Below are 144,179 nucleotides of genomic sequence, written 5' to 3'. Positions count from 1 at the left end.
CTGGTTGGATGGTAAACTGGTTAAAAGAAACTGAGATATATGGTGTTGGGAAGTGATTGCTAAGTTAGATTTTTTTAAAAAACTGCTTAATAACCTCCAATAATAAATTGTTACCTATTTAGTTGTCTTGGCCACCAGACAGAAATCGAGTGCATCTGTACCTGATATCATATTTTTTACTAATGGAATCAAACAAGAACAATTCGGAGATTCAACTAATGAACCTGGACAAGGTTCATCTTGGCTGCCATCAGGCACAAGTCACCAGCGTCACTATCGGTTTGTCTATGTTGTCATCTGCCCTCACAGAGTTGTGAAATATCAGGATTTATCTTTTTTTTTTTTTTTGTACTGGGGTTAAATAAACCCAGTCCTTTTTACTTTTTGTTTTGAGACAGGGTCTTGCAAAGTTGCCCAGGCAGGTCTGAAACTCGTGATCTTCCTGACTCAACCTCCCGAACCTCTGGGATCACAAATGTGTACCACCTCGCCTGGCTCGGGATTCATTTTAAGTATTCTGAGATGAATGTGCACACCGTAGGTGTGTTGGCAACAACGCAACGTGGCAGGGCAGGAGTCCACATCACCTTTCTCCAATTCCAAGTTCATTTTGCTTGTTTACCTTACCCTTCTTCTAGTCTAGAATAGTCCACCATGCAGTTGTTATTCTTTTTTATTTGTATTTTATTTTATTTATTTTTTTAAGTAGATTTTTTTTATTTTTAATCGTTGATAGACGTTTATTTCATGTATTTATATGCAGTGCTGAAAATCAAACCCAGTGCCTCACACATGCCAGGCAAGTGCGCTACCACTGAGCCACAATCCCAACCCCTGGAGTTGTTATTCTTTAGAATAGAATGTACCACATTCTGGATTTGTCTGTTCACTTCCCTCATATATTTGAATCAAATGTGGTTTTTAAGTCAATAGTTGCTAAAAAAAATAAAATAAAAAATGCCGCAGGTTATTAGTGATGAGGTTTTCCGGTCAGATTCATTAAATCATTATAGGGTGTTAGAATAATGTTTTATTAACTTATTCATTTTAATCATTCACCTCAAATTATAATATCTAAGATTCCCATTGGGGTCTCTAAGGCAGAAGCTTTGGGCTTGGTTCCTAGCATGCAGTCTCCCCCACTTCTCCCAGGAGCTCAGGAGTCTGGTTCTTTGGGAATACTGGGTGGGAGGGGGGATAAGAACTCTCTGTCCCCACCTACACACCCTCCCTCTTCTTCCTTCGCAGTCTTTCTCTGAAGGTTTTGGAACTTGTGCCTTTTCTAGGACACTAGCTTTTCTCTTTGACATGAATCTGTTCTGCTTCTCCATGTCCCAATGTCTGCAGGGTGGCTCTTTGCCTGGTTGGGCAGGGGCAGCCCCACGTGGGCACCAGGTACTTCTTCCTATGCCTCCTGTAGGGAGAGCTTGCCTGGAGGTCCAGCTGATACCACTGACAGCAACTTAAAAGTTCTTCTCATTTTCCTTATGGGCAAACCAAGGATAGCAACTTGATTCCTCAGGCTTGAATTTGAGAACCCCACCCCAAATTTCAGCCCAAATTATATTAATCTAGTCTATTATGTTGAAAAATTCTAGAAGTATAAAAAAGTAGAAAGTTATTACAATAAACATCCATTTACTCTTCACTGACATTCAAGTGTTAGTATTTTGACTTCTTTGCTTTCTTTCTCCTTTTTTTCTTGACCTGTTCAAAAATAAATTGTAGGCGTGAATTTTACTCTGAATACTCTGTGTCCTCCAAAAACTAGGGCACTGTTCTGCCACCTCACCACAAGGCCCTAGCATAGCCATGAGAATCATCACTAATTCCCCAAGGTCATCTAATATTTACTACTTAGTCAGATTTTCCCAGTTGCTCCAAAAAATGTTTTTTGGCTTTTTTTTCTTTTTTTTTAAACCAAGATTGAATCAGGTTTCACTTATCCCTTTTGGTTGTTTTATCCCCATAGCTGACCCCAGGGGTGATTTTAAAATATGCCCAGAAATGCTCCAGTTCAAAAGATGGACCTTCCTGATGGATGGATCATTCTATTCCTGTAGGATGAGGCAGAAGTGACAGTTTATGCCTTCTGAGTCTGGATCATTAAAAGCTTGGTGGCTTTCTCTGGCTGTCCCTTGGAGAAAGGACATGATTTGCTGTTGTTTTACATTTTTTTTTTATTGGTTGTTCACAACTTTACAAAGCTCTTGACATATCATACTTCATACATTAGATTGAAGTGGGTTATGAACCCCCAATTTTACCCCAAATGCAGATTGCAGAATCACTTCGGTTACACATCCACAATTTTACATAATGCCCTATTAGTAATTGTTGTATTCTGCTACCTTTCCTATCCCCTACTATCCCCCCTCCCCTCCCCTCCCTTCTTCTCTCTCTACCCCATCTACTGTAATTCATTTCTCTTCTTGTTTATTTTCCCATTCCCCTCACAACCTCTTATATGTAATTTTGTATAGCAATGAGGGTCTCCCTTCATTTCCATGCAATTTTCCTCATCTCTCCCTTTCCCTCCCATCTCATGTCACTGATTAATGTTACTCTTTTCTTCCTACTCTTCCTCCCTGCTCTGTTCATATTTGCTCTCATTATATCAAAGAAGACATTTGGTATTTGTTTTTTAGGGATTGGCTAGCTTCACTAAGCATAATTGTTTTACATTTTGGAGTGCAGATGCTCCACGCCCATGATGAGGGTACACCCTGGTAAACCTGGTAAGTCGGAAGTATGAAGTCGGAATACAGCTGCCTGCAGAACACCAAGTGGGGCCTCGCAGTGTGCTGCAGAGAGCCTGCTGCTGTCCCTCCAATGGCAGGGCTGACTGGGAGCTGCAGCTCACAGCTGCTGTCCAGCACGGCCAGAGTATTGCACTGCGTGTCTCTAGCTTGGGGAGAGAGCTAAATTCAAAGTCCAGTTCCCAGTGCACACATGTTGCTTTAGCACCATGGCAGAGTCAAAATATCAGATGTCGGTGGTGCCATTATCCATTGGAGACTGCCTGCAGCTTGTTACTCCACGACAGATAATTAACACAGCACCATTAGGTTGTTCCTCTACCACCCCTGCTCTTTACTGTGGATTAGAAGTTTAGTCTCCAGTCTTGCTTAAACCCATTCTGTTCCATTGTCCTATATATAGGACACCTAGAAAAGCTTAAATTGAATAATTTCATAGGTGTCCTATTTATAAGAGAATGGTACATAATGGAACTTCGGGTGAAGCATTTTTAGCCAGCGTTTTTATAGCTTGTTTTATGAACTTCTTGGTACACTATGTTAGATGCCCTACCATAGTGGTGTTAAGTTTGCTCACTTGGTTCCATCACTAAAGATCTGACTCCACACAGTGGAGCGTTGCTCAGACACCCTCTCCCATCAACCCCATTCCCACAGGAGGAGTATTTTTCTCACACCGTTGTACTGGGTCCAACCATGGGACTTGCTTTGGCCAACTGATGTCAGTAGTGTGCTCATGTGTTCACTCTTGCCTCCCTGTACTGCCACCGTCACCAAGAGAAGAGCTTCTCCCCAAGAGCTGCCCTCTCCTCCTGACCCTGAGCCTCAGCTGGAGTCGTCCCTCAAAGCAGGACCATGCACCAAGTCCTAGATCAGCTGGTCTGTAGGCCCATTAAAGTGAATCATTCCTAGGGGGCTGGGGATATAGCTCAGCTGGTAGAGTGCTTGCCTTGCATGCACAAGGCCCTGGGTTCTATCCCCAGCACCGCCAAAAAAAAAAAAAAAAATTACTATTTTTCCAACCCATTCTGGGTTGTTTTGTAGGCAACATTTTTTGTGGGGACACTAACTGAATGACAGAGCCAAGCAAGATGGCTGCTACAGACATCACAAACAATCTTCTTTTCTCAGAATCAGCCTCCCAACACACAGGCATGGCCACCTGGCAGATTTAGGTTGTCAGATTCTGCCCCCAGGTTCCTGATGGACCAAACCAGGTTGGATGCCTGCCCCAAGCTAGGCCTTTGGTTTGGGGGAGAGAGAAAACTAGCTACTTCGCCAGAATATGGCTGGGAAAGCAATGCATTGATGCAGGCCCTGTGGGGTGGCCATATAGTTGTGATAGAAGCAGGTCTGAGGTGAGAAACTGAAGCAGATACAAAGCCAAGAAGAGTGTCCCCCCCCTGGACCAGGGCCTGCCTTCATCCCTTTCTGAGACCCAGAATCTTTCCTGACCTTCAGTTCTAGAAAACTAGTATCCTACATCTTCAACAAATGGTGCTGGGAAAACTGGAAATCCATATGCAACAAAATGAAACTGAATCCCCTCCTCTTGCCATGCACAAAAGTCAACTCAAAATGGATCAAGGACCTTGATATCAAATCAGAGACTATGCGTCTGATAGAAGAAAAGGTTGGCTCCAATCTACATATTGTGGGGTCGGGCTCCAAATTCCTTAATAGGACACCCATAGCACAAGAGTTAATAACAAGAATCAACAAATGGGACTTACTTAAACTAAAAAGTTTTTTCTCAGCAAGAGAAACAATAAAAGAGGTAAACAGGGAGCCTACATCATGGGAACAAATTTTTACTCCTCACACTTCAGATAGAGCCCTAATATCCAGAGTATACAAAGAACTCAAAAAATTAAACAATAAGAAAACAAATAACCCAATCAACAAATGGGCCAAAGACCTGAACAGATACTTCTCAGAGGAGGACATACAATCAATCAACAAGTACATGAAAAAATGCTCTCCATCTCTAGCAGTCAGAGAAATGTAAATCAAAACCACCCTAAGATACCATCTCACTCTAGTAAGATTGGCAGCCATTATGAAGTCAAACAACAACAAGTGCTGGCGAGGATGTGGGGAAAAGGGTACACTTGTACATTGCTGGTGGGACTGCAAATTGGTGCGGCCAATATGGAAAGCAGTATGGAGATTCCTGGGAAAGTTGGGAATGGAACCACCATTTGACCCAGCTATTGCCCTTCTTGGACTATTCCCTGAAGACCTTAAAAGAGCATGCTACAGGGATACTGCCACATCGATGTTCATAGCAGCACAATTCACAATAGCTAGACTGTGGAACCAACCCAGATGCCCTTCAATAGATGAATGGATAAAAAAATGTGGCATTTATACACCATGGAGTATTACACAGCACTAAGAAATGACAAAATCATGGAATTTGCAGGGAAATGGATGGCACTAGAGCAGATTATGCTTAGTGAAGCTAGCCAATCCCTAAAAAACAAATGCCAAATGTCTTCTTTGATATAATGAGAGCAACTAAGAACAGAGCAGGGAGGAAGAGCAGGAGGAAAAGATTAACATTAAACAGAGACATGAGGTGGGAGGGAAAGGGAGAGAAAAGGGGAATTGCATGGAAATGGAGGGAGACCCTCATGGTTATACAAAATTACATATAAGAGGTTGTGAGGGGAATGGGAAAATAAACAAAGAGAGAAATGAATTACAGTAGATGGGGTAGAGAGAGAAGTTGGGAGGGAAGGGGAGGGGGGATAGTAGAGAATAGGAAAGGTAGCAGAATACAACAGTCACTAATATGGCAGTATGTAAAAATGTGGATGTGTAACCAATGTTATTCTGCAATCTTTGTAACGTTTTGAATAACCAATAAAAAAATAAAAAATAAAAAATAAATAAATAAAAGAAAACTAGTATCCTTAAAACAAGTGCCTCTTTTGTGCTGAAGAAGGTGTCACTGGGTTTCCATTTTGGCAATTCAGGAGTCTCCATGCCCCTACCTGGCCCTACCTCGTTGGATGGCGGCACCGAAGGAACGTACCTGTAGGAGCTTCCTGTGGCTTCCATAGCAAATTACCCCACCCTGGCGGCTGGAGGCAACAGAAATGTGTTCTCTCTCGGTTCTGAAGACCAAAAGTCTGGCAGGGTGTGCTCCCTCTGACAGTCCTAGGGGAGGACCCCTCCTTGCCTCTTCCAGTTTCCCAAGGCTGTAGCTTTCCGTGACTTGTGGCAGCCGCGCTGCAGTGTCCGCCTCCATCCCATTTCACCCTGCTCCTCTGTGCCGCTGACTCCCTGCTCTCTTTTATAGGTACCCTTGCTGGATTGAAGGCCCAACCAGAGAGATTTCATCTCAAGGTCCTTAATTTAATTGCATCCACAAAGCCCTTTTTCCAAATAAGGTCACATTCACAGATTCTAGGTATTAGGACATGGGCCACATACTCACACAGGCTTCTGACCAGGCCTCTGCCTGTAGAATGCCTCATAGATTGGTGTCTGTGTGATACCCAGAATTAAACTGGATAGCAGTTTACACATCCTTAAAAGTTGCATGTTGTCTGCGAAAATAAAGCAAGATTCTGACAAGCTTACAATTCTTCCATGTTGAAAGGTATATGTACTTACATGTTTTAGGATCCCTGCTAAAGCTAAAGGTACTTGGATTAAGCAAGGTGTATAGCTGAAGTATAGGAATGTGAGCAAGCGACATGCCTTCTTGAGATCATGGTGGCCTCAAGAGTGTGGAAAGGACTCCCTGTGATTGTCAGGCAGGGAGAAAATCTATTCTGGATTTCTGCAGCATCAGGACTCAGGTTTGCCCAAAGTCTCTGGCCCTAGTAACCTCAGTTACCTGGCATGGTAAATATCCTCTTCTCTGGGCAGGTATTTTTCAGTCAGGGTGGACTTATAATTAAGTACTGAGAACTTTATAAGAAATTTTAAACCACAGTGTTAATGTGAAATTTGTTTCATAGATTATATGCATGTTTAATATTTTATATTCTTGAAATAGTTAAGAAAATTGACCTATTTGAAGATCAGGTATGTAATACCATTTAAAATGTGTAATTAAATAGTTGGTTGCACTTGTGATTTAAGGATGAAGTCTCACTATGTTTATTTAACATATGGAAACATTTAAAATAGGAGTTGGGTTTTGCTTTCTTGGCCAATTCAACTTATTGGATCTCCTATAATTGTTTGGCATTCAGAAATGGTTTTTGTTGTTATTAATTCAGACAATGAAAATACTTTAAAAGGAAATCAGTTATATTAAATTTAGTATGTAGTTTAAAATATTTGAAGATGATTAATTAACTAAGTTAGTGAATGGAACCAAGTATGAACCCAAAACCCACTTAAATCTGATTCCTGATTTTTCTAGATGTATAAAAGGAATGAGATTTGTAAACCAAATTTTAATAAGCAGTGAAGGAACCAGCATTTAGAATTTATAAATTTCACACATTGGAAATTAATATGTGAAGCCAAAATAAATATCTGTATCATTCTTTCTGTACCCAAAAAACCTACACTCAAGGATGCCAAAAGTCCTACAAATAACATGCTGTCTCTGTCCTGTCTGTCTGCCAACATACAGAAAACTTTCTAAGATTCAATTAAACTATATCAAGTAAAAGTTGATTAAATTTCCATCTTCAGATCATCTATAAAATTGCCCTATTCCAATCCACCATCTTACTTTATTGGTACCTATTGTATGGACAGCCTCTCTTTGTCCTAAGTTGCTGGTTTGTGAAATTGTGTTGAGCCGTGGGAGATAAGTGGCAGAACTCTTTGGAGCTGGACTGCCCGGTGCAAGCCACAGCTCCACCTCTGTTTAGCTCCCAGCCTCACTGGCTTATCTGCAAGGGGTGTAAACCGTCCCTACCCCAGCTGCCTTTTCAAGGATTAGTCATGTGATATCAAGTGCTTAGAACTGTGCCTCACACCTGATACACGCTTAGTAAATGAACAGTGTGTGCCTAGTAGTATGTGGAGTTTGTGAACTTCATACCACCTCACAAACCACAAGCTCCTTGTGCGAACAGCTCAATCCTTCTGTGAGAGCTGGAGGTGTCGTCCTCTACAGCAAGGTGGCCAAGTTCAAAGAAATGGATTCTGGCCCCCAAGCTCATTCAGACAGTAACCTTGGTGGACCAGCCGGAAGATAGTGCCCTTCCTTATCAACTAATTTCCGTCTATGTGTGTGCAGCAAGGTGACAAAGGGCAGCAACGTGGGGCAAGCTCTTACTCCATTCCCAGTGAGATCACTCCTAAAATCCGACAATCACTAAAATTCGGCAATCAGTGTCATGGTTGATTTTATGTCAGCTTAGGCTACAGTGCCTAGTGGTTTGTCCAAGCTTAGTCTAGATGTTGCTGTGAGGTTGTGATAACATTTAAATCAGTTGATTTTATTGGTTGATTAATTGCTTGACTGTTGAGCAAGAGTCCTGCTATATTGCCCAAGCTGGCCTTGAACTCCTGGACTCAAGCAATCCTCCTGCCTCAGTTTCATAAATGGCTGGGACTGCAGAGGTCACCACTGCATCAGCTTTACATATATCCCCCTTTGGGCTGGGGATATAGCTCAGTTGATAGAGTGCTTGCCTTGCAAGGCAACTGGGTTAAATCCCCATCACCACACACTCATACAAAAAGGAACTTCCTCTGGATAATATGGAAGGCCTAGTCCTATCAGTTGAAGGTCTTCAGAGCAAAAACTGAGGTTCCTCAGAGATAAGCAATTCTCCCTCAAGAGAGTGACATAGAAATCCTGTCTGCTGAAGAGTGAAGCAGGTGGCATCACTATACCAGAACTTAAACTATACTACAGAACAATAGTAACAAAATCAGCATGGGATTGGCACCAAAACAGACTGGTAGACCAATGGGTACAGAATAGAAGACACAGAGACTGATCCACAAAATTACAATTATCTTATATTAGACAAAGATGCCAAAAAAACATGCATTGGAGAAAAGATAGCCTCTTCAACAAATGGTTTGGGGAAAACTGGAAATTCATCTGCAACAAAATGAAATTAAACTCCTTTCTCTCACCATGCACAAAACTCAACTCAAAGTAGATCAAGGACCTAGGAATTAAACCAGAGACCCTGCATCTAATAGAAGAAAAAGTAGGCCCTAATCTTCATCATGTGGGATTAGGCCCCAACTTTCTTAATAAGACTCCTGTGGCACAGAATTAAAATCATGAATCAATAAATGGGATGGACTCAAACTAAAAAGTTTCTTCTCAGCAAAAGAAACAATCTGTGAGGTGAACAGAGAGCCTACATCTTGGGAGCAAATCTTTACCCCTCACACATCAGATAGAGCACTAATCTCTAGGGCATATAAAGCACTCAAAAAGCTAAGCACCAAAAAAACAAACAACCCAATCAATAGGGCCAAGGACCTGAACAGACACTTCTCAGAAGATGATATACAATCAATCAACAAATATATGAAAAAAGTTCATCATCACTAGCAATTAGAGAAATGCAAATCTAAGATTTCAACTCACTCCAGTCAGAATGGCAGCTATTATGAATACAAACAACAATAAGTGTTGGCAAGGATGAGGGGGAAAAGGTACACTCATACACTGCTGGTGGGACTGCAAATTGGTGCAGCCAATATGGAAAGCAGTATGAAGATTTTCTGGAAAATTGGGAATGGAACCACCATTTGACTCAGCTATCCCTCTCCTCAGTCTATACCCAAAGGACTTAAAAACAGCGTACTACAGGGACACAGCCACATCAATATTTATAGCAGCACAATTCACAATAGCTAAACTGTGGAGCCAACCTAGATGCCCTTCAATAGATGAATGGATAAAAAAAATGTGGCATATATACACAATGGATTATTACTCAGCAATAAAAAAGATTAAAATTATGTCATTTGCAGGTAAATGGATGGAGTTAGAGAAGATAATGCTAAGTGAAGTTAGCCAATCCCAAAAAAACAAATGCTGAACATTTTCTCTGATATAAGGAGGCTGATGCATAGTGGCGTAGGGAGGGGGAACGTGGGAGGAATAGACAAACTCTAGATAGGGCAGAGGGGTGGGAGGGGAAGGGGGGGATATGGGGTTAGAAATGATGGTGGAATGTGATGGATATTGTTATCCAAAGTACATGTATGAATACACAAATTGGTGTGAATATACTTCATATACAATCAGAGATATGAAAAATTGAGCTCTATCTGTGTAACAAGAATTGTAATGCATTCTGCTGTCATATATAAATTAAAAAAAAAAAGAAATCCTGTCTGCATTTTTAGCCTGCTAGTCTGCATTACAGATTTCAACTTGCCAACCCCTACAACTGCATGAACCAATTTCTTAAAACGAATCCCAATTTATCTATATAAATACCTGTCTCAGTCTGCTGAGACTGCCACAACTAAGTACCACAGACTGAACAACTTCAGCAATGGAAGTTCAAGATCAAGACACAGTCAGGGTTGGTGTCTGGTGAGGCCTCTCTTCCTGGCTTGCAGACAGCTGCCTCTCTGTCCTCACATGGACTTTCTTCTGAGAACCTGTGAAGAAAGAGAGACACCCTCTTCCTCCTCTCCTAAAGACTGTAAGGTCAGGCAATGGTGGCAATCAAGAGGAGACAGATTTAAAAGGGCCGCTGGACGAGGCTTTATTGAGACCCACCCCTGGGCAGAACTCTATCAGACCGACAGAGTGGATAGGAAGAGGGTCTGAGGAGAAACCATGTGGGGGCTTGAGCAGAGTGAAATTTTATGGGGCTTACGGCAGGAAGGGAAGGGTTTGGGACAGGAAAAGGGGTTTTTAGAGTCCCTTATCCCATGGATGTGACGCGCCCTCTATTCTGATTGCTGTAGTAGGTGACACCTCTACCTTCAGCACTATGGGATTCTAGATTAGCAGGGTTGCTGCTGTTTAATTCAGTGACTTGATCTTTTAAATGTTCAAAATCTATTTTTTAGTCATCTTTAACAAATGTGCTAAATGACTCTCCTTTTATTTTTTTTGGCCAAAGGCTTAGTTATAAATACTTATTTATAATTTTTAAATCATACATACATTGGCCAGGAGACCCTGCTGATTGATAGTGGTTCCATAGGTGCCTGATTGATATTTCTTTCACACATGGGCTGCTTGGTGCTTTGTCCCTAAATCACCGACCTGACAAAGACCACAGTCTTATTGTATTAGGACCCCATCTTTATGTCCTCAGTAGCCTTCACTGCCTCCAGAAATGCCCTGCCTCCAAATACAGTCACACCGGGGGTTAGAACTTCAACATGTGCATTCGTGGGGGATATGACCCAGTCCACAAATCTATCTACTGATCCATCTATCTTATTGATTCGGTTTTTCTGGAAAGCTCCTGATACAAAAAGAATGGAATTTGAAACTTTATCAGTCAACCCCAGTACTGAACTTTACAATCCATCATTAACCTATAGATTGCTTAATTTAAGTGCTTATATCTAGATATAATGAAGAGGAAATGCTTATTTAATCCCCCCAAAATAAATCTTATAGAGACACAGGTTTGTATCAATGTTCCTTTTCTCCATGATAAAGTCTTTGCAAGGCCCTACCTTGTTAATGAGGTAGATGTTTCAACCCAGTTATCCATAGAGTTAAATTCATAGAGGCAGAGTAGTAAAGTCAATCCTTGAAATAAAAATTAAAGCATGATAAGCCACTGTTAAATATTTCGGATCACAAAGTAGTTTCAAAATAAACACTACAGTTCTACAAATTAAATGAGAGAGGTTTGTAGCAGCTCTATTTACAATTGCTCCCAAACTGGAAACAACCTAAAGGTCTCATGAGTGGCTAAGTAAACGACAATACAGCTGCACAATGAACTACCACGTGAATATCAAAAAGAACTAATTATTCATACATCCTAAAGCATGAATGAATGAGGGAAAGAAGTCAGTCTCAAATGGTTCTATCTGACCTGATTCCACTGATGTGACATTTGGAAAAATAAAACTGTAGGAAGAGGGGCTGGGTGTAACTCAGCCCCAGAGCATCTGTCCAGCATGTGCAAGGCCCTAAGTTTGACCCCAGCCTTGCAAAAACAAAAACAGCCACAGCTGTCGGAAGGGATAGACCTGTAGTTGTGAGGGACTAGAGACAGGGGAGGATGTAACAACAAAGGGAGACGACGCAGGGGCTTTTGGGGGGGTGATAGAATTGTTCTGTGACTGTGGTGGTGGATACACATGTCTAGATCCGTTAAAACTCACAAAAGAATATGCCAAAATCAAAAGCCAAATTCACAGTATAAAAAATAGTTTCAAATATAGAAAGGGACAATATCCAAAAGCATTACCAACAGTTCCTTAAACTTTTCTTTTCTTTTCTTTTTTCTATAGGTATTTTTTACTTAGAGTTTTGGAAAACAGGAATAAGTTCTGCTTCCAAGGTTCTTAATTTCATGAGAATACCATGAGAGTGCAGGCTCATCCTGTCTCTGCCAGCAGGGACCCCACCAGTACCCAGCCAGTTCAAAGGTGCACTTTGAAGGTCCCTGATGGGTCATGAGAACCCTCTTCCATTTTCAGAGTCCAGGCCTGGTGGCCCTACACCCATCTTATCCACCACAGCCAATAAAGCCTGTGGCTGGGTCCACCTCCTCAAGGGTACCTCTACACAGGAGATCCACAGTATGGCTGGCAGGATGGGCTGTAGGAGCCCTCCTAGACCACAATGTATGTGGAGGAAAACCAAAGAGGAGATGACCTGGGTCCATCCACCTGCCTCACAGCCTGCTGGGTTGCTCTCTGCTGCTGCTTCTGGGACATGCTTACCTGGTCAGCCCAGCCCTTCTGTCCAACACCTCCCATGGGTGTGCCGCTCTCTCTATTCTGATTGCTGTAGTAGCTGACTAGCTCCGTGGACACCTCTACCTTCAGCACTATGAGATTCTAGATTAGCAGGGTTGCTGCTGTTTAATTCAGTGACTTGATCTTTTAAATGTTCAAAATCTTTTTTTTTATTCATCTTTAACAAATGTGCTAAATGACTCTCCTTTTATTTATTTATTTTTTTTGGCTAAAGGCTTAGTTATAAATACATATTTATAATTTTTAAATCATACATACAAGGTTGTGATGAGAGGCATTTAACACCACTGAATGATTTCTCTGCTAACACCCTGTATAGTTCAATAAATCTGTCCAAACCTTAAAGAAAAGGAGAAGAAGAAGAAGAAGAAGAAGAAGAAGAAGAAGAAGAAGAAGAAGAAACCACCACCACCACCATAATGAAAGGAATATTGTTGCCAGATGCACATGCCTGTGATCCCAGTGGCTTGGGAGACTGAGGCAGAAGGATGGCAAGTTCAAAGCCAGCCTCAGCAACTTAGTGAGCCCTAAACAACTCAGAGAGACCCATCTTTAAATTATATATATATTATATATATATATATAAAGCCTATGATCAATATATATATATATATATATATATATATATATATACACATATATATATAAAGTGGTTAGGGATGTGGTTCAGTGGTCAAGCATCCTTGAGTTCGATCCCTGGTACCAAAAATAAATAAATAAAAGGAGTATTATGCAATCATGTCTTTCTTTTCGAAGTGCAGAGGAGGGCAGAGTTAAACCCCTGTGAGTTGCAATTAGGTGAAGCAGTGTTAAGGGCAAAATGAGGCGCTGTTATGGAGTGCATTTCTCAATTTCTTTTTGTTTCTCCCTCTTACTTTTGGTGATACAATTTAAGTGGTTACATATCATTATATTTTGGTGCTCCAATCTGAATTCAGAGGCTTTCTTGAACACCTTTCCCTTCTCAGTTCAAAGGTGGAAACTCTGCCCTGTTGTTCTGGATAAATGGGAAACATCCTATTTCTTCTCAGAAATGAGGTCTATTTTTATGGGAAAAGGACTCCGTCCTGTCACTGCCTGAGACACTAACTGTATTAGGGATCTACTGCTTTAGTTCAAACGCCCCCACAACTTAGTGGCCTAAAAGAGCAGTGCATGGTTTCTCCAGTTTCTGCTGCACTCCCCTGGGCTCAGGCTGCTGGGGATGGCTGAGGCTGGAGGTCTACATGGTCTTATTCCTATGTCTGGGGTCTTGGTTTGGCTGTTGGCCAAGCTTCTCTCTCCATGAAGTCCCTGGCTATTCCTGGAGATTGAAAATGGAATTTACAATGTCTCTTAAGATCTAGTCTCAGAGTCTGTATAATGTCACTTCTGCTGCATTTTATTTAAAGAAAGTCACAGTCCAGCCTATGATCAAGAAGTAGAGCAATAGGTCTCTTGATGTAGCAACTGAGTGAAGACACAGGAACACTACTCACAATGACCATGGCTGTAATCACCTACATGCTATCGTGATAACGTTTGAAGCTTACATAAGAATTAATTAAGGGGCTGCAGTTGTGGCTCAGTGGTAGAGCACTTGCCTAGCATGTGTGAGGCACTGGGTTCGATTCTCAGCACTGCATAAAAATAAATAAAATAAAGGTGATGTGTCCATTTACAACTAAAAAAAATTTTTTTAAAAGAATTAAGTTAGCTCTTGGCTCTGAACCTGTGAACTTGCATGAAATTAGGCTAAAGATATATTTCAGATCAGAAGCTCACCTTCAGTCCAGCTTTAATGGTGTTCGTCCTTATTTTCAAACGATTGGAAATCAGCTATAGATGAGCAAGAGAAATCTGATTCCCTAATCTTTTATGGGGTTTTAACCATCAATTAAGAGAAAAATACTGCAGAATCCACTCACTATTTTTAAATGCACTATTATTATCTAATTGTATGTCAACTCTCTTTGGTTTCCTAATGTTTAAACATTTCACAATATTGTAGAATTATGAGAGAATCCCGTTTCCGAGAGGACGTGGGCAAACTCTAACATAATTGTACTCTGGAGCTTCATTAGCGTTAGGTCCCTGGGACAGAAGACATAAAGAAAGACCAGAATAATCTTTACACATGTAGCACAGACTTGACCCCTGTCACCACAGGCTGCCAAACTTGCTGTACTCTGGCAACAAGGAGCAATGTTTGGCTGTGGACCAGGCCCACACTGACATCTGATCACCTCCGCAGTCTGGGCTAATTCTAAGAAATCCCTGGGAAGAAAGTGGCATGCAGAACTATCAAGGCTGGGAAGCTGACAGCATACCTGCCCCAATTATTCACTTGGCCAAATTCTTCATGCTCTTTCCCACTTCACAGTCTTTGCACTGGCCATTCTCCTTGACCATGAATTTGACCTTTAGGTAAGTAATGAAACATAGGAACATAAGCAAGGGCTTTGGGGTCCTGAAAATACTCTGACCTGACACTCTGTAGCTTGCAGCTCATAATTTCAGCTTCCTCTGAATCTTTAAATTAGAAGCCCTTTCTGTAATCCCCAACCTGCGCCTGAGCCCAGGGCCTTAAAGCTGGAGGAGACAGAGGGCCACGCTGGGGAGAGTAGGTCCTGCATGGACACAGGGCAGTTGGAGGGTTCCAGGCACTTAGCGACAAACAGGGACAAGAAACACAGAAACTGAAATGAGGAAAGGAGGAAGAAGAAAGGATGGATTCAGGAGACAAAGGTTTCCTTTTCTGCAGTCTGCCTATGCTGAGGCGGCCTTCCATTGTCAGTGAGCAGATGTGTTGCTGGGCATGGGGTTAGGGCAGGGTGCACACCACGGAAGGCAGCCCTCCTGGGTATCCTGCAAGGCAAACAGCACAGCCTTTTGCGCAGAGCAAAAGAATCTGCAAACCTCCCTCCAATGCTCCGAGTTTTCTTCTGAAGGTGACTTCTTAGAACTCAAGTAGATGAAACAACTGTGCAGTCAAGGCAGCTAGGAGCTGCATGTACCCTGGCTGCTGTCAACATAGACAAGGCTATTCCTCCTCCCCAGAAAAAGCAATTGAAAGCTTTCTGGGTCAAGGTAGTGCTGTCCTCTCCTTTGCTACCCTCCAATGTTAATGCAATCTTCCTTCTCACCTCCCATCCTTGTTCCTAGGTCAACTCCCAGAATTCCTGGTCTTTCTCTCTTGACAGAAGCCTCTAGCTAGATCCTTATCCTCAGACCTCCCTCCTTCCCCACCTCCAAGACCTTGACTCCAGGATATGAGCTGACCATCCTGCCCTTCCCCAGGTCCTATAAATTCAAGTCCAAATGCCCTAGTGTGGAACTCACATTGTGCCTCAGTTTACCTTCCCAAGCCTCTCTCTTCTCCTGTCCTCCTCCCCTCACCACTGCAAAATCCATCAAGCACTTGCACAGGGCTGGGCTTTAACTCAAGCTGTTCTCTCTTCCCAGAAGACTCTTCCCTGACTCGCTGCCAAAACGCAGTCTCTTGGAGGTGGAGGCAAATATTATTTCAGCTGTAAACCTCCTCCCCACATCCTCAGCAGAGCCCCTACTCCAACAAGCCTCTGCTGGGTGCTCCTATGGATTTGAGCGATGTTAAAACATCTGTAACCTGGTTATAGCTGGGAGGTGGAGTGTCTGCCTCCCTCCCCACCGGGAGGAGAAGGTCCTCACAAGATTCAGCCTTTCCAAGCTCTGCCTTTGCTCCCATGTAGTAAGCAGGTCTCTGTGTACCGAGTAGTCTGAATGGAAGATTCTCTTTAAACACCAGGAGGAAATTTATTAGAGCTGTTGCAAATCTATGCAGTTGTCTTTTGAATTGAGCTGACCTTCCTCTTCTCAAAATATCTAAAATTAGGTCTTTAATTTCAAAGACCTTAAATGTTAAGAGTCACCATATGACCCAACAATGCCATTCTAACATATATAACCAAAATGTTAGAGTCAGCCAAAAGAACTGAAAACACTCAGCCACACAACAATTACACAGAAATGTCCACAGCCGAAGTATTCATAATAGCAAAAATGTTGAAACAACAAACCACATGTTCACTGACAGAGGAAGAGATAAATAAAGTGTAATATATCCATGTAATAAAATTTGGCAACAAAAAGGAATGAAGTATTGATCCATCCTCCAACACAGATGGACCTAGAAAACACACTTACTGAAAGAGGCCAAATAAAAGAGATCAGTATTATCTGATTTCATTTATATGCAGAAATAGACCAATCTATATAGCAGATTAGCAGGTGTCACTGGCTGAGGGCAGAGGGAGAATGGAGAACCATCACTAGTAGGTAAGTTTTTCTTTGTAGAAAGGAAATTGTTCTAACATGGATTGTGATCGTGTTGCACAACTGCGAGAATATGCTAAACCACTGAACTGTACACTTGGGTGAATGGTGTAGTATGTGAATGATACATACTCAGGCCTTTGAGCTCTGTCAGTGTTATGGTCTTTAAAGGCTGCGTGTCCCTTCTGTTCTAAGCACAAGAATATCACCTGGGGAACAGCTCCAGGCTCTCCTCCCCACCACCTTCTCTTCACCCACCTTTCCTCTTTTCTTGTCTTCTGCTCTGGAAAGAGGGGTGGCATGGGTGTTAGAGAGGTCAAAGGTTCCTGAAGAGCCTCGGGAACACGCAGGGGAAAGCTGGCCCTGAGGCTGCCCTGCAGGCCTTTGAGGTTCTTTGGGAACAAAGCTCTGGAAGACCTAGACTCAGGGAGACCTGCACCCCTCCCCAGTTCGCCAGGGGCTGGCCCCGCTACACTAAAGGGGCAGTTTTCGGCCTCCTTTAAGGGCTTGGCGCCCAGGACCCTCAGCCATCGGACTGCCTGCACCTGGGTTCTGTCCTTCCAGGGGCAGTTGCTGAGGTCCCGCTGCGGGAGGAGAAATGAAAGCGGCAGGAGCCACCCAGGGCCGGAAGGACGTGCAGCACCGCGTCCTTGGTGGACACGACGCCTACGGAGGGAGATGGAAGGGGAGGAGGGACAGGGAAGGGGTCGCGGGAACTCGGGTGCTGACTCTGACCGAGCGGGGCGCTGGAGGTTTGGGAAACGGTAAGGTTTTCTTTGGGGAGAAAAGACTGTCAGGGAGACAGACGAGGGGGCTCGGGAGGCGCGGGACACGGGGAGAAGGCTGGAACGCACCAGCTGTGGATCCGGGCGGGGAGCGGGGCACGCGGGGACCCAGGGGACCCCCGCAGCCGTGAGCACGCGGCGTCCCTAGAGGGCGCGGAGGCGAGTTCCGCCGCCGGGCGCCGCCCGCGGGGCTGGGTCTTGCTCCTCCCCAGCGAGTGAGCTGCAGGGGTCGCAGGGCCGGGACCCAGCACGTGCGTCCCGGGAACCGGAGGTCGCAGGGACTCCGCCCTCTTCTCGGCCGCTCACCTGGGCGGCGACCCCGCAGCTCGGCCTCGCTCGGGCTGCTTTGTCCCAGGTCGCTCCCTCTGCTGTCCCGCCGCCGGAGTGGCCCCAAGCTTCCCGAGCTGGGGGCGGGCGCCAGCAAGAGTGAGTTGTCCTTTTGGCTCTTCTTTCTTATCGCCCTTCTTGTCATCGTTAGACTGCCAAAGTAATCCGTTATCTAATTTTAAAAATATAAAATATGTTGTGATGGGCAATGGTCTCCACCTAACGAATCCAGAAACCCTGAGAGTCTGTCATGTGGCTTGCGCTCACTCGCACACCCAAAAGGTGGGAATCTACAGATACAATTAAGTCGTTTTAGGCAGGAAGATCATCGTGTATTTTTCCATGGACACCTGTCGTCTCAGCCCAGGGAGTTTTATAAGAGGGAGGCCGGGAGCCGGACGTGGTGGCACATACCTGTAATTCCAGCGACTCCGGAGGCTGAGACAGGAGGATCACAAGTCCAAAGCCAGCCTCAGCCATGGGGAGGGGTTAAACAACTCAGTGAGACCCTGTCTCTAAAGAAAATATAAAATAGGGCTGGGGCGTGGCTCAGTGGTTGGTTTCTGGGTTCCAACCCCAGTATCAAAAATTTAAAAATAAAATAAAAACTGATCTTAAAAAAGAACACGCACACATGACCTCGATTGTCAAAAGAGAACAAACACCAAACAATAAAAAATGAGGGCTATTTTACAAAACAAGTGGCTAATACCTTATAAAAATGTACGTGTAATGAACAACAAGAACTAAGAAGCTCTTCCTTCTTGAAGGGGAATAAAGGGACTTGACAACATTTAGTTGGTCACTGAACAGGAAAAAATCAACATCAATGTTTTTTCCTTCCATTATAAGTGATGTTAGTTGCACTGACATGAATGGACCCTGAGAACTGTCATGGTTTAGACATGAGGTGTCCATTGAAAGCTCATGTGTTAGACAATGCATGCACTTTGCAGGTGAAAGGTTTGGGTTTTGAGAGCCTTAACTGACCTAGTGGGTTAACTGAGTGGTAACTGTAGGCATGTAGGGTGCGGCTGGAGGAGGCAGATGGGGGTGTGTGTGTTTTATCTCTAGTAAGCAGCACTCTCTCTGCTTCCTGGTTCCATGTCCTGAGCTGCTTTCCTCTGCCATGCCTCCCAACGCCATGCTCAGCCTCCTCTTGGGCCCAGGACAATGGATTTGGCCATCTATGGACTGAGCCCTCTGAAACCTTGAGCCCCAAATAAACTTTTCCTCCTCACTAATTGTTCTTGTCAGGTCTTTTGATCACAGTGGCAAAAAAGTTGACCAAAACAAGGACATTAGGCAAATTAAAGTAATTGAGTCATGAAAGGGCAAATATTGGGTGATTCCACTTATCTGAGGTATCAAGAATACTCACATTTGGAGAGAACAAAGAGAGGTGGGTGTAATGAGCAGGGAGGAGGGGAGATGGGCGTGATTGCTAAGGGGCACAGAGTTTCAGTTTGGGATGAGGAGAAAGTGCAGGAGATGAAAGGGTGATGGTTGCATAGCATTGTGGGTGTATTTAATGCCATAAATTGTACACTTACAAGTGGCTAAGCCAGGCATGGTGGCGCATGTCTGCTAACCCAGCAGTTCCAGAGGCTGAGGCAGGAGGATGGAGAGTTTAAAGCCAGCATCAGCAACAGCGAGGCGCTAAGCAGCTCATGAGACCTTGTCTCTAAATAAAATTCAAGTTAGGGCTGGGGATGTGGCTCAGTGGTTGAGTGCCTCTGAGTTATATCCCTGGTAACTCCCCACACCAAAAAAGTGGCTAAAATTATGAATCTTGGACTGGGGTTGTAGCTCAGTGGTAGAGCATTTGCCTAGCATGTGTGAGGCATTGAATTCAATCTTCAGCACCACATACAAATAAATAAATAAAATAAAGGTATTGTGTCCATCTACAACATACATACATATATATATATATATATATATATATATATATATATCTTATTATATTGCATATATTTTATCACTATAAAAATATTTTTTTAAAAATTGAAACTTAACAAAGTAGACATTTGTCAATGATTGACAAAATTGGCATAAGTTCTGTAAATTGTATAACAACAGTGTGCCAAGGCTAATTCCTTCATTTTGATGAATATGCTATGGTTTGCTGAGAGCCATTGCCAAGTAGGAATGACGCATGGCATTTTTGGTTGAAAGGTGATGCCAGCAAGCCATTGAGATGATAATTATTATGTTAAGATGTGCATTCAATTGGAGATTAGACCCCTGCTGTCCGCCTCGGCCTGCTACTTTGGAGCTCTCGGACTCCCGGAGAGTTCCCATTGGTTGGGGAAGTGCGGTAGGAGGGAATTTCCTCTTGGGGTAGTGTGTCCCCGGAGAATGCTGAGTGCGAGGTTCGCGGGAGAATTCCCGGGGAGTGTATGTGGAGTGTGCTGGTGGAGTTCAGAAATAAAGTTTGTTCCTGCTTCAGTGGCTCGTGATTTGTGCCCAGCCAGACTGCGGCAATGGTTATATAAGAGAATTGTTTAAAAAACAAAAAAAGAAATATACTGAAGTATTTAGGGGCAAGAAGACATCATATCTAGAATCCACTCTCAGATGGTTTAGAAAAATTAATTTATACAAATTATTTTAAAAAATATTTTTAGTTGTAGATGGACACAAAACCTTTATTTTTGGTTTATTTTTATGTAGTGCTGGGGATCGAACCTAGCACTACATGCTAGGCAAGGGCTCTACTATGGAACTATAACCCCAGCCCTTAATTAATTAATTAATTAATTTTAAAATATCTTTATTTTATTTTTTTATTTTTAAGTGGTGCTGAGGATCGAACCCAGGACCTCTCATGTGCTAGGCAAGCTCTCTACTACTGAGCCACAATCCCAGCCCTCCAGCCCCCAATTTATACAAATTCTATATGTAGGGAAAAGATGGTAATGAGAATGTAGCAGATTAATAACATTTAGGAACTGTGGTGAAATGTATATGGGAATTTTTACTATGGGTTGCAACTTTCCTATAAATTATTTCAAAGTAAGCAGTTAAAAAAGAAAATCTAGAAGAGGGTCAAGGAACTGGAATGAGACCATTTCTGGAGGACACTCAATTCTAACTCCTGGAGGTCCCAGTGCAGGGAGCTGCCTGGGCCACCATGGCCCTGCCCTGAGACCTCCTAATGCAGGCTGGTTAGGGGAATGTTGAAGTTCAGTCCTGTCAGTGTCACTGAGTCCGTCGGAACCATGGTCAGCAGCCTCCCTCCTCCTCCAACTGCACACACAGCACGGAGAATCTCAGTGACTCCTTCTATCTATGTGAAGTTCAAAAACAGGCAAGAGAAAAGGATGGTGATAAAAGATACCCATGGCCAGGAGGAAAGGGCATCGACTCGGAAGGACAGAGAAAACTACTTGGGGTCCTGGAAATGTTCTATATCTGGATCTGGGTGGTAGTTACAATTTATCAAGAGGTGCACATAGGCTTTGGGCACGTGTGTGTGTGTGTGTGTGTGTGTGTGTGTGTGTGTGAATTTTTCATTTGAAAAGGTTTAGGTGGCCCCACCCCCATCTTGGCACAGAGCACTGAGATGGCATCCACATAAATGAGGCATTCATGCAGATTCAATGGAGATTCGATTTACCTTGTTTGTTATTTCGTTGCTTAGCAACACAGTCTAAGCTGCACAACCCAGTGAAGCCAACCATTAACAAATGGGGGTGGGGAGGGAGGGGTGCTAAACCAAGGCTTTAAGGGTGATGGACACTCCCACTCCAGCCTGCTTCTGCTGTCCGAGGTGGAGGTGGGGGATGGGGGATTGAACAACACAGGCCCAGCAGGAGGCCTGACCCCTCCTGGAGTGGGCTGGCTGCTGTGAGCTGCTCTGCAGTGAGCCTGCCTGCTGCATCTATCACTATGGCAACTGCCTCCCTAGCACTGGGGCTAAAATGAGGCTGGTGGGTGTTGGGCAGTGATTGGAGTCTCCCCTGCCATAATGAGGAACTTGATGAGTCATTGCAGGGAAAGGCTGATTCTTGGGCACAGTCATTCCTGCTGACATGGGATATGGGACATGAGACAGATTGGCCAGAGATTAGCGGTGGTTGTCTGAAGGCAGGACCACAACCATAAGACCTAAGGACCAGCTACTAAAATGAAGTGGAAATAAACAAAGACCACCCAAGTGAGAACAAGCAAAGGGTACTCAGAGCTTGCTATACAAAAGAATCAGCCACCATCATTTGTGTTTGGCAAAGACTCAAAGGCAGGCAGAGGAGGGGGAAAGCCCCATGGTGGAAAAAAGCCAGCCTCCAGGGGTGCCCTGATTCGAAGGAAGCTTTTGGTGTGAGATGCTGCAGATGGGGAGGCCCATGTGACTGGTTAGGGGAGTATATTTGCCTTTCTCTAGCTGGTTCTAAATGGGAAGTAGCAGCAAAAAATTAGAGAAGCTGGTGGTTATTGATGAGGTCCTGAGTGTGTTGGGTTTATTCTGCAGAGGATGCAGTTTGGCACCCTGCACTGGTTGCAGCAGATTGTGGGATAGAGTTCCATTGCCAGACACAGTCTGGCCACTGTCTGTTCACGTATCCAGTTTCTCAGAGAAAGCCTGAAAGTTGGGCAGGTCAGGAGAAGGGGCCCACGGTCTCCTTAACAAGGAAGTGGAACCTGTAGTAGTGTAGGGACACAGTTTGAGAGCTACCCTAGAAGTGGGACGTGGAGCCCAACAGGAAAGAAAGCAAAGGAGGAAATGAGGTTAAACACCTGGCTGAACTCAGAAATGCAGGAGGAGAGGGACACCTCTGTCAGTGATGACTAAGTTGCTGATGAGACCATAAGCTCCTGGCACAGGCCCTGTGCCCACCAAGTGTGGGCATCTGGGCAGTATGGGCCTGGTGCTCACTTCCCTGAGTGCTTTCCTCTTCTGTCCCTGTTACTGCTTGTGAAGTAGATAGAAGAAGTAATAACTAGGTATAAAGGAGACATAGAATAAAGACAAAGAAATATATTTTAATTTAAAGTTCTGCATACTTTATCAGGCCGGTCACCCCCCCCCGCCCCCTCCCCCCCCAGTCTCTCTCCCAGGCCTTTCACTCCCAAATTTCTAGAAAATCTGTAAATCTACCTTTTGCACTGTTAGTTAGCTCACCAACAAATAAAGTAAAAAAGAAAATGACATTTTAAGAAATTACAGGTTAGAGGACTTTCCAGTATTATCTGTTGTATATAGATAACACAAACTAAGTCAGCCTAAGCATCTTGAGAATGACCAGACCACCAAAAACCATTTTGAGATCACCGGACTGATGCATCATCCCTACATACCTTCCCATACCCACTCCTCACCAGGAACATGTCCCCAAACTCCTCACCAAAAACACTTCTCTCAGTCTTGTCATGGCCCAAATTTTCTCTTGAATGTGTATTTTTTTGCTTTCCTAAGTAAATCTCTGGGCCTCTTTTGACACATGCTGAAATTCTTTTCTGTCATGTATGCCAAGAACCCTCTGTACTTGAGTTGACCTCTCCATTTCTCTGGGACTTCCTTGGGACCCTATCCTGAAGATCTCTCTTTTCCTGTAACAGTTGGACATTGTTGGTACTCAGTAAATGCTTGATAAGAATTGGATTTTCTTATCATTTTACAGCTTCTGAATAACTGGTTAGAAATTAAAATAAAAATATTGTTAGAATCAATGTCAAAATCTGTTGATGCAGATTTTGGGTTCAGGGTGGAATAGAGAGGGTGGTGGACAGGGAGAAGGTGCCAGGGATAGAAATGCCACTTCACAGGCACCAACAGGGTTTGCATTCTGTCAAGTTGAGACAATGCACCCTCCCCAGGGGAGAACAGGGTGGGTCTGTGGGGAGCCGGGCAGCTCCCTGTGGAACTCTGTTTCAAGTGAGGGAAGAGTAGTTCTCTAAAAGAAAGATGGATGTTATTGCTACAGGGAAAGGGGAATTCACAGACAAAAACAATGCATATATGCACATGTACATTTTAACAATTTTGATCAAAGAAGACTTACACCTGATAGGGAATTTCTATTTAGAACCCAAAGTTATGTCTAAAAAAGTCAGAATGTTGATCATTACAGGGATTCCCCAAATGAAGTTGTAATAAAGATTCTTTCCCAGCAAAGCTAGGCAGTAGCTTCTAATCAAACTGTAAATGTCTCTGAAGGCCCAAAGCAGGGCTTAGGCCTGCCTACCCTGCTTACTTTCAGGGGCTAATATAGCATGTTGTGCAGAATAAGGACCCCAAAATATTTGATAATAACTGTCCTCATTAGTTTTCAGACTGCTGTGACAGAACATTGCAGACTGCCAAAACAACAAGGATTTCTTTCTTATAGTTCTGGAGGAACATAGAATGTTCTAGCAAGGAGCCAGCAAGTCCAATGTCTGGTTCTGACCCTCTTACTGGTTTACAGATAGTCACTTTCTCACTGTGTCCTCATGTAGAAAAGAGGGAGAGAGAAGAGCAATCTCTCTTATGGGGACATTCCCCTCATGGAACTCATCTAAACCTAATTACCTCCTGAAGACCTCACTTCCAAATGCCATCCCATTGCAGATCAGAGGTTTAACACACAAATTTTGGGGGGACCCACTCAATCCATAGGAATGATGAAGACAACAAGAGAAACTCAGCTGCAGAATTTAGTGGTTGCCATGAGTGAAAGGGTGACAGATGCCACCTAACCTCTAAGGTTTCCTTAGGGTTCCATGCATCTAAGACAAAAGCTCTAAGGAAGAGTTTACTTGAGAGCAAAGCTAGATTCTCCTTGATTTACCATGGGGCCACATCCTGCAGCTCTGTGCAGCCCAGAGACTGAAACTAGCTCAGGAAATTGGGTGGCCAAGCCAATGCTACAGCCTGAACTGGCAATGAATCAGGTTGCTGCAAGAAAACTCTTCCTGACCCAATGGATTTGTTTCCTGTGGCTGCTGTAACAGGTTACCACAAATGAGGAGGCTTAAAACAGCAAAAAATCTATTCTCACAGAGTTTCCGAATTGAGAAGTCCAAAATAAAGGCATCAGCAGGGCCACATAACCCATAAAAGCTCTGAGGAGAACCCTCTGTGAATGTCATATTGGGCTTGCCATTGCAGGACTGGGGTCAACTGCTAATAACTCTACTAACCCTATCCCTGAGAGGCACCTGCTCACCTGCTGACATTGGCTGCACCTCAGGACTAAGCATGTTTATCTAGAAGTCACTGAACTGCTTGATGTCGCAGCAAGGAGACTGAATCCTCAGTTGCTATCAGCTCCCCTATTCACTCCCCACATCCTGTCTCTTGCTGGTGAGCCTTTTCCTTTGCCTGGTTCCACTGAGTCATGGGATCAGCAAGGCAGACGCAACTGAACGTAGGTGAGGCTCAAGAAAGGGATTCCCCACTAGTGTTTTTCCACTTCTATCTCTTCAGAAGGAACTTCAAGGCATAGTTTGTCACCTGGGTAGATACCCTGGGTGCTGCCACTGGAAGACTTGTAGGAACTAACCCTGATTTGTCTTCTTCCTCCCTCCAACTCCTCCTCTGATTTTTTTTTTTTTTTTTGCAAGGATTAGAAGATCAAAAGGGGACGCTGGGCATGGTGGCACACACTTGTGATCCCAGTGGCTTGGGAGGCTGACACAGGGGGAATCAGGATTTCAAAGCCAGCCTCAGCAAATGCAAGACACTAAAGAACTCACTGAGACCCTGTCTCTAAATAAAATACAAAATAGGGCTGGGGATATGGCTCAGTGGTTGAGTACCCCTGAGTTCAATCCCCAGTACCAAAAAAAAAAAAAAAAAAAAAAAAAAAAAGAAGAAGATAATGATCAAGGTTTTCTAAAATAAAGTTATCTTTATGAATATAAACAACAGTGTTTTAAATGAAAACAAGCAATTTCAGATTTAATAAAAATCTTAAAATTTGACTGTCATGGAGCTAAGCATATAGCTTAGTGGTGGAGTGATTGCCTAGCATACATGGGGGAGGAGGGGCCAACAATGGAGAAGATAAATCTTTCCAAGACACTGTCCCAGTTACAGTTACCTACTTCCTCTAACTAGGTCCTCCACCCCACCCCAGTAGTCCATACAGTTATCAATGGATTAATTCATCGAGTGGATTAATCCATCGATGAGGTCAGTGTCCTCATTATTCAATCATTGCCTAAAAACCCCTCCTCTGAACCTTGCTGCATTGGGGACCATGCGTTCAACACATGAGCTTTTAGAGGACAGCCCAGATCCAAACCATAATAATCATTTAGTCAAGAAGATTTTTTTTGGGGGGGGGGGCTGGGGTTGTGGCTCAGCAGTAGAGTGTTCGCCTACCATGTGCAAGGACCTGGGTTCCATCCTTAGCACCACATATAAATAAATAAATAAATAAATAAATAAATAAACGAACCCCAATGGTATGCTGAAAGCCTGTTTCTCATCAGAACTTCAGACTTACTATCCACGGATAACTCCCACCTGAACCACTAAGATGACTGGCAAATAAGTTTCTATTTATATCATTCCTTCTGCATTGATTGGTTGGCACTGTAATGCAAATGAAGAGCTTTTCTTTTTCCCCATTTTTTATGTCAGTATGAGCTTATGGATCACTACTTTATAGGTTACAATTTGTTACTACAAAAGCTTAGTTTTGTACTCAAAGCATCCCTAATTTGGTCATTGGGAGTCCCTTTGAGCTGGGTTCAGTGTCTATTTAACAAGTGAGTATCAGTCTGTGAGCACTTTCTCAATTTCTGGTGTAAGATATTCCAGATTCATTTTGTAGTTTTTCTGCTTCAGCCCAAAATGCTTCCATTTCTTCAAGTTGTTGTGGTTCCTTTTAGTGGAGTACATAATGTTGGAAACCAAAATCTTAAGTTACTGAGCATTCTCATAGCCACTGGGGTATCATTGTTTATTGATCCTTTCAAAAGACAGTACTAGGAAATTGGTTATATAAATGTATGTGTGTGGGTATCTATCTATATTCATATATTCTATGAATATATATACAAATACTCACATATGAATATATGTACAAATACACACATACATAGAGTCACATATGTTTGCATAGAAGTTTTCTTGTTACCAGGGATTGAATCCAGGTGTACTTAACCACTGAGCTACACCCACAGCCCTTTTTATTAATTTTTTAAAATTTTAATACAGGTTCTCACTAAGTTGCTTAGGGCCTTGCTTAGTTGCTGAGGCTGGCCTCAAACTTGTGATCCCCCTGCCTCAGCCTCCCAAGTCACTGGAATTGCAGGCATGAGCCACCATGCCCAGCTGGCCATCATTATTCTTTTTTTTTTCTTTTTTTATTGTCATTTTTTAAACCATCATTATTCTTAATGAATTTACTTACTTGCTGAAAGCTGTCAATTATCTCCCCATACCAGTCTTACTCTGCCACCTGCCCTTCCTCTCTGCTCCCATGTTCTTGCCCACATCATTCCTGGCTATCACTTCAGGGGAGAGAAATGGAAAGGAAGAAAAGACTGGAAAATAGGAAAAGGTAAGAGAAAATAGGAAGGGAAGAGATTAATATGAAGATAATACCATAAATTGCCTTCAATACTTTGTTAATGTCAAGTTTATGGTAATACTTTGCTTAATTATCCCACATATATTTTTTCAATAGTAATTCTTGACAATTGTCATAAGGTCTCAGGTTCTATAAAAACTTAAGCTCACAGTAAAAAAAAAAAATGTATAAAAAAGTTAATGGCCATGAGAGGCTACTAAAGTCAAACCAATGAGGCTTAAAACGTGAGGCTCAGAGTTGGACAGACTGTGCCTGAATTCTGCTTCCTCTTCTGTTTCATGTATGGCCTAGATAGTTACTTATCATCTGAGAATCTGAAGGTTTATCTGTAAAAGGGTGTATTAACTTCAAGGGATTGCTATTTATATCACTGCACATAATACAGAGTTTGGTTAATTACTGTTATTATTAGTTTCTTATTGTTATAGTTAGTACTCAAAAAATTATATGGTGTCCTCCTATAGTTCCCATCTAAATGAGTCAGTTTTTCATCACTGTAACAAAATATTTGACACACTACTTATAAAGAAAAAAGAGGCTTGTTAAGTTCACAGTTTTGAATTTCAAGGGCATAGCACCTGCCCTGGTGAGGACTTCATGAGGAATGGTGGATGGTGGAGGGTATGTAGGAGTAAGTGATTACATCTCAACTCAGGAGCAGAGAGCTGGGTAGAGTCAAACCTAGGTTTTTATTATGACCTACTGGAACCACCAAGAAGTCCCATAAGAACTATCTTCTGAGGACACACCCCCAATAACCTAAAGACCTCTTGCTAGGCCCCACCTCCCAAAGGTTCCACACTTGTCAATAGCACACCCATAGCACACCCAGGAATGGGAGGACCAAGCCTTAATCACAATGGGTCAGAAGACCAAACCATTTTCTAAGTATAACACCCTCTCTTTCAATTTATGCTTGAATGGAAAACCAGCATTAGTAGACTCTTGTATCCTTACAGAATAGTGAAAACACACACACTGGAGTTACAAGAATATGAATGTGTTCCTGTGCTTACAGATCCTAGCTCTTAGCACAATCATTTGGCTCATGGATGGGAAAGTTGCTGGGTGGATTAACTGTCCTTTCCTGGGAATTTTTAATTGGAGATCAGAGGTCATCATCCTTAGCCTAATGGTGAGGCTGAAGTTATGAAACTGAGTAGCTGTCAGTGGCCTTGTTTCCAGTCATGTGGAGGAAGTTGGTTGAATAGTATGAAGCCAATGTGCAGAGAGAAGCCAGCTAAGGGATGGTGGCAGATAGAGGAACTCTGATTCTAGTGGTCCTTGAGGCCCCGACTCCTACCCTTCTCATAATATGTTCATATCCACAGTCCATTCCTCCCCCTTCCCTTATTCCTGTCAATGGCAACCAAGGTAAATCTGACTTACATAAGACCCATGGCTGGCACATAGTAAGGACTTAAATAATGTTGGCTACTTACTCTTATATTTAACAGTCAAAATCTAAAGAGAAAAGGTAGGGGTAATTGCAGAGGTTATTATTATTTAGAAAGGAGAATTTCTTATGAGTTTAACATTCCTTTAAGCATCACAAGGGAAAGCACCTAATCACCAAAGAAGGAAGCCTTCCAAATCCCCTACCCCTACCCCCACTATTCTTCCTCTGTGGCCAGGAGGTTCACATAAATGTCTTTAGTACTACTAGTACTTTCTTTCTCAGAATCCTTCTCCCCCTTATGTTATGTATCTAGTGGGTCTTGATGGTATTTATCTGTGCCCCTGGGCTCAGCTAGCTAAAAGTGCTTAGGTAGATCTATTTTTGAGGGAAAGAGTTGCCCTCAAATTTAGTCTCCTTGGAGGTAGTGTCAACATCTTTCTTTATAGGATAGTTGTCTGCTCAATTCTCAGGATAAGACCTTGAAATCAGTGGGTCTCCATTATTATATCAAAAGGAGTTTGAATTCTTTTCTGCCCTGAATAACATGAGTGACATTAGTCAAATTAGCTGGCTTCTCTCTGCTTGCTTTTTGAAAGACTCCATTTCATTATTTTTATTTTAATCCTTATTCTGATTGATGATGATCAAGGGGGGGGGGCTTGCCATTTCTTCCACTAACATAGATGAAAATGTTAGCATTCTTGAATCGATTTTCGCTAAGTCATCTGCATATTGTTTAAACAGTGAGGTTGGAAGACTTCTTTGCTTCTAATCAGACAACTTTAATGTGTGGCCCTTCTAATCTGTAATTTCTTAAGTATTTCTTCATTTAGAGAAAAAGCTAAGGATTACGGCGAGGAAGGGCATTGATTGCAGGCAGAGCTCAGCCTTTCATCATTCTTTCATCAGCAGTTTGGCTCTGGTCAGGTAGGCGCTCCAAACCCAGCCAATTTTCCCTTGGAAGCAGGTGGTTTTGACTTCTACTCGGCGCTTCAAAGAAGTGGCTTCTAGCGAAATGCAGCGGTCTCCCTGGGAGGAATTTCTGCGAAGTCAGTCTTTTTACATTTCAGTGATATTTTGTTACTTTATCAAAACGTGTAATAGATCTACCCAGGTGCTGAACAAAAATGCTTGCTCCTGGCACCAGAATTCCGGGCGAGGGCGGCAGAACCGTGTTTTCCAAGCTCCGGGGTCATTGTTAACAGTTCCCCGAAGGTGGGGCCTTTGTCCCACACGCGGGCCTGGGCGCGCGCAGGGCTCGCGGCCTCTTCACCAGGCGCTCGTTCGCGCCACTCTGATCCGCGGCGCCGCGCTTCCTTTGTCCCCGAGAACGCGGCCCCCTAGCTTGGCGTCCGCCCCACCATCCCGCACGGCCTGCACAACCAGGCCGCCCCCCGCCCCCGCGGCCCTCCGCACTGGAGGGCGCGAGCGCGCGACCGCCGGAAGTGACGCCACCTGTCGTTGGCTCCCCGCCCCTTCCGCCGCGCGCCCCGCCCAGGCCTCGCCTCTCGGCCTCCCGCCCCTCCCCCTCCCCGTCGCTCGCTTTCTGTCAGCCTCTCTCCCTCTCCCTCTCCCCCTCTCTCCTGCCTCTCGCTCACTCTCTCGCACCTGAGCACACGCACCTGCCGGGCCCGGCTCCCTCTCCCTCCTCCCCTCCTTCCCCTCCCTTCTTTCCCGCCCGGCCGGAAGGCTCGGGCCCGGCCGCGAGAGCCTCGCGGCTGCGTCACCGCGGTCCCCCAGACAAGATGGACACCGCCGAGGAAGGTAGGTCGGCGGCGCCGCGGCGCCCGCGCTTGCACCGGCGCCGGGGTTCGGGCTGGGCCCGCGCGGAGCCCGGGGCGCTCGAGGCGGGCGGCGGCGGCGCTGGGCCGTTTGCCCACCGGGCCGCGGTCCGGGGGCGGAGGGCGATCCCCTGCGCGCCCCCGCCGTTTCCCGCCCGCCGCGCGAGGGGGCGGGGGCCCGGGCCCGGGCGCTGCGGAGACCCCGGCCGCGGCCTCGGCGGCGGCGGCGGTCCAGCGCCCGCACCCCTCCCCCACCGCCGTCGCGGTCGCGCTGCGCCCCTGCTCTGCGGGCTCGGCCCCTTGCAACAGAACTTCTTTGTTGACTTTGAAACTTCGCGGAAAATTGGCCCGGCGACGGCCGAGCGGACCGCCTTGACCCCTGCTCGGAGACCGGGTCCTCCGCCGCCTGCCCGGGGGAGCGTGAGGTCCGGACCCGCCGCGGGCGCGGGGGCCTTGCCGCGCGTCGGGCTCCGGCGCTGTCTTTGTTTTGGTGTAGCTTAGGGCTCTGGTTGTGAACCCCCGACACCCCGAGAGCGTGGCTGGAGGCTCTCGTTCCATGAAGACGTGTTGGGGTCCGGCGGTGCTGGAGAGCTCACCCTTGTGAACCGAGTGCACGCGGCGTGACACCCACCCGGGTGGGCGCCGCACGCCCCCCTCACCCCAGGGTGGCAGGCCCCTCCACAGCAGTAGTGTGCTTCGTCTGCGGTAATTTAGTGAGTCTGCAGGGCCAATTATTGATCTTCCGGGTACAGTGCAGAGAGTTTTGTACTCTGAGTATTATGTTTGTGGGAATAGCGGCTTTGAGTATTATGTATTGAGATTTTGGCGATTTTAAACGAAAACGGGTCATCGAGTGATGGAGTCCTATAATGAATGATAAAAGTTTGATATTGCCCATGTAATGAGTTGATAAAATGGTTTAACCTTTTCCAAAGTCTTTCTTAATAGCAGCCTCACTTATAGACATGAGGCAGTTTGACAGTTTACAAAGCATACTCACGCACATTCGCATTTGATCCTTATGACAACCCTGTGGAGTGGGTAGGTGTTGATATCTTTTATATTAGATGGAAATTCAGGCTTAGTTATTTTAATAGCTTGTCCAGGGTTCACCCAGGTAGTAAGAAGAGAAATTTAAGTCTACGTATTCTGATTGAAAACAGCTTCCCTTTCATCATGCCACAGTTTGTTTATTATATGCAATGAGTGAAGCTAATCGCCACTGGAGACTCTGGGAAAAAATAGTGAAGTGAAACTGCTGAAGATTAGGAGTCACGTTCTTGTTGATAGGTCGACCCTGTATGTGAATTTCCTTCTACATAGGTTTCACGTACTTTTAGACTCAAGTTTTAATGAATAAGCGTAGTAAGACATGTCTTTATCACTTGATGTGTACTGGCATATTAAATTAAACCCCCATTCTTTTGGCTGTGGCACTTAATTCTTGCATACATTTATGGCATGACGGTAGTCATTGGTGATTCAGTAATTGAGAAACTTGGTGTCTGTGATATCATTAAAGAAACAATGTACTTCTAATGTTTTTCTCTTGAAAAATTATAATCAGGATAAGGTATAAATAATATTTTTTTTTGACTTGAACACTGTTCCCTGTTAAACTGATATTTATTGAGGAGTCAATGTGTGGTAGTATTACATGACAGTAGAATGTATTTTGACATACATACATTGAATATAACTTCCCATTCTTATGGTTGTACATGATGTGGAGTTACACTGGTCGTGTATTCATATATGAACATAGGAAAGTTATGTCAGATTATTTCTGCTGTCTTTCCTATTCCCATTCCCTCTCCCTTCCCCATCCCATTTAATTCTGTCAGCATTTTTAGGTAGGCAATATCCCTACTTTTCAGGTGAGAGAACTGAAGTTTAGTATAATTTAGAAACTTGCCCCAGGTCACACACACAGTAAATGGCAGAGGCAAGATTCAAACTCATGTCTGCCAGACTCTATCCTTGAGTTAGATATTTATAAGTGAATAACAAGTGTCTGATGTTGAAATAATTAATTTTTGTCACTCTCTTCATAGGATGAATCGTTAGTATCAGTGGATAAAGCCTAACTTTGCAGTTGTTTTATAATACTATTAGTCATTAATTTTAATACTTTTCATACTTTTGTAAAATTTATGAAGTCCTCTGAAATTTTCGCAATTAATTTAATCTGAATTAACACTGGGAGGAAAGGGAAAATTGCAGTGGATTTCATGGTAAACAATTATAAAATGAAGATGCCAAAAGCTTATAAACAATTGTTCCATTTGTTAAGTCAGTTATATTCCTACCAGGTCCTCACCTGCTGCCATCCCTCGTCCCCACCAATGTGGGAGTGAACCATTGAACTCAGGAGCTCTTTACCATTGACCTACTTCCCCAAGTCTTTTTTTCATTTGAGACAGGTTTTTATTAATTTGCCAAGGCTGACCTCAAACTTGGATGGATTCCACCTGCCTCATCTCCCTGATAGCTGAGATTACAGGTGTGTGCCCCAGCATACCTGGTTTAGATTCTTTAGAATCCTCCTCCTCCTCCTCCTCCTCCTCCTCCTCCTCCTCCTCCTCCTCCTCCTCCGGGATTGAACCCAGGGGTGCCCAACCATTTGAGCCACATCCCCAACCCTTTTTCTGTTTTATTTTGAAACAGGATCTTGCTTAGGGCATCCCTAAGTTGCTGAGGCTGGCTTTCAACTTACTTGAAGTCTTCCTGCCTCAGCCTCTTGAGTTGCTGGGATTACAGGAGTGTGCCACAAGACCTGGCTAAATTATTTCTTAAATAATCTTAGGTTTTTATCTGATTTTAAACAGGTGGTTGTTTTTTCTTGTAGGATATTTGAAAATATGTGGCTAAACAAAAGAATTAAATATTGTAAAATCTGGTTTTGTCTTCCGTTCTTGAAAACACTAATCATGTGGCTTACTTTTCATTTTAAAAATGTTTTAATATTCTGAACAAAGAGATTAAGAATGTTTATTTAAATACCTGCCATGCACATAGAGGGTAACTCTTATAATAAAGGGGGTTAGATGACTTGTTATTTGAATGTAGTTTGTATGTGGGCAGATGTGTTATGTAAACTGCTATCATCAAATACTTAAACTTCAGAGTTGGAGAAGTCTTTAGATATGAAGTTTCATTTTATGGGTTAGAATCTTATCCTGCAGTGCAACTGAGATTTTCCAGCTTCAAAAAACAATCTATCTTTTGTCCAAGGGGGCACTTTTCTTTTTTTAAAGGCAAAACATTGCAGTTGGAATAGATGTTACAAACAAGTGTTGACATAGGAAGCCCTCAAAAAGATAATAAACATCTTGCCTTAGTAGAATGCTCACATTTCAGCCCAATGATACATAAAGCTGTTTTTTTTTTTCATTTTGCTGAATTACTGTTTATACTATCAGAACATTACATAAAATCTTATCAGTAATTTTATGTGGGATACCAAGGCAATTGTACTTTATGCTCTTTGGAAAGTATTTAAAAGATATTAAATTGAAGTGTATTGTAGTTGGTCATGTTCTTTATCCACTATGATAAAAGCTTGAATTAATTTAAATTTGGAAGAAATGAGTTAAAAGGATAGTCAGATGTCAGATTCAGTAGCTAGTTTACTTCATTCTTCTTAAAGAACCACAAATCAGCTTTTACTGCCTTGGTGTGCTTGTGACCAAGCAATATTTATGTATTTGATATATTTATTGAACACCTGTTCAGAGCTAGGGATTATTCTATGTGCTTGGGTTAGGGAGAGAAGAAAATAGAGAAAAACCCTTTCATTGAGCTTACTATATTCCAATTAGCTTAGTAGGGGAGGAAAGGAAGACAGGAAGTAAATCCACATCAAATTGTATGATTTAACCAGAGGTTATATATAAATGCTATTGAAAACAGCAAATTAAAAGGGAATAAGGAGTGTTAGGATATGAGGACAGGAGTCACAGTTTTAAATATGACAGTTTACTAAGTCTTCACTGAGAAAAGGTAGAATGGGATGAATTAGTCTTGCAGAGGCTTTGTGGGTACAGCTTTCTAGGCAGAAGAAATAGCCATGCCTAGAATGTTCAAGAAATCACCAGGAGAGCAGTGTAGCTGCAATAGATTGAATGACTTGAAGAGAATAAGTATAATACCACGTCAGAGAGATCACAGAACCAGAGAGGTGTTTGGAGTGGGTGTGAACACATAGGACTTTCTTTGACTTTTACGTCAGTGAAATAGGGAGCTATGGAATGGTTTTCAGCAGAGGTGAGAAATTGTCTTGCTGCTTTCTCAGTGGCCACTTGTTTGTTATCAATTGTTAAACCCCCATTTCTGGGAGCTATAATCTGATTGGCCCATCTTAATCCAAGAAGCTGGGGGGCAGTGGGAGAGGTAACATAATAATAAAAATCATGACTATGTCCCTTCTTGAGCTGGGCAAACATCCCAAAAGTTGCCTTCTTCATTGTTGAACTAGAGTACTGCTTAGGATGTTAGGGTTTAACAATTGATAACAAACAAATGACCAGTGACAGATGGGCAAGACAATTTATTTCTTACCTCTGCTCAAAACCATCCCAGAGCTCCTAAGTGATTGATACTAGGCTAACTGAATATTCTTATCTAGATACCGACTTCCCCTTTCTTCCAGGCTGGGCTTATTTTAGTGGGTTTTATTTCTCTTCTCTAAAGAAATTAAGATCATTTATTCACTTACATTTAGTATAATATAGGGAAAATGGCAAGAGTTCTTTTTTAAAAATATATTTATTTTTTTAGTTGTAGTTGCACACAATAGCTTTATTTATTTTTATGTGGTGCTGAGGATTGAACCCAGGACCTTGCACATGCTAGGTGAATGCTCTACCACTGAGCCACATCCTCGGACCAGCATGAGTTCTTAAGAAGGGAATAGGAAGTAAGACAATAAGGGAAAACATTAATTCATTGTATTTTAGATGGTTGTTGTAAGCTAGGCAAGGTATTATAGGAGTTTAAGGCAGTGGAAATGAAAAGAATGTGAAAGAAGAAACAAACTAGGATAGGATTAATAGAATATAATTGATTAGATGGTGTAGAGAGGAGTAGTTAAAAATGATCCATATCTGGAGTAATTTCATCAACCAGGAGTGGGAAAAGTTCAGTTTTGAACATTGCTTTAGTTTTTAAGGACTGCCATGACAAAGTACCATAGGCTGGGTGCTTAAATGAGAGAAATTTGTTTTCTCTTTGTTCTGGAGGCTGGAAGTTTGAGATCAAGCCTTTCTCTTTGACCGAATGTTTGCCTCTCCCTGTGTCTTCGCTTTTTTTATAGAGAGTGAAAGAGGAGAGAGAGAATTTTTTAATATTTATTATTTTTTAGTTCTCGGCGGACACAACATCTTTGTTGGTATGTGGTGCTGAGGATCGAACCAGGGTCGCACGAACCAGGTCGATCGAACCAGGTCGCGCTACCGCTTGAGCCACATCCCCAGCCCTTTACTAGTCTTATAAGGAAATCATGTTGGATTAGGGCCTACATTTAAAACAAAAACAAAAAACATTTTAACTTCATCACCCCTCCAAATACAGTCACATTCTGAGGTACTGTTGGTTAGGGCTGCAGTGTAAGAGTTTTTTTTTTGGTGGGTGAGCAGGGGCATGCACATTTCAGCCTATAGCAGGCATAAGTTCTTTTTTTTTTTTTTTTTTTTTTAAACAATGAAAGAATTTTTTTTTTTTTTTAAAGAGAGAGAGAAGAGAATTTTTAACTTTTATTTTTTTTTTTTTAGTTTTCAGCAGACACAACATCTTTGTTTGTATGTGGTGCTGAGGATCGAACCCGGGCCGCACGCATGCCAGGCCACATCCCCAGCCCCCAGGCATAAGTTCTTGAAGGCTTGGAAGGCACTGAAGCATTTCCTTTACCCTTATTTCTTATAACTTCATTATAATATTCTTTTGACTTTTCTGTCTCTTTCCCTGCTCCTGTCTAATGAAATATTATGTGAAAATGGGACCAGATTAATAAGGTATAATATATATGCAATAAAGTTATTATTCTTTTAATGTGCAGGTGTATTGTAACACTTTTGACATGAAAAATTTGGAGATTCCATGTCTTTTTTGTTTTTTCACTAACTAAATATTGAATACCTCCTATTCTGTACCTAGGACCTTTGTTAGCAATGTTTCCTGCATAAATTTTGTTTTCCCCCTTCCTCAGACATAGCAAAGTTCCTAGAGGCACTTGAATTGAATGTAGTGGTCAGAAGCACCCTTGATATAGAATAGTCATTCTCAGAGATTGGATCTCAGGGCTCCTTTACATACTTAAAATTGAGGACCCAGAGGACTTTTTTTGTTTACGGGGGCTGTATTTACCACATTAGAAGTAAAAAATGAACTTTATTTATTTATTTATTTGTTTATTTATTTATTTATTTTTGGTATTAGGGATTCAACCCAGGGGTACTTAACCACATCCCCATCCCTTTTTGTTTTTTTATTTAGAGAGAGAATCTTAACTGAGTTGCTTAAGGCCTTGCTAAAATGCCGAGGCTGGTTTTGAACTTGCAATTCTCCTGTCTCAGCGTTCCAAGCCACTGGGATTAGAGTCGAGCGTCACTGTACCTGGCGAAAAATGAACTTTAAAAATTATTTAGACTATTTAAAAGTAACAGAATCAACACTGTTAACAAAAAATCATACATGTTAACAAAAATAACTATTAACTATAATGAGTAAGTGTGTTTTCCAAGGGATTTTCAGTGACAGTGCTAGCTTTGTTTTAGTTTAATTTTAATTTTGTGGTGCTGGGGATTGAACCTAGGGCCTTGTGCATGTGAGGCAAGCTCTTTACCAACTAGCTATATCTTCAGCCCCTTAATTTTATTTTTTTGAAATGAGAGATTGAACCCAGGAGTGCTTTACTACTGAGCTACATCCCCAGTCCTTTTTTTTTTTAAACAATACCTTTATTTCACTTATTCATTCCTATGTGGTGCTGAGGATTGAACCCAGGGTCTTGCACGTGCGAGGCGAGCACTCCATCTCTGAGCCACAGCCTCAGCCCCTTTTTCTTAGTTTTTGACTACTTAAATTTTTTGTTTTTGTTTGGTGGTGTTAGGGATTAAACCCTGGGCCTCGCGCATGATAGGCAGGCACTCTACCAACTGAGCCACATCCCTAGCCTACTTATTTTTTATTTTAAGACAGGATCTCACTAGGTGGCTGGAGCTGGCCTTGAACTTGTGGTCCTCCTGACTCAGCCTCCTGAGTCACTAGGATTACAGGTGTGTACCACTTCACTGGCTGGCTCTGTTTTATCAATCTAGATTATCAGGAGATAATTGGATTCTCATTCTGCCTAGTCTTTTAAGGACATAGTCATATTGGATTAGGGTCTACACTGAAAGCTAAAACTAAAAATATGTATGTAATCAAGGATTTAGAGTGTACCCCCCCCCCCAAAAAAAAATGAAAACTCCATAATAAGAAAGCAACCCATCTTAAAAAATGGCCCAAAGATCTGGAAAGAAACTTCACAAAAAAATATATGCATATGAGTGTTGAGCACCTAGCATCATTAGTCAGTAGGTAAATGGAAGTGAAAACCATGCAGAAGTATCACTTTACACCCTCTAGGATGGCAGTAATCAAGAGAGACAGTAATAAGTTTGTGAAGATTGTAGAAAAATTAGAACTTTCGATCCTTGTTGGTGTGAATATAAAAAGGTTCAAATGATTTTGGTAGTTCTCAAAAAATTAAACTGAAAAATTATGTGACCCAAGCAATTTCATTTCTAGGTGTGTACTCAAGAGATTACAAAATATGCATTCATACAAAAATCTGTATGTAAGGACTGGGAATATAGCTCAGTTGGTAGAGTGCTTGCACAAGGCCCTGAGTTCAGTCCCCAGCCCCACAAAACAAGCAAACAAAAACCTGTACATGAATGTTCATAGCATTATTTATGATAGCCAAATAGTGGGAACAATCCTGTGCCCATCAATTATTGGGTAAATGTGGTCTATATAGAGTGGAGTTCAGCAGTACAGAGGAATGAAGTACTGATAATATGCTACAACTTGGATGAACCTCATAAATATTGTACTGAGTAAAAGAAGCCAGTCACAGAAGACCATATTTATGTGATCTAAATTGTGTGAAATGTCCAGACTAGGCAAATCTACATATAGAGAAAGTAAATTAGTGTTTACCAGGGACTGTAGAGGGCAGATATAACTACTGTTAGTTACAAGGTTCCTTTTTGGGATGATGATTATTTTAGAAGTGGAGTATTAGTGATTATGGTGTTATCTCAAAGGTGTTAAACTGCAATGAACTATCACTACACACCTAATAGAGTGGGTAAAGTGATAATATAAAGACTAACCATACCAAATATTGGTGAGGATGTGGAGCAACTGGAATTTTTGTCTATTGCTGGTAAGAATGTAAAGTGGTGAACTTTTTCTAGGGAGCAGAAAGCAACCCTCCAGGGTGGAGCCCCAAATTTTATGGGTAGGCACAAAGAGGGACTTGGGATACTTGTACAAGGCTTGAAGGGTTGTAGATCCTTATCAATAGTTCTGTGGGAAGGTGGTCATTACAACAAGCCTGCTGATGGGACAGCAGAAGAAACTGCCTCCTTCTTGGATGTCTCTCTAGCACCCTCTACTGATAAAATGTAACTGCAAAAAACAAAAATAAAAAGTTTAATGCCTTCTTACTGAAGGGGGAATGTGAAACTGAGATGAGATATACTGATCTGGCTTCCTCTGGCTGAAACTATTGGAGCCGTTTCCTGTGCTGCTGAAGTCATCTGCTGCTGCTGACAGAATTGCCACCATCACTTCTGTAGCCACTTTAGAATTGCTAGTACCTGCAATTAACTGCTACTGCTGGTTTTTAGATGTAGAAGATAGTTTTGCCACTTCTCTCCTTCATCTGATCTCCTTCGTCCTGTCCTGACAGAGTAACACAAGGCTAATTAGCAAGGAGACCAGAACATGTAGTTTTCAGACTTTCAGGAGCAATGGAAAAAATGACTTGTTAATTTAGTAATGACAGTAATCTGGAGAGATAAAGAGAACAACTAAATTCCACTATACAAAGAATTGGGATTTTTAAACTTTGCAAGGCCTAATCTCAAAATCCACCTTTTAAAAAAATAGATACAGGGCTGGGGGTGTGGCTCAAGTGGTAGCACGCTCGCCTGGCATGCGTGCGGCCCGGGTTCGATCCTCAGCACCACATACAAACAAAGATGTGCCCGGGTTCGATCCTCAGCACCACATACAAACAAAGATGTGTCCGTCGAAAACTAAGAAATAAATATTCATTCATTCTCTCTCTCTCTCTCTCCTCTAAAAAAAAAATAGATACATTTTCACAGTCAAAAGGAATTTTTTTTCCTATGAAATTTGAGTAAAAATTTTTATTTATTTTTGTAAAAGTAGAAATGAAACAATACTTTTGGAAAGAGGTGAAGAAACATCATTCATGTTCTTATCTAGTTATTTTTTGCATTTTCTCATTTAAGCTATTGTGTTTTTACCTAGTTGGAACTAGAATGTAGTTTTATTTTAAACATTTTTTTAGTTGTAGATGGACACATATCTTTATTAATTTATTTAAATTTTTTTAATGTGGTGCTGAGGATCGAACCCAGTGCCTCATGCATGTGAGGCAAGCACTCTGCCACTGAGTCACAACCCCAGTCCGAGAGTATAGTTTTTAATGTCATTTTTATGCCTTTATTTATTTATCCATCTATCTATTTATGTATTTATTTATATGCAGTGCTGAGGATTGAACCCAGTGCCTCATGCATGCCAAGCAAGTGCTCTACCACTGAGCTACGATCCCATCCCCTAGAGTGTATTTTTTAAAAGGTCTTCTTTGTTTACTTAACATTATGCATTTTCTCATTGTCATATAGTTATTAAATTTGTTACTTTAAAGGGACTATATATATTTCAGGTAGTGAATATATAAATTTATATATGTTTTTGTTATGTCAGTTACCCATAGATATCTTGAGTAATATTTTTTCAATAATATATTTTAATACTTGTCTGATTGTAGCTAGTAATTATAAAAAATTTGTTTATAATTGAATAGTAAAAATCTGTTTACTTAATCTAAATGAAATAAGGTCAAACTTTGATAAATCATGTTTATTTGATGAAAATGGCAGTGTGCCAATGTGAATCCCCACCCCCCCAAAAAAAAATCCCATATCCCCAAGCTAATGAATCAGTCACTTTCCAAAATAGGGAAGTTCAATTAATATACCCAACCAGAACTCTTTAAACAGTGAAGGTCATCAAAACCAAGGAAAATCTGAGAGAACATCAGAATCCAGAGAAGGCCAAGGAGACATGATAGCTAATTTTATGTGGTTCGTGGATCAGAAAAGGGATACTAACAGGTAAAGGAATTCTGAATATACTGTGGACTTTAATGATAATATATCAGTATTGGTTCATTAAGTGTTAAGTCCAGCAAATCCTACTAAGATGTTAATAATAGGGGATGCGTGCTGGGTTTTTGGGAACTCTGTATCTTCTCATATTTTCCATAACTCTTAAGTCGGTTCTAAAAAATAAAGTCTCTTAGTAATTAAAAAAAAAAAAAAAAAAAAAAAAGAGGCTTTGTTAAATTCTTTCAGTTTACCACCAGAAGGATCATAGTGAGATTTTGGATTTTTTTGGTACTGGGATTGAACCCAGGGGTGCTCTACTACTGAGCTACATCTTCAGCCCTTTTTATTTTTTCTTTTGAGACAGGGTCTCACTAAGTTGCTTAGGGCCTTGCTCAGTTGCTGAGGCTGTCCTGGAATTTGTGATCTTCCTGCCTCAACCTCCCGAGTTGCTGGATTACAGACCTGTGCCACCATGCCCAGTTGAAGTCTGAGTACAAATTTCCAAGATAGATAAAGGCTTAAGAGTAATAACATGTACCTACAGCTTTTAGAGTTTCCTTTTTCTTCATAGTAGGCACTTAAAATACATTGTTGAATAGGGTTATTGGCTAGAAAAACCAATGGGATGGGCCAATAAATAAGTGGGCAAGTGAAATAAACAGCTGTTTCTTAGAAGAAGAAATATAAATGGCTAACAAATACATGAAAAAAATGTTCAACATCCTTAGCAGTCAGGAAAATACAGATCAAAACTACACTGAGATTTCACTCCCCTTAGAATGACAATTAGCAAGAATACGAATAGTAGGTACCAGATGCCCTGGGGCACATATATTATCCTAGCATTTGGGGAGGCTGAAGCAGGATAATGGCAAGTTCTCCATGTCAGCCTTGGCAATTGAGACCCTTTCTCAAAAGAAAAAGAGGCCTTGGAATGTAGCTCAGTTATAAAGCATCCCTGGGTTCAATCTCCTGTACAAATAAAACCCAAACCAATAATGTTATGGCTTAGATGTGGTGTTCCTCAAAATCTCATGTGTTAAGACAATGCAAGAAGGTTCAGAGGAGAAATGATTGGGTTGTAAGAGTCTTAACCCAATCAGTGATTTTATCCCAATAGGGATTAACTGAGTGGTAACTAAAGTGGTGGGGTGTGGCTAGAGGAGGTGGGAATTGCAGCCTGGCTTTGGGTATATATTTGTCCTTCTCTCTGCTGCCTGATCACCTTGTGAGCTGCTCTGCTCTGTCCTCCTCTCCCTCAGCCTCACCTCTGTCCTGGAGGAATGGAGCAGGCCTTCTATAGACTAAAGACCTCTGAAACTGTGAGCCCTCAAATAAACTTTTCCTACTTTAAAATTGTTCTGGTCAGATCTTTTTTAGTCACAGCAGTGAAAAGCTGACTAAAATAATTAACTGAAGAGAAAAAAGGAACAATTAAACTTTGTCAATAAGGAGGGAAAAGGGAAATACTGGGAAATTAATACAATCACTATGAAAATTAGAATGGACATTTCTCAAGAGACTAGGAATGGATTTACCATATGAGCCAGCTATTTTAGTCATTGGCATTTATAAACAAATTTAAAAGTCAGCATTACTGTAACAATATATGCATACCAGTATTCATAGCTGTGCAGTTCATAATAGACAAGTTATAGAAGTAGCTTGCTCTCCTTCAGCAGATGAATGGATAAAGGAAATATGGTGTGTATATACAATGGAGTTCTATTTGTAAAGACGAATGAAATTATGTCATTTGCTGGTAAATGGATGAAACTGAAGAAAAAACATCATGCTAAGTGAAATAAATGTTTTCTCTCATATTGGAAACCAGAGAGAAGAAAAAAGTAAAAAAGGGACTTCAGGGAAAAAAGAAGGGAGAACAGTAAATAAAAGGGGAGAGAAGGAAGAACAATAGGATGGGGGGTGGGGAGAGGAAAGGAAAGGCAGGTACTACAGAATGAAGTTGATCAAATTGTGCCATGTTCATATGCAAATATATTGCTACTAATCCTACTTTTAGGTGTAATTATAAAACATCAATTAAAAAGATAGAAGCAAAACTAGCAGAGCAGAGGAATAGGATCATGGGGATGAAGGGGGAAAAGAAAGTACTAGGGAATGAAATTTATCAAATTATGTATTATGCATGTACAAATATATCCTAATCCCACTATTAGGCATAATTGTAGTACATGAATAAAAATATATATTTAAAAAAGGTACACTTAGAAGAAAAAATTTACCTAGCCCATCCAGCAGAACTGGACCATAGTCAGGGAAACAAAATCTAGAAAGGAAAAAACTCTTTAGACTTATTGATTTGAATGAACTCCCACACTTGAGTGCCGCAGTCTTGGCTGGGCACAGAATCACGAGCCACTCAAGCAGGAACAAAACTTTATTTTGAAAAAGCCGCCAACACTCTCAGCGCCAGCAAGCAAAAAACCGGTCCTCCCACGCGGGCGTCTAACCGGAACCGCCGTCTCCCGGGACCCCGGGTCCCCCGGACCTCCCCCGGAATTTCCTCCTACTATCCTTCCCCAACCAATGGGAACTCTCCATGAGTCCCCGTAACATGAGTCCAGTAGTAGGCCAAGGTGAACAGCAGGAGCCCAATTTGCATATGAATGTAAATCTTAGCATAATAATACCTCAGTGGCTAGCTGGCTTTACAACCAAAGGTGCCATACATCATATTTTTTGCTTGTGGCTCCTAGCATCTGCCCCCTTCTGTTTAATTAAGTAACAAGCAATGTGGCTAGGGACCGTGCCTGGTAGGTTGTCCAATTTAACATATGGTTCTTACCCGTCATGGGAGAACTGACCTTTAGGCGTCAGCTTCCTGTCTTAGGTTGAATCCACTGTAATCAGAGCAACCCGTCGCTGACTACCGGTCCAGCATTCAGCCATGCTTGTGGATAGGCCTATGCACCAGTGGGGGGGTGAGGTTCTTGCCTCACCTCTGTTGGCCCCCAAATTTTGCCTTGGTGCCAGTGGGGGGGTAGGGTTCTTTGCCTCACCTCTGTTGGCCCCCAAATTTTAGACCATCACTAGTAGAAGGGAGGAGGATACAGAAATGCCACGACACCAAGCCAATTGATGGCTCCTTGGAAAAATTGCGTCACTGGTGACACCATCAGCAAAGATATGCCAGTATTACCACAATAAACATGGGGTGAGCTGGCAAGGAAATTGCATCACTGGTGACACCATCAGCAAAGATATGCCAGCAGTACCACAATTTGGTGCACCAGATGATATTTCACAATGTATGTAACTGATATATAGTCCAGGCAAGTTCTGCAAGCAGTTCAAATTGGAGGAGTCTATCAATATGTCCATTTCCTCCCAAAGTAAATCAAGTCCTTGATAGCATTACTTGTTGAGTTATATTCATTGATGCATCAGTTTATACAGTTTACTGTGATTGCTATCATAGAAGCTGTAGTTTGGTTTTATCTCAGTCTTCACTGGAATTGGGATGGAGATGGAAATTCTGGCAATGATGTTAAAGAGACATTATCCTGAACAGAATTATTAAATATAATAAAAAGGAAAGGTGAAAGTAAACAAACAGATCTGTTAAACTCCTTTAAAAACAATCCTTAACAGCTGTTTACCAAATTTAAATTAGCAAACAAACAGATCTGTTAACCATCTTTAAAAACAATCATTAACAGCTGTTTACCTAATTTAAATTAAACTATATAAATCACGTGAATAAAGAAAAAATTCGGATCCATTTTTTCATGAGCGCTCCTCATATAAGAAATATGGACATACACACATACAGACATACAACACAAAACAGAAGTGTGCACACAACATACAACACATAAGACAATAGTAAATAAAGGCCTTGTAACTATACCTAGGTGAAATCTCCATTGCAATGTTTAAAAACTCCACAGTCAAAAAATAAAACACAGTCAAAAAATAAAACTGATCAGAAAAACATTAACCTAGGTTTGTATGAGCTCAAAAATAAAATAGAACTTTATGATGTGGAAAAATGCAATAATAAAATAGATATTGAAAAAAACACCTTGGTTAATCACTGTCGCAGATGTAAGAATAGCCAAGCTGGAGCTTTGGATGTCAGCTGTTATGGATTTGAGTCAAATCATCTTCTTTTTCTGTAGAAATTGTTTTAGTTAATCTCTCTGGAATCCAAATCGGTTGCTGTTCATCCTGTGGGAAAACACAGATAGCGCCCCGATACCAGACTATCACTGGATCTGGGCCTTTCCATTGTCCTGTTAGAATATCTTTCCAAAGTACCTTAGGCTTATGTACATTTTTGGGGTACAAATGTCTTTCCGCAGCACTAAGTCCCGATGAATCTAAATTTAAAAAGTTTAGAGTAAAAAGGGTTATTTTAAGTTTATCTTTGGGGGATATATACCCCTTTCCAATTCCCTCCTTTTGTTTTAATAAGTACATTTTAATAGTTTGATGAGCTCTTTCAACTATGCCTTGTCCTTGTGGATTGTATGGAATTCCTGTTATGTGAGTAATACCAAATGATGAGCAAAATTGTTTAAAAGAGGTGGAAGTATAACCAGGACCGTTGTCCGTTTTTAACTGTTTTGGAACGCCCACAGTGGCAAAATTTTGTAAGCAATGAGCTATAACATCTTTAGTTTTTTCTCCGGCATGAAGGGAGCCCATCAAAAATCCGGAAGAGGTATCAACTGTAACATGTAAATATTTTAATTTTCCAAATTCTGGCAAGTGTGTGACGTCCATCTGCCAAATATGGTTAGGTGTCAGTCCTCTAGGATTGACTCCAAGATTAACTTGTGGTAAAAATGTCACACAATTTTGACATTGTTTTATTATATGTCTGGCTTGTTCTTTAGTTATTTTAAAACGCTTTTGTAAAGTATTAGCATTGACATGGAACCTTTTATGAAAATTTATAGCTTCTTCTATTGTGGAGAAAATATGTATGTCATGTGTAGATTTATCTGCTAGTTCATTGCCCATACTAAGGGCTCCAGGCAATCCTGTATGTGCCCTGATATGACCTATGAAGAATGGATCTTTTCGGTCCCAGATTAGACTTTGTATAGTGGAAAACAAAGAGAAAACAGTAGAAGAAGGTGAGATCCTACCAGCATCTTCAAGGGATACTATAGCATTAACTACATACTGACTATCAGAAAATAAATTAAATACAGAATCTTTAAACATCATAAAAGCTTGTAATACTGCATTAAGCTCTACCTTTTGAGCTGATTGTTTGGGTACTAAAAATGTAAAAGTTTGATCAGGAGTAACTATTGCTGCTGTACCATTGTTTGACCCATCAGTGAATATATTTGGAGCATTTATGATAGGGGTTTTTCTTGTCATTTTTGGAAAAACTACAGGATGCTTAGACCAAAAAGACAACAAAGGATTAGATGGTAAGTGATTATCAAATGAAACACTAGTTTTACACATGATTATTGCCCAAGTATTTAACTCATTAGCTAACTCATCAATTTGATCCATAGTATATGGAGTGATAATTTTATTGGGAGAAATCCCAAATACTCCCTGAGCTGCTTTTATTCCTTTGAGTATTAATTGTCCTACAGCCTCAGGATATCTAGTAAGAATAGTGTTAGGAGAATAAGATAAATGTATCCACAATAATGGACCTTCCTGCCAAAATACTCCTGTAGGAATATTTTTTGTTGGTAGTACAATAAATAATAAAGGCAAACTTATATCAATTCTATCCAAATGCATATTTTCCATATACGTTTCAATGATTTTTAATGTTTTTCTTGCTTCAGGCGTTAACATGCGGGGTGAATTTGGATCTGATGGACCTTTTAGAATATCAAATAAAGGTCCTAACTCTCCTGTTGGTATGCCTAGATAAGGCCTTATCCAATTTATGTCTCCCAATAATTTTTGAAAGTAATTAAGTGATTTGAGTTGATCTACTCGTATTTGAATTTTTGGTGGACGGACCATGGTTGAGGATAATAGAACTCCTAAATAATTAATTGGAAGATTTAATTGTACTTTATCTATTGCTATCTCTAGATTATAATTTTTCAATAAGTTTGTAAGTGCGGCATAACATTCTAGCAATGTGTTTTTATCTTTATGTGCCAATAACACATCATCCATATAGTGAAATATTTGTAGTTCAGGATTTTGGTTTCTAAGTGGCTGGATTGCTTTATTAACATAAATTTGACACATAGTTGGGCTGTTAGCCATCCCTTGAGGGAGTACTTTCCATTCATATCTCTGATCAGGACCTTCATGATTCAGTGCAGGGATAGTAAATGCAAAATGTGGACTATCCTCGGGATGAATTGGAATTGAAAAGAAACAATCTTTAATATCTATAGCTAAAACATGCCAGGTTTTTGGTAAAGCAGACAATTGAGGAATCCCTGATTGAGCAGGTCCCATAATAACCATCTCATTATTAATGGCTCTTAAATCTTGTAATAATCTCCATTTACCAGATTTCTTTTTAATGACAAAAATGGGAGTATTATGGGGGGATACGGAAGGTTGTATATGTCCTTCCGCTAATTGTTGTCTGACCAAGTCATGGGCTACTTGTATCTTTTCTTTAGTCAGGGGCCACTGAGGAACCCACACTGGTCTTTCTGATTTCCAAGTAATTTTGATTGTCTCAGTGGCCCTTTCTGAAAACCCAATTCATGTCTATTTATTTCTTGATCTATTTGAATAGGTGCTGTCATACCTTGTTCTTGTTCTCTTAATCTTTTTTCTTTCCTAAAGCCTTGTTTAGCCCTAGTAGTGGGCGCGTTAGGATTGATGTTATTTGTTAATGTCAATCCTAATTGATCTAGGACATCTTGTCCCCATAAATTTACAGGAAGATGATCCAATACATAGGGCTGTATAGTTCCTTCACATCCTTCAGGATCCCTCCAATCTAATACCATAGCACTTCTATGGGGATTTGTTGCCACTCCTAGGCCTCGAAGCGTTTGAGTGGCTTGTTGTAATGCCCAATGTTTTGGCCATTCTTGACGAGATATTATGCTGAGGTCAGCACCTGTGTCCAGCAGCCCATTAAAGTCATGTCCTTGAATATTTAATTTTAGCATTGGGCGAGAATCTAAATTTAAAGACAGCATAGCCCAATCTACACCTGTGGAGCCTAATCCCTTGGAACCTCTTTCTACATTACAACTGGAAAATTTATCATGCAGGCTGGGTATTATTAATAACTGTGCTATTCTATCTCCTGGTGAAATTACTGATATACCTCTTGGAGAACTAGCTATAATTTTTATTTCACCCTCATAATCGGGATCAATTACCCCAGGACTTATCATAAGTCCTTTTAGTGTAGAAGAACTGCGTCCCAATAATAAGCCTACTGTTCCCTGGGGAAGAGGTCCTTTTACTCCTGTGGGAATGATTTGAATTCCCATCTCTGGGGTTAGTACTGCTCTGGCAGAGGCGCAGATATCCAGCCCTGCGCTCCCTCTAGTTTGTCTGATGAGGGATTTAATGGATAATGCGTCCTGGGCACTACCTTGATGGTGCTGTTGGGTTCCTCCATTGCCCCATATATTTGTGGTTTTGGGCCCCGGGGCATTGGGCCCTCTAGTCCGTTTTTTGGCAATGGAGCCTGATACCTTTCTCCACGATATCGTGGGTAAACACTTGGTCCTTGTCCGTTTTTTGATAACGGAATACCCTCTATGGTGGTTTGAGAACGGCATTCATTAGCCCAATGTTTCCCTCTATGGCATTGTGGGCAAATACCCGGTATTCTATTCCTTTGATATCCAGCTTTGTTAAACCCTCCTCTTACGGGGCAACTCCTTTTAAAATGTCCTGTTTGATTACAATTATAGCATGTTTTTGGCCTGGCATCTAAAGCCTGTTGTACTGCTGCTAAGACTTGCCCTTGTTCATTAATGTCTCTACATAATTTAATATATGTGTTTAAATCTTCATGTTTCCATGGTCTAATGACCTCTCTGCAGCAACGATTTGCTTGGTCATAAGCCAGTTGTTTTATAAATGGCATTACCTGTTCTGTATTACCAAATATCCTAGAGGCTGACTGAATAAGTCTATCTACAAATTCAGCGTAAGGTTCATTAGTTCCTTGTATTACCTTAGATAATTGACCTTGTAAGTCTCCATGCCCCTGTAAAGTTTTCCATGCCCTAACTGCATCTACAGCAATTTGTGCGTATACGCCAGGGTCATATTCAATTTGCTGTCTTTGACCCTCATATGGTCCCTTTCCCAATAGCATGTCCATATTTCTTTGAGGATAACCAGCTTCTGCATTTCGCCTAGCTGTCTCCATGCAAAATTCCTCATTGGCAACCTTCCATAACAAATATTGTCCTCCGTTTAGCACAGATCGACACATGTTAGCCCAATCTGCTGGTGTCATGTCCAAGTTGGTAACAGATTCGACCATGCTTATTGTGAAGGGAGCTTGCGGCCCATAGGTCGTTACAGCCTCCTTTAATTGCTTTATTGTTTTGAAATCTAAAGCACGGTGAATTCGTTGCCCTCCTGCCTGCTCAAGTACAGGGCATGCTAATCTTTGGGGTCCTGCCTCAGAATTCCGTCCATCAACTACGGGAGTTGAGGGCCGCTCAGCGGTAGATGGAGCTGTTGGTTGAGTTACGCCCTCTGGTGATAGAACGGAGTTAGTAGCAACCTCCTGTTGTAATTCTCCACCTGATGGCTGCTTTTCCTCTAAGCTTGCTTTTTTTAAATTCTCCTCTGTCTGACTAGCTTGAGAGACCTTCTCTTTTGCTTGACCTAGCGTTTTTTCTACCATAGTCTGGACCTCTAACAATTTACTTAGCAGTTTTTCGGTTTGTTTTTTACTGGATTCTAATCTACTATAAAGGTAACGTAACCCAATAAGATAGGATAAAACAAAGCCGAAACAGAATGAAACAAAAACGGAACAGACAATGGTTGTATCAATTTTCTCTTTCTCAGGGCCGAATAACTTCAAACCTTGAGCCAACCATTTTTCCCAGTTCGCCTGAGAAAATTCTAGGGCTAGGGAGCTTGAAATGAAAACAAAATAAATCAAAACAAGAACACATTGTTTTTCTAAATGTTCACCCATTCTGTCGCCTTCCCTCAGGGGCGAGCAGTTTTACTCACCTCTAAGTTTCAGGCGTTCCCCGTCCGGGCCGCCAAATGCCGCAGTCTTGGCTGGGCACAGAATCACGAGCCACTCAAGCAGGAACAAAACTTTATTTTGAAAAAGCCGCCAACACTCTCAGCGCCAGCAAGCAAAAAACCGGTCCTCCCACGCGGGCGTCTAACCGGAACCGCCGTCTCCCGGGACCCCGGGTCCCCCGGACCTCCCCCGGAATTTCCTCCTACTATCCTTCCCCAACCAATGGGAACTCTCCATGAGTCCCCGTAACATGAGTCCAGTAGTAGGCCAAGGTGAACAGCAGGAGCCCAATTTGCATATGAATGTAAATCTTAGCATAATAATACCTCAGTGGCTAGCTGGCTTTACAACCAAAGGTGCCATACATCATATTTTTTGCTTGTGGCTCCTAGCACTTGAGAAGTTGTAAAGGTTAAAGCAAGGGCTAGAATTCATTTGGATAATACATTACATCATATTCTAAAAAGGAAAAAAAAAAGTAGGTGCTGATTTCCATGACAGGTCCCAATTTGATAATCCCCATTCACTGGTGGTGTTTTTCTGCTCTCTCCATACTAGACTGTCTCCATACTTACTAAGGATTTGAAGTTTTTCACTTAAAAAAGTAGTATGTTAGGGACTTTAAAAGATACTTGATTCTAAGCCGTGCGTGTGGGTGTACAGTTGTAATCTCAGAGGCTTGGGAGGCTGAGGAAGGAGGATTCAAAGCCAGCCTGAGAAACCTAGTGAGATCCTGTCTCTAAATAAAATATAAAAGGGCTTGAGATGTGGCTCAGTGATTAAGTGTCCCCGAGTTCAATTCCTGGTATCAGAAAAATAAAAGATGCTTGTTTTCTGACATTAGGTATTGAAATAAAATAACAAAATTCCCATAGGATAAAATAAAAGAATATTGCCTTTGAAAACCAGGAAGAGAAAAGAAAATCATTGAGCGTGATTTGTGGTTTTATTACACATGTATTATCTGATGGGAACTTTAATCTGCCACAGAATGTACTTCATGATTTAGATTTTAGTAAGAGACCTCAGGATGAACCTTTTGTTGATTTTACTCTTCTTGAAGCCTCATCTTGTTACTCTGTTGAGGTTTTGGGTGGTGGGATTGGTCCTTGTATAAAAACAGGTTATCTTTCTTGGCTTTCTATATTGGTAGTGTTTATATTTGCTTCATGTTTTCCCAGAAATACCAAAATCCTGTAAAAGAAAGGAGAAGTTAAGTTACATTGTTTAGGGGGTAGTTACAAGCTTCCTCTAAACCTCAGCAGTTTAAAGCAGCAGCAGGTTAGTTTCTCATTGACCCACATTTCATGCTTTTGCTAACTGTAGTCACCTGGAGAAATGACTTGCTCCCTTACCAAATGCTTCCACAGCCATTGAGGCAGGAAAGTACAAAAGTACATTATGATGAATTGTATTCATTGCCTCCACTTATATACACATCACTGTAGTTCATGTTTTATGGACCAAAGCAAATCAGTTTTTATGCCTGATTTCAGAGGTGGCAGTGAAGTGCGAATTTCCACAATATACCCAGAGAGGAAAAACCCCAGAAATACTGGGGGAACAATGCTTTTGATATTCATGGTATCTGACAAAATAATTCTTACCAGGTGGATGAAGTAAATGTGCGCTCATTGGGTACATTTTAATCCACAGCTTCACTGGACCACATTTTAGAGAGGGAATGGTAATTCTCTTTTATTATTTGCTCTTTTTTTCCCCACAAGTCTATTTAGACACTACTGTAGAAAGTCTTTTCATTTTAAAAATTAAAAGCTTAAATACAGTAAAATTTACCTTTATTTAATGTCTCTGTAGACAAATGCATGCAGTTCTGTGTCCAGCACAATCAAGGATAAAGTAGTTCCATCACTTCCCCTCCCCAAATATTCTTGTATCCTTTTATGCTATTCCCACCCTTCACTCCTAGTTGCTGACAGCCACTAATATGTTTATTTTTTATTTTTTAGTTGTAGATGGGTAAATACCTTTATTTGTTTATTTATGTGGTGCTTAGAATCGAACCCAGTGCCTCACACGTGCTAGGCAAGTGCTCTTAACACTAAGCTACAACCCCAGCCCCCACTTAATCTGTTTTTGTTCCTAAGAATCCTTATTGTGGATGTTCCTAAGAATCCTTATTGTGGATGTTTCCAGAATGTCATGAATGGAATCATACAACATGTACCCTTTTGAATCTGGCTTCTTTCACTTAATACAGTGCATTTGGTATTTGTCAACATTGTTGCATACTCTCAGTAGTTCATGCCTTCTTGTTGCTTAGTATTGTGTTGTTGGGATGACCCCTGTTTATTCAGTACAGTTGTGTAATTCACAGTTGTGGTTGGTTGTTCCAGTTTTAGGGACTGGATTCATTACACATATACACATAGGTTTTTGTGTGAACATGAGTTTTTATTTTACTGGATTAAATCTTTAGGAATAGGATTGCTAGGTAGTATGGTAAGAGGTTTTTGGTGGGTTTTTTTTTTTGCCATTTTAATAGTATGCCGTGTTAATTTACTGTTATTTTTTTTAAAGAGTTTTTATGGCTAAAATATAAATAAGAAAATTTGATATTTTTTTAAATGTAAAATTCATTGATATTAAGTATACATTGTTGTGCAGCCATCACCATATCGTGATTAAAATTTGCATTTTCATAATGACTTTTGAATTTTTTTCCCATCTGTGCCTCCTTTGAAGAAATATGTGTTCAAATTCTTTGCTAATTCAAAATAAAAACTTTTCTTATTAAGAGCCCCCTAGACTGGGTGCAGCGGCTTATAGCTATTATCTCAGTGACTCGGAGGCTGAGGAAGGATTATCGTTTAGTCATAAGCATGAGGCAAGCTTTAAGCTTGGAGATTTTGTTTCAAGAAAAAAAAAAATAAGAAGACTGGGGATGTGGCTCAGTGGTTGAGTGCCTATGGGCTCTATCCCCAGTAGCAAAAGAAAGAAAGACTCCAATTAGTAAAGTGGACAAAAAATTTGGACAAATAATTTGCAAAGAAAGAGAACTTGGTAAATGTTTGGAAATGTTCAACTTGACTAGTGACAAAACTTCTTTTTAAATAGCTGCTGTACTGCCTAGTTATTTTTTAATACTTATTTCAATAATATATGTTTTACTATAGGGAGCAGTCTGCTGTGCAGATGGGAAAATATTTAATAAAGCTGAAAGAGTCTGAAGTAAACATATAGAATGTTGGTATTGTAAAAAAAAGATTCAGTAATATAACTTGATTGCATGATGATTGATAATTGGGGAGGAAGTGTATTAAAGTCAAAGGGAGTGCTTTTTAAAATTGGGACTCTATTTTAATCCTTATTTCTTCACTTAGTTAATAATTTACTTAGGTCTCAACTGAATAGAGTTAGTTAATATAAGGTTTCCAGCCAGTTTTCTGATAGTATGACAGTCTCGTAATATGCCATATCTCTTGCATACTGTTTTCTACTTAGTCCAATGTGCCTTGGATGCATTACCTTACCCTACTATATTTACCCTCAGTTTCCCAAACTATAAGATTGGTATTATGAGGATTAAAGGAAATAATGCATTCTCATTGCTCAGAAGTCTGTCTGAACATGGTAGGAATTAAATACCATGATGAAGCAGAAAATTTTCTTTTCTCTTATTTTTCATTTTCTCCTGAGAGTTAATTGAGAGAGGAAAAACCCAACAATAACTTAAAGATATTTATTCATGTCTGTGTAATATTTTAATATTTTAATGGAAATAATGCTTTGTGAAATAACTGGACATTTTAATATTTTGACAGGATATATACATATTTTTTTAAAAAATATTTCTTAATTGTCAGTGGACCTTTATTTATTTATATGCGGTGCTGAGAATAGAACCCAGTGCCTCACATATGCTAGGCAAGTGCTTTACAACTGAGCCACAACCCCAGCTCCTTGACAGGATATATTTTGACAGTATATTCTGTAAAGTATTTACACTGTTTAAAGTATTTCCATGTATTATAATTTGAGGAAAAGCTTATTGATATGTTTGTTCTTTCCATTCTTGTCCACATAGTACATGGGTAAGTTACAGAGTCAGCAGTAATTCCTAAATTGAATAGAATTTAAGGAATAAGTATTTCCTTGTGAATTTTTTTTAATGTTCATGGAGAATGATCATTAAACTGTCATTAGGATTTTTTGTACTTCATTATAATTTACTACTGATGAACATAGATAAATGGATGATTTTAGGAGTTATTAATTACTGCTTGGAAATAGTTATATGATAGAATTCCACTAGGGGTGATTTTTTTTCCCCAGTTGAGACCAAGCTGTCGTTATTTTCATGTAATGAGACTACATAAAATAACAGATGGATTGATGCACTTGTTTTTCCTCTTGCAGAACTCCTGGCCCAGGATATGAATCATCCTTTTGTTCAGTGTATCTTAGCTGTATGCTGTACCCACATGTTAGTCATTTAGTAGCAGTCTTGGTTATCAGTTTGATTCTCATGGTATCACAATGCTTATGTTTGAACATCCCTTACTTTACTTAAAGATGACCCCAAAATACGAGAGCAGTGATGTTGGTAATCTCATTACAGTATAGTACTAAAATTGTTCTATTTTATTACAAATTATTGTTAGTTTTTACTTTGCCTAATTATGAAGTAAACTTTATCACAGGTATATGTGTATAGGAAAAATAGGGTTTGGTACTATCCTCAGTTTCAGATATCTCCTGGATTTCTTGGATTGTATTATCCTGTGGATAAGGAGAGAGTACTGGATTTCTTTGAATACTTTTTAGCTCTACTTTTTTTTCTTTTCTGACTGACATAAATGTTAGATTATAATTATAGAGGTCTCCAAGGATGTGGTTTTTTTTTTAAATATTTTTCATTGTATGGACACAATACCTTTATTTAATTTATTTATTCTTATGTGGTGCTGAGGATTGAACTCGGTGCCTCACTCATACTAGGCAAGTGCTCTACCACTGAGCTACAGCCCTAGCCCTATTTTTTAAATATATTTTCTTTCTGTTGTTTGATTATTTTCTTCTGTTGTATTTTCAAATTCACTGATTCTTTCCTCTTTCCTTTTTGTTCTGCTCTTAAGTCTATTTATTTATATTTTACTTATTGTACTTTTGAGTTCTGAAATTTCTGCTTGGTTCTTTTTTATATCTTCTATTTCTTTGCTGAAGCCTTCAGTTTCATTTCTTTCAAAATGTGTTGTAATTGCTCATTAAAATATTTTTATGATGGATGCTTTAAAATACTTGTCAGATAATCCTAACATTTCAGCGTTGACAATTGTTGTTTGCCTTCTCTCATATAGGTTGAGATTTTACTAGGAAACTAGCTTTGACCTTGCGGTCTGATTAAGAAGCTCCACTTCCAGGGATCCAAGTTCTTATTCTAGACCAGCGTTAAACAGAGCTTGAGGCTTGATTTTAGATTTGTTGTGTTTGCTTAGTATTATGTTTATTAGTTTGTCATTCAAAAGGATGGGGGTCTTTTAAAAGTTAATGTCCTAATTTTTGGGTCTCCCTAATTGGATATTCTGTCACCCCATCCCTATCCTCACCCAGTGGGTATTCCCTTGGAGTGAACAGTGTCTCTGTCGATGAGCACCCTTGGAGCTTGCCACTTCCTTGATTCTACCACAACTTTACGTTAGGACATGCAGGACTGAGGCACCTTATTGGGGTCCATATTGTGTAATGTAATGAGCCTACCACATAATCAATCCTATGTGTATATTATTATCCTGTTGTTTTTGCCTTTTTTTGGTGGCAGTTTGCCAACAAGGTCTATGCTTGCCTTTCCCTAGTCCATATTAGGTAGCCAATCAGTTACCCTGTCCCCAGTGGCAGTCTTTATCCATGTTACCCCTGGCTGTGTCCCCACTGCCTTCCTCTACACTATATCCCATGAGACATGCCTGAGGCCTGGCTGGGGGGATGGCATCCCACATCTGGTGTTGCCCACAAGTACTTGTTCTTGCACTCACCCTGCCTAGTTAGTTGATTCTTGCTCAAACACATGCCTGTATCAAAAATTAGTCTGGGGGTATGTAAGTACTTGATATGGTTATGTGAATGGCTTTGGTTGGCATTCAGCTCCTACCTGGATAACTTGGTAATTTTTTAGTTAATTTACATCTGTGGTGCCATTGGCTCTGGTGATTGTAGATAACATAGATCAGTTGCAGAACCCCATCACCCTGTCACATTTAGGTGGTGTTGCAGTGCCTTCTGTGGCCATGGAATGTGACTTGGAATATAGTTCATTCTGCAGAGGGAGCTTAATAAACTAATAACTCTATCCAAGGAAGGTGAAGTGGAGTGAAATTTTCTACTCTCAACCCTAGAAGGCAGTGACAAAGATAACACAGGACTCTGGAGATCTTGGAATAGATACTTTTTTTGAGGAGTTCCAGGAATTGAATTGAGGTGCTTTACCACTGAGACAGAGTCTTGCTAAGTTACTTAGGGCCTTGCTAAATTGCGAAGGCTGTCTTTGAATTTGCAATCCTTCTGCCTTAGCCTCCCGAGCCACTGGGATTACAGGTCTGCACTACTGTACCAGGCAGGGTACTCTAAATCTTTTAAGGAGGGTAATGTAATGAGCCTATCACATAATCATTGAGCCAATGATTACAGGGCGAGTCTGGTGCTGACAGCCAGTTTCAGTGCCCTACATTGAATTTACTGTAGTTAAACGGCTTGTAGTTGATCCTGGCACAGGGAAGGGTTTGTTGTCAGGGAGCTCCTGTCTGTCTCTTGGGGCCCTCTTTGTTTTCAGCTGTTTCACTGGGGCTGAAGTATACATGTGGAGAAATTGTAGCATCCAGAGCAGCTATAGGCTGCCTGGATACCGTTGCTGGGAACTGTGGAATGGGAATGTGGTTCTGTTTTCTTTTGGAACTTTGTGGAGAATGATTAAGTATAAGGTGGAGGTATTTGTGTTGCACCTCTAGAGCTCTTAAACCAGTGTAAATCTTAAACCAGTGTAAGACCAACTGAAGTGAAAACTTTTGCCAAGGATGTTTTCATTACTCAAGGATGAAGGTGAAATGGGGAGGTTTAAAAGGGGTTAGGTCCTATGTAGTTTTGACCATAAAGATTGGAAATGCCTTCTATAGACTCTGCCTGCACTTAATTTGAATCAATACTGGCAACTTCACCAGACTGTGCTATGGATGGAGCTTTCTTTGGATGGGATGTGTGACTTTTCTCTTTTGGTGGAGAGATTTGTCTGGTTAATTGATTAATAGCATGATAACCAGTTAACTGATTCTTAGCACTTGGTATCTCTCAGCTTTATCATGTGGCATCTGTCACCAAAGATTTAAGCAGCCCAAGTCTCTGACTCTTGTGCACATGGTCCTAGGTATCAGCATTTGGCCCTGAGGGATAACTGAGGAGGTCTACATAAAAGTAATAACCAGATTTCAATATGTGGATCTGTGGAGGAGCTTTCCGAAGCAGGCTAGTGAGTGAGTGCGTGCCAAGGATCAGTTGTGGTTTTCTTCTGAGCTGTGTTGTTGGCCACCTCAGGCTAAAGAGCAGGCAAATGTTTTTCTAAAGCTGCTTGGTGTGGGTGGTGGGGAAAACTGTCATTCTTTACATAGCTATAGATCCTGGACTCCCATGGCTTCTACTTATGGTGGCCTCTGGTTTACCTCTTTCTGACTTGGCATCTTTGTGGTCTAGTCCTCTCAACTCTAAATATGTGTATTTTTTTTTAAAGATGTTGATGGACCTTTATTTATTCATATATGGTGCTGAGAATTGAACCCAATGCCTCACACATGCTAGGCAAGCGCTGTACCACTGACCCATAACCCCGGCGCCTATGTTTCTTGTTCTTGTGGAAGAGATTAGGATAGGGATTTCTATTCTTTGTTGCCACCTGCCCTCCGCTGTTATTGATTTGAGTCCTCAGGTGTATTTTTGTGGAGCTTAAATTGTTAGGACTGTTTAAACTGCTAAACTATCAGGATTAGAGTTTAAAATTGTTAGAGTACTAATGGTGATTTGTTTTTGCATATATTTTTTCAATACTTATAGGAGAGTTTAGTTTTAAAGAAAATCAACAGTTTCTGTTATTTTCAACTTTATTTATGGAGCCAAGGAACACAACTACCTTTGAATCCATTTTCAGAAAACTTAGTTTCAGATACACATTTGCATATCATCTTAATCATGATTGTCAGTTCTCCATGCTATTTTGCCAAGTGACAGATTATTGTTTTGACTAAAAATATTTTTGTATTGGTGGTCTTTAAAAATTTATAACCAAGAGTAATTCTATTTTTCTTTTTGTTAACAGACATATGTAGAGTGTGTCGGTCAGAAGGAACACCTGAAAAACCTCTTTATCATCCTTGTGTATGTACTGGCAGTATTAAGTTTATCCATCAAGAATGGTAAGTCATAATTTTAGAAAATTGTATAACTCTGAATTTCAGTCATCTACACAAGAAGAATGATCATTTCAGTGAACTTGCTCTATAATTATTTTTAAAATTTTTGTTGTAAAAATTTGAAAAATTGGAAAAGAAATTCCCATAGTTCTTTAAGCCATGCTTGTTATTTTGGTATAATTGTGAGTATCCTCTTATTTATTTCTAGCATAGAGAAGTTATTTTGTCTTTGGGAAATATTTTCTTTTTTAAGTTTTCAGTGGCATAATAATAGCTTACATATATGAAATACTTTGTATCAAGAACTATTTTCATGCTTTATACATCCTAACTAATCTTTACATGAGAATTGTGAAGTAGGTACTATTGTTATATAGACAAAGAAATGAAAGTATAGACAGGTTAAATAACTTTTCTTAGGCCATGTAGTCAGCCAATTAGTGACAGAACTAGGATTCAGACCTAGTTACTAGGTACTAGTATTAACCAGTGTTAAAACTGATTATGATGCTTGGGATTTTCTTATTCATTTAACTCTGAAGAGATTTTAATTTAGGTTGAATGAACCTTTTTAAGAGAAATAATATATGTATATATATTTTTTTGTCTTTAGCAGTTGTAAATTCTGTAATCTTAGAAGGCAGATAAAGGTTTAAGAATGTTCTAAATTTGAAATTGTCAAAATTGTTAAAAGCTCTATAATATGTTAAGTTTTAATAAAAACAGAACATTAGTTTTCAGTGAAACTTCAATTTGTTGTAAATATTGTATTTATGAATGTATTTCTAATTACAGCTTAGTTCAGTGGCTGAAACACAGTCGAAAAGAATACTGTGAATTATGCAAACACAGATTTGCTTTTACACCAAGTAAGTTCTTTAGATGTTTTCACATTTGATTATTACTGGCAGCAAAAGGTGTTTTAAATGATTGTAAAGCATCAATTTTTAATTTCATTGTCTTTGATAGTAATAGGAAAAAATGCTTTTTTCATTTAGGAAAATATTTTTTAAATTGGTCATCTAACACACGTTTTATAGGACTCTTTCCTTTTAATTATAGACAAGTTCAAGCATATACAAAGGTAAAATGAATTCACATGATGTACCCATCACTCTGTGTCACCTGCATCTCAACCCATGGCCTATTTTACTTTGTCTATGCTTCTTTATTTCCCCATCCTTTTTATTTATTATTTTTATCTGACCTTTTAAAAATAATCCTGTCATTTATATTTTCATTTGTACCTTTTTTTTCAGAATGTGGCTCTAAAAATGTAAGGATTCTGTTTTAAAAAATACATATTACCATTATCCACTCAGGAAAGATAATGATGCCTTGAGTTCATCAAATATTAAGTTTGGACAATCTTTTGAGCTAAAATTATGTGTATATTAGAATAATAGTAATAAAGACAAAGTTTTAACTCTCCTTTTTTTTCCTTGAGCCTGGATTTTTTGGGGGGTGTTGGGTGGGAGGTGATTTGAACCCAAGGGCACTTAACCACTGAGCCATATTTGTAGACCATTTTGTTTTTATTTAGAGTTAGCATTTCGCTAAGTTGCTCACAGCCTCACTATGTGCTGAGGCTGGTTTCGAAAGTGCTCTCCTCTTGCCTCAGCCTCCTGAGCTGCTTGGATTACAAGAATATGTCACCACGCCCAGCATAAGGACTGACTTTTTAAGCTCATATTTTATAAGCCTTTTGTAAATATTCTGCAGGTTTAAAAACTTTTAAGTAATTCCTATGCCTATTGATAAAAATCTAATATTACTCATCTTAAATGGAAGACTATACTGACAAATAATTAAAATTTGAAGTATAATTTTTCATTTTGGAATCTCAGTGTGTTGCCCTTCTCTCCCAAACATCTCTTATGTTATTATTTTTTTTAAATCCTTTTGTACTGCTCAGTATAGATACTGTAAATTCATGTTAGTTTTACTTTGTATTTGACAAGTATAAATAATTAAAAATCCACATTTTCACTCTTGGAGCTTTATATTCATTGCCATCAAAAATGTCAACTATTTTGTGGTCTTTTATTTTTTTGTACTGTATTAGTTATAGAACTATACAAACTAGTTGAATGTATTCATGAAGTTTAATAGGAAAATCTTTGGGCTTCTTTTGAGTCCAAGAAATGCTGCTTTTGTATATTTTAGTTTTTATTTGATCTTCTTATGAGGTTTCCTTTATCTTTCACAAAACTCTGTTATTACTGGCTGAGTGACTTGCTCTTTTATACCAAATATCCTGTTGAAGTCAGTGATTGATGTTTGTATATTGTAAAAAGTTAATTACCAGAAATTGAACCCAGGCCCACTGGACCAGTGAGCTACATCCCCAGCCCATTTTTGTATTTTATTTAGAGACAGGGTCTCACTAAGTTTCTTATGGCTTCGCTAAGTTGCTGAGGCTGGCTTTGAACTCAGGATCCTCTTGCCTCAGCCTCCGAAGCTGCTGGGATTACAGGTGTGCATCACTATGCGTGGCCAAAATTTACCATTTATTTTTTTCCTTGAATGTTTGTGCTGCTGGGATTACAGGTGTGCACCACTGTGCCTGCCAAAACTTACCATTTATTTATTGTTTTTCCCTGAATATTTGTTTGTACTGTCTGTTTTTCTGAGTTACCTGTAGTGGAGCTTTTGAATAAGCAGTTGTTTTTATTGGAAACATTTAAAAATGCTATTTTTCTAAAATCTGACAATTTTCTTTTTCCGAGTATGTTGAATCACATTTTGCAGAGAAGGGGAAGATATGAATTTATCATTTAAAATTTTAAGTACTATGTTGAAATTAGGGGAAGGGTTGGCTTAATATAAGACTGTGGCTACCACATGAAATGGCTTCACTACAGTTGTGCTTTTTGAGTTCTGTGTCCTCATGCTTGTGTTTGGGGGAGTTCTTTCATGATAACATGATATCAACTTCCCTTTTGTTCTTGTTTCTTTTACCTGATACATCTCTATCTCTATCTATCTATCTATCTATCTATCTATCTATCTATCTATCTATCTATCTATATTGGTGGTATTGGGGATTACACCAGCTCTTGGATCACATATTCTAGGCAAATACTCTACCACTGAGCTACATCCCCAGGTCTTTGTATTTTATTTTGAGACAGGTTCTCACCAAGTTTCCCAGGCTGGCTTTAACCTCCTGAGTAACTGGGATTATAGGTGTGCCATTATACTGGGCTCTTGACCTGATATTTTATGGCTTAGGAAACCAGATAATTATATTGTTTGAATGCTTAATCTTTTCTTCCTGGTTAGGAATTTTTTTTTTGTTGATTTCCATATTTTACATGTGATTTGTCTCCTAAGCCGCTTCTTGGGTAAATGTAGTATTGTTGTAACTATTTGATTAACTTTATTTTCATTGGAAAAATATTTAAGCACAATACATATATTGAACATTAAGATATTGCAGTGTTTATTTTCTGTTTATGAATTAAGGCATTTTAAAATCCTCATGAAATCCTGTGTATGCTTTTCCCTCTTAAAGTTTATTCTCCAGATATGCCTTCACGGCTTCCAATCCAAGACATATTTGCTGGACTGGTTACAAGTATTGGCACTGCAATACGATATTGGTTTCATTATACACTTGTGGCCTTTGCATGGTTGGGAGTTGTCCCTCTTACAGCATGTGAGTATTCCTGCTTATGTCAAAGTTACTTAAACATTGTATAACTAATATTATAAGAAATGTTGCCCCAGGCTATTGTTTGAATAACATTTAATTAGTTGGTATTTAATGTCATATTGATTAGGAAGTCTTGTTTAGGAAATATTCATCTGAACTCAGCCTGAGTTTGATTTTCATTTGGTGCTGGGGATTGAACCCAGGACCTTGTCTCAGCTAAACATGTTCTAGCATTGAGATACAACCAAGAATGAATTTTTAAACAGGTCTGTTTCTTAAATGAATGTGAGAAAGAAGAATACAGTATACAGAGGTTAATGATGAAAGTTCATGAAAGAATTTAGAAAGTAAAAATGAAACCATAATTAGAAGAAACTCAAATTTTATTCCTTGACTTATACAGGAGCTTTTAAGGTCTCTAGTAGGTGGATTCTTTTGGGGTCTCCCCACCTCCTTTTAAAGATATAAGATCTAATGGTCCTGAGTAATTGGGAAGCTTATCTTTCAGATATAAGAAGCTCTCTGGGGGCTGGGGATATGGCTGAAGCAGTAGCGCGCTCGCCTGGCATGCGTGCGGCCCGGGTTTGATTCTCAGCACCACATACCAACAAAGATGTTGTGTCCGCCGAGAACTAAAATAAATAAATAAATATTTAAAAAAAAAGGAAGCTCTCTGGATTTTGTATACTAACCAATCCTCTTAGGTGATTATTGTTGTTCTTCTTTTCCTTAAAGACATGGAAAATAGTATATGAATGGCAGAATATATAGATATGATTTCTTGGAATTAAAAATAAGCAAGATTTTTTTTTTTTTTTAAGAGAGAGAGAGAGAGAGAATTTTTTTTTTAATAATTATTTTTTATTTTGGCGGACACAACATCTTTGTTTGTATGTGGTGCTGAGGATCGAACCCCGGCCGCACGCATGCCAGGCGAGCACGCTACCGCTTGAGCCACATCCCCAGCCCCTAAGCAAGATTTTTAAACAAGTATGTAATTAATATTCTTATGTCTGCTAAAATAAAATTAACGTGATTACCTGTGGAAATGAAAATATTGAAAGATATACCAAATAGCAGAATAGGTTTGTTGAATAGTGGATTAGTGAGACAGAAGACTTAGTCAAGGAGTTCTCCTAGGTTGCAATTAAAGAGACAAATGTTCCAGGTATGAGAAAAACATTGAGAGATGAAGGCTAGATCTAGTTGTTTTAACAGCTACTAGTAAATAGTTCTATTAAGGCAAAAGAGATAATGGAGGTGAGAAAATGGTGTCTTTTTTTTTTTTTTTGGCAAGAAAATGACAATAAATGTAAAAGGAAAAAGTCTCATATTCCTGAACAATCTCAAATTTTCTAGAGCTAGGGAGTATAGTAAAGGTATAGCAATGATGTGCTTCCACTTCTGAATTGTCCTACAAAGTAGAGAAAATCAGACTGCCATCAGACTTAAAATCAGCAATGTGTAATGCTAAAGGAAAGTCCACTTAAAAACTTAAAATTTGGCAATATTTTTGAACTTAAAATTTCTCACCCGAAAAGACAACATAGAGAAACATTTCATTAGATGTGAGGGTTTGGAAAGTTTACCGTTTCAAACTTTTTAATGAAAAAAAAAAAAAGTTTTAGAATACACTTTAAATGAGCAAGGAATCAGAAAGATGTGAGACTCAAACAAGGGTGGGCTGGGGCTGTAGCTCAGTGGTAAAGTGTTTGCCTCACATGAGTGAGGCACTGGATTTAATCCTTAGCACCACATAAAAATAGAGATACTGTGTGTTTATCTACAACTAAAAAAATTAAAATAAAAAAGAAGTGCTTCTTATAATTAAGCTCATTTATTGCTAATCTGTGATAATTAATAGTTCTTAATAGCTTGGTACTAAAATTCCAAGTAACCTTAACATGGAAGCAGTTGTAGGGAGAGCTTTTTAAAGTTGCTTGACTTATTTGTGAGATTATAAATTCTCTACATATAGATAGAAAGATGATGAATAACTGTGAATTAAGATGTAGGGGTATGCTGGGTGTGATGGTGCACATCTGTGATCCCAGAGGCTCAGGATGGTCTGGCAGAAGAATTACAAATTCAAGGCTAGCCTCAGCAACTTAGTGAGACTCTGTCTTAAAATAAAAAAAAAAAATTATAAGGGCTGGGGATGTGACTCGGTGGTTATGCACCTTTTGATTCACTACACAGTACGCAAATGTAAGAGTAACCAAACAATCCGTAACTAGACCCACACCTACACTGTGTCCTGATTAACCACAAAAGCATCCCAGTTCAGTGAAAGAAAGATGATTTTTTCAGTAAACGGGATAGCATCAACTGGATCGCTATATGGGAAACACGAAACGTATCATTACCTCAGTATGGCACAAAAATTAATTTGAGACCAATTAAAAGGCTGAGTTTGAATGTTAAAAAACAAAAAAATCTTAGAAAATGTAGACTACCCATAAAAGAAAATATTGATAAAGTCAATTTAGAATTAAGAACTTCATCTTCAGATGCCTTTAAGAGTAAAAAAGAAGCTACAGAGTAAGCGAAGATGTTTGCAATACATATATTCAACAGAGGACTTATATTATGAGTATATATAAAGAGTCGTAAATACACCAGAAAGAAAAAGGCTAGATACCCAATTAAAAAGCTGAACAGGTGTTTCTGGAAAGAAGATATCTAAGTAGACAGTAAACACATGAAAAAGTGCTCACCATCATTAGTCATCAGGGAAATGCTCAAGAAGATAGTCACTAGAAAAGCTAAAATTCAAATGATTGACTGTCTTAAGTTGCTGCTTAGGAAGGTGGGACAACTGAAATATGTGTACATTGATGGGGGCAGTGTATACGTTATAACTGCTTTGGAAAACTGACAGTATCTACTAATGTTGGCTATTACAAATACCTTATGGTGTAGTAGTTTCATTCCTGGGACTATAGATAATAGAAAAAATAAGAGCCTTGTGTCCACTAAAGAATATACAAATAAATACAAACACAACAGCTTTGCTAATAAATTGGTACCAGTCAAATCCTTTGAACAGTAGAAATACGTTGTGATATATCCATACACAGAATATTACATAGCAGTGTAAAAGAGCTAACTGTTGTGACCTGGAATAACATGAATGGATTTTGCTTCTTTGAGAAATAGAAGCCTGACACACTAAAGAGTATGGATTATATGATTGCATGTACATGAAATTTAAAAAAAGGTCAATTTCATATATGGTGATAAAAATCAGAATAGTATTACCTTTTGCAGGTGCTGTTGACTGGAAAAGGGCTTAAGGGAACCTTCTGGGGAGCTAGAAATGTTGAACACCTTGCTTTGGATGGTATTTACCTGGATACATACATATGTAAGAATTCACGCAGCTGTTCACTTAAGATTTATGTAAAAATGTGTATCAGTTAAAAAGTAGCAAAACTTTATAGAGTAACTGCTATAAGAATAGAAACAGGATTATCAGTTAGGGAAACAGCAAATGAAAATTGGATAGATCAGCCAAAGGTAGGAAAGAAAGGAAGAGAAAAACAGAAAGGGAAGTAGAAGAATAACAGATAAATTTAAATATGTCTGTAATCATAAGGGTTTACACTTTTTTTTTAATAAAGAGTGTCAGTTTGTGTACATATTATACTGCTCTACAAGAAAGAAATATAAGGTTAATGAGGTAGAAAAATAATTTTGTTAACAAATACTAATGAATAGCAGGAACCATGTTAGCTGGCCAGATATTATTCAAGATTAAAAGTATAATATCATTAAGTGGGACAAAGCATCATATTTTATATTAATAAAAGATGTAGTCCACTAACAAAATAAAATTAAAAAACTTTTAAATACTAGAAAACAGAACTGTGATATATGTAAAGCATTTACAGTCATGATGGAAGACCAATATACCTCTCTGAAATCTGTAGATCAAATAGTAAGAACAAATAAGTCCTTAGAGGATTCTGGTAACATTTAACATGTTTGATTTCTATCTAACTTGTTTATATACACACTGTGTAAAATTTAAATTACATCACACAGTACTTATTTTATAACTTTTAGTGATGTACCTTGGCTCTCTTTCCATGTAGTACAAGATCTGCTGCCTTATGGTGTTTCTTTTTGTTTGTTTGTTTTGGTACTGGAGATTTAACCCAGGGGCGCTTTACCACTGAGCTACATTCCTAGCCCTATGTATTTTTTATTTTGAGACAGGGTCTCACTAAGTTGCTTAGGGCCTCCCTAAGTTGCTGAGGCTGTTCTTGAATTTTCGATCCTCCTGCCTCGCTACCTTGTGTTTTTAAGGGATCCACAGCACTCTGTAGTAAAGAATTCTGTTATATATGAACTCATTTTCCTTTCTATTGACATTTGGTGTGTTGTCAGTTTTACTTTGTTACAAGCATATCTGCTTTGGATATCTTATATACATATTAAGTAATTCCTATAATAGAAACTCTTCCTAACCTTCCATTTTGACTTGTTTTTTTTTAATATTTATTTTTTAGGTTTAGGTGGACACAATATCTTTATTTTACATTTATGTGGTGCTGAGGATCTAACCCAGTGCTTTGTGCATGCTAGGCGAGCATTCTACCACCGAGCCACGACCCTAGCCTTGACTTGTTTTTTAAAAGTCACCATTGATGTCACTAAAAATTTCTTGTGTAAGACTGGGGGTGGGGGGGGGGGACAAAAACAAAAAGACTCTAGGGAATTTTTAAACTAATATGCAAGTACTGGTTTGAAAGATAATCTCAGCATTTTCCTTAAGCCCATTTCCAAAGCTGTAGTCACTCATTATGTCCAACATTCTACCTTTCTGAATAAAGACATTCTTTCTTTTCTGACTAAGAGGATAAAGGGATGATAAAGCATTCACTCAGACTTCATCTTTTCCCTTCAGGGGCTGGATTTAGTATATTCTCTATTTAAGGACACATGAATCTGTGCTTTTAAAAATTTGGCTGCCAGTTTGCTGTTTGTAGCATTGGAGCATGTATTGTAGTGAAGTATCTTCTTAATTTCAAAGATGTGTAATTCTAAAGCTGAAATATTTTATTTTTATGAATAGACTTAATACATTTTGGAATTCTAGATTTTAAAAAATTCTCCCATTATAACTTTAAAAACATTTATTTTTAATTTTTTAGTTGTAGATGGACACAATACCTTTATTTTATTTATTTTTATGTGGTGCTGAGGATCAACCCTAGTGCCTCACGTATGCCTCAGCTCTACCACTGAGCTACATACAGCCTTAGCCCTCCATATTATAATTTTAAAGATCTTTAATTTAGACTCCCCCCCTTTTCAAGCATCTAAGCTCATTCAATAAAGACAGAGAGAATCTAAACACTGAAAAATATTGTATAGCATTTATTTTTTTTAAAATATTTTATTTATTTGTAGATGGACCTTTATTTTATTCATATGTGGTGCTGAGAATGGAACCCAGTGCCTCACACATGTGAGGCAAGCTCTACCATTGAGCCATGATCCCAGCCCATAACATATTCTTTAGTCACTATTTTTATGCTTGTATCACCATCTTTTTTAAAAAAAATGTAAGATTTTGAGACTCACACAAAACTTGTTTCAGTGCCTTTCACAGTGTTCCATTGTAACTCTTGATCTACTGTGAAGAGTTTGTGATGCCAGTTGTGACTGTATGCCATCATGCCCTTTTTTGTAGGCCGCATCTACAAGTGCTTGTTTACTGGCTCCGTGAGCTCACTACTGACACTGCCGCTAGACATGCTCTCAACGTGAGTATTAAATCCGTATGACAATGAAAGTTGTGCAAAATAACTTGTACTGTTTTTTTTTCTTAACTTTTATTAGTAATTTGAAAATAATTTTTTGAAAGTAATTTATTCTTTTGTTCCAAGGACAGTTATTCATGCTTCTTATGCTAACAGTTATAACTGCGGAAGTAGCTAAAATACATAAATGATTCTTTTAAAACATAACCCCTTTTATATTTTAATGGCAGGATGATTTCTTCATTAGGCTCTCACATAGTTTGAGGTATTTACTATTTTTATAGGTTGAGAATAATTTAAATATGTTCTTGAGATTATTAGAATATACATGCTAAAAACTTGTCACTATGGCTGTCTCATTGTATCATAATTTGGTATTAAGCATTGTTGCTTGCCTTATGTTGGCAGGCTCCATATTTTCCCTGTCCTGATAGGCTTGTGTGCATCTCAGTGCACCTTTGTTACACCACTGAATGCTAGAGGCCTGGTGGGGATGGACAAAAGAAATTGTTATCACAGCTTTTTTTCTGTACCCCTGAATAGTGCTTTTTTTTTTTTTCTTCTTTCCTTTATAGAGTATAGAGTAGATCTATTTTTTCTGAAAATTTACTTTAAATTTCGGTAATATCTTAGTGGTTGCTGTATATTCCATAGCTCAGTTCTTGGGGTCATCTCAAGGCATACCATTTCAGTTTTCTTTTACGGAAGAACAGACTCTCTGAAACTTGGTGGTTTCAAAGAACCACCATTTTATTTGCTCAGAGGTCTCAGAAATTGGGTTTGGCTCAGCCAAGTTTATCTGTGGAGCTTGCCTGAGCTATTCATGTATTTTATTGGAGCTTGATTATCTAAGATGGTCCTGGCTGAGATGACTTGGTTCTCCTTTACATGACTTCTCATCTTCTAGAAGGCTGGTTGGGGGGAGTCTTTACACAGTGGGCTCAGGACAGCATTAAAATGGTGAATGAAAGTAGACTCCCAAGCTGCCTTCTTGGTTCTGGAATTTGGGCAACATCCAGGCAATAAACAAAACCAGTCTAGATGTGTTAGTTTGTTATCATTTAAAACCTGCAGGAGCCATTCATATTCTCATTGCTGATAGCAAAGAAGAAGTAGAAGATATTTTTGTCTCAACACATTAGAATTTTAATGGTCTAGAAAGTTCCTTAGCAATAAAGTAATTAAGATTCCCCCTTTTGATTTATGAGCTATTGTAGACAATAACCCTTAGGAGACACACCAGTGCAATTATAGTTTGGACCTACTAGGTCATGCTCCCAGGTTGATCCTTGTTCAGATTTTCAATGGAGGAAAAAGTCATTTATTCCATTAAAATAGTGGATTTTCTAAAGACTGCCAAGATAATTTTGAGTTATCTTTATTTTGAAATTATGGGTGTGGGTAAGGAAGGATAAGCTCTTCAGAGAGGAGAACCAAGGAACCAGAACCAAGGGATCTTCAGTATTATATAGCATTTCATGTATTTTTATGTATTAAACTAAAAATACTTTGCCTATTTGGACTTATTGAGGAACTAATATACTTTGTTATATTTGCAGGTAGTATCAAATCTTGATTTGTTTTCTAAGTGAAAATTTTCTATAAAGTGTATCATAGACTTCTTTGTCTTATACATGACATACAGGAAACCTGTCTGGAGAAGCTTCATTCTTTTTCTGATTTGATGATTCTATTAGTTTGTATGGACTTAGGTAAATGCTAGGTTTTTGAAGTTGTAAGTAAAAGAAGAATGAGGAAGTTCTTTGTAAGGGTTTGAGAAGGTTGTTCACTTTTGGTAAGTTCAGTGCTTAACATTTGTCAAGTGTTTGCTGTTTACTTTCTGTCTTCTGTTTCTTGACCAAGTTAAAGGATAGGCTGTGGATAGTTAATTGCTGTGTAGTTCTGATGTTATGTCTACTATAATACAAAAATAGATACAATATAAATATGTATTAGCTTTTAAAATAGGTTGAATTTCACCATCATTTCAAATAATTCTTTTGGAGAAACTGCTTTTCACCCCCAAAGTTAGATTTTTCTGACTGTTTTTACAAGTATTCTTTGGAGTAATTATATATAATTTTTTTTTTTTAAATAGGGAAAATTTGTTGGCGGATTGTTTGCAGGGTTGTTTTGTGGTGACGTGCACATTGTGTGCGTTCATCAGCCTGGTGTGGTTGCGAGAGCAGATAGTCCACGGGGGAGCCCCGATTTGGTTGGAACATGCTGCTCCGCCCTTCAATGCTCCTGGACACCACCAAAATGAGGTAACCTCCCATCCCTGAACTTGACTTCACTTGAGTAGGACATGAAAATTATGGTTGCCCATAAGATTCAAACCTTTGACTCTCATGTGCCTCATAAACATTCTTTTGCCATTTTAAAGGAGTACATCAGAAAGGTTTGGAATAAGATTAAGAGAAATAAGAAAAACCAACAGAATGCTTTCATGATTTTTGCCTCTTAATTTTCTTGCTAGATTGGCCAAAAAAAAAAAAAAATGGATGTCACACTAAAATGTTCTTCCTCTTTTTTTCTTTCTTTTTTTTTTAAAACCAGGGATTGAACCCAGGGGCGCTTAAACACTGAGACACATCCCCAGCCCTTTTTTATGTTTTATTTTGAGATAGCCTTGGCTGTGTTACGGCCTTGCTAAGTGGCTGAGGCTGGTTTTGATCTTGGGATCCTCCTGCCTCAGCCTCCAGAGCTGCTGGGCTAACAGACATGCGCCACTGTACCTGGCTGTTGTTCCATTTTCTTTCCTTGGGTTAATTGTTCAGCTCACGCCTAGAAGTTAAGATACGACTTACTGGATATGTTTCTTACATGCTGTGTAACATTAAGGAGGCCTCCCCACTTCTTCACTTATATGTTCTTATGAAAAATGCCTTGCCTTTCCTGTCTTGTAGAAACATTATCAAAAGTAGAAAAATTGGAATATTGTTGATAATCTAGTACAGTTACATTTTTTTCTTTATGGGTTATGACATGCTTAGATACAAGAGTATTTGTTAGTGGTATTAAGAAGAGGGCAAAGCCAAGTTCATTGGCATGCACCTATAGTTCTAACTGCTCAGGAGGCAGAGGTAGGCGGATTTTCTGTTTGAGGCCACTGTGGACAGCATAGACTCTTATCTTTTTTTTTTTTTTTTTAAAGGAAGATGTAAAAAATAATTTTTAGTGTCTTGCTTGCTGAGAAATTATGGGTCTGAAAATGTTATAGATTAGCTGTTTGCTTGGAAAGGGAATAATTTATACTTTATAAAATTTTATTATGAAAAAGAGCTATATAGTAAATTAATAGCTTAATGTTTGCTTTTAGGACCTGCTTTTTTCAGTGTGTAGATTGATTTCATCAAAGTCTACCGTTTCGTTTTTCTTTATAAAGTGTAACTTTGAAAAGCATAACAGAAAATAAGACTATAAACTGGCGCTGTTCTTATGTAAGATTAACATGTTTATATTGGACCTCTTTTAAAATTTTTTTTTTTTTTTTGTGGCTGTAGAGGAACAGGATGGCTTTATTTGTTTTTATGTGGTGCTAAAGATTGAACCCAGTGCCTCACACATGCTAGGCAAGCTCTCTGCTACTGAGCTACAACCCCAGCCCTGTACCTTACATATTGAAGCATTTTATACTGCTTAGTTTTAGGATCTTCATTAAATCATGGGAGTTGTGGGGGTTTTCTTGTTTGTTTTGTTTTTTGCACTACTGAAGACTGAACCCAGTGCCTCACATAAGCTAGGCAAGTATACCAGTGCTGAGTTAAATCTTCAAATTGCCTCAGCTTCCTGAGTAGCTAGAAATATAGTTGTGCATTACCACACCTGGCTGGGAGTTGTATTTTAACTTAACTGTCATTAGCTACAATTATATCTTCACATTTGATAAGTACCAGAACTTAAAAAGAGTCAGAGAAGGATGTATTTAGTAAAGAATCCATATGTGCATTCTTACCCTTACTGACTGAGAAGAAATTAGAAACCATTTCCTTTAGTTTTTAAAGTGAAAATGGAATTAAGTTTTACATATGTATATGTGTAAATTTTTGAAAAGGTGTTTTTGTCTCCGAGATAGTAAAAACAGGAGATAGATGTCTTATAAAAAAGGATTACAGAATGTGTTCGAGATACCCAGATTTGTAAACTTACTTTCTATAATGCTTTGTGAAATGTTAATCCTTAAGTTAAACTTAAGTGAACATGTGTACTGTAAAGTGAGTTTTTTTTCTAAATATATATACCAAGTTGATCCAAAATCAGATACATTTAGAAAAGATGACTCTGAAGGAAAAAAAAAATTAAAGATGACTCTGAAGGTTTTTATTTTTTAATGTTAGTAGGGTTTGTGTTTGCTAATTTTGTTTTTTTAAGGGAGAACACAATTTGGAAATGAAGCCACCTGATGAGTTAGCTAAACTTCTGGGCTCTTCTGTCACTTTAGGCTCCAGCAGGAGGAAATGGTGCAGAAAATGTTGCTCCTGAGCAACCTGCTAACCCACCAGCTGAGAATGCAGTGGTGGGAGAAAACCCTGATGCGCAGGATGATCAGGCGGAAGAGGAAGAGGAAGACAACGAGGAGGAAGATGATGCAGGCGTGGAAGATGCAGCGGATGCTAATAATGGAGCCCAGGGTAATGGTGCTTTTGCGCCCTTACTCTTTCTTCAAGACCATATATCCATTGGGTTGAAGAGAAAAGGACTAGAGTTTTCAAATTTTAATATCATAAAATTCTATTTCTAACCTATTTTTACTCTGACAGACCATCATTTATGGCTACGCATATGCATAAATATGTTTTTTTTCCTATGCAGTACGGAACATTTTGTGTGTTATATACTTATACAGAATTTTTTTTTAAAAGAATATGATACATGTTTACCTCATTTCTCTTTCCATTTCCATTGATTAGTACAGCTTGTAAAATTGGAAAAGATCTTGAAGTTTATGTTGCAGGCCAGGTGCCATCATTTTTACCTATTTTTAATTTTCTAGCAGATTAAATTCTGGAATGTAAAAAGTAAGATCCAAGACTGGATCTGCCAATCATCTGTTAGTGGCTCACTGTCTCTTCTCTCTTCTACTGCAGAGTTTTCCTGTTAAGCACTCTATTGTCTCTGGATCCACTTGACATGGTGGATATTTGAGTGTTTCTTTGTGACAGACACTCTTTGAGATACCACATACATAGTTGTGAACAGAATATTAGGTCACTGTCCTCAGGGAGTTTCTGATTTAGGGAAGAGAGGTACACATTGGGATAAGTGTCATGCAGGTTGCTATATTATCTAAGGTTTCCTTGGAAATTCAGAGTAAATTACTTTTGACCTAAGATCTGAAGAGTGAGAAGAAGCAGGTTGTATAGTGGGAACAGTGGGCCTTTGCAGGGAAAGATCAGAGGCTCTGAGAATACAATCTTTTCTTACTACCTAGTACCTTGTCATCATCTCTCTCGGTCTGCTGCATTAACTGCTAAGTAGTCTTCCTCTTTGCATGTGTGCACCACATGGTTCCTATTACTCTCCTGCCTATTTCAGTGCTTTTCCCACTATACTAAAGAATAAAATGAAATCCAGATTCTACATTTCTTTTATGTAATCCCTGTCCACTTTTCATACTTATATCTTCCACTACTCTGTTCATCACTGAGAAAGTTAGAAATCTCTGGCTTCCTTTCCTTAGATCTACCGTATTTATTCCTGATTCAGAGTTGCTGAAGTCCTCTTTTTCACATAACTCTATTTCTTTTCTAGCACTTATCACAGTCTAGTATCACCTTATCTTATGTACTGCTTACTTTAAGGTATGTGTTTTTAGGTAATATTTACTGTGTAACAAGCAAATAGTGTGGAAAAATTTTAAATGTTATTTAGCTTCTCAATATGATCTTATACCTAAAAGAATGCATTTTATTATTTATAGTTCAATTTCCACCCCTAATCTTTAATCTGCAATTATGTTTCCAGATGACATGAACTGGAATGCTTTAGAATGGGACCGAGCTGCAGAAGAACTCACATGGGAAAGAGTAAGATCTCTTCCTGTCACAATTCTGGCATTTAATCCTAAAGTATATTTTAAAATTGGGCATATTTAGATGTATGCACTAATTTTGTAGAAAATAATTACCAGATTTTTTTTTTTTTGTATAGAACATTGTATTATTTGTGGTAAAAATATAGAAACTGATGATTTTCTATTTTTTGGTCTTTATTATAAAGCTTGCTTCATAGTTTCACCTGAAAGTGTGACTTAAAAAAAATTTTTTTTTAGTTGTATATAAACACAATACCTTTATTTATTTTTATGTGGTACTGAGAATTGAACCCACTGCCTCACACTGGCTAGGCAAGCGCTATACCACTGAACCATAACCCCATCCTGAAAGTATGAACTTTTGAAAAACTAAGAAGCAACTTAAATTTAAGTAGTAAATTTAAATTTTCACACTTCATTTGACAAAATAATGTATTTTTATCATGAAGTCTTGACTGGCTTTCTGTCCAATGGAAGAATTAAACTCATGGTGGAATTTTTTTAGATATTATATGCAAATGACTTGAAATAAAAGGACACCCAAAATATAAAACTCCTGTAGTCGGAGTTTTTTTACATTCCAAAAATGATAGGCTGTATTGGAAAGTAGTGGATGTATTTAAAGTATTTAAAGATACTGAAAGAAAACCTATTTTATAAGAGTAGAAATCTGGTTGCATCTTGAACTAATGCACACTATTATTATGTATTTTAGATGCTAGGACTTGATGGATCACTAGTTTTTCTGGTAAGTAAAACTATATTTAATAAAAGAACGGTGAATTACTTGTCTTAGTGATTCAATAACTTCAGATATATAGTATGCGCTCCTTTTTTATACTAAAGGTCAATATGCCCTTTGGTTTTTGATTACTTCATGTTTGAAGACTATATTATATGTGTGTGTGTGTGTGTGTGTGTATTAAATTTTTTTAGTTGTCAGTGGACCTTTATTTTATTTATTAATATACGGTGCTGAGAATTGAACCCAGTTTTCACGCAAGCTCTACCACTGAGCCACAATCGCAGCCCCTAAAGACTATATTTTATGTGTTAAATATTGGAGAGGCATAAAGGTATTATTATTTATAAAGGAAGTTATTTAATATTTGACTTTTAAAGAACTTATTTTTTAGTTGTTTGATAAAAGTATCTTTATTTACTTATTTTTATGTGGTACTGAGGATCAAACCCAGGGCCTCGCACAAAAGCTAGGCAAGCGCTCTACTGCTGAGCCACAATTCCAGCCTAATATTTGATTTTGTTTAAAAAAAAAATGGAGTCTAAAATTAATGGTGTTAATAGAATTTGAATTCTTGGTCTGGGATTGTGGCCAAACAAACTTGAATTCTTCTAAAGTTCAGTCTTGTACTTAATGCCTGTACCAGTGAAAGCAAAACAACTTTATATTCTTTTACAGTAAGAACCATAGTCTGACCTTAGGTTTCTACTGTTTACTCACCCCCACCCGTCTTTACCTAGGAACTGACTAAAGGGTGGGTGATGTGGCTGGACGAATAGATGGATCAGCAGTCATTGTGGATGTGATCATATGGCCATGAGAGAATATGTCTCTGAGATAGGAACAAAGAAAGCCAGGGCATCAGGAGGAGAGGAGGGACCAGAGCAGGTCATGCTAGTGTTTTTCCAAGGGGAGGGAGCCGAACAACAGTGCCCTTGCTGAACTTATGAAAACAGAAAGGACACTGAAAGAAGCGCTCTGCAGTTTACATTAGCACATTGTTTTGAATATGATTTTCAGTTTTTGTGCAAATCTATGGTTTATAAATTGATTTGTTCTTTTTTTATGTGTTAAACTATGAACTTTGAATTTTACTAGTCTTAGTTTTATGAGCTATCAGAAAAATGAAAAGTTGTACAGTTTCTAGATGGAAATCTCAAAATTATGGAGCAAAATTTCAGTCTTAGTTATTTTCAGTATTTGATAGCTGATTAATGGAGTAGTTCAGTCAAATATGTCATACTAAACATGAACTCACTGTGCTTTGTTAACATTCTTTTCAGGAACACGTCTTCTGGGTTGTGTCTTTAAATACACTGTTCATTCTTGTTTTTGGTAAGTTGTGTTTATGCTTTTACTTTTTATGATCCAATGGGAGGAGTTTGGCTTTCTAGGTGTCTTTTTACAGGTTTTCATTTCATTAGTAATTTAGGAATATTAAGGAATACACTGTGCAGGTTTAGCGGCCAGATCCCTAGTAGGTTCGCTCTTTTTTCTTAATGATTGAGGCACCCCCTTTTTTTAAGAATTTACCATGCTGCTTATTTTTGTTATAAAGAAAAGATAATTAAATTTTAGAAGAGCAAAGTAAAATTTGGCAAAAAGGGTTTGAAAAAGAACATAAAAGTTCATACCATGAACATTTTAAGGATTTTTTTTAACTATAGTGCCATTTCACATTTTTCAAAATTATTATTATTCATTTAATATTTCCTAATCATCTTTAAAATTCACAAGTTCCCTTAAATGTATTATTATTGTTATTATTATTATTATTTGGTATCGGAGATTGAACTCATAAATTCACTAATTCACTCAACCACTGAGCCACACCTGCAGCCTTATTTTGTATTTTATTTAGAGACAGGGTCACACTGAATTGCTTAGTGCCTTGCCATTGCTGAGACTTGCTTTGAACTCACGATCCTCTTATCTCAGCTTCCTGAGCTGCTGGGATTACAGGCGTGCACCACCACTCCTGGCTTTAATGCCATATTATAACTGATTTGTTTGAAGATCCAAATATGGTTCACACATTACTTTTAAGACTTAAATTCCTTTTAATCGAGAGTATGCTTCTCTTTGCCCCAACTCGCCCTATCCCATTTGCCATTGTTTTGTTGATGAGATTAGGTTAGCTGTACTTTACATTTACAGTAAGTGACATATTCTGTATGATATATTCACATAATCACATGCAACTGCTTCCTGGATGTCCTCTGCCCTCATCCTTTGACTCACATGTTTTCCATAACTTGGAAGTCAGATTTAAAGGCAAGATTAGATGCCAGGATTAGTGAATTTATGACAGTTTCTTCACTGGTCACATTAATACTTTGTTTGAGGAGATACATAGTGTTTATTTTTCCATTTTTATTAGTGGACTCAGGAGATACCAACCTAAACTACCTCCTCCCCCCCGCCCCCCCAGTTTTTGGTACAGGATTGAACCCAGAGCCACTTAACCACTGAGCCACCCACCCACAGCCCTTTTTTATATTTTATTTTGAGGCAGGGTCTTGCTAAGTTGATGATGTTGGCTTTGAACTCATTAACTTTTTGCCTCAGCCTCCTGAGCTGCTGGGATTATAGGCATGTGCCACGTGCACTGCTGAACCTCTATTCTGAAATCCCAGTTTTCTCTTTACCTGATAAGATTATGTATGAGATGACATTTTAGTATCATTATGAAAGTTGGTTTCATCTTCCTTTTAACTAATGATTTTATTAACTCTTAATTCTACCCTTGGTCTTAGACAAAAGGCTAAGAACCAACTCTTGATGATCCTTGCCTGAATCATTTATTAGGTGTTACAAAATACTGATTTTTCAAATTGTTTTTATTTTTTTTTAAAGAGAGGGGTGAGAGAGAGAGAATTTTTAATATTTGTTTATTTTTTTAGTTTTCTTTTGGCAGACACAACATCTTTTGTTTGTATGTGGTGCTGAGGATCGATCCCGGGCCGCACGCATGCCAGGCGAGCGCGCTACCGCTTGAGCCACATCCCCAGCTCAAATTGTTATTTTTAAAAAATTTTTATTGGTAGGTTTTTCTATAAAGATTTCATTCTTGCCAGGTGCGGTGGCACACACCTGTCATCCCAGTGGCTTGGGAGGCTGAGACAGGAGGATCACGAGTTCAAAGCCAGCCTCAGCAATGGCGAGGCACTAACCTAAGACCCTGTGTCTAAATAAAATACAAAATAGGGCTGGTTAGGGCTGGGGATGTGGCTCAAGCGGTAGCGTGCTCGCCTGGCATGTGTGCGTCCCGGGTTCGATCCTCAGCACCGCATAAAAACAAAGAAGTTGTGTCCACCGAAAACTAAAAAAAAAATAAATAAATAAAAAATAAAAAAAAAAATAGGGCTGGGGATATGGCTCAGTGGTCAAGTGCCCCTGAGTTCAATCCCTTGGACCCCCACCTCCCACACCAACAAAAATTTATTCTAATCAACTGGTCCAGTTCTGTATCTTCCATTTCTCAAAGAAGCCCTGGTTCCTTTTAGTGGGGGATTATACTAGGGGTGCTCATTGTTTTGATGTTGTAGTTTTCCTGTTTTTTTCCCCTCCTTTTTAGCATTTTGCCCTTACCACAGTTAACATAAACTTTGTTGCTTAGGAGAAGCCAGGTAGATGCTCAGTTTTTTCCCTTTATTTATCAGTTTTCAGACTAAGCAGTATATGCATAACTGCTACCTTTGTGTGCTAACTACTTCCAAAAAATTAAAACATTTTCTGTGATGTTGCTGTTTTTTCTTTTATGGATGTTATTTTGGGCTTTCCCTATTTTTGAGTATCATGAACTTCTAGGTATGTATGTTTGGTGTGCGTCTATAAATTTTGGTCACTAGTTTTTTTTGTTTTTTGTTTGTTTTAATCATCCTTTCTTAAAGAGATCCATAATACCCTCTTCACGGTGTTTCCTGTGTCCTTTTGACATGGGTCTTATTAGACCTTGATAACTTTATTATTCTTTGGTTATAATGTCCTAGGTGCAATACATTTTTGGTCCAGGTCTGAATTTTCCATTTCTCAAAGAAGCTGGTTCCCTTTAGTGGGGGACTATACTAGGGGTGTTCATTGTTTTGATGTTGTAGTTTTCATATTTTTTTTCCCCCTCCTTTTTAGCATTTTGCCCTTACCACATTGGTCATTTCTCCCTTGTTGGTTTGGGATTTGAAGAACATGTGAGTATAATACTTCTACAAACCTACTTTTGTTAATTACTCCCAAATTTGATATTTTCTGAGTAAGTAATAATTTTCAAAAAAGTTACTTCATGTTTTAGTCTGCCTTCTACAAAGGAATGGCTTGCCAACACAGTCTTATCCATTTCTTTTAAAGCTATAACAGTTGATCAGTAGATGGTAGGATATATGATGCCAGCTAACTAAGATATGCTTTGAAATGCCTGGTCTTTCTGTTGCACAGGCCTAAGGCACTACTGTGGGAGAGTTTTCCACATGCTGACGTTCTAGCCACTTTATGAACTAGAATGTTCCTTTCTCTTCCTAGATGACCCATAGGGAATTTAGAAAATGAATAATATATCAATCAGTTGTTAAAAAAGGAATGTGTCCATTTTAGAATGATGGGCTATAGTGTTTTTTGAAGAATCTACTTGAATTTGGACATTTTATCATTATTTTCCAGAGATAGATATTTGAATGGTTTACTACTCCTTTTTGGGGGGCCTCAGAAGGACTTAGTCTTTGAAGAAGAACTGGCTGGGATCTTCTGTTCAATTTTGCATATATGAGATCTGATAGGTCACTTTTGGGAGCGTTTCAATTTTTAATACAGCTCCCCAGTTCTTAATAGTTGCATACAAGAACTTGAAAGGTTCAGATAAATGTTTTGAATAGTTTTTGTTGCCATTTGCTGTTTAAAACTTGGGAACCAAAAGATATAGATGGGCAGCATTTGTCATTCTCCAAATTCCTATTTCCTGTAAATCAACAGAACACATTTAAAGAGCAAGGGAAGCTTAAACAATGTTTCTAATGGTAGAGAATGAGATGGTTAGGATGTTGCCAGGTAGGTGGGTGATAGGCTGCTTGGGCAAAAGACTGCTGCTTTGGTGTTCAGTCTTCAGCAGATCCACCTGGTAGCCAGCCTAGAGGCAAACTGTTGTATTACAGTTGTCTAATTTTTGTCAAATTTCACTCACCCTGTTATTTTGGCACCTTGGGTAAAATATTATTCTTTAGTTCTTCTTCATCTTTGAGTAATATATAGTAGTCTGGGAAAGTTACCTTGCAAATATATCATCCCAAAGGATTTTACAGTCATTTTCAGCAGCCCCAGCAACATCTAGCTGATTGGCTCCTCTGCGGTGATGCTCATTGGGCTGTTTCCCTGCCCTTTCAGACCACGGAGCTGCTCATTGGGGGACTTCTTTGGCTGTGGTTCTCAACAATTTTCCAGTTATATATTGCCTAGGTGTTTCACTTTTGATCATCTGAATTGCTAATACAGTGATAAAACTGGGGTATAGGCTATGTGATAAAGTTGAATTTTTATTTATTTCTGTTTTATTTCCAGGTCCAAGCATCTCATTTTGAAGGCCTAATCACAACCATAGTTGGGTATATACTTTTAGCAATAACACTGATAATTTGTCATGTATCCTTTAATGAATCAAATTGAGTGGGCAGTATAAAGAGTTGTTTTTATTAGTAATAGAACTGTTTTCCTTCCCCTTGTCATCTTAGTAAAAGTTGTAATATTTGTAGTAAGAGTGAGGGTGAACAAAATGTGAAATGATATTTGTCAGAAAATATTGAATATAATCTAAATAGTTTCCTGTTTTATTGTACCCTTCAGTGTTCAGTTTTTCCTTGACTAAATGCTTCAGGGCTTGGCAACTCTTGTTAAATTTCATAGGTCTCGTCGCTTACTAGGAGTCTGCTATATTGTTGTTAAGGTAACTCCTTTTTGTAAGTTAAAACTGGAAGTAGTTTCTTCTACATTTGGGTGATATGATAACATTTATTTTTTACTTCAAAGGTCTCTTTGTTAGTGGTGGTAGAAATTGGAGTGTTCCCTCTCATTTGTGGCTGGTGGCTGGATATCTGTTCCCTGGTAAGTGGAGTATTCTTTATCATATAATCTCATAATTTTAAGGTTTCAAAAAAGAAAGTCTTCAAGGTAGTTTCTTTAAAAAAAATTATATATATATATATTTGACATTAGGGATTTAACCTAGGGATGCTCTACCACTTCCTAGGCCTATTTATTTTTTATTTTGAGACAGAAGTTATTTAGGGCCTCACTAAATTGCTGAGATTGACTTCAAGCTAGTGATCCTCCTGTCTCAGTCTTCTAAGTCACTGGAATTACAGGCATGTGCCACCATGCAGGGCTTAAAATAGATTCCTTTTATAGGAAGCAAATATTTGAAAATTTACTTATTCTCATTGAAAATGTATCACTGTAGAATCTTAATATTGATTGCTCTAAGCTATTTTCAGTTGCTTTTTTTTTTTTTAAGCTCTGTATTTTCAGTGTCATGGTATTTTGATTGGGATGTTCTTAATAGCCAGTGGAGAATTTTATTTATTCCTTCTAAATTTTATGATAATGCCAGTCATTTCTTTTAACTAAGATGCTCAGTCATTATCTCTATTGGCTGTTAGTGATAATCAGTTTTTTTAATTTTTCAAAAAAATTTTATGTGTAGAAAAGCTGCTTTTGGTTCTGAGGTAAACATTTATCCCTCTTCATTACTATTAAAAATTCTTGTGAATGCAGACCCATAACCAAGATAGGAAACCTTACATTAATTAAATATGGTTCTTTTACAGTTATACCATTAGTAAAACTCTTACCTACTAATTGGTTTGTCATTTTTTTTTAATGTTTGGAAATTTGAAAGTGTATATGCATCTTTTGAAGTAATACCCAGTTGTATATCACAAATATACTGTGAAATGGCATAAAGAGAACTGCAGCAGGGTGCGCTGGCGCACTCCTGTGATCTCAGCGGCTCTAGAAGCTGACAGGATTGTGAGTTCAAAGCCTGCCTCAGCAAGTTAGGTCCTAAGCAACTCAGTGAGACTATCTCTAAGTAAAATTTAAGAAAGGGCTGGGTATTATGTGGCTCAGTGTTTAAGCACTGCTGAGATCAATTCATGGTACCAACAAAAGAAAAAGAAAAAAGAACTGCAGCTCTAGAACATCATACCTTATGTATATAGTGATTTATTTACTTATTAGAAGGTGGAGATGTTAATTTGACAAATATAGGTGGTACATATCTCTTTTACCTGTTCTATTTTGACTTAGGAAATGTTTGATGCTACTCTGAAAGATCGAGAACTGAGTTTTCAATCGGCTCCAGGTACTACCATGTTTCTACATTGGCTAGTAGGAATGGTGTATGTGTTCTACTTTGCCTCCTTCATTCTGTTACTGAGAGAGGTAAGTTCTACAGGGAAATGCTGATGCTGTACAACCAGTTATGCTTCAAAGGCTGTGATAATTTCCTAACTAAACTATATTCTCTATTATTTTAGGAGGGAATAACTCATAGGGAATTATTGACTTGATTGCTCTAAGCTATTTTCAGTGGCTTCTGTCAAAAATTAACAGATTAACAATTTTCCAATATGATTATACTGAGGAAAACAAACTTGTTTTACTTTGTAGACATCAGTACCCATCCTCTTAATCTAAAGTCTTTGAGTTGGTGTCATACAAGTCTGTCTCAGATTTCATTCAAGAAAATATAATACTGGGAATAACTCCAAAAGATTTGTAGAATTGAATATGTAAGTTTTGAAGCAGGCACCTTAAGTATATAGAAATACAGTGAAGGTCCTTTTATGATTCCAATTTATGATTGCAGTTCACTTGCCAGATTGGTACATCTACTGATCCTAGTTTCAGAATCTGGCCCTTACTGTTTGGAAGAGGAGGAGAGCAGATTAGTATTTATTTTTTAAATGATTTTTTTTTAGTTGTAGATGGACATAATACCTTTCATTTTATTTTTATGTGGTGCTGAGGATCAAACCCAATGCCTCACACACGTGCAAGGCAAGTGCTCTATCACTGAGCTACAACCACAGCCCAGCAGATTAGTATTTAATTAGTATACATTTCAAGCCAATTGCCAGATTCTGTTCTTTATGCCGAGGTTATAGAAATAAAGGCAGGATTCCTGTTCTCTGTTCCTAGGATTGGATACAGCTATTCAACAAAGTCAGTTTACTGAGAGCAATGAGGGAGATGTGCAGGGCTAGGAGAGCAGACCAGAAATACAAAAATTATGAAGTCTGAATGCTGTTCATGGTATACTTTGCTCTTTGAAATATTCGAGGAGGGAAGCAGGTGGGGCTAAATTCTTCTGAATCATGTAGTGACTCAAACAAGTGATTGAGACTAAAGAAAGTACAGTAATGTTTTTAAAAACAAATTATATGTGAATAATAAATTTCACTGTTAACATGATAAAATTTTTTGTTTTTTTGTTTTCAATTTATAGTTTATTGAGTCCATGTATGAAAACGTCACAGATATGCAGGCTATGTTAAAATTAAATGGTTTTTGAATCTGAAAAAAAAAAAATAGAAGTAACATATTATAAACTTTGGATGGCAGCTATCTGTATGATTTTCCTTGATGATTTAGATTGATTCCTGTATCAGATGCTTTCAGTTAATTTATTTCTTCGTCTTTTATTTTCTAAACCAACTTCAGTTTAGGTGTTGAGAACTCAATGCCCAAGACAAACACACCTACTTGAATACTGTTATTTCTCAATACCCAATCAGTGTGTTGTCATCTATATTTATATAATATACTGAACACAGATGTAGCTATAGTTACATGCTTATCCAAAATATCCTGAGTTACACATCAATTGCAACTATTAATGACCTGAAATATTAATATACATTTAAGTTAGCATACAAATCTAGTTCCAGAGGTACTCATTCATAAACCAGATTTCTAATCCTAACTAAATAATGTCAGCATAATGAATGTGTCTATAGTATGTATATCATACACATTGTATGGCACAATTAGAAAATTAACTTTCTTGGAATAAAAAAATAAATCTATAACCAGTAACACATCATTATAAAACTAAAACTTTAAACAACTGGGGTAAGAATAAAGTTTCATGAAAATATAGACAATAAGTAATGTAGAAACAAGGAAATGTGATTCCCAGCATGGTGGGCCTCAGCATCATGAAACATGGCCCTGGTCCTGGTCTGGCCTATCCAATAACTCAGAAATCCTTTTGGATAAAATATTTTATAATTAAGTTTTTTATTTTATTAATGTGGACTTTTGTTGGCAACATAACCCTAATGTCAGGGAGTTAGAAACTCAAGTATTTTTTAAAAAGTGTATTTTTAGCTGTAGATGAACACAATATATTTATTTATTTATTTTTATGTGGTGCTGAGGATTGAAGCCAATGCCTCATATGCTCCAGGCAAACACTCTACCACTGTGCCACAATACCAGCCCGAAATCATATATTGTTACTACCTCAATTGGTAGATGGGAGAAATATAGGCTTAGACAGAATAGATGCTTTACACAGGGTAATTTTTGGAGTTTGAACCCTGAAGGCATAGTACCCAGCCTCATATATTTCCTCAGAGCCTCTTGTGTGATGATTTCCATTCAGAAGGGGAAAAAAAGATAATAAAATGAAGATACTAAGAAGTTATAGGATTTTTTTTTTCTTTCTTTTTCTTTGGTATTGGGGATTGAACTCAGGGTTATTTTACCACTCATCAACGTCCCTTTTCTTTCTTATTATTTTATTTTGAGCAAGAGTCTTGCTAAGTTGTTGAGGCTGGCTTTGAATCTGCAATCTTTACCTTAGCCTCCTAGGTCATTGGGATTATAGGCATGTGTCCCTGTGACCAACAGAATTTAATTAAGATAACTCCTCTGGGGAACTGTAAAACTGAAATCACATCTACTCTTTGGGACACTAAGTTGTAACATAATCCTTTTCCTAGGTGATAACAAGTTAATTCTGATTGTATTTAATTTTCTATTTAAATTTCTTAACAAATTGGATTCTGAATTTTTTCCCCCCTAGTGAAATGATTAAAACCATCACAGGTCATTCAAACCACAGGTCTGTTTTCATAAATATTAAAGTTTAGGAACTTTTTCCCATGAAAATCATATGAATTTTATGGAGCCTATTTTAAATACCGGAGTGATTTCAGGAGCGTATTTTTCAGTAATGTTTTAACTCATTATTACAGAACCTATAGACTTTGGAGGTTATTTATAACACTTAAAATATATTTACAGGTACTTCGACCTGGTGTCTTATGGTTTCTAAGAAATTTGAATGATCCAGATTTTAATCCAGTACAGGAAATGATCCACTTGCCCATTTATAGGCATCTCCGAAGATTTATTTTGTCAGTGGTGAGCAGACCTTTCCATTGTTCTTTTTGAATAAAGTGTGCTATTCTTCAGTTTCATTTAACGGGGTTTTTGTTGTTGATTTTGGATCAGGAGGGCTGATAGAGTGTTGATAGATTACACTTATCTAAGCCTGTGGAACTCATTTGTCAAATAGCTGTTTTACTTCTTTGTTAAAAATAAATAAAATGAAGTTTACTAAAATAAATTTGCCTTCTAGTTGTGTAGTAGCATGATTACCAATTATGGATGTTTGAATTCTATTTAACTTGCATCCAAGTAATGAAAATTTGTTACTGCCTTCTAAAGTATAATCTTAATAGAAGCATCTGAAAGTTTCTTACATCTGTAAGAAATAATTACCTGGGTAAATCTTACATTATTTCCAAAACAAAATTCTAAAAGTAATATTGTGCTTTTTGGAATCTTTTATGGCCATTAATAGGGGTCATGTCTTAGATGATTACAGATATTTATTTAGTTGAAGTTGTAGGCAGTTCTTCATCATAAGATCCTAGCTCTCTTCTGGTAAGTCCTGCAATGATGATTCTTTGTGGCTCCTGTTTCAACTCTTGTGACCTGGGGAGGGGTCAATCCTTTCAATGAGGGGAACAGCTATCCTAGGAATGTAATTTATATGGAGTGACCCAACGATAGTATACAGAGTGAAACCACCTGGGCTCTGAGTAGATACAGGCGTGGGCTGAGAGTTAATTGTGTTTAGAAGTCTACCTGCATTGCATAAACGTGGTGGACTCTCACAGTGCTGTCGTGTCCTCTTTCTTACTGCAGATTGTCTTTGGCTCCATTGTCCTCCTGATGCTTTGGCTTCCTATACGTATAATTAAGAGTCTACTGCCTAATTTTCTTCCCTACAATGTCATGCTGTACAGGTAAGTTGCTAAAATTTAAAATAGCTGTAATAATTTACCACTGTTAGGGATTTGATGGTCAGATTACATTAAACTTTTAAAACATTAATTTCTCATAGATACTAAGAAATTTTTATCTCAGGTCTAGATCAAGGTTTTATTATCCCTTACCAAAATAAATCATTATTCTGTCCTTTAAAGTTGTCTTTGTCTTTGTTTTATTACTTAATTCTTTCTGTAATCTCTGTTAAATTACTTTATAAATATTTGCTCTTTTATCCAAGAGAGCAGTAGTAATTCCTTTTTTTTTTTTTTTTTTTTGTATCAGGAATTGTACCCAGGGTGCTTAATCACTGAGCCATAACCTCAGCCCTTTATAATATTTTATTTAGAGACAGGGTCTTGCTGAGTTGTTTAGGGCCTCACTGAGTTGATGAAGCTAGCTTTAAACTTGGTAATCCTTCTGCCTCAGCTTCATGAGCCACTGGGATTACAGGCATGCACCAACACACTTGACTTATTTGGGTCTTAATGCCTTATATAGGAAATCTCAGATTTGTATCCACTAAATTAAAACTGACAAATATTTATATGTTGATTTTTTTCTTAAGTGGCAGAAAAAATGCTGGTAATTAATTTAAAATACAAAATTCAGTTTTTGCTTTTTAAATTGTTACTCTTTTGCAGTAAGACTTTATTTTTCTACATGTAGGACTTTTGTAGATTTGTAGGACAATTCTGTAATTCTTACCTTTCATTCATGTATAGTGTGTGTTTGGGTTCAGTTGTGATGAGAACCAGAAAACAGGTCTGGCTTTATATATTGTTAGAATAAAATCATTTGGTAATAGTTGTATCTATAAGTTTAACAACATTTTTGTGCTATATATTAGTATGTAGTTCATTCTTCCCTTCAACTGAGGGTTCACCATATGGCAGGCACTTTTCTATATCCTAGGGGTATAACTGAACATAACAGAATCAAGAAAAATCTTTGTTCTATGAAGCTTACATTTGGGGATAGGAGACAGACTTTAGAATAGGTAGAATATATAGTATGCCAAATGGTTATAGTGCAGAAAAATGAAGTAGGGAAAGAGAATACGGAGAATAGCCAGGTTGGGGTTGCTATTTAGAAAGAGTGACCAATAAAGAGCTGAGAAGGTGACAGCTGACAAGAGCCCTGAAGAAGGCATTGAAGGGGTAAACCATGTGTCCTTGCAAGAGGTCAGGCAAGGGCAATAGCACCCAGGTCTGTTTGAGGAGCAGCAGGAGGCCAGCTTGCTTCAGGGAAGTGTGTTGTGTTGTGGGTCCAAGCAGTTAGCTATGAAGTCAGAGAGGTCACCGAGAGCTTTGTAGGCTGCTCTAAGTATTTGGCTTTTCCCTGAATAAGTTGAAGAGCTTTTGGGGAAACTAAGGAGATCATTCTGCCTGCTATGAAGAGAAGTTACTGAGAGTACTCAGGTTGGAAGTAGGAAGCCAGCTAGGAGAGTGATGCAGTAATCCTGCTGAGAAGTGGGGGTGGCTGGGATAAAGGAGGTAGCAAGGGAGGCCAAGAAGCATTTAGAATTTAGGATATTGTTAAGAGATAGCCAATAGGATTCAGTAACTGTTTGAATGTGCGATGTAAAGAAGGGAGTCAGCAGGATCATAGTTTTTGTCTTGAGCACCTGGCAGGACAGAGTTGCCATTTACTGAGATTTAGGGTGACTGTGGGAGTAGCAGGATTAAAAGGGAAGATTGGGAATTTGATATTGAACATAACCAATTGAAGTTGTCTAATATATATCATTGTGAAATGTTGAACTGGCATTTTGGATATGTAAGTTGGGAGTTAGAGTAGATGTCTCAGTATTAGGTGGAAGTAATGAAAGGTGATATTTTAGCCCATATGACCAGATGAGGGTCACATTTACCTAGAGAGCTAGCATAGATGAAAGAAGAAGACAGAGCCTGGGGCCCTTTGGTTTTTCTAGGTTGATCTTAGCCATTCAGGGAGAAAATGTTGTAAGAAGGAAAGGGTGAACATTTGTAAATCATATTACATAACAAGGTGAGAGCCAAGGTCTGACCTTTGACTTAATACCATGAAGGCCATTGGTGACCCTTACCAGAAACAATTTTGGTAGAATTTGGGAGGGAAACTTCACTGAGTTAGAGAGAGAGAGAGAGACGGGGAGAGAGGAGAGGTAATAAAGACAGTGAGTTTATTTGACTCACTGGATTTTGTTTTAATTTTATTCAATATTTAATATATAGTTACAATGGAAAATAGAATTCACATTATACATCATGGTTCTTTATATTGTCTTAGTGATGCTCCAGTAAGCGAACTGTCCCTTGAGCTGCTTCTGCTTCAGGTTGTCTTGCCAGCATTACTCGAACAAGGACATACGAGACAGTGGCTGAAGGGGCTTGTGCGAGCATGGACTGTCACTGCAGGATACTTGCTGTGAGTATATTTTTATCAGTCCACCCTTTTCTGGAGAATGTACACAATTTTTATCCTGTTATGGAGGTTTGATTCTTGTCTAGGTTCTTTCATGCTGTTATACAGGCCAAGAATTTATTTAATTTTTTTAGCACATTATAAACAAATTAGCTTTCCTTTATTTTTAGAGATTCTAAATTGATAAACTCTTCTCAGATTTGAATTCTCAATTGTTTAGTAACCATATTTCATTGATTTATTGTGATTTAAAACTTTCACAGAAAATGTTGGGGATTCTGTAGATATCTTAACATGAAATATTATAGATTTGGTTATATGTAATTGAACATTTATCTTCTCTAGCCACTTCTCCCCAGTCTCATTTTTTTTTTTTTTTTTTTTTTTTTTTTTTTTTTGGCTTAAGTGATATGCAGCTAGGAGAATTTAGTTAAGCTACATATCACAGTAGGTATGATTGTCATCTGGAGAGAAGAAAATAATTTCCCCCATCCTGAAGATCTTCACATGGAATGTTTTGTATGTTGTCTTTTTTTCTTTTTTTTTTTTTCTTCTTTTTTTTTTTTTTAATTTCCTGATTTGTTTTCAGATATTGGCAAAAACCAAAATAGATTAAATGTGTGGTGTATAGATTCTACATATACATTTTCTACTCTTAGTAAATATTAAGAAAGCAACTCTCATGGCTACCATTTTATTTTGACCTGAAATGAGATTTTTTTTCACTGATGTAATTTTCACACAGGGATCTTCATTCCTATCTGTTGGGAGACCAGGAAGAAAGTGAGAATAGTGCAAATCAACAAGTCAACAATAACCAGCATGCTCGAAATAACAACGCTATTCCTGTGGTGGGAGAAGGTCTGCATGCAGCCCACCAAGCCATACTCCAGCAGGGAGGTCCTGTCGGCTTTCAGCCTTACCGCCGGCCTTTAAATTTTCCACTCAGGGTAAGTACTATACAGACTTAACTAGAAATGCTTTTTTCCCCAAATTTCTATTGAGAGTTGTGCTGTTAGCATTGGTGTTGTATGGTTATGCCTTAAATTTTCCTGATAGGAACCCATGTTTTATTACCCTCATTATGCAACGTAAGTAAGGGATCAAGATCATAAGTTTATCAAATTTTAGAGATGGGCCACAGAGTTGGGATTTCATGGGGTTTTGCTCTTTCCTGTTTGAGAAGGAGAAAAGACTATACAGAGTAAGAAAGAAACTAACATTGGTACATTTCAACTGTGTGTCAGGAACTGGAATAAGTATTTTAATGTTTTTCCCCCACTTAATCCCCACTCAAATATGGTGAGATGTGGGTGGTAATCTCACCTTAATAGCTGATGAAACTAAAAGTCAGATTGGTTAAGTAAGTGTCCAATTTCATCATCTTAAACTACCAAATAATCAGTTTATGATTCACAATTTTGTCGAAAATGTAAGCTGATGACTACTGTATTATTACAATGAACTCATCCTTCAATTACATCCAGTCAGTTATATTTTAAATGCCCTTTAATAATGATATGAGCTTATGAGTCAGATCATTTTGAAACTTGGGTAGGTTATTACCTTTCAGCCTTGGTTCTTTTTTTCTAAAAATAGTTGTAATAATGCCTTTCTGGACTACTTGTGGATCAGATGTCTTCATTGAGTCTTGCAGATGTGTTTTCCACACCTCACCACTTCTGATGCCCATGAAGGATATAGAGAACATGCATAGTCTTTGCCCTGAAAGAGCTTACAATCTACTTGGGGAGATAGGAAAACAAGCAGTGGCAGATTTGGGTTCTTAAGGGAGATTATGGACAGAGGGTGCTGTGATGGCTTCATTGAGAAGCCACTGGTGCATAGTATAAGCCCAAAGGAATCCCCATGAAGGGCATGATGCCTGAACTGTATTAATAAAGTAGAGAGATCAGGCAGAGAAAAAACTGGAAAGTGGGAAGAGCATTCCACAATATGCCAGGAAAGAGTACTTTGGCCATGGTGGACTTGGAACTGCAGATAATTGAATATATTTGAAAGGTGGGCATGTATGCAGGAGAGAGGTGAGGCAGAAGGGGAGCAGTGAGAGATGAGGCTTTTGGATGTGCAAGAACCAGTTAGGGGAACGTTGAACGTTGTGCCATAGTCATTAGTGCACTGTTGTTCTTCCTACTCCCTTAAGGGACAAACCACTGTTCTAATTCTAGAGGACTTTGCTTTATAACTGGAGGAAACACGAAGGTCATCTTTTCCTTTGCCTCTTACTCTTAAAAGCAGGCGTCATGGTGGGGAATTGCTGGAGGGACTGCAAATTGGTGCAACTACTAAGGAAAGCAGTATGGAGATTTCCTCAGAAGACTTGGAATGGAATCACCATTTGACCTACTTATCCCACTCCTTGGTTTATACCCAAATGACTTAAAATCAGCATACTACAGTGACACAGCTACATCAATGTTTATAGCAATTCAGTTCATAAACTATGGAACCAACCTAGGTGCCCTTCAACAGATGAGTGGATAAAGAAAAAGTGTTATATAGACACAATGGAATATTACTCAGCCTTAAAGAAAAATGAAATTATGGTATTTGCTGGTAAATGGATGGAGCTGGAGAATATCATGCTAAGGGAAATAAGCTAATCCCAAAGAACCAAAGGCTGAATGTTTTCTCTGATGTGTGGATGCTAATTCACATTGTGGGGTGGTGGCTAGGGAAGAATAGAGGTACTTGGGATTAGACAGGGGAGTGAAGGGAGGGAGGGGGTATGGTGGTAGGAAGAATAATAGAATGAATCAGATATTATTACTCTGTTTACATATATGATTATACAACCAGTGTGATTCTACACCATGTACAACCAGAAAAATGAGAAATTACACTCTGCTTATGTACGACGTGTCAAAATGCATTATATTGTCATGTATAACTAATTAGAATAAAAAAAATTAAAAAGCAGACCTGATAGGGAGTTTCTTTTTTCCCTTTCCATGGTCTTTACCCAGCCTTCTTGGCTCTCCATGAACAAAAAAAAGGCCTTAAGCAAAAGGTACTTTCTGACTAGATGAGAGAATCACTAAGGGTTCCCCCCACCCCCCCTAAAAGTTGAACCCAGGGGTACTTTACCAATGAGCTACATCCCCAGTCGTGTGGGTGAGGGTGAGGGTGCATATGTATACACTGGGGATTATGCCCAGGAGTGCTTAACCACTAAGCCACAACCCAGCACTTGCTATTTTTTATTTTGAGACAGGGTCTCACTAAGTGCTCAGGTTGGTCTTGAACTTGTGATCCTTCTGCCTCAGCTCCTTGAGTTGTTTGCCACCATCCCCCAGTTAGGCAGTTTCTTTTCAATGAGAAAATTGTGTGGTTTCTTTGAGGTATGTTGTAAAATACATGTGAAAACTCTATGCACTCTTTGTTCTGCTTTGCAGATATTTCTGTTGATTGTCTTCATGTGTATCACATTACTGATTGCCAGCCTCATCTGCCTTACTCTACCAGGTATGAGTTTATTCTACTTTTCAGCTATTAATATCATTATTTTTTAAAAGGTCATATCTTGCAGAAATGTGATTTTTTTCCTCAGATATGAAATTATCCTAATTTTTAATTCAGTATAGAATTTTGATCTATTTAGGAGTCCTCATTTTATTGAACACATTCCTTAGAGCATTGGGGACAAAATCAAAATATAATTTATGAATGGATTTTTGGGGCTGGGGATATAGCTCATTCAGATACAGCTCATTGCATGCACAAGGTCCTGGGTTCAACCCCAGCACTACCAAAAAAAAAAAAAAAAAAAGAAGAAGGATTTTTGGTGTAAAGTACCTATGATCGCTCAGTTTTTATGGATATATTACAGGGTGGATTTTCTAAAAGGAATTTGTATGATGTATCAGTTTTCCAAGCCAGTGTTTTAATATGAATTATGTTTGTTTTCATTATATAATTATCTTTCCCATCTATTGTATACTGTTCCTAGAGAGCATTATGAAGCCAGACTTTATTCTCTTTATCATCTGGTATTCACAAGTACTAATCTTCTCTGGCATTAAGATTTGTTGGATATTTTAATAGATAATGCTTCTTCATTTAAAAAGTATACACTGTGGTTTAATATAATTTTCTCCAGAGGTCGGAAATGAATGGGATAGAATCCAAAACCAGTGACAGAGTTGCAGAATAACTTAGTCCTCTTCATTTATACCCAGCAAGAAAATGTTTATTCCCATAAATCTTTAGGCTGGGCAAGAGAAACTAGGAAAATTAATTTCAAGTGATGTTTCTAAAAAAAAAATTGCCCCTGTAAGTCGAAGAAATTATTATTAAATCTCCCAATTGGTAAAAATAAATAAATAAGAATTTCAGCTGGGCATGGTGGTGCACATCTGTAATCCCAGCAGTTTGGGAGACTGAGGCAGGAGGATTGCAAGTTCAAAGCCAACCTCAACAATTTAGCAAGGCCCTGTCTCAAAGAATTAAAAAAGGGGCCGAGTATGTGATTCAGTTTTTAAGCATCCCTGGGTTCAATCCCTAGTACCTCCCCAAATTATTATTATTATTGTAATAAAATAAATAAAATTTCATTTTTTTAGTTTCTAAAGCATAATGATTTTTGGCCTTGAAGATTTTGTGGTACATACTTGTAATCCACGACTTGGAAGGCCTCAGCAACTCAGTGAGGCCTTAAGCAAATCAGAGACCCTGTCTTTAAACAATATATTAGAAAAGGGCTGGGGATGTGACTCAGTGGTTAAGTGCCCTTGGGTTCAATCACTGGTACCAAAAGCTAAAAGGTTTTGCTCTGCAGTTTACTCCAACTTATATCACAGCTATTAAAATGACAAAGCTTAGTTAACTTGAAGGCAAGGTAGTACTAAACATGTTGCTAAAAAACATTTATAGTTTTTAATGTTTCATATTCATGTTTTTAACCATAAATATTTTTTAAAAATTAACAAAAGGAAACTATTTTTATACTTGAATAATTTAGTTTTTCCCCAGTTCTGTTGCTCATGCTTGTAATCTGAGTGATATGGGAGGCTGAGTGAAGCAGGATTGCCATGTTCAAGTCCAGCCTCAGCAACTTAACAAGACCTTGTCTCAAAATAAAAAGTACTGGGGTATATAGTTCAGTGGTAAAGCAACCCTAAGTTCAATCCCCAGGAACTTAGTTTCATTAAACATTTTTTTAAGTAAATGTTTCCCTTTAATCAGGTTCTACCATATAATGGAAAGTAATTTTAGTCATAGGAATACTGAGATATAGTTAGAGGGTATACAGATGCTGTTTGACCTCAATAAGTTACTTTTCATTAGTTACATATTAATTGATAACGTTGTTGCAAACTAAAAACTAACCCTCTCAACACTTTTTTGATGAGAAATATAGAATAGAAGGTGGTCACTAAATGTAAAACTAGCACCAAAACAAAAAAGACAAACTCTAGAGTAGAAATATATGTAGAAAGTAGATATTTCTATGGAATTATTGATGATTTTGGTATTTTCAAATTAACATGCACATGCTTATTTTATATCATATGCCACATACCCAGCTCAGATCACATTCTCTTGTAACATTTACAGATATTTGCCCCCCCCCCCCCCCACACACACACACACCCTGGGTTTCAAACCAGGGCCTTTCTTATTCATGCTGGGCAAAGTGCTCTCTCACTGAGCTATAACTCAACTCTGTGTTTGTCTTTTAAAAAATGATTATTTTCATACCCATACTATTTTGTGACTTGTGAGAAGTCTGTGGTCATCCTCACAATGACTTGTAAGACTTTACATTTGACTGTTGAGCTAGTTTAGTTTAATTTGGAATCAGTGTAATCAGTGGTCAAGATGAAGACATGAATTTAAATTCAGCTCCACTTTGTATAACTTTGGTTGGGGAAGGTTCTGTTGCTGAGCCTGGTTCCTTCCTTCCTCTTGTCCCCTCCTGTCCCTCCTTTTCCTTCTTTCTTGTAATAGGGATTGAACCTGGAATCTTGCATATGCTAGGCAAGTGCTTTACCACTGAGTAACAACCTTTTTATTTTTTAAATTTTAAAATGGGGGTCTCACTAGGTTGCCTGGGCTGGCTTCAAACTTTCTGTCTTCCTGCTTTAGCCCACCAGGTAGCTGGAATTAAAAATGGTAGGTATATCTCCACACCTGACTTGAGTCTAGTTTCCTTATCTTTAAAATGAAGATTGTGTCTATAGTGGGTCTGGGCGTTGTTGTAGGATGAATGAGGTAATATATGGAAAACTAGTCCAACTACCATCTCCTTTTTAGGTGTTCAAAAACAACACTACCATATTAGGAAGGCAATCTATAGGGTAAACATTCACTAGATATTTTGAGTCTTGTTAACTCTAGTCTTACTGAGAAGTCATCATGTAAATAAAGTTACAAATTATGTAAATGATCTTATCTTTGAGATTGTCTGGATACACTGTAGAATTGATTTCTCTCAACTCTTAGATAGCTCTCAATTCTGTCTTACCTTTAGGTGGTCTTAATTGCTTCTAATATGGTATTCTTTTACTGTTGTGCTTTAAAATGTTATTGTGCCTACCTTTTATTAAAATTAGCTTTTAGTGAATGAGCTATTTGGAAGAAAGTTACTCTAAATCATAATGTTGCTAAATTTTAAAAAGTGTTGACAAAACAAATAACAGAATAAAGGTAGAAAGTTTTTCTGCTGTGTGCATAATGATTTCAGTTGGTTAAAGACAGTGAAAATAATTCTGTCAGGCTGGGAAGAACATGTAATTGGCATGGCAAATCAGAGTGCATTATCTTGGAGAGAATTCATCCCCTCTGACTTATGTTTTACTTTTGATTTAATCATGTAATTTTGTGCTCTAAAAGGCTCCCCCCCAATGTGAAAATACTAATAAAACATCAGAATGCAGTTCTCTTTACCTAGCCGCTTGTCTCATTTGTCAGCCTTTTTATTTTCAGTATTTGCTGGCCGTTGGTTAATGTCCTTTTGGACTGGAACTGCCAAAATCCATGAGCTCTACACAGCTGCTTGTGGTCTGTATGTTTGCTGGCTAACCATAAGGGCGGTGACTGTGTTGGTGGCATGGATGCCTCAGGGACGAAGAGTGATCTTCCAAAAAGTTAAAGAATGGTCCCTTATGGTAAGTTTTTGTAATTAAAGATTCATCTTTCTTATAGGTATAATGAATATTTTTCTAGTCATTTCTTTAATTCTCCCATTCCTACTTTCATTCATTTTAGTGGTAGTTTTGTTTTGTTTTGTTTTGTTTTTTAATTTGGAGGAAAAAACTCTTTTAAGATAGTCGTTTCTGCTTCATTCCAAGAATTACAGTCCTATACTCAAATGTATTTGAGGGTTAAAAGAAAAACTAAGTGACCCGGTAAAGACCCTTGAAAACAAGATAATTTAAAATTAGGAAAACTTATTTGTGGAGATTAATTGCATTTTTAAGAGAGGAGATACTCAATTGAAAACCAAATTTAAGTAGAATTTTATTTTATTAGTATTTTTTCCAAAATATTATTTTTAAAATTTGTTTGAATATGTAAAGTCTTAACTTCAGGATCTAGGCATTTTTTTTTTCATATTAATTGTATTCCTTTAACTATATAGGAAAGTCTTGGCTAATGTGAAAGTATAATAAGTAATGGAAATTATTTCTCTCAAACTTGTTGATCACAATTGTAGGGTAAAAAAAAATAAGATGATTTTTCAAATATGGTGATTAATGTCTGGATTTATGTAATGTTGGCTATGACTTGTAAATATGTGTAAGTCACTGCTCATGACTTTTCATTTGTGTAATCAAGTGTAATTTTGCATCCAAATTTGTAGTTTGATGTCACTTGAAGTTTGTCCATTTAATATTACTATCGAAAGAAAAACACAATTATGTTTATAGCTTGTTATTTTGACATTAACTGTACAAATCGCCATGTATAATATATGTATACTGAATATAATGATCAAATCAGTGTACTTGACATTTTCATCTATGAACAGTTATTATGTGTTCATAATACATTGCCCTATAAAGAAGCAAGTACTTTGTCTTCCATGTATAATATCACATTTGGTCTGTTATTGAAACAGAAATAGTTACTGAGGCTACGTTAAAAAGAGGTCTCCCAAAACTGATTTCATTGTCAGAATTTCATAGTTATTCTTTCCATAATGTCAATTTTTTCTTTTTTTCTCTACATTTTTTATTGGTGTATTGGAGTATATCATTATTGTATTTGTTGTTACATATTTATAAATGCACATAATATAACAAATTGGCATATGTCACTCCCTCAACTTTTATTTTCATTTTGCCACTTGGTTCAGCTTTTAGAGCCATGTGACTAAATGGACAGATATGGACCATTGCTGTCACAAAGGGAGCCAATTTTGATCGTCTTGATAATTACTTTAACTAGGATTATGCAGAACCCTTTCCCTATACCAGTCTACTTCAGGGGTCATGGATCAGCCTATAGAAGGGACTGTTGGACCAGGGTTCTCAGCCAGTCAGTAGTGTTTTCTTAGACAAACAGAAGTCTAAACCTGAGAATAGAATTTTGAGAAAAAAAGCACATAGTTACCAGGTTATTATTAATTTATAATAAAATGAATTTTCTGTAATCCCTTTTCTAGCTATAATGAATACTAGTTTTAAAGTTTTCATTATAATTTGAGTTCTCATAGTGATGGAACCAGGAAATTTCATTTGAACTTGTAACATAAAAATGTGCATGAGTATTTTAAAATGGTCTAGGCATTAGGTCAAGGAGAAAAAAATAAACCTCCAAATGGAATAAAGAGCTTGTCTAAAAGTCAGGAAGATCATCTTACTGACCATGGTCTCTTGCTTCCTAATAGATAATGAAGACCTTGATAGTTGCTGTGCTGCTGGCTGGGGTTGTCCCACTCCTTCTGGGGCTCCTGTTTGAGCTGGTTATTGTTGCTCCCTTGAGAGTTCCTTTGGATCAGACTCCTCTTTTTTATCCATGGCAGGTAAATACTTGTCTTTTGCTGATCATAGTTTAAATAGTTGGGATCAGAAAGAATACTTTTAGGTGAATGATTAAGAATAATTTTAAGTGATTTTTGATTTGTAACCAGTTGGTTTAGAAAGGCTCCTTGTTTTCTAAAATTATATAAATAATTTCCATTAATCTTTTGCTTTCAGAAATTTTAGATCATATAATTTCTTTAAAAGAGCTTACTTTTTAGGTTAAAATACCCAGGCTTCTCCAGTATTTAAAGATACAAACTAATGTGTTGACCTTCTTTCTTTTTCTTTCTGCCTTCTTTTCTTTCTGCCTTCTTTTCTTTCTTTCTTCCTTCCTTCCTTCCTTCCTTCCTTCCTTCCTTCCTTCCTTCCTTCCTTCCTTCCTTCCTTCCTTCCTTCCTTCCTTCCTTCCTTCCTTCCTTCCTTCCTTCCTTCCTTCCTTCCTTCCTTCCTTCCTTCCTTCCTTCCTTCCTTCCTTCCTTCCTTCCTTCCTTCCTTCCTTCCTTCCTTCCTTACCAGGGATTGAACCCCAAGGCACTTAACCACTGAGCCACATCCCCATCTCTATTTATTTTTTATTTTGAAACAGGGTCTTGCTAAGTTTCTGAGGTTAGCTTTGAACTTGGAATACTCCTCCCTCAGCCTCAGCAGGAGGCTGTAATCCCTCCTGCTGGGATTACAGCCACTGCATGTGGCTGATCTTTTCATTTTTGAGCTAATGTAAATTTTTTTGCACTTTAATACTTTTGAATAATTGACATCATATTTCCCCAAATGTCTCAGGTTCATTAAAAAGAGTAGCCTGATGGAACCCATATATCAAAGCAAAAATCTTAAAGCTCAAACAGAAAGCACTTTAATGTGTGCCCAGACTCTGAACTGTGTAACCCAGCTCAAAATGAGGCCACTGCAGGAACCTGAGGAACTTATATTTTAGTAGGAAAGCTAGACGGGTGCATAGGTAGTTTTATGATAAGCATGGGAGCTATAGCATCATGTAGAAGAGTATTTAGCTTAGGTGTGCTAGTTTCAGATGTGATTTTTTTATAGGAGATAATAACTAAGCCAATTTAATTAGCACAATATTGAAGATGGGTAAGAAAGGAAGGAATATATTCCAGGTAGGAGCTAATGGGCAGATCTGGAAATAAGACAGAGAATACATAATCTAATCTAGTCTGACTCATAGTCTAGAATTAGTAAAATAAATGAGTACTAAAGAGAAATAAGCCTATATTATTTCTTTTTGTAAATGTTGCATTACAGAGCAGATAGAATCAGTAATTGAAGAAAATGGAGTTTTTTAGTTTTTAAATAAAGAATAATGCCAGCTAATAAAGGTAGAAGGATTAACAGAATTAGAAAACCACTCTTTTGTAATACCTAAAAAAAGAATAATCCTAGCTCGGCACAGTGGTGCACATCTGTAATCCCAGCAGTTTGGGAGGCTGAAGCAGGAGAATTACAAGTTCAAAGCCAGCCTCAGCAACTCAGTGAGATGCTATCTCAAAAAATTAAAAGGGCTGGGGTTGTGGCTCAATGGTTAAATGCCCCTGAGTTCAGTCTCCAGACTGCCACCCCTCACACAAACACATACACACACACACACCCAAAATAAATAAATAAATAAATAAATAAATTCCAAGGCTTGTCAATGGATATTGAATTAATGAAGCTATAAGTTTTATGGATTTTCAGTTACTATTGCTATATAACAAGTTACCCCCATAACTTAATGGCTTAGAACACCCAGAGTCTATGAGTCAGAAATTCAGAGAGGTGCTTACCTGTTTTGTTTCTGATACATGTGTGGCCTTACCTGGGAAGTCCAATGACTAGGGGTGATTTAAGAGTGGTGGTATGACCTCTTTGGACATGTCATCACTTACTGTTAGGGTTGGTGCTGGTTGGTTGTTGGCACCCATCTGGGGTTACCGTCTGAGGGCTCTTAGATGTACCTGGGCTTTTTTACAACTCTGTAACCCAAGGTTGTTGGGCTTCTAAGATAGCATTTCGGGGAAATCAGTGTCCCTATAAACAGTAGATGCTGCATCACAAGTCTACAGCATTGCTTTTTACCACATCCTGCTGGATACAGGCAGGTTTCAAAGTGTAACCCCTTGCTACTTTCATGCATGTTTTGACATCCATACAATGGAGAAGTGATTATTTACATGCTGTTCAAGTATCAATTTGTAGATGAGTAGTCTCAAAGGAAAATACAACTTTGCATTGGAGGGGGTCAGGAAAATGTTACCCTCACGTTGTCAGTGATCATATCACAATAAATGAGGCAAACAAATATTATATGCTTCCTAATGTTATGTAGTGTGCAGCATTGAAAAGGGGAATAGCCTCCCTGACATGGAGGAGCTAATCTGCTACCATCAGCCAGACCATGAAATTCTGTTGAACATAAACATTGTTTCACAGAGTGTCAACAGCATACAAAGTCACTGTGTGACCAGGATAGAGCAGGACAAGCAAGACTATCTCTGCAATCTTATCTGAACTCATATTGAACATGAGCATTGTCCAGACCACAGAATGATCAGATATCCCCCTTTTCCTGCTAACATGATTGCTGCTTCTTTACCAGTTATAGGTTTTGGCCTCAGGCTGTCCTTTTTTGTAGATAAGATAGCCAATCACAACTTATTCTGCTTTTTAGTAGCATCTGATACAGAGCAAAGCCACACCTTTTTAAGTCCTTACCCAGATTTCTAACACAAGCTGAAATCCTGTAATAAGCTCTTTCTTACCCTCTCTAGGTGGCCCCAAGTTCCCTGTATTGTGTGTGCTTCCTTTTTGCATGGAATAATAAGCACAATTTGTTTAGTTACATGTGTGTCCTTAGTAGTCTGACCTAGGAAGTCGTCATCATGTTGGAGAATTCTTTTACATGATTACATTTTTAAAATGCTGAAATATTATGACTCAGCAGTACGACTTTTTATAATCTACTGTACAGTGACATCTGTGTGTGTGCAGGAAACACAAGGCTGCTTCTGCTCATACATCATTTTTTATAATGGAAAAAAAAAAGAGAGAAGCAACTTAAAATGCCTGTCAGTAGAGAATGGCTAAATAAGATGGGATACATCTGCTGTTTGAAATTCTGTCCACAGATAGGGGATGTAGCTCAGTGGTAGAGCACTTGCTTGGCATGTGTGAGCCCTGGGTTCAGTCCCTGGCACTGAAGGAGGAAAAATAAATAACTAAAGGAAATTAAGTTCATCAGTTCTTTTACATTAGTTAAAAAGAATTAAATGAACTTGTTTTAGTGTGGATGGTTCTCAGGCATGTTCATATGTAGAGGAAAAAACACAAGCTGTAAATGTATATGTGTAGCATGTTATTGAGGGTCTGTATTAAACTCCTAAGTATTAGAAAGAACATTGTCTTCTCCATCCCTGACTCTTACGCTGCTTAACTCTCCTGTGGCATGTGGCTACAGGTCTGTGGGATATTGGGGTCATTTGGAATTCTAGCAGAACTAGTGAGGCTGATCCTGTTCTTGGGACAAGAACTGCAGAGCAGTTGGTCTGAAAAAGCTTAAACTTCAGCAATCTGGGAACCTGGGTGGTGGGCCTTAATCTTACCTGGCCTTCTGGACTCCCAAAAGGCAAAACAAAACAACTGAATTGGTGAGTTTAATCTTCCTAGTTTGTGAGCCTTAATGGATATGAAGAAGAGAGGCTTTCTCCATGTTCCTTAGTAGAGGACTGTTGGCTTCCTGGAATTCCAAAGGTCTGCAGGAATGAAATACTGAATGTTCTCAGTGAGACCTGGGTTAGACAAGTACTTTTACTAAAAAAGGCTCAGCAGCCAAAGAAAGGCTAGGCAGGGCAATCAGAATACATGCAAGTGACAATTGCTTACAAAGGTGAGAGCTGCCAGAGAGAAGAAAACACACAGGAGATGGAGGGCAGTATCTACACACTCACGTGAAAACAGCAGAACACAATGGTTGTGGAGCTTTGTAGCATGGATTTTGAAGAAATTCAGCAGATTAATATAGCAGTCACCACAGGGGCTCAGTTTGGGAACCTTAAAGCACAGAACAAAATCAAAGAATGAAGAATTGAGGGGAATGGTAGAGTGCTTGCCCAGCAGGCACAAGACCCTGGGTTCAGTCCCCAGCACCACAAAAAAAAAAAAAAAAAAAAAAAAAAAATTGAGGGGAAAGATAAATATCTTCTAGGAGTAAAAACACAAAGATAACAGGGCTTCTGGAAGGGAAAGATGTAAGCAACATTGAAACAAATGTAGAAAATTTTAATTATATTGAAGAAGGTTGAACTGTTTTGATCACATTTGATGATATTAAAATCAACAAGACAAGATGGAAGAGAAAAATATATATCTGGGTATATTTTGGCAAAAATCTAAGAATAAGGAGAAATCTTGAAAGCTTAAAAAAAAATTATACTGCTCTTGGACCATTTTTTCTTTACACTGAAAGCCATAAGATAGAATTAAAGAGAATTAAGAGAAAGGGGACAAAAACCAAACTTCTTGCACCCAAACAAAATACCACTTGTTTCACCTGGCAGGATGAGCATTGATGTTTGAGGACATGCAAGTATTCAGTATGTGTTTCAACTTCTCACTTCTTTTAGGAAGACACACATTACTATTCAATCAAACCAGTAAATTGGAGCGTTGACCTCAAGATGGTGGACAGTGAAGAGACTAGGCAGGATGAGCAAAATCTACATCAAAATGACACATGTGTTTTCAGTTGGACATATAGCTGCAGATAAATGCATGAGGGAAAGCAGAGAGAGTATATACTCAATACCAATAGTAGTTACTGCTGGAGAGAGATTAAGGTAGCAGTAACAGAATACTCCAGCCTTCTTTGTAACGTCTTCACTTTTATATAATAGATCTCAGTGTTATGTGTTACATTTTTAATGTGTGTATATTTTTAAGATAGACCAGGTTATGGAGGGCTATACGTGCCATGTTAAGGATTTCAGGGTTATAAGCATGAAATCTATCTACTTCTAGGATCTGATGTACATTTTAAGAAACAACTTGGTGAGGGGAAGGAATGGTAAGCACTTTGGCTAGCTGGTGGAGAGAGGAGGTTGGCAGGTCAGCCAGTAGTACCATGAGGAACTTGATGTGCAGTAACACTGGGAATGAAAAATACAGTTCAGCAAGAAAACTGCAAATGCTCCAAGCTCAAAGCTGTGAGGCTTTGGAGTAGTTTCTTTAAGCCATTCTTGTTTCCATAGTCTTATTTTGACTCAGTCAAACCAGTAAAGCAGCGTAAGGGTTTTTTTTTTTTTTTTAATTGGATTTTTTTTTAAGAGAGAATTTTTAATATTTATTTTTTTAGTGTTCAGTGGACACAACATCTTTGTTTTATGTGGTGCTGAGGATCGAACCCGGGCTGCACGCATGCCAGGCGAGTGCGCTACCGCTTGAGCCACATCCCCAGCCCCAGATTTTTTTTTTTAAACCTTTATTTTACTTATTTATTTTTATGTGGTGCTGAGGATCGAATCCAGGATCTTGCACATGCGAGGCGAGCGCTCTACCACTGAGCCACATCCCCAGCCCAGGATGGTTTGATTACATAAAGTCATAGCAGGCTGATGTTATGGCTCAGTGGTAGAGTGCCACTTAGCATGCATGAGGCACTGGGTTTGATCCTGAGCACCACATAAAAAATAAAGACATTGTGTCCACCTAAAACTAAAAAAAAATGTATATATTTTTTAAATAAAAATAATTATATCATTTTTTTATTTGATTACTGAGATCTCCATTAATGTTTAGACTTAGTTTCTATTTTTCTTGGAAAAATGATATAGATCAAAGGATTCAAGGATGATTTTTCTTAGGAACACTAAATTTGGGCTTTTGGAGAAAACTTCCCTGGATTTTGCAGTGTATGTTAATCTTTTGGTCAAATTGTTACCAATTCTGCAGAATTTCTTTTTTGAAGTGTGAAATAAGAGAAAATTGTATTGCCTTTCTGCCGGGTTTACTGTTAAAATAACAATAAAAAATGTTAAATGGTTTTTATTATCCTAGGACTGGGCACTTGGAGTCCTGCATGCCAAAATCATTGCAGCTATAACGTTGATGGGTCCTCAGTGGTGGTTGAAAACTGTAATTGAACAGGTAAGCAAGATCAGTTTTGAGAAAGATATATTGAAATGGGTTTGTGATTATGTTTGATTAATTAAGCTGTTTATGTGTCCACTTTCTATTTTCTTTTAACCCGTTGTCTTCCAAGTTTCAATTCTGTGGATATTTAAAAAAAATATTGACACAGATGTATTAATATAGGTTGGAAATTGTAATCTAGGCTTATTATAGTCTCTATTACCATTAAATATAAGAATACAGATTGTTCTATGAATAGGACACTGGAAATATATATGTATTTTGTGTGTGTGTGTTGTGTACACACACTGTTCTTGAAATTAAATGACAAGCTGGTACTAGAAAATACTTTCATGAATGCATTCCATATATTACATATGTATGTAATGTTCTGTTCAGTTGGATTCAGTAAAAAGTAACTTGTAGTAAAAAGAATGGAACTCTAAAAACATAACACTGCAAAGGTACAGTAAATGGTGTATGTGTTGCTCAATTTTAAGTTTTTACAGGTGATCCACATCTGGGAAGATGGGAAAGAATGGGTTAATGAGCACATATAACTTTTTAAAGAGGATAGTTTTATTATTAGGAGAGAAGAAAAAATTTATGCCCTGGGAAATATGTAATTCTTAAACAGCTTTGAATTCTGGAATTTTCAACAAAGAATATTAAATTTTTTAAAGAAGGAAAAGGTCAAAGGGAAAGATTTTGAGATCTAGGAGTGATGTATTGGAGTAAGGCAAATAAAAAACTAGTTTAATAAAACTTGTTACTGTAGTTTCCTCTGGTATGCCAGACTACAAGGGTCTTTAGTAGTTAACCTTTGTTGTTCTCAGTGAGGGAGATGAGTAGGCTACCTTTCGTCTTTGTGTTCGCTTTTAGGAAAATAGAGGAAGGACAGAGTACTTTCTGCCTGTGCTGCTCAGTTGCCTTCAGCTCTCCTTATATCAAAGAAGTGTAGGTGTTTAGGGGTGTCATATTTTGATCTTACATACTACCATGAATTTTCATTAGCCACTTTTAAGCCTCAGTTTAAAAGGTTAACCAGTAACATAAAATGCCTAGAATATGTGTCCAAAATAGAGGCCAATATGTCATACATGCCTTTTGGTTCTAATGAAGCTTAGTATTATTCATGTTACTAAACCTATAGTAGAGAGAGGAAAGGAAGCCATTACTTGAGGCAATAAGTAAAAGAAAAGACCAGGAAAAAATAGACTAGAAAGGCAAAATGGTTGAATATTCTAGTTACATAACACCTGAGATTATTACTGAACTAGAAACTGTGAAATAATTTGGTCGTTAGCGTGATAGCCTTGAAAAAAGTAGATTGTGCTCTGATAATCAGATTAGTGAGTATAGTAATTCATTTAAAAAGATGTCTATCTAGAATAGCCAATGTGTGATTTTGGTACTTATTTCTTTAAGCTTTAGTTGTCTAAATGTCCTCAAGGTTAATTCTTCAATCTTTAGCTCAGTGCCAAATAAATAAGTCTTACAAATGTGCTGCAGTGAAAGTTTGCCTCCCTTTTGATGTATGGGAAGTAAAGGCAGTAGTTCTCAGCTCTGTGTTCACAAGAAAATTGGGGAAAACTACCTGTACCTTGAGATTTTGATTCTTAGGAGCAGAGGTTGGGGGAGCAAGGGAATTACTGTGTGTTCACATGTGTCTCCAGAGTACAAACTAATTTAGAAGTCCATTAGGCATGTGAGGTATTGGGCGCCCATGGCAGCATATCTATTCAGGATAGGAGTGTGAGCCAGTCCACTCTATAGTCTCTGGCTGAGACTCTGGCCCTTGCATAGTTTGGAGATAATAAGGGTTTAATGGAGGCTGTGAAACATCATTGATTTTTTTTTTTTTTGTAATATTTCACTTTAAAATGCATTGTTTTCTTATGGCATTATTGTACATTTGTATGAAAATTGAATGGTTGGGCTTGATGGAGAAATATTGGGATACCCTCTTTTTTAATTATAATGCATTTGCGTGAACTAGGTTTCTTTGGGAGTGAAAGTAAAACTTTGAAGGATTAAGCCTGCTTGTTCTTCAGATCCCTGGTATGGGGTTTGAGAAACACTACATCCTGATTTGTGAGGGACATAATTGCTGTGGATTAGGGCAAGAGGGGAAAAAACAGCATTTGCATTTCATTAGTATTTTCCATTTATTTTCAGGGTTTTCCCACTTCCATCTATTCTTTCCTTTGCAGTCTTTTTCAGTAGAATTTTCTTGAGAAGGTGAAGGAAATATGTTAGAAATTCTTGGATTTTTAAATAAATTAACTGTAGAATTCTTTTCTGCTTTTTTTTTTAACATAAAATACCTTTTGTTTCTTAAAATTTGATTTATTCAGTTTTTTGGAAACATTTCCTGTTTACATTATTTTCTTGTCACATTTAGATAAAATGAATTTTTTTTTTTTTTTTTTTTTTTTTTTTTTTTTTTTTTTTTTTTTGGTACTGGGGATTGACCTTGGGGGCAATTAACCACTGAACCACAGACCCAGCCCTTTTTATTTTGTCTTTTGAAACAAGGTCAGTTGCTCAGCTAAGTTGCTGAGGCTGGCTTTGAATTTATAATCCTCTTGTCTCGGCCTCCCATGCTACTGGGATTACAGGTGTGTGCCACTGGGCCTGTTAAATAGTTTTGAATAATAACACAGATCACTCTTACATAAGATTTGTGAAAAAATACTTCAAGTTCTGTAGTATTCAATTGTAATTACTGAATGTTATTTGGTACTGTTTTAGTGCAAGGATGGTAAAAATTGTGATTATATTAGTGTTGTCTTATTTCACAATTTGTGGCTAACTGCACAGTGTTAGTAAGTAAATATACTCCTTTTAAAAACTTTCCAGAACAAGGTTTATGTTTATGCTCCACAATTTGCCTTGACTGTAGGAAAATATAACCAGTTTGAATCCTTTTGAGTTGACAAATAGCATGGAAGAATTTGTTAAGTATTTTTGTTCTAATTTTTTCTTATTGTTTTAGGTTTATGCAAATGGCATCCGGAACATTGACCTTCACTACATCATTCGTAAATTGGCAGCTCCAGTGATCTCTGTGCTCTTGCTTTCCCTATGTGTACCTTATGTCATAGCTTCTGGCGTTGTTCCCTTATTAGGTGGGTAATGCTGGCTATGGAGCTTTAGAGAGCACTTTATTAACTTTGTGATGTTCTTATGACAAAGGCTATCTGATTTCAAATGCTTTGTTGGTAAACGAATAATCATTTAGCTGGGGTTAAATAATAGATGAAGGGGTTGTGGTTGTGGCTCAGAGGTGTAGAGCACTCGCCTAGCATGCATAAGGCACTGGGTTCAATCCTCAGCACCACATAAAAATCAAGTAAAGGTATTGTGCCCACCTATAACTAAAATAAATAAATAAATAAATAATTTTAAAACTATTAATAATAGGTGAAGCTGAGTACAGTGAAACATGCCTGTAATCCCAGCAGCACGGGAGGCTAAGGCAGGAGGATTGTGATTTCAAAGCCAGCCTTAGCAATTTAGCAAGACCCTGAGTAACTTTGTGAGATCCTGTCTCTAAATAAAGTATAAAAGGGGGTGGGGATGTGGCTCGTTAAGCTCCCCTGGGTTCAATCCCTAGTACCAAAAAAAGAAAAAAAAATTATTTAGAATCTTTAGAACAATATTTTTAATAAAAGTAGATAATTTTATTTTCTAGTTTACTGTTTTAGCTGTTTCAGCTATTGTAGGAATGTCATTGTCTTAATATTATTTTCTGATTAATATGTATTATGTCCTGTCCACTGATAGTATATAGACTTAAGGATTACTTTTTGGTTTTCTAAACCTAAATCTTTTTATATTTCCACTATTAGAATTTTTTATTGTTGCTTTGGTTTGTTTTTTATTTTTGCAGTATTGGGGATTGAACCTAGGGACACTCTTAATACTGAACATCCCAGCTCTTTTTTATTCTTAGAGAAAGAATCTTGTTAAATTGCTGAGACTGACCTCAAATTGGGGCTGATCCTCCTGTCTCAGCCTCCTGAGTCACAGCATTTCAGATGTGCACCACGGTAACCAACTTTGCAGTATTAGAAGTTTCATTGTGAACCCCATTGGAAAGACTTTATAGAAGAAGGAAATATTAGTAAATGATTTTTTTTAAGCACTTTTTGGCTCTCTTTAGGTGCTTTATAGAATTGTTACATATTCTTAGAAGAGCTTTTGAAACTGAGTTTATAGAACTGAGTCTTGATGAAGTTATACTTTAAAGAGTATGTAGACAGTTCAAACTCCAAGCTCAGCTGCAGAGCCCATGCTCTTTCCACTGCAGAAGACTCTTGTGGCGTTTGGAATAGTCCAGTTGGGATATTAATTTTCTGATGTCCTTTGAAATATTTCATCTGATTTTAAAGCTGCCCTCCCGAGAAAGAGTTAAAACTCATGAATTAAAGTTGAAAAATATTTGAGTGTTCTAAAAGTTTAAGGAACAGATCTTTTATTAAACATAGTTTTATTTTTGTTTATCTTATTTTATTTATATTTTTGGCACCAGGGATTGAACCTAAGGTTGCTTAGCCACTGAGCCACATCCGTAGCCCTTATAATATTTTATTTAGAGATAGGCTCTCTCTAAGTTGCTGATCTCTGTTTTTGATCTTCCAATCCTCCTGCCTCAGCCTCCTGAGCTGTTGAGATTACAGGTGTGCACCACTGCACCCAGCTGTTTTTATTTTTTTAAAGTATAGCTTAAATGTGTAAATGACATCAGCTATTTGTGGAGTCCAAAATGTTTAAACTGGAAAGAACTTGAGCAGTCATTTAATCTAGCTCACTTAGGTTGTAGAAAGCCGAAAGATCTTGGACTTAGAAAGTTTATCTTGAATACTTGCTGTAGTCCGCCCTAGGCCCATCCTCTTCGTAGGGGAAGAATGTTTTTCATTTTTATTGTTATTCTACTCATGCATTAGTTTATTTTCTGTTGCTAAAACAAAATACTTGAAAGTGGGTACTTTATAAAGAAAAGAGGTTTATTTAGCTTACAGTTTTGAAGACTGAAAGTCTAGGATTGAGTAGCCCCATCCATTTGGTCTCTGTTGAGAGCCTCATGGTAGATGGTAACACATTTGTGGCAGCACATCTGGAAGAGATCACCTGATGAGACAGGAAGCCAAAGAGATTCAGGGGTCAAGTTCATCCTTGTATAACAGCCCATTTTCAGGAACTAACTCCATGAGATCAGCTTCCAAGGCCAGAGCTCCTAATGACCTAATTAATTCCTACTAGGTCCTACCCCTCAGTACTGTCCACCCATAAGTCACTGGGGAGCACCTTCAAGCCATATCCAAATTATAGCAACATACCACTTACAAGTTTCTTTTTTTGGTTTTACAGGTGTTACTGCAGAAATGCAAAACTTAGTCCACCGGCGGATTTATCCATTTTTACTGATGGTTGTGGTATTGATGGGAATCTTGTCCTTCCAGGTTCGCCAGTTTAAGCGCCTTTATGAACATATAAAAAATGACAAGTAAGTCTAGAATTCCATTATTCTGACCACTCTTGTGAAGGTGTTGTCATTTCTTAACTTTTGTGTTTTATATGATAAATCTCAAGAAGGGAAAGAATTCATATTCTGGATATATTTTATAGTAGGATGTGCTAAGATTGGGTGTAAGACATGAAGGGAGAGTACAGTCAGGTAGAGCAACAGGGAATCTGCAGTTATCATTTATGGAGCTGGAGAAGTTGGAGAAACTGGTGGTTTGGGGAGGAAGATTTATTTACTTTTCATACCAAATAATTTTTGTCTGTTTTCAAATGTTCTGTTTTGACAATAAATTAAATAGTTTTAGATTAAAACAGAACAGAACAGACCACCTCCATTAGACACTCCTCCAGGAGTCAGCATCCAGCCCATCCACTGACTCTTAGTGAGCCCTTCCTGTCAGGGAAAGGGTCTACCTGTGGAGGCTCTGCAGCCTTGCCATTCCAGCCTCAGTAACTCCTGCCTATTGCCATTACATCCTCTCCTCTGTCACATCACGTCAGTTTGGAGCACTCAGTATTCTATTCACAGACCATTGCCTCCTGTTACTCCATGTACACTCAGTGCCTTGCCATCTCCCGCTTGGCCTCACTGAAATCTGCCCTTCGGTTTCTCCTTTTCTCTAGAACCAGAGCTTTTCACCTCCTACTTTTTTCTTACCCTGCTTTCTGGTGATCATATTTCTAGTCCATTTCCTCAGACCTTGATTTTAAGCTGCTTTTATAAAATGTGAGCCCATACAAATAAATTTCCTGCTTTCATTTATTGTACCTGCCTCTGGCCTCTTGAGTGTCTGAGTTTGAGAACTGCATGTGTGTCAATGCACAGCATCAGAGGCCTTCTAATCTTTGTCGTACTTCCTACATACCCCTACGTGGCTCTATGGCACCTGTGTTTCTGTCTTTTGCAGCTGTTCATTCTAGACTCTCCTTTGGTCTACCTACCTATTGAAAGGCTTTAGGGAGGAATAAATTGACCTGATTTACATTAAAAATGTATCCCTTGCTGTTCTTAGAAGAATTTTTTTTAAATTTAATTAGTTACACATGACAGTACAATGATCTTGACATATCATACATTTGAATCAGATGGGGTGTAATTTCTCATTTTTCTGAGTATACAGGTGGCAGAATCACATTGGTTATGCAGTCACATATATACATACAGCAATTAAAAGAATGTTTTATTTGTAAGATTTTATCAGAGAGTAACCACCCTATGTTAACCACCTAGGTACCTTGTGGGTCAACGCCTGGTGAACTATGAGAGGAAATCTGGCAAACAAGGAACATCTGTGCCACCTCCACAGTCGTCCCAAGAATAAAGTGGTTGTCTCAACTCCTTGACCTTCCCCTTGCCTTTACGTGTCCTTTTTTGTGGACTTCTCGCTTTGGAGATTTCACCCCGTGATCTCTCAGCGTTGTTTTTAAGTTAAATGTACTTGACTTGTGTCCTCAGCATCCAGAGAGTAGCGTGTAAGGCTCTGCTGCTCTTCCCTGCATCTGCCGACATCACTGCTGTCTGAGATCTGTATATGTGTAAATAGAAGTTCTTTGATTTCCCTAAAACCTTGGATTAAACAGAATATGCATTGTACATCTTTAAACAAAATGTATATTAATTTATTAAATCTAGTTGTCACTTTATTTTGGACCTGCTGTGATCTCGACAGGAAACGTGCCACAGAGCAGTAGTACACAGGCGAGACCTTTCAGTGACGTCTTGTGGAACGCAGTTCTCGGTTTTCCTAGCAATTCTCACTAAGCAGACTGTACATCCTGTCTTTCTTGGCTCTTCACACCTTTCCAGGAACCTAAAAGGAAACCAGTATAAAGCAGTAGTGAAGTGTCTGTGGTAAGAAAACAGCAATTTTGAGCTTCACTGTCAGTCGTTTTGGGAAGTTATTTTGTATAACACCAAAGCTGTTGTACATTTTCTACTGCCTGATTTTTTTTCATGTGTCTGTGTTTGTAATATTGTATAGTATGTTGTGCTAGGTGAGGAGATTATTTTTAATTTTGATAATTTAATATTCCTAGTGATCAGCATTGGGAGTTGGGTTTTGTGCTTGTTAGGGGCATGTCTGTACTTAGGAAAAAAAAACCATACAAATGAAGATTTCATTAGTTCCTTGTCCCCCCTTCCACACAACTTTTTGACAGCAGTGGCCCAAAGTGTCGTGCAAGATCATAAATCTCTCACAGAATAACATCACCAACAATATTACATCTTACTGGACTTAGGACATTCTGAGATGCTTTTAAGTATAGATGTGGTCATGGTCTTGGTTTGACAGTGTTAGAGAAAGCTGGTTAGAACACCTAGTCCTTCTGGTGAGTGCATCATCGGGTGAGGAGTAGTGAGTACATTTCTCCTGTGTTTTCATCAGTAAATCCCAAAGTTTCCAAAGCTTTTTTGTTTACAGAATCAAACTGCGAATAAAACCAACTCTATTTGTCCAGAAGGAAGCTGGCTTGAGCTGGCCTTTTAACATAGGAATGTATTTCATTGGAAATGTGCTGTAACGTCTCAGAGAACTGTATACTTAACAGACTTGGTTTTCCCTTATAACCAAAGTTTCAAGTTCAGAGTTTGGAGGAATAGAATGGTTGAGCACATAATCCAAGTATTTAATGGTATTGGTTTATTGTAAGGGTAGTGTTTGCATTTGAGTGACAACTTAGAAGTTCTCATAGAAAATGGACAGCGTAGATTTTCAGAGAGTATAAAAAAATTTCTATATAGTATTAAAACTCATAAGTTAAAATCGGATATTTTGGGTTTTTTTAACAATATGAAAATCAGCCAAAAATAAGCTACCAAAATCAAGAGCAACAAGTTCTGGTGGTTTCATTTTTCAACAATTCTTCCTTAAATTGTAAGGAAATACTTCAAAATATATTTTAAAACATCAGTATCGAGGAAGAATATTGCTTGACATAGGATTCAGTGTTAACACTATTTGGCACTTTGAGATAGCCTTTTCTCTTGTGTTTGAAACAAGTCCTTTGCTAGCTCTACCTTTACTCGGAAATTTAGTCTTACTATAAAAAGTTGGGAGCATTTTAAATGTAATGCCACCTATCGTTTTGACTATATAAGTTGTTCTCTTGGGGAAAAACAATATTGATTTGGGCATATAACTTGATTATATATTAATTTAAGTTTCTTATAATTTTTAAGTAATTTGTAGATCTTGATATAAACTCATTGGAACACATTTTAACAGATCTAGACAGATAATCATAAATGGCTAAAAGTGGTTCATCCTTCACAATTTTAAATCAGTCTTATTAGATGCTTTGTTAAAAAAAAACACATCAGAGTAACTAAAAAAATCACCCTCATGTCACTGGAAAATAACTTTATATTGTCTTATTGAGGAATTCCTCCTAGTTTTTTGTTGTCATGGTGCTGGGGACAGAACCCAGAGTCTGGCACATGCTAGGCAAATGCTGTGTCACTGAGCTATATCACCAGCCCTCCAGGTTCTTCAGTTGTTGTTTTTTTTTTTTTTTTTTTTTTGTCCTGTTCTCTTCCATAAGATAAATCCTATCATAAGGAAGGTATTTTCTGGCTAATATTTACTTGGGTAGTATCCAGATTTTATTATTAACCAATAGTCATAAATATTTAAAACCCATCATTCAGAAGGTGCCAGTATTAGTATTGCTGCCCTTCTTCATGTAGACTTTTAAAAAATACTTTTAGTGTAGTTTTGCTTCCTTTTACATTGGGCTGAAACCGTCTTCAGGGAAGTTTTACTGGGAAAGAAGCCTTTTTGCTTTATTTTTACTATTTATAAATTGAAGGCAAATCATCAGCTGGGGTTAGTTTTACATGACTAGTTATCAAAAGTCATGGTACATATTGTACATTTCTTCATTATTAGCAAATTATGTTTGAGTTTTAGATTAACGTACTAATAGTTGATAAAAACTGAAGAAAAATGCCAATGTGAAATTTGCATATAGCTAGCCTTAAAAAAGCTCCATGTTTTTAAGTTTTAATTTTTTTTTCCTGTTCTCCGGAGAAACGAAGGAGATGGGACACCTCAATTCCACATGTAAGCAAGTAATTTTTATTTCAACATTTAATATGATTGTTATAAATGTGAAATCTTGTGTTCTTTCTCTCATACAAGTAATAGAGAATAACTTTCCATCAAATGATTTGATCCTCAGTATGTCATCTCTGTATTGGCAAAATGCTACTATTAAAGTGTAATTCTTGAATTTAGGTTGAATTGATGACTTTTTAAACAAAGAAACACTGGACATTTCTACACTGTATTGTGTTTGCAAGCACACACATAAGACTGTAGTGCCATCACATAAGAACACTGGCACTTATAAATACTTCACAAGTTAGCTATTTATTTTCATTTTCAGAATTGAGAATATTAAGCTATTTACTATGATGCTTTTTTTACATTGTAAAATTCCATGATTATGTTTAAAATATTCCTTTAGAATGTTAATTTTTCAGTCATCAAGAAAAGTCAAACCTAAAATGTCTTACCACTAAAGTATTATTAAAAGGCTTATTCGTGGAGATTCTCTTTTTTGATTAAGCTGTTTTGTATCCACCTATCTAATTTGCCCAATCAGATATTTTCTTGTCAGCTTAGTCCTGCTGTGTGTCATCAATTTTGTAAACAACTTTCATGAGTAAGGGCTCCTTTCAATTAATCCCCAGTGATATTTTTGGCATTAATATAACAAAGATGAGACAGTACCTACATGTTTTCATTCTTGTCTGTTCTGTATGAGTGCCTCATTTTGTAGTCATGAAGGTAATATACCTTATATAAATAAATGTAATGAGTAAGGCCTAGGAATGACTGTTGTAGAAGCTAAATAGAATACATAGTTGTTTGGGATGTCAGTTTTTTATTAAAGTGAACACCTTAGGTACCCATACCAATTTTATGTGTATATATTAAAAAAATGCTCCCTTTTCTATGTGATCCATTTGTTGCCTTCTGAGTTGAGAACAAAATTGAATAAAGTGAATGTTAGTTGTAGCCTAGTTTTTTTTTTTTTTTTTTTTTTTTTCTTTGTTGGAAGAACGTTTTAAAATTACAGAAATGTGAAGCTGGTGCGGTGGTCCATGCCTCTAGTTCCATCTACTGGAGAGGCTGAGACAGGAAGATTGCTTTGAGTCCAGGAGTTCACAACCAGCCCGGACAACACAGTGAGACCCTATTTCAAACATACATATAAAATACAGAAAAGTACATTATTAGCCAGCATACATAGATAATCCATATATTTTTAATAATTGTGTAAGAAAAAATAGCTCAATTTTCATGTGGTATGACCTTCCCCTTCTATTATAAACCCAGGTTTAAAAGCATAGTTGGAGAAACTGTAGCCACCTCTCCCCAGTACTTGAAAGGTAGCCATCTTCACTGGACATGGTAAAACCCCATCTTGTCCACTGCTTACTCCTCCACAAGACCAAAGTCCAAGCTTGTCTCTTTTTCAGATGGAGACTTTGACATGGTAAAACTAATCAAAAAACATTTTATGTAGTTGACCATATGTCCCAGAAAAAAGGGAAGGACTTACCCAGGTTCTGTTTATGCCTGAGTGCTCAGAATGAAGAGAATGTTTTGCTGTAGAGACCTTACTAATTTTTTCCATTTCTAGGTTTCAAATGATTTTCAAAAACCTGCATGTTTTTTCCTATTAGTACCCCTCCCCCACCCAGTCAAGTGCATTTTCACTTTTTTTTTTTTTTTAAACACAGGACCATCTTTAATCTGTGAAGTTGAATTTCCATCAGAGGTGCTTGTGTGGCGTTGCTCAGAAGCTGACCATAATTTCCCCTTGCACTCCAGCTTGGTGCCACTCCTGAGCACAGTGATGAGGTTTTGTTGGTGGTTTTCTGTGTTCATTTTGTTTGTAGCACTGCACTTAGTGCTCTACTTAAATGAGGCATTAGATCTGCTGTTAAGGAGCTGAGAATGAAAAAGAACACAATAGGTAGGACTAAGATGCCTTGGGGAACACGGAGAAGAAAGGACTGAGACTGGGAGCCTGCAGTGATCTCGCTGCTTCCTCAGTTTCCTACATGTAGGGACCCCTCCTCTCCCACACCATCTCCTGCCAGCCTCCTGCAGCCTACTTCATGCAGTGCCATACTCTCGCTAAAGCCATTCAAATGTACACAGACAAGAGCCTCGGTGGAGGTTCCTTTTTGTTTCACTTTGCATTGTTTAATTATCTTTTTGAATTTTCTTCCTTGACATATGTAACAGTGCCTGAGTTTTTTCACTTCTCCACATTTGTTCAGTAACTTCTTTAGGTCAGACCTAAAGAAGCGAAGCTTCTTCCCAGGAACCCCATTCATCACTTACCTGTTCTTTTTTCAGTTGGAGCAGGACTTTCTGCTGGCTGACTATTGTCCGTGGGCCTGAGGGAGCAGAATAGAGTCCAGAAATAGACCCACATGCATAGTGACTACAGTAGAGTTCTGTCAAAAATGCAACGGTCTTGAAAAATGATGGAATAATTGGATAAAAACATTCCATACCATAGTAAAAATTAAAATGAGTTATAATCCTAAATATAAAACCCAAAACTAACTTGTAGAAGAAAATGAAGGAAAAAAATGTTTAACCTTGTGTTAGGCATAGTTTTTAGATATAATAAGTACACTTCATTTAAGAAAAAGAATGATAAATCATACTTGATCAAATTGAAAACCTTGTAAGATGCCAAGTGAATAAAAAGACCATAGAGTGGCAGGAAATATTTGCATTTCTGATGAAGTACATGCATCTAGAATACAGCAGTCTCAAAACAATAAGTATACCATTTGGGCAAATTATTTAAACAGACACTTCACTAAAGGTTATATACTGGGCTGGGGATGTAGCTCGTTGGTAGAGCACTTAACTAGTTTGCAATGCCCTGGATTTAATTCCCAGGGGCACGGAGGATGTGGCAAGCATATGAAATATGCTTGGTTCTTCAATAAATAACCAATGAAATATTTAACATAATTAGTCTCTAGGAAAATGCAAATTAAAACTAAAGTAGGCTGCACCACATACTATTAGAATGCCTAAAAATAAAAACATACCACATATTGGTGAGGATGCAGAAGAGCTAGAACTTATGCTCGGCTGAAGGTAATGTGAAATGGCACAGTCACTCTGGAAGACAGTTGTAGGTCATGTACATTTAACGTTCCTAATTATTTGTCAAAAGAAAAAGTATATTTCCCTATGAATACTTGTACCTTCGTGGTAACTTTATAATAACCCAAAGCTAGAAGCTACCCACATTTATCAACAAGTAAATACAGAAATTGTGATTATTTACATAATGGAATAGTGCTCAACTTGAATTCACTGTTGGTACATGCAACATGGACACATCTCAAAAGTACTGTTTTATAAAATCTATACACTAGAAAATGTGGAGTCATCTACAGAAATGTATAGAAAAAGCGGTGGGGTTAGGAGTTGGAGGGAAGACTTGTAGAGATTTCAAAGGGGCATGAAGAAATGGGGGTGATGGGTGTGTTCACTGTCTTGTGGTTCTGGTTTAACATGTAATACATATGTCAAAACTTAACAAATTGAACTTATTGTAAGTTAATGTCTTGATGCCCTTTCTAAGTAACCATTTGAGTCCTTCTCTTTCCTCAAAGCACCACATCCTCCTTTCTCCTCACTTTGATGACAGTCCCGTGTCACCGAGAAGGAGGAAGCAGTCCAAAGAGAACGTTCACAAGGTCACACAATCACATCTACCCCTGATCTGCCCCTGTGTCCATGTGCTCACCAGTTAATTGAGCTCCCCTCTAGAGTGACACTGCTTTGCCTGCCCTTTAAAGCAGACTGCAGTGAGAGAGGTGCCCCAGGCCAGATGGGCTCCACTGAAGAGCCCCATTCACCTTCCACTGCTTTGAGGGATAAGTGTGCCCTGCCTACTGGAGGGCTCTGGGCTGCAGTCCTGCCCTCCCATGCGTCTTCTCTTCTGTTGGGCTATTCCCATCATTACTTCCCACTGCTGCTGTGATTCTTCCACTAAAAATACCTTGACCCCGCCACTCTGTTTCCTTCTCAGCAAATGCCTTCAAAGAGTTATCCGTACTCAAGTTAACTTCCAACTCCACTCCCATTGGATATTCATTCCCATTTTTTCCCTGTAATTGTTGCTAAATTTTATGGTTAATTCTCAGGTCTTATGTTTCTTGTCTCTTCCAGTACTGTTGATTTCCTCTCTTCTGTTGAAACCACTTTATTAGTTTGTCCAAACACTGCAGTCTTCTAATTTTCTTCCTGTCTAGACTCTTCTTTTTAAACTTATTTGCTGGCTCTGTCTTGTCTTCCAGTCGTTACAAGCCCCAGGGCTCAATCTGGGACTGTGTTCTCCCTACACTCCAGTTATGCTAACTTAGTGATGTTCCACACCATTCAGTCCCACAGCTGTAAAGACCAGTATGCTGATTACTCTCAGGTATGTGTGTGTGAGTGCACTCAAGACATTTTGCCTGCCTCTCCTAAATGCCAGAATGTATGTGCATCTCACGCTCCTTTATCCAGGCTGACAGCAAATCTTTACCTTCTTAATAAATCCATAATCTGGCAACACTCTTGCCACCATGGTGCACATGACCATCCTCCTCCTCCTGCCTATGGTAATGCTGTTTTCCTGGGCTTTCTGACTCTATTCTTGCCTTATTCTTTTTCTCCACTGAATCTATACTATTTCTGTTGATTGGAGTCAAATCAGTTTCACGCAAACCGGCAAGTGGATCACCATCACAAAAAAGTCCATGATGGCCTTCAATACCAGGCAGCACATGTTGGAACTCTTTTCCTCCCTCTGAAATATCACCCCTGTGCTCACTCTGCCCCAGGGCCTTTTCACTGACTATTTGCTGTGTCTGAATGTTTAGGTTCCTCAATCTCATTTCTTTACTGAGCTGTGGTTCCCAGTGAGGCTGGTCTCCCTGCTGTATATCTCATACTACTTAGCACACTCTATAGTTGACTTTTCTTATGTTTACATGTTTTCCCACTTGAATGTAAGCTCCAAAGATTATATTTTTTAATCTGAATTACTGCTGTATTATTAATCTTAGTTTGTGGCACAAACCAGGTACTTGTAAGCATTTCTGAGTAAGCAAATAAACGATGAATTTGGAATCAAAATAATTTGTATGTGGCTAAAAGAAATCCTGAAATTTCTGTCCCGTTCTCCAAAGGTAACTGTTAGTAGTTTAGCATGTGTTTCCAGAGTGTCAGGCCTAAACACACTTATAGAATCTTTGATCACAGTGAAGGTGTCATGCTACACAAATTGTTCTATGGGGTGCCTTTTTTTCCCCACTTTGTTTTGTGAACATCTTTTTGTGTCAGTATGTAAGTAGCAACCTAATTTTTTTTTGTTTCATTGTATTTTTTGAGATGGAGGTCTCACGGTGTTGCTCATTCTTGTCTCCAACTCTTGGACTCAAGTGATCTTCCCACACAACCTCTCAAGAAGCTGGGACTAGAGCTGTACTCTACCATCCCTAGTGTTAGCTACCTTATTTTTCTGATGGCTTTATAGCATTATTTGGAGAGACCATGATTTAGGTTTTCTGAAAGCCACTTTGTATGTTATAGTAAATTTTTTTTGTCTATATTAACTTTTTATACTTAAGGTAGTTATTTCTGTAGGATAAATTTCTAGAAGGTTAATTCACCAAAAATTTTTTTGCAGTGTCAGATTGCCCCCTTAGAATCAATAAGGTATGAGAGTGTTTTCCTGTACCATCAACAACTTGACTATGTTGTTTTTTTCCACTGTTACTTGAAATATGTATATCCAACTGGTGGATATGTGGACCAAAAGGAAAAGACCGCAGTGGGACAAATTCCCTATTCTAAGGGAGCCCCTCTTGGAAATAGCTCGCTGTGGTTCTCCCTCTTCCAGTCTGGAGGTGAGCAAGAGATGGGTGTCAGGGCCTCCTGCACACAGTACGGAAGTTAAGGACAACTGCAGGAGTCACCGAGGCTGTCCTGAAACCAAGCTTCTCTGCTCCAGTGTCTCCCTGGTCGGCACCCAGTAGGACTGAAAATTTTATCAGAAGAGGGGGATTATTGCCTTCTAGGCCCAGTCTGGTTGGCTCAGTCATCTACCTTAGGAAAACAAATAGTATCCTGTAGTATCTTGTTTGATCGGAAACTGCCCACTGCAAATACTACAGCGATTTTTGGACTGAGGATAGAAGAATTGAGTTAGGCAATGGGAAGGGCATGTGCGGAAGCGCCAAGGCCAGAGCTGGTCTGGGAGGAGCTGCCCAGCCCTCACTGCAACGACTTTCTAACGAGGACCTAGTCCCCTCGAGAGTCACGGAGCCAGAACCCTCAGGGGAAGGTCCTCTGTCAATTCTGCTCTCGCTGGGCTGTGGGTAGTTGATCAAAAGGCCCTTTTTGCCGGGCACAATGGCCCATGCCGGTAATCCCAGCCACTTGGGAGGCTGAGGCAGCCGGGTCGCAAGTTGGTGGCTAGCCTGGACAAAGTTAGATCCTGTCTCAAATGGTAATGCCCTTGCCTAGCACACAGAGAAGACGGGAACCTCCTTTTTTTTTTTTTTTAATATTTATTTTCTTTAGTTCTCGGCGGACACATCTTTGTTGGTATGCGGTGCTGAGGATCGAACCTGGGCCGCACGCATGCCAGGCGAGCGCGCTACCGCTTGAGCCACATCCCCAGCCCAGGGAACCTCCTTTCTAGGTGAGAACTTCAGCTCTCAGGCTGCACAGGTAAGCTGCAAAAGCGGCAGGAACAGACTGCGCAAGCGCAGTGCTCTTGGACGCCCCTTCAGCGCCGGGCCTCGGTGCCAGGCATGTGCGCCTGCGCTGCACCAGGGCGCGCGCGAAGGGGTGGGGGGAGCGTCTCGGTTGCCTGGATACTGAGACGCAACAGTAGCGTTGGCCCGGCTCGTGAGCGGCGGGCTGTGCTGAGTCGCTGGAGGGGCGGTTGGCTCATTTCCGGAGATCCGCAGGAGGAGCCGGTAAGACCTCGCCTCTGCGGGGAGGGCGAGCGGCCCTGGCGCTGACCGGGCCCGCTGACAGCTGCTCTCGCCCTCCCGGCAGCGTACCTACGTTCTCCCAGGCTGTAGCGGTGCGATGCCGCTTCCGGACACCATGTTCTGCGCGCAGCAGATCCACATTCCCCCGGAATTGCCTGACATCCTGAAGCAGTTCACCAAGGCTGCCATCCGCACCCAGCCCACAGACGTGCTGCAGTGGTCCGCGGGGTAAGCGCCCTCGGGCGCCGAGCCAGAGGCGGGCAGACCACGTGCCCAGCGAACCCCCTGCCCAGGCCAAGCTTCCCCTTAGCTTGGTGACATCGGTTCCAGTGTGACTGTCTAGGAACCATTGCCATCTTTTGTTCATGAGATCAGAAATTATTGCAAAAATGCACATTTATCTAGAAAATGATGGTAGTTCAGTTGTGGAGATAGACTAACGCTTACAAAGCCATCGCATTGAACAAATGTTTCCGCACTGTGTTTTAAAATCACAGCCACTTTTACTTATGAAATGATTTTTACAAGGAGGAATCTGTTAGCTCTGATCCTTATCTGCAAAGAATCGTCCCAGAGTAGTTAAGTTTGTCAGCACTTTACTCCCGAGGTCATCCTGAGGTTTTCAAGACGAGCCTGCTAGTAGGTAAACTGCCTGGTGAGCTTCACAGCCAATGAGCCTTAACAGTTCCTTGCAGCAAAAACTCATAACTTTAAATTAGTTACAAGTCAACAGATCTTAGAACCGTTAAAATCCTTTTTTATTTTTCAGAAATATTCTTTGCTCCCTCTTAAAAACAGACTTAGATACTCACTTTTTTGCTGAGTCAACATAAGTGTAAATTTAATTTTTTTCTTTAGTAACTGACAACAGATTTTGATAACTTTCTCTAACCTGTATAAACAAGGCAACTTAATTTCTTTTGGCTGTTGTAACAAATTATCACGAAATTTGACTTAACAAGCACTTATCTTTACAGTTCTGGAGACCAAAAGTCCAAAATTAGCTTTATGAGGCTAAAAGCAAAGTGGTGGCAAGGCTTTGCCCTTTCTGATGACTATGGGGAGAATCCATTCCATTTCTTTACTATTCCAATTTCAAGAACTGTATCCCTTGTATAGCTTGGGCCTTGATCTCTTCATCTTTGTAACCAGCATTTTCATTCTTTCTCTACCTTCTTCTTCTAAGCATACTTGTGACTATATTTAGGAACCATACTGATAATCCAAGGTAGTTTCACCATCTAAAACCCTTAATCAATCTTCAGAGACATGTTACCATGTAAAGTAGCAATCATAGGTTCCAGGGATTGAGACTTAGATATCTTTGAGCAGTTATTTAATCATACTAACAGAGTCACATTCTTGAATTCTTTGAAACACTTCTGTCAATTGTTTCTGAACCTCTCAATCTTCTTGCTAAAACATTATGACCTCAGGTTTTTACCATTCTTCAAGCCTAAATAAAAGATAGGGTTTATTAACACTGTACAAAAAAAAAAAAAAATTCAAGATTTCACTCTTTCTCCCCACTTGGAACACTAAATTATATTTGGCAACACTTCAGGGACAATTATTTTAAGCTTCATTTTAATTTGAAAGGCCTAATCATGAACTTTCTGAATGCACCATGCTGCTAATTCAAGAAGGAGTTTAGAGTTTAGGAGAAGAGCTGGGCATTGTTCATCAGGCTATGTGTGTGCCTCACGCGAGGCACCCAGAAGTGTGCTAGCACTGTCAGGACAAAACCTGTTAGAGAGATGTTCATAAACAACTGGAATTGGTGGAGAACTTGGTAAGTGTGAAATGAGGCTCCTGAAGGTTGAGCAGAGTGACCTGGTCTTGGGAGGATTGTGTAGGCAGAAGTTGAGGCTAAAGCAAAGCAGAGGGTGTGGAAGAGGAAGAAGTGCAGGAACAAAGGCAGTGACGGGAAGGAAAACAGGATGCCTGTGACAGTCATGCTGCCATAGGACATGCGGTAGGCATTCCTGTGTCAGGTAAGGGTTCTTTTCAAAGGAGGTCTTCAGATGGCCAAGGGTCATCTTTCTCCCAAGCCTGTCTACTCTACTGTGCTAGACAATCAGTTGTCCCTCATCATTTCATCATGCACAGCTAACTGAAGAATTGGCCGAGTGACAAAAGCTGCCCTGGTGTCCCGGGGACTGGTGGCATGTACCTTGCCAGCAGGCTTTCCCAGCCCTGCAGTTGGTGGTGGCGGTGCAGCGGTAGTGTAGGATGTTAGCCTCCAGGCCTGTACCCACTAGATGGTAGTATTACCATCCACACTTTGCCCTGACAACCTAAATTGTCTCCAGAAGTTGCCAAATGCCTTGAGTATGGAGTGGGGGGCTGGACCACAATTGGCCCCCCTTGAGGACGCTTGCTGCAGAGGCTGTATGGAACTTGGTGACTGCTCTGATTAATTGTGGGAGTAATTCCACGAAATAGTGAAAACTCTCCCTAGGACAGCAAAGCATGGCCATCCATATATGTCTGGTTCAGGGCTGTCCGCATTTTGACTTTTCCTTAAATCATTAACAAAACTAAAAAGCAGAGCAGAAATTGGCTTACATGTACAGAAGCAAATTTGAATTTGAGGATTTGAGATAAAGCATTTCTTTTAGTCTACCCAATGTATATATATTGATCCACAGGCATGTATGCTATATCTTAGAATGTTTCTAGGTCCTTGTACCTTTTACATTACCTGTGGCCTGGAGCATGCTTAGTGTGTGCTTGCCTGGCCATGCTGTCCCTTTGTTGTGTTAAAGTGAGCTCACAGGAGACGCTGCCTGATTTCCACTCCCAACACCAACCAGAGGCCAGGTGTGGGTCCCTTAACTTACTGCCCTACACTGTTTCTGTGCCTGTCTTGTCCCCAATGTAAGTAAGGGGCATTATCAATATCCCAGACAGTAACAGTTACCAGGAAACCCAAGGCAAGACAGTCTGGGCCTACTCAAGAGTGGAATACACAGCTGTTTAACATCAAATACCTTAAAAAGCAGCAAGGCCATGAAAAGGGAAGGCTGAAACCAAACTTTCAGAAGTGGAGAACTGGACTGGACCATGACACTGGACTCAGGTCTGTCCAGGGTCTGGAATCTTCTACTTCCTTTGGCCACATTTGAGGCTCAGAGCATGTGCTTGATGAGAATAGTGCATGTCCTGGGAACTCCTTCTGATGCTGACCACTAAGCCTTCCTCACTCAGTGCTTCCAGAACTCAGACAGGGCCTCCTTGTGCCCATTTGTAGACAGAGAAACCAAGGCATGTAGAGAAGTTTAAGTCAGAAAGCCAAGTGGAGGAAGGAGAACTTAAGCCCTAGCCATTGGCTATAGAACTATCCTTCCTTATCTCAGTGGTTTTCCTGGGGCATCTAAGGCACCACATGACATAGGGTGCTGCCTATGTGTTGATAAGCTTCAGAGATGTCTGCTTTTCCCAGGTATTTTTCAGCTCTGTCAAGAGGAGATCCACTTCCTGTAAAGGATAGAGTCGAGATGCCTGTGGCAACCCAGAAAGTAGACACAGGCCTGACCCAGGGACTGTTGAAAGTCCTGCACAAGCAGGTAGGCAGGGTCTGGCTGGCTTGTGTGTCTCCCAATTGTGGCATCTCTCAGAACTATGGAGCAGAACCCCATCAGGACCATGGATGGACCATGTGTTCCCTGTCCTTTCTTCAAGGTTTCCTCTACAAAGGAATGTATACATTCGGTAGACTTAACCCAAAATAGCTACTTAAGAGTAGATTCTATTTGATTTTACTTTTTTGTGGAGGCTGGTCCTGGACTTGTGATCCTCTTGCTTCAGCCTCCCGAGTAGCTGGGATTGTAGGTGTGCTCCAACACCTGGCATAGTCTTTTTTTTTTTTTTTTCCCCATGGCACTGGGGATGGAACTCAGGACCTTGAGCATGCCAGGCAACCTCACTACCACTGAGCTACACCCCCCAGCCCCATAACCTTTATTTTTAAAGTGCTTTGTTGCCATTATACACAGGGAAGTACTATGCTTCTGTGCCAGGCCCACTGTTTTCCAAAGACAGGATCTTCCCCGGACTCTCTATCTTAAGGAAAATATTCCCACTGAATTGTGTACCTTGGGGAAACAAATCCTCATTGCTCAGATTTTTCTACACAAAATTCTACTAGCAGATTGAAGAAGTTGTCAGTGTTCATAGTGTGTTTAAAATAGTGGAAGCGATTTGTTTATTTTCAGATTTTTTTTCCTAATTATTACTGTATTTAGGGGACTGGATTTTCAAAGGCTTTTATTCAGTAATTTTTTTTTTTTTTTTACTGTGAAGTATTTCAGACAAACAGTGGAGATTCACACACCCAATATCTGCTCATTTTATGAGGTCGTAACATTACGCCATATACTCTTCTCTTTTGGGATATAGAGCCTAGCGCCTGCACCCTCCCTGGGGCTGACACAGTTACTGTCAAACAGGAGAGTCCATCTCCTCAGCACTAGGCAGGTGGCTGGTGTCTTAAGTCTTTGCAGGACTGCACCATCTTATAGGTTTTCCAAACTTACATAGATGGTGACATATTGTGTTTTTAAACAGTGTTGCCACAAGAAGTATGTGGAATTAGCAGAACTTGAGAAGAAGTGGAAAAATCTGTGCCTGCCAATGGAGAGATTGAGAGCTCTCCTAGTACTGGATCATTGCGAAACGGAAATCGAGTGGATAAAATTTTTAGCATTGGGATGCAGTTCACTTGGTGGGGTATGTACATATAAATAGCATCTTAATAATTCTGTGTAATTACATGCCTGGCTTAAAAAACAAGTTTAGGTTTCAGTTGGCTAAAGGAAATACTTCATTACTTCAGTAGCTTTGTCTTAGAAATTTTTTTTCCTCAGGCAACTATGATATTTTTAGACTTATAGTTCTTTTTAAGTTAAATACTTTTGAACACCTCACTTTAAAAGATTTAATGCTTATGAGCACCTTGATTTAGATGATATTAATAGTAAATAAAATATGTGGATGCTCTTAAAATGTACCTAGGTTTTAGAAGAGAATGCAGCAATGACTCTTTATTAAAGCACATCATTTTGTAAACTGATAATGTCTCTTCTCCCCTTCTGTGGAAAGAGGCATAAAATTATTTTACACTTAAGTTACAATCCATTTTTAAAGCTAACAGATACTGTGCAACTTTGCTCAAGTTTTGCCCTAACAAGCTTAGCAATAAGACATGGGCAATCCTCAATTTGGGAAACGTGGAGTTGGTGAACCCTGGAGGTGAGGAAGAGGTGTGGAGGATGGGTGCTGAGGATGTGGGCAGAGCCTCCTGTGCACAATGGAGTCTGCTCAGCTGCAGTGTGGGAGTCAGGCTTCAGCAGCACGCTCAGCTTGGGAAGAACGGCTGGGAAAGAGAACAGGCCTGCTTCCCGCCACAGAGGAGCAATGTTGTTTTACTGCTTGCCTTCGATCTTTGTAGCCCAGGGTACATCAGTGATTAATGACTAATCCCTGCTTCACAGCCCACACTCATCCTTGATCCATGGGTAAGCCTCTTCCATTTAATTCTAATTAAAAAGAAATCACTCCATATAATAAGCACCCAGGAACCTGCTCAGCAGGGTCATTGACACACCGACACTAGCTCCAAAGACCTGTGCTTCCTCCTGCCCTGTGTCCCGGCCTGCCTGCCCAAGGCAATGACCATCCTGACCTCACACTTCCTGCTCTTTTGCCTTTAAAGAGATCCTTTTATAAGTGCCCCCAAAATATACTAAATAATGTTTGTTTTTGTTGTTGTTAATATTGTGCTGGGGATTGAACCCAGGCCCTTGTGTATGCCAGGCAAGCACTCTAGCAACTGAGCTATATTCCCAGTCCTAAATAATATATTTCTTGAATTAGTTTTAACTTTATAAAAAGATAAATATGCTGTTGGTTACCTTCTGGAACTTCTTTTCATCCCAAATGACACTGCTGCAGGGATTGGTCTGCCAGGCCACAGAACCATGTTGCTTATTTGCCAACTGTTTGGGAAGTGAATATATTACAATTCGCTGGTTATATCACTGGCTCAGTGAGAAGCCTGGTCACCTCAGGGAAGTCAGATGGAGCCTGGGGGCTTCAGGTTGAGCAACAGTTTTGAGGTATGGGTGTTTCTGATCAGCCCTGGGCTAATTTTGCCAAGGCCTGGACCTTGGTAGGCCTGGCACCCTCCAGCAGCAAAGACAGGCTCAGAAGTCTCCAGGGGACATCTCCATGGGGGATTATTGGGAATGACAAGGACAATTTCATCATTGAAGAAATTTTTTAAAAAAGATTTTTAGTTGTAGATGGACACAATACCTTTATTTTACTTATTTATGTGCTGCTGAGGATCGAACCCAGTGCCTCACGTGTGTGAGGCAAGCGCTCTACCACTGAGCCACAACCCCAGGAGAAATTTTTATGTCTCTTTGTTCATTTGGAACTTGGTGAAACCAAGATTTTAATAATACAGAATTACTATCTGATGTTTGAATTAATGTTTACAGTTTTTGCCTCTAACTTAATTGTGAAGTTTTGATTTTTAACAATGGTGAGAATAGTAGAAAAATTCATATTTTGAATTCATCTTCATAATTTCTACCTCCCAAATCATGAAAATTAAGCACTCAGTTGATTTCAAGCAAAACCAAGTCTGTTATGGAAAGTGAGGTCCCTTGTTCATGTGTATTGGTGACACTAGAGGGGGACATTTCATCAAGGATAGAGCTTTACTGTCTAAGCTGAGAACTCAGGAAAAACATTAAAAATGACAAGCATTCCTTTGCTTTCTTCCTATAACTTGTTACTCTGTCCTTAGGGAATCAATTTTACCAAAAGGCCCAGGTGTGGTCATTGTGTATTTCCTCCTGTCCCCAAACCTAAGCCACCTGTGGCAGCAGGACTTTCCACTCACTTTGCTTCCTCTCAGGCCCAGGGCTCCTTCCTGGCTGTGAAAGCCATGGCCACGCCTGCCAGGTGAGGTGTGAAGGTGATACTTTGGTCCCCAGGAGCTCCTGTGGGAGTGCCCAAACTGGCCTCTCCCCGCCCCACACCTGCCAAGTGTGACTCCTGTCACGTTTGCCATGTGAGTGGGTGGGCAGTCTTGTGCTGTGGGTGCCGGGGTGCCCTGAGAACAGCTGACAGGAATGAAAGAGCCTTAAACCCTGCTCTCAGGAATCACTGTTGTCAGATTAACCCAGTTTAAGCTCTCTAGAGACTAGAAACCTCTGCCTGAATTTCTGAGTCATGTGTATTATTCATTTGTTCCTTCGTTTCTTCACTCCCCAGTTTTTGCTGAGCACTGTTTGTATGCAGCCTTGCTGGATGAGGTCTGAGTATCCCCGAGTGTCTGTGTGGCCAAGGCTTCTACTCTAGGGTGGTGGTACTGGGAGTGGTAGGACCTTTAAGCAGAGGGGCCTAGTTGGGGGGCCTTTGGTCATTGGGCTGGCCCTTGAAGGGGATCAATGTGATTCTTGAGTGAGCCTTTGATGGTTTTGGCAAAAGGAGTGAGCCTGCCTCTCCCTCTGGCTTCCTGTGTGAGATGAACTGGCAGTCCCACCACCTTGAGCCACTGTCATTGTAGGCCCTCACCAGAAGTGAACCAATGCCCCCACCTCAGCCTGACCTCAGCCTTGGGACCTCCACAACTGTGAGCTAAACAGACTCTTCTCGGGCTGGGGATGTGGCTCAAGCGGTAGCGTGCTCGCCTGGCATGCGTGCAGCCCGGGTTCCATCCTCAGCACCACATACCAACAAAGATGTTGTGTCCTCCGAGAACTAAAAAATAAATATTAAAAATTCTCTCTCTCTCTCTCTCCTCTCACTCTCTCTTAAAAAAAAAGTTTAAAAAAAATAAATAAACAGACTCTTCTCTTCATGGGTAGCTGTAGGTATCTCATCATAGTGAGGAAAAGCTGGGCAACTCAGGTTCTAAGCTGGAGATTCTGGAGTGCACTTTCTGGGCTTGTGTCCTCAGACTCTTGCAGTTGATGTTCTTCGATACCCTTGGATCCCTGGAACACAGCTCCAGGTATCCTGTTGAAAGCTATGAATTTGGGTTAAGGGACATTGAGAGGTGCTCAGTCAGTCAGCCAGGTGGACGTGGATGTGAACTTGCTGTCTGAGGCTGTCGTGAGATAGAGTCTTTCCCAGGGTCCTGATATGCATGTCTGGTGACATCACATTTACACGTTGGGACTTTATCTTCACATTCCATGGATGGTCCTAAGCCTTAATGCAGTGGACCAGATGTCTTGTTTGTAGCCTGGGGATCTTTTTTTAAAGCATAAGAAAATTGTGAACTGAGCCTTTTATCTTCAGACACTCTCTAAATCTATAATGAAAAAACAGCCAGACAATGAACAAGGAATATAGTCGAACCTCAAAATGTAGTTGAGCTTTATTAGCCACAGAAGCATCCCTCTTTGGTTGTAATAGGAAGAAGGTGTGGGTGTAATGTGGTTCCATCTGAACTATTGCCTACAACAGTGGGCATGGTCTCTAGGGATCTTAGCTCAGGCTAGAACGTGCAGGACCCTTCTTATGTTTTGGATCCAGTCCTCCCAATGGCTTTGGAGGAGAGACTGCTGCACGTTAGGCTGGTGAGCTGTGGTGGAGACGGGCTAAGAACCTGAGGTCAGGTAACTGGGAAGTGAGGGGTGCTGGGGTCCCTGCCAGTGACTCTGTATTGACCCAGGAAGGTTAGGGCCACTTCAGGAGAGTTCATGCTTGGGAATTCCTATTTCAGAGAATGAGAACTCCCTAGGGTTAGCAGTAATATCATTTTATATCCTAAAATTATTCAGGAGTGTTCACTGCCAGCCTGACAGCATGTACCCTGGAGTGTGTAGAGCACTGTCCTCATTTGCTGGCCCTGGGTGACAGCCACCTGTCCCAGCAATGGAGCCGCATCCTGGCTTACTGTTCCCTGCCACTTGCCCTTCAGGCTTCTCCCAAAAGGACCCAAAGACTATTCTGAAGGGTCCCAAAAAAGGCCAGCAGAAATCTTAACCCACCACCCACCATGAGGGTGAGCCTCAGGCCACGAGTAGGTGGAGCCCACTGTCCCCACAGCGGAAGGAGCTGCCCTGGGGTTCCTGGGATGGGTGGGCCTAGCTCTGCCACCGTGGAAGGGGGGCGTGCACTCCCTGGAATTGTCACTGGGTCCACTTCAGCTTCTTGGGCGTTGAGTTGTGCTGAGACCACAGCCCAGCCACCTGTGGAACACTCGTAATTCTGGGCCTCCCACCAAAGCCCCCAGAACAACAAAAAAGAGAACCTATGAGGATGATAAAATGGGACGGGAAGAGCCTTGGGCTTTTAATGGGGCTCTGGTTCTAAGGACACCATCACCTGGCCTCCACCCTGCCCCAGCTGCCCTCCTGTAAAGGGCTCAAAGGTACCCCCTGGAGGTGTGAGGTGACAGTTCTTCAGAGGCTTTGTGTGTTACCATGGGAGCAGCTGTGACCTTGAAGCTGTGAGGAATCCTCCCTCCGGGGTTTTTCCACTTTCAGATTACGGATGAGGCAGAAATACTTGGTTCTAAACAAAGTGTAGCTGGGCTGGGTGGTGCATGCTTATAATCCCAGTGGCTGGGGAGGCTAAGGCTGGAGGATCTCAAGTTCAAGGCCAGCATCAGCAAGCTTAATGAGGCCCTAAAAAAAGAGACAGGAATGTGGCTCAGCAGTAAAAGCTCCTCTAGGTTCAATTCCCAGTATTAAAAAAAAAAAAAAAAAAAAGGCAGCTCTCCAGCCCCCTGGCCCCAGGATATCTCAAGCCCTTAAGAATAATGGTGGGAGGTTAAGAGTGGGTCCTCTGGCTGGCAATGAAGTGGCTGTACTTCCTACAGCCCTTTGGAGTTGAGAGTTATGTTTATAAGAAACTTAACTCTCAGTAAGATCAAGCAAGTTGCTTTATGAGTCCTTTTGGATATAAAAGTTGCTGCATATCTTATTGTCAGGACTGTCGGCACCAGCAGCGTCATTACGCCTTTGCAGAGCTGTGATGCTGGAGTGTTTTGATGTATTTTTCCTTAAATACCTCCTCTTCCGAAGCCTCGAAGCCTCGCGGCAGCAGGTCTCATCTGCCTGCTCCATGATGCCAACTGCTTCCTTCCCCTGACTCACAGCGCCAGCCTGCGAGTCCCCCTCTCCTGATGTCTTGCTTCCGTTTGTGTCGGATATGAAAGCACATTCCAGCATACCAGCACGTCTTTGAAAAGTTTCAAGTCAGGAACAGGGATTATAAAACAGCTTTATTTTTAGCAGCTCCTCCCTCGAGGCCAGTCTTTTAAGGGAATGGTGTGTGTGGAGGTGTCCGCCTCTCTGCAGAGTGAAGACACCTTTTTTTCTAATGAGTGTCACTTGGCCCTTCCATGCTAGGCTGACTGATAGCTATTCTGGACCCTTGTGTCACATTCCTGCCAGGGCCAAGGCACCAGAGATTGGCTCTACTCAGGCAGTCCTCTCCTCCGCCCAGGTCTGGATCTAGGAATGTGGGGTGTCAATGTCCCTGCCTCTCGCCCCCCGAGCCAGTGCAGTGGACCCTAAGGTGGCCCACTTTCTGCCTTGGGCTGGGTGACCTTGGAAAATGACTGAGCCTCTCTGGTCCCCACCATTCCTTTGTGAACTGAGGATAATGACATCCTCACTGCTCTCAGGGACTGAGGAGTGGACAGGGCACCAGAATCAAGCTCTTCGATGGTGCTAGTCTCTGCTGGTTACTGGTGACTGCATGCCACCCTGTCCAAGGGCCTCATCTCTGTCCTGCAAACTTGTGCGCACTGAGGACAGCAGGTTACTCCCCATGACAGTCCATGCTGAGGCCAGTGTGTGACTTGCGGCTGCACCTGTCCTACGTCTGCAACTTCCGTGTGGGACTGTCTCTGCTCCTCCCACCTCTGGTGCTCTATGCTCACGCAGCACATCTTTTCCTGCTTTCCCTCTTGCTAAGAGTCATTCTGGGCTTGCTGCAAATGCCATCTTTATTCTCCTTAGCAGCCTGGTGATGTTTTCATATTCTGCTGTTTAGGGGCAAGAGAGCCCTAATTTGTGATGTCTTCCAGTCCATGTGGTGTAAATCCCCCAGCCCAGTTCCATTCCAGCTACCAACGGGAGGTGTCTAGCTGACACAACTCCTGGAGGGGTCAGTGGCTCGGGGGGCCCTGGAGTGCACCACTGCCACCTGTACCCCCAGTGTCCAGCTTTGGCTCTGCCACTCCTCCCAAGTGCTCCTGTGAAGCCCTCTGGTGGGAATGCAGTCCTCCCCTCCTCCTCCCCGACCTTGGACAGCCGAGCACTCTGTCCACCTTCAAGCACTTTCCTCTACTCACCATTGGTCCCACCTCCTGTACCCCTCCTCCTGTTTCCAGCTGCCCCCTTGGTGATCTCTCATCTCCCCGGCTCTTGGCGGATAGCACGCCATTTTCTGTCTACCCTCCTTCGGCTCTAAGAGATACCTTGTCCACTTGGGCAGACTCTCTCAAATAGGGTGACCCCACCTGAGCCACCGGATGAGCTCCAGGCCTGAATACCCAACTTGGCCAGTGTTTGCACAGGGATGCCTAACATACATGCCAACTGACACTGCCCAGAAGTGAGCCCCTTTTCTGTGCTCAGGACTCCCCATCTCCCCTCCCGTCAGTGGTGAATCAGCCTTCCAGCTGTGCAGGCCTAGAACCTTGGGGGTCACCGCTCACGGTTCTGCCTCTCACACCACCGTGGGCAAGCTCTGTTAGCCCAGAGTCCTGCCCGGCTCCCAGTGTGGCCTCTGCTCCACTGTCCCAGTGGCCTCCTTGTTGGGTGCCTGGCTTCCACACACCTGGCTTCAGCTAAGAGGGTCTCTCCATACTGCTCATCTCTGTTTCAATTCTTTAACCCCTTCCCATAGTACACGGGAGAAGCCAAGGCTCCCTTGCCCTGCGAGAACTCCCAAGATCGGCATCCACCCACCCTCTGACTTGCTCTAGCTACTCAGAAGTGAGCCCAGAGTGAGCTCAGGCTGTTCCTGAGCACCCACGCTTCCCTGGAATTCTGCAGCGTCCTCTGGCTGGCCTCTTCCTCTCTGAGGCTTTACTTAATGTCACTGCTCAGCTGGACCCTCCCGGACCCTCCGCTCCAGTGCCTCCTGCCTGTGCTCAGACGCATCCCCTTCTTGAGGGCGCTGGGGCCCAGGTGTTCTGCCCTCGAACCACACTCTGACCTACAGGAGAGCAGGTGTTAGGCATCCGGTGGCAGCCTCCCTCCCTGGGGGCCACAGTGGGCACAGGGCGAGTATGGAGTGCAGCGAGGAGAGCTCTGTGCTGGTGTTGGCCAGGGCTGTTAGGTGCGGCCTCTCTCGGAGTTTGCCTTCAAGCATCCTCATCCTCAGCCCAGCAGTCAGGCAGGGGGCGGGGGTGGCTCTGGCAAGGAAGGGCTCTGGAGAACCCACCCAGGGTGGAGATGGAGTGCTGGTCCCCAGCCACCTGCAGGATTGGAACGTCAGTTCCTCAGTGCATCTGGAAGAGTGTTGAAGTCTGCAGGGTGTTTGTCCTGATGTAAAAGAAAACAAGGAGACCAGGGCTATGTATTTGGTTTAGTAAAAGATAGCATTCTATTGTTATGGATTTTTTTCATCTTTAGAAAAAAAAACAAAACCTTTTTTTCCAACAAGGATTAGTTGAAAGGAGTAGGAGATGAGAGCCCTGGTCCAGTGGTGTGCACTCCAGAACCTCTGGTCTCCTGAGGAAATCTGTGGCCCATCAGCTGGGCCTGCTGGGGCTTCTAGAGAGGCAGGTGCTCTGGTGACCTGTGCCTTGTCGGGGTGGAAGGCAGAAGGAGGATGGGGTGCAGGCCAGGATGGGGCCGGTGTCTCGGGGACCCAGACAGTGGGACTCCATGAGTGAGATACATCGTGGATAGGGGAGAAGAAAGGCCTGGGGTTCTCCTCAGCCAACACAGCCATGGAGCCTCTGTGTGAGCAAGGACAGAGCCTGGGCAGCAGGGCCCTCCTTGAAGACGTGCAGGCTGCCTACCCTGTTAGCCCTGCCCGCAACAGGCAGCATCTCTGGTCAGTAACAGATTCCTTCGTTCCTTGGCACCACCCTGAATGGGACACCATAGTTCTGCACTGGCTTACAAAGGTCATCACAGAGGGGCTGGGAGTGTGGGGGTTGGGGTGTGGCTGGGGGTGTGGCTCTGTGGCATAAGATGAAAATCTGTGAATTAACACTTTTTCTAGTCACTTGCATCTCTACCAAACATTTTTTTAATATTTATATTTTAGTTGTAGGTGGACACACAATATCTATTTCATTTTTATGTGGTGCTAAGGATTGAACCCAGTGCCTCACGTGTGCTAGGTGAGCACTCTGCCACTCAGCCCCAGCCCCAGCCCCAGCCCCCAACATTTCCTTTTTATTTCTCACCATGGAAGTTGCATATCTATCTAGCTTTTAATTCAGAGGGAGACCATACTTTCCAGAATTTCTATAGAATGTGCTTGAGGGTTTCTTTGGCTGCTATCAGCAACTCAGAGTAATCCTCTCCCCATGGTGTTTTAGTCACTGAACACGGCCATGAAGCACGTCTGCGAGATCCTCACCCAGGACCCTGAGGGTGGGCCTGCACGGATCCCGTTCGAGACTTTTTCCTTTGTCTACCGCTACTTGGCTGGGTTGGATCCAGACATCATGGAGATGGATGTGGAATCCTATCTTATGGGTTTAAAGGAAAGCGTGTAAGTATAGCACTGTTGGATCCAGGTATGATGACTGTGGAGAATTTTATTTCTCCACTTTTCTATCTTCTGAAAGTCATTCCATCCAAGCCCGCCCTTGACATGTACGCAGCCCAAGACATGTCTAAGTGGAACTACAAGCCAGACGCCATCAGTGAAAGCAGCTAGCCATCCAGCCTTGGTCACAGCCTTATCAGTGTGGGACTTAGGTTCTGTTTTATTAGACTTCAGAAGGAGAAATTGTGTCCAGTCACCAGAAATGGTCTGTCCTGAGCTTATCCTGGCTCTAATGTACAGTATGTCAGTGGTTTCAACTGTAGCCCATTGACAGTGAGATGGGTCAAATTCACCTCATCACAGAGCAGCACAGAGGTTGGCCTCACTGTGGGACTGGAGTGCCAGGACCCAGGGCTGCCTGCATACACCTGAGACGTCACTGTCGTCGCACAGTTCCCGTTTGGAGGAACATGTAACTTGGCGCTGTTACACTGCATTTTCTTACTGTGTTAGTACTGGACATGAGTGAAGGATCGCAGATGCTTTTGACCACTTCTCAAAATTGTCCTTGGGCTTGTGTCTTCTTTTTCTAGTAAGTGGCCTCCCACATCTGAGGTGTGGCTACTCCCACATCTGAGCTCTGTTGAGCAGTGAGATGCTCCATGATTCTCCAGGTCCAGAAGCGGCGGAGCATCCATTTTGGGGGGTTCCCAGAAATCTGAGATCTCTCCAGATTACTTTTGGGAGAGAGTGGCACCATGAAAGTGGTGTGGGTATGTGGAGGGGACAGAGGTGGCCAGCGACTGCCACAGGCACAGGGAGATAAGCCAGACTGCAGCAGTGATGGTGGGGAGGAGGTGGGAGAATGCACTGTGGCCTGCCCTGCAGGGCTGGGGGGGAGCACCTGGCAAGGGCACAGCATTGGTTCCACTCCGAGGGGTAGGGGCTGAAGATGAGCAGGACATTAAGTGGCTCCTACCAGGAGTCTCATGTACCCCACACCATGAAACCCCCACCCCCAAAGCCCAAGAAAAATCGTGAATGGACCTGGGGGCCGAAGAGATCATGCCTGGCCAGATGCAGCCCTGAGTGGGATTCGTGCAGATCCTGGAGTTTTTGCTCCTTCAAATGAGAGGAAATAGCAAAGCAGCAAACTCTGGAATGTACAGGTCACTGGAGCCAGGCTGCCCACCACCCCTCTCCACTCCTCTGCCTAGTCAGCAGCTCATCTGTTCATCCCAGGACTCACCGATCCATCCACTTACCTGCTCCTTGCTTGGTTCCAAGTGTTCTGGAGCCCCAGGATCTCCCAGGAGGAAGATGCAGGACATTGCAGGACACTGCATGCAGCGATGGGCTATGTGGGCTTGACTGTCCTGAAACCTGTGGCCTCAGGTGCAAGAAAGAAACAGGCTGGGCCAGGTTGGCCTAGGCAGCCAGGAGCGCTGGCTCAAGAAACAACTAGAGGCGGGTTGCTTGGGCCCCTGGATAGTCTCTGACTCCTCCCTTCCCATGGCCAGAGGGCTCCAGTCATTGGGTACTGCCCAAGGGTAAAGAACAACACATAGCGTTCATCTTTGCACCTCAGAAGAAGGGCCCATTATCATACAAGGAAATAGCAGGTTTGATTTTGGGTGGTAGAAATGACTGCTGAGAGGCCCTAAGTAGCCAGTTTTTAAGATAGTTGTTTTAAATTGTAAAGCATTTGATCAAAATTATGTTGTGTGTGGTGAGAAAGTGCTGATGGTGTCTTCCTCTGTTTCCCATCCAGAGACTCCAGAAAGAATGGCATGATAGGACTTTCGGATTTCTACGTTCCAAGGAGGATACTTTCTTGAAGAGAAAGCTCTGAAGACACAGGCTGTTAATACAGAGAAGAACACATTTTCATTTCAAAATAGTGCTTTTGGAAAACTTGGCATCAAATACAACTTGTCATTAACCACTTACAGCTAGCATGAGTTATTCTCTTTTCAGGGAGATTCAGTGTGGCAGATGCTTCACAGAGCCACCTTCCCGACTGCCCTTCACCATGTCTTGTAACAGGGACCTTGAATGTGACAGTCATAGCAGTAAGCAGTGTGTTTCAGTAAAATAATGTATTGGGGTTCTGCAGGGTAGGAGGGGAGGGTGATGGGCACTTGATTATGGGGCACTGTCTTTTTAATGTTTTTTTTGACTGTGGTTTACCATATTAAGAATTTTTGCATCATCTATGTTCATCAAGGATATTGGTCTGAAGTTTTCTTTCCTTGATATGTCTTTGGTTTTGGTATCAGGGTGATGCTGGCTTCATAGAATGAGTTCTATTTCATGGAATAATTTGAGGAGGATTGGTAATAGTTCTTCTTTAAAAGTCTGGTAGAACTTGACTGAGAATTCATCCAGTCCTGGGTTTTTCTTTGTTGGAAGGATTTTGGCAGCTGCTTCAATTTCATTACTTGCTATTAATCTGTTTAAGTTTTCTAATATCCTTATGGTTCAATTTGGGTAGGTCAGATTTCTAGGAATTTGTCAATATCTTCAAGATTTTTTAGCTCATTGGAATATAAATTTCCAAAATAGTTTCTGATGATCCTTTGGATATTAGTAGTGTCTGTGGCAATATTTTCCATTTTTTCTGGGATTTTGTCAATTTGAGTTTCTTGGGGACCCTCCCTTGGTGGCTGGCCTACTCTGATCTTTCCCTGCCCACCACCTGCCGACACCCCCTGCTCTCTATGGCTGTCCCCCGCTCCCCGAGGTGGGCCCTCCTCTCTCAGAACCCCAGCCTGGGTAGTAAGCGAGAAGCGCACACCTGGGCCTGCTGTGTGCTGGGATCCACTCTAGAGCAGGCCCTGGGCCTTTTGTAACCGGGAGTTGCCTTCCTCATCTGGGCTCTGCGTCTCCAGGTGACCTCATGACCTGATGGTGATGAGAGTTCTGCCCCTCTGGCTGCCCTCCTGGCCCTGGGCCTTCTCCTGAGCCACGGTAGCAGAGTAGCTTCCCACCCACTGGGCCACCTGCCCAGAGGCGGCCTTGGCTGCTTGGTCTGTTCTTGTGCTCACCCCGTGCTGCTGCCCTGTGCTGCTCACTGGGAGGTGCTGCTGTTCGCCTCACAGGCAGGGCAAGTACAGGGATCCAGGCCTTCGTGCACTGGCTCAGGGCCAGTCCTGGTCCTCGGGGCTCCTTGGACAGGAGCTGAAAAATGCCTTGCCATTGGGGCTGGCTGTCCTGGTTACTCCATCTTCTCCATTCCCCTGAAAAATGGGCTCTGCAGAACTGACTCTCTGAAGCACTCTGCTTCAGGGACTGTGTTAAAAAACGTTCCTGAGCTCGGGAGGCTGAGGCTGGAGGATGGCAAGTTGAGGCTAGCCTCAGCAACTTAGTGAGACCCTATCTCAAAATAGATTAAATAAAAAAGGACTGGGGATGTGGTTTGGTGGTAGAGTACTCCTGGGCTCAACCTCGAGTATGGCAACCATAACAACACAGAAGGGTAGCTAGGATTAGTTTTAATTGGGATGGGCAGACAGCAAAGGAAATGAGCATTGTAAAGGAAGAAGTTTATGGAAACAGGAGGTGCAGCCCCTTTGTAGGCCACATGTCACAAGACCAGGGACCATCAGGAAGCAGAAGAGGGCCAGGAGTCTTGGACTGGAGTGTCTTGGGAGGGATGGACAGGGCAGGGTCAGGACAGTAGGGGAGCCCAGAGTGAGAGTTTGAATGCTCTGGGACCCAGGGAGGCCCTAGGTGTGTGGACCCCACTGGGTTGATCTAAAGCAGTGGGTATGGACTGTGTGTGCCTCGCAGGAAGCACGCTGCGGGGGTGTGGGCTCCAGTTTGTGTATCAAGGTTTCGTCACAGAGTAATGAGCTGGCCCTGGGAGGGGCTGTGCTCTCCAGGATCAAAGCCTCAGGTGCCAGGGCATCAAGAAGACAGAAAATCAAAGAATCATCGCAGGGAGGAGAGGGCCTTCCAGTGTGACAGCTCCCAGGAGCCAGAAGCCTGTTCACGTCTGGCCTCCCCTGGGGCCTGTGGCTTCCTGGGAGACTCTGCTCTCTGGCTAACTGGGTGCTGGCTGGTGCTCTGGCTATCAATTTCACAGCAAGGTAACTGTCATGGGGTGGAGGACCAAATGAGTCCCTCCTGAACTTGGAGGGACAGCTTTTGTGGTGTCACTGGGCCTGCCTGCTAGGTACCTGTCAGTATAAATGGGAATGAGACTCGCTGTCATTCTATCTCATAGGGAGCCGATGGGGACGGGAAGTCGAACCCCCCACCTCCTCTAGTCACCCAAAGACACTGCTGACCCGCCCAGCTGGCTGAAGTCACAGCACAGCTCCCGGCCCATGGAGATGGGTTTGGGTAGGAGCTTTGAAAGACTTGGTGGAAGCTGACTCCTGTCTGTGACCTCTAGTGTGGAATTGTGAACTCATAAAAGATAAACCAGGGCACATTATGAGAAAAGTCATGAGGTGTTTCAGGAATGAAAAGAATGAGGCACTGTGACAGGGGTGGCTAAGCCAGCCCTGCTGGGGAGCTGGCTCTGGGTTCTGTGCCTTGAAAAAGCCTTTGCCCCCAAGGCAAGCTGTTCCTAGGGCGGCGTTCTCACAGGCCTGGGAAGAGCATTCTGGAGTTTGGTTGGTGCCAGCGCTCTGGCCTGGGGCTCAGAGCAGACGTTTGTTTCCTGGCAGTTCTGGGCTGAAGTCCCAGGTCAAGGTGTGGGCAGGCTGGTTCTTCCAGAGGAGTGTGGATGCTGCTTCTCCCATGTGTGGCATGGCCGCCCCTCTGTGTGCCCATGTCACACTCCACTCCCATGTGAGACGATGCAAGGTTCAGAGGGAGTAACTGAGTGGGAACTGAAGTGGCGGGTGTGGCTGGAGGAGGGGGAATTGCAGCCTGGCTCTGGGTATATATTTGTCCTTCTCCCTGCTGCCTGATCACCTGTGAGCTGCTCCCTCTGTCCTCCTCTCCCTCAGCCTCACTTTGAGCCCTGAGGAACGGAGCCGGCCTTCTGTGGCCTAAGACTTCTGAAACTGTGGGCCCTCAAACTTTTCCTCCTCTACAGTTGTTCAGGTTGGGTCCTTTTGTGTCAGTGGCAAAACTGGATTTAGGCCCACCCTAGTGACCTCATTTTAACTCAATGGCCTTTTAAAGATCTTCTCTCCAGATGCAGCCACGTTGTGAGGTCCTGGGGCGGGGCACACCTCTGCGCTCATGGGCCTGCCTGGTGTTCACTTCTCACAACTGTTTTGGCCTGCCTTAGCAGTGGAAGTTCAAACAAAAGGAACTCACACAGAAACCCGAGCTAGTTGATACCATCTGAACACATGTCACCTCAGAGTGGTGACCAACATTTGAGTCACCTCAGCAGCCAAATGTAAGCTAGTTTTCTAGAATGTTCTTTACTGGCTCTGAAGCGGAGTTGGGGTGAACGTTGGCTCCAGTTCTGTCCTCTTCATGGGAGTGCACAGCCGTCCCAGCAAGGAGGAGGGACGCACAGCCCTCAGATCTGACCGCACGCCAGGTTCTCCTTGGTGCCCTCACCCCTCCCTCGACACAGTTTGGCCAAGGGGGAGGGAGAACTAACTCCATGATTAGCAATGTGTAAAGGCAGGACGCTTGTCCACCTCAAGGTGGTCAAGGAGTTCCAGGTATCTTGCTGCTGAACCTAATTAGGACCCTGTGCCTGTGTGAGCCAAAACCAGTGGCTTCTCATAAAACTCATTCCCCATCTGAGTCTTCATTGGACAGAGTTCATGCCATCTCTTTAAGAGAACACTTCCTATTCTCATGCTAATTTTTAAATTCTAATATATGACAGCAGAATGCAATACAATTCATATTACACATATGGAGCTCAATTTTTCATATCTCTGTTGTACACAAAGTAGAGTCACACCATTCGTGTCTTCTCTTCATACATGTACTTAAGGTAATGATGTCCATCTCGTTCCATCTTTCTACCCCCTGCCCCCTCCCTTTCCCTCCCTCCCTTCTGCCCTATCTAGAATTCATCTATTCCTCCCATGCTCCTCCTCCCTACCCCACTATGAGTCAGCCTCCTTATATCAGAGAAAACATTTGGCATTTGTTTTTTGGGATTGGCTGACTTCACTTAGCATTATCTTCTCTAACTCCATCCATTTACCTGCAAATGCCATGATTTTATTCTCTTTTAAAACTGAGTAATATTCCATTGTGTATCTATGCCACTTTTTCTTTATGCATTCATCTACTGAAGGGCATCTAGGTTGGTTCCACAGTTTAGCTATTGTAGATTGAGCTGCTATAAACATTGATGTGGCTGTGTCCCTGTAGTACGCTGTTTTTAAGTCCTTTGGGTATAGACTGAGGAGAGGGATAGCTGGGTCAAATGGTGGTTCCATTCACAGTTTTCCAAGGAATCTCCATACTGCTTTCCAAATTGGCAGCACCAATTTGCAGTCCCACCAGCAGTGTATTTCATGCTAGTTTGGACACACCTGTTACAAAGCTGTGTCACACATATTCTCCTTTTTAAGCCCTGCAGTTATTTCTTTTTGTTAAAATAGCCATAGGAAGTTGGGCTTTCAATGAGATTATTGTCTTTGGGGACAACTCAGTTTAATTAATAACTACCTACCTGCAACGGCCTAACTGATCCAACAGTTTGGAGAAAGCTAATGGTGTTCAAGTGACTGGTACCTCTGAACAAAGGAGCTCTGGAAGCAGGCTAGCAGAGACTGGCCTTTGCTACATGGGACCCATGAGGAGCCTAATGGGGTCATTAGGGGCCCTCATATGAGGAGCCAGCATCTGCTTGCACAGGAAGAGGAGGCAGATGGCCCCATCTGGATTTAGCACCTTCACAGAAGATTTTTCCCACTAAAGTCACTTAAAACATAGACTCTGACAATAATGAGCCTATGTATTATATATTTTTTTTAATCCTGGCACTTGTAAGGTGTGGTGCTATGGCTTGGATATGGTCTGAGTTGGTTCCCCGAGTGTTCATGGGTCAGAAGCTTGGTCCTCAGTGTTGTGATGTCGGGAGGTGACAGACCTTTAAGAGGTAGAGCTCAGAGGGAGGCCATTGGGTCACTAGGGACACTGCTTTTGGACTGGATTCAGGTAGTTCTTGTGAGACCCCGGAATAATTTTCGTGAGAGAAAGGTGTAATAAGACATGCCTGACCCTGGACATCTCTCTGGTTTCCTGTCTGGCAATGTGTTCCCACTGTGGGATCCACCAGAGCCAAGCTCCTGCCAGTACCATGTCCTTGGACTTCCAAAATGATGAGTTAAATAAATCTCTTTTCTTTATAATGTTATCCAGCCTTAGATATTTTGTTATAGTAACCAAAACTGATCTAATACATGTGGCTTTGAAAAATATCTGCTTAATATCTCTAAATTGCAAGGAAATTAGTGAGGGTAAGGGCTGGAAAAGGCCCAAGGTGTAAATCAGCCAAAAGAGAGTTTGGCCTTCCAACTTAGAGAATGATCTGTCTCATTGAAATACCCGTCAGAAGTCCGTATCCCAGTGGTGGCAACTAGTGAATGACTTGGTTTCAGTGTAACTCTGCTGATCTCTGTATACTTCATCTTTAAAGAAACTGGAATGCTTTCCCCTCCTGGTGTCTATGGCATGTGACAAAAAGAGGCCCGGATGACTCCAGAAAGATGTAGCACCCTGATACAGTGAGGCGCTGAGACAGTGGGCTGGGCCGGAGAGTTTGCTCTTAAAATGATTCATCGTCAGGTCATTCGTTCAACTTCTGATTAGCTGCTCTCACAATCAATAGCATACTTGTGAATTCTTGTAACGTGAGAAAATCTAACATTGTAGGATTTTTATGTACACTCAGTTTAAGAAAGAATTGAAGAATGACTAAATATAAATCATTTATTGAGTCTGATTTTGCTCCTTTGTAAATTGAAGCCAGTGACTTTTTAAGTCTCAAACATTTCCCTGTGGCTCCCTGCCTTGCATCTAAGAAATGATGAGTTTCGACACCCCTCTTCTGGGAGAACCCAGCTTTATTGGGTTGCTCTGTAGAGTGAGTTCTTCTTGGTTACAGAGGCGGATCATCCTGTGGGCAGAAGCAGAACTAGCCCCTCTCTACAGAGCTTGCCAGGCACATTCCTAGGGTTCAGGCCCACCCCACCCCTCACCCTTCTATCCCTCCCCATCTCGTCATATCAGCAATGTTTCCACGATCGACCCCACTTCCCTGTGCTGGCTCCTTGTGAGGTAGGATAGCTGAGTGGGCATTCACATGCTGGTGTGGTCTTTCTTGGGATGTTTAGCTACTTCCCAGAGGCCATGCACAGCAGGTGTGCACCCCACAAGGAGGGAGCAGGGGTCCCATGCTTTCCTATGTTGAGTTCCAGCCAGTTGGACAAAGGCTGTCTTCTGGGCTCCTGTCCCCATCAGCATCGACCCTAAACCCCACCCCCATGCCAGAATCTAATATAGGATGGCGTTAACAGGGGTGTGACCAAGGGAGGCAGGCAGTGGACACAAAATGCCCAGGCAAATGCTATCCAGGGAGCCTTGGGGGGCTGTAAGGATGGTCTGGTTAGGGTGACATTTGGGCTTAGAGGAAAACATTTTCCCAGTACCTGCTGTGGACTGGACTCCACGGGAATTGCTTGGCAGTCTGTTGAATTCCCACACCAACTGCAGACAAGGCTGCCATCATTACCAGCACTTGGTGGGTGAGGACCAAGTTCCTTGTTCAAGCTCAGTCAGACAAAATGGAGATGCTGGCCAAACCCTGCCTCCAGAGCCTGGGGAGCCCGACTCCACGCACACACCCAAGGGAAATGTGGCTTTGGGGGAGGGACAGCGATAAGGAGGAGAATTCATTTCTTGATTTCAATTCTTCATTTTTAATTGGAAGAACACAGTGTGGGCCACCTCTGGTCCCTGGGATGATGGAGAGGAGGCTTCTGAGGAGAGTGTTAGCCCAAGTCGGGAGAGGGCCTGGTGGGTTCTCCATTGCTACCTGAAACCACACCCCAGCTGATTGATAAAGAAGAGGTGTTCTGGAGGCCGGGGTCCAGGAGCTACGTCTGCTGAGGGCCGTCTGCTGGTGGGGTCTCTGCAGAGGCCTGGTGTGGCAAAGGGCAGTGCACAGAGAAAGGGGTTCAAACAGAGACAGGCCAGCCTGGCTCCCAGATTGCCAATGAAGAGGAGCTGTGAGCCTGAACCTTAAGTGTGTGCCTTTTTGCTTGTGTTTTTTTTTTCTTTTTTTTAAATGATCCAATATTAGTAAAGAATGTATAGCCAGGCACAGTGGTTCACACCTATAATCCCAGCTGCTTGGGAGGCCGAAGCAGGAGGATCATAAGTTTGAGGCCAACTTGGGCAATTTAGTGAGAAAATAAAAAGGCCTGTAGCTGAAGCTTAGAACTTGTCTAGCTTGTGAGAGGCCCGGGGTTCATCCTCAGTCACACAAAAAAAAAAAAAAAAAGAAAAAGAAAAAAAAGTTTGGAAGTCTCTAAAGGAAATCCAGAAAAGATGAGAAAAAGTTGATGGTTGTTTATACACAAGTGAGTTCTAGAGGTCCGGGGCAGTCACATGCCTATTTTGTGTGTGGCTGGCAGGTCCCCAGTCAGCCCCCCAGGGGGTTTCATGGCAGCGTTCCTCTTGTGAGATGTCTTCCTGGCACCTCAGAGGGTGGATTTCTGTCAAGTCCCCTCAGCACGGCAGCCTGGCCCTTCTCCACACCCTCTTCAATGAGACCTGGACCTCAGCTTGGGGCCTCGCTCTTGGGCAGGTCTTCCCAGCCCCTGGGTGATGGCTGCTCTTATACCTGCTGTTCATACAGCCAATTGTTCAACCCGACCTTGCTACAGGCACTGAGTCTGTACTAGCCTTGCCTGTTCAGATCACGGCGTGGTTTCTACCTCCTTATTAGACTCAGACAAATGTGCAGCTCCTCAGAAGCAAGTGTCAATCATGGGTGGACCTTTCAGAGAGGTGACTCTATCCTGGCCTGTCTCCAAAGGTGAACATAGCGCCCGGTGTTAAGCGGACATAGCACAGGGCTACAACAAGACCTTGTCTTGCAACCAAGTATGGGACTGAGAGGGCGGGGACCTCCCAGGCCACCCAGTTCCTCATCTGTGAGCTGCAGAAGGTAATGGACCACATGGTT

The 144,179-nt window shown here is 40.2% G+C and overlaps 2 protein-coding genes across 2 annotated transcripts; both read left to right on the top strand.

Moving 5' to 3' along the window:
* The first annotated feature begins 30,546 nt into the window (after positions 1–30,546).
* MARCHF6 (membrane associated ring-CH-type finger 6) lies at positions 30,547–114,323 on the top strand. The gene is made up of 26 exons (XM_081303826.1): positions 30,547–30,712; positions 58,622–58,718; positions 59,511–59,584; positions 62,233–62,376; positions 68,075–68,147; positions 70,243–70,411; positions 72,589–72,778; positions 74,112–74,173; positions 74,897–74,929; positions 76,207–76,258; positions 79,052–79,110; positions 80,468–80,548; positions 80,781–80,849; positions 80,933–81,007; positions 82,211–82,345; positions 85,217–85,336; positions 86,126–86,226; positions 88,520–88,657; positions 89,400–89,604; positions 92,071–92,140; positions 95,603–95,784; positions 97,509–97,643; positions 103,693–103,782; positions 106,766–106,898; positions 109,144–109,279; positions 110,531–114,323. Exons 1-26 carry the CDS (start codon positions 30,694–30,696, stop codon positions 110,619–110,621), a joined length of 2,733 nt encoding a protein of 910 aa, XP_081159952.1. The 5' UTR covers positions 30,547–30,693; the 3' UTR covers positions 110,622–114,323.
* A 5,885-nt stretch (positions 114,324–120,208) lies between these two features.
* On the top strand, positions 120,209–135,928 carry ROPN1L (rhophilin associated tail protein 1 like). Its single transcript, XM_081303106.1, has 6 exons — positions 120,209–120,322; positions 120,405–120,568; positions 123,786–123,909; positions 124,910–125,071; positions 133,878–134,053; positions 135,822–135,928. The coding sequence occupies exons 2-6, from the start codon at positions 120,438–120,440 to the stop codon at positions 135,886–135,888; spliced, it is 660 nt and encodes a 219-aa protein (XP_081159232.1). The 5' UTR covers positions 120,209–120,322; positions 120,405–120,437; the 3' UTR covers positions 135,889–135,928.
* Positions 135,929–144,179: the final 8,251 nt, after the last annotated feature.

Source organism: Spermophilus citellus (genome assembly GCF_964194105.1).
Source record: "Spermophilus citellus genome assembly, chromosome: 1".
NCBI classification, from domain to species: Eukaryota; Metazoa; Chordata; class Mammalia; order Rodentia; family Sciuridae; genus Spermophilus; species Spermophilus citellus.
The sequence above is the reverse complement of the archived record's forward strand: the minus strand, read 5'-3'. Positions and strand labels throughout refer to the sequence as shown.

Excerpts from the sequence above, each read along its gene's own strand:
- MARCHF6 (XM_081303826.1), top strand. Across the intron at positions 103,783-106,765 it reads TGAAAACTGTAATTGAACAG|GTTTATGCAAATGGCATCCG; the intron begins GTAAGCAAGATC and ends TTATTGTTTTAG. Across the intron at positions 106,899-109,143 it reads TGGCGTTGTTCCCTTATTAG|GTGTTACTGCAGAAATGCAA; the intron begins GTGGGTAATGCT and ends TTGGTTTTACAG.
- ROPN1L (XM_081303106.1), top strand. The coding sequence starts at position 120,438 with ATGCCGCTTCCGGACACCATGTTCTGCGCGCAGCAGATCCACATTCCC. Across the intron at positions 120,569-123,785 it reads GTGCTGCAGTGGTCCGCGGG|GTATTTTTCAGCTCTGTCAA; the intron begins GTAAGCGCCCTC and ends TGCTTTTCCCAG. Across the intron at positions 123,910-124,909 it reads TGAAAGTCCTGCACAAGCAG|TGTTGCCACAAGAAGTATGT; the intron begins GTAGGCAGGGTC and ends GTTTTTAAACAG.